General features: G+C 38.1%; 1 protein-coding gene across 1 annotated transcript; it reads right to left on the bottom strand.

Moving 5' to 3' along the window:
* Window positions 1-35,038: 35,038 nt before the first annotated feature.
* PI15 (peptidase inhibitor 15) lies at window positions 35,039-131,575 on the bottom strand. Its single transcript, XM_053715140.1, has 6 exons — window positions 131,353-131,575; window positions 130,663-130,987; window positions 61,873-61,991; window positions 59,152-59,284; window positions 58,933-59,048; window positions 35,039-35,333 (listed from the first exon to the last, which is right to left on the bottom strand). The coding sequence occupies exons 2-6, from the start codon at window positions 130,936-130,938 to the stop codon at window positions 35,198-35,200; spliced, it is 780 nt and encodes a 259-aa protein (XP_053571115.1). The 5' UTR covers window positions 130,939-130,987; window positions 131,353-131,575; the 3' UTR covers window positions 35,039-35,197.
* Between the last annotated feature and the right edge of the window lie 12,604 nt (window positions 131,576-144,179).

Below are 144,179 nucleotides of genomic sequence, written 5' to 3'. Positions count from 1 at the left end.
TTATCTGCACCAGAATAGAAGTGATAGTAAACAGAGACTATGGTGCCCCCTGCTTATCTGCACTAGAATAGAAGTGATAGTAAACAGAGGCTATATGGTGCGCCCTGCATATCTGCACCAGAAGAGAAGTGATAGTAAACAGAGACTATGCTGCCCCCTGCTTATCTGCACCAGAATAGAAGTGATAGTAAACAGAGACTATGGTGCCCACTGCTTATCTGCACTAGAATAGAAGTGATAGTAAACAGAGATTATATGGTGCGCCCTGCATATCTGCACTAGAATAGAAGTGATAGTAAACAGAGACTATATGGTGCCCCCTGCTTATCTGCACCAGAATAGAATTGATAGTAAACAGAGACAATGGTGTCCCCTGCTTATCTGCACCAGAATAGAAGTGATAGTAAAAAGAGACAATGGTGTCCCTGCTTATCTGCACCAGAATAGAAGTGATAGTAAACCGAGACTATGGTGCCCCCTGCTTATCTGCACCAGAATAGAAGTGATAGTAAACAGAGACTATATGGTGCCCCCTGCTTATCTGCACCAGAAGAGAAGTGATAGTAAACAGAGACTATGGTGCCCCCTGCTTATCTGCACCAGAATAGAAGTGATAGTAAACAGAGACTATGGTGCCCGCTGCTTATCTGCACAAGAATAGAAGTGATAGTAAACAGAGAATATGGTGCCCGCTGCTTATCTGCGCCAGAATAGAAGTGATAGTAAACAGAGAATATGGTGCCTGCTGCTTATCTGCACCAGAATAGAAGTGATAGTAAACAGAGAATATGGTGCCCGCTGCTTATCTGCACCAGAATAGAAGTGATAGTAAACAAAGACTATGGTGCCCCCTGCTTATCTGCACCAGAAGAGAAGTGATAGTAAACAGAGACTATATGGTGCCCCCTGCTTATCTGCACCAGAAGAGAAGTGATAGTAAACAGAGACTATGGTGCCCCCTGCTTATCTGCACCAGAATAGAAGTGATAGTAAACAGAGACTATGGTGCCCGCTGCTTATCTGCACAAGAATAGAAGTGATAGTAAACAGAGAATATGGTGCCCGCTGCTTATCTGCGCCAGAATAGAAGTGATAGTAAACAGAGAATATGGTGCCTGCTGCTTATCTGCACCAGAATAGAAGTGATAGTAAACAGAGAATATGGTGCCCGCTGCTTATCTGCACCAGAATAGAAGTGATAGTAAACCGAGAATATGGTGCCCCCTGCTTATCTGCACCAGAATAGAAGTGATAGTAAACAGAGAATATGGTGCCCCCTGCTTATCTGCACCAGAATAGAATTGATAGTAAACAGAGACAATGGTGCCCCTGCTTATCTGCACCAGAAGAGAAGTGATAGTAAACATAGACTATGGTGCCCCCTGCTTATCTGCACCAGAATACGGATTTATATAGATCAGTCAGTGATGTAATGGACAGGAGAGGAATGAGCAGTCGGGCAAATTGGACATGGGCCTGGCAGGTACTGGTGTCACCTATTCTACTGGTGCTGTCTATGCTCACAGTCACAGCCAGTTTAGTATGAGACCACACACACACAGTGAGTGACTACAGCCCCCTAACCTTCAAAGATATGCTATGCTAGGGGTTGTGAGCTGGAGTGAGCAGCACATTATCAGGAGCTAGCACAGCTGCCAGTAACTGTGCAGTTAAGGATGGGCAGAGTGAGGGCCCTGGCCCTAGCTCTGGAATGGGGACCCTGTGCCTGTATGTGGGGTCTAGTACACTGGTGGATGGGTCCTTGTGAAGAAGGACAGGGAGACAGCGGGTGAGGGAAGGGCATAGTGCGTGCTGTTCTCAGTCAGCCCCTGGTTGTGGATGCCATTTTCAAGTTTAATGGAATATTTGTGTATTAGAGTAGTGGGTACAGCAGGGGCATATTTTGGGCTATGCCAAATGGGCCTGTGTCTAGGGCAGCAAGACTTGGGGGCAACACAATTCTAGAAGTAGTTCTATGACATGAGGGCTTCCCATCTCTATGCTCAACAATTTTTAGTAAGGAATTTAAATTTAATTTTCTGTGGGTTTGTGGGCTGCAGGTTATGAGCAATATAGGAGGAAAATGTGAGCTAAAATTATTGGGGAGGCGGTCAATGGGCAGCATATTTTGCGAAAACTAAATATAACACTGAGGCTTAGAACTGTTTTACATATAAAATACAGAAAACTGTGCAATGCAAAATGTAAATATGATGGAAAATATACATAAATTCTGAATTTTATTGACAGAACTAAAAAAAACTCAGAAAACACCTTTCAAGCAGCTTTTCATGTGACTTGTGGACATTTCTAGTTCAACACCCATGACAACTTGAAAGCACATTTTAAACAGTTACAACAGCTATTGCTTACAGCAGCAGCACCAGCTATTACTTTTACTTTATTTAATTTTCAGCTGCTTTTTTTTAACAAAGGAATTCTTAATGACAACGAATATTGGAAGAATTAGAAGAAAATGTTCGTCTGAACGTTTTTTGTTTTTTTTTTAATTTGTGCACAGGTCTACTCTAAGCCAGAATTGGAAACCTCACAACTGACACAATTAAATTACAGGAAAGAGGGACAAAATAAATACAGGCTACTATTAGTGTGGCCATATTCTCTCTGAAGAAGGGTCAGGAGTAGAGTGGCTCCCCCAGTGAGACCATTTCATGTGCAGCAAAGAAACATTTACATTCGTTTGGACGAAAGTGAATTTAAATGTTACCAACGTGCAGCAAACTAATATTCTGAAAAGATAATTTTTCATTGCATTCATTGTCCGAAACAAATTATTCACTGCTGCAAATTTATATTTGGGACAAAAAAATTTTCTGCAGTTTTATAGCTCCCCAAGTATTCTAAAAGGTCATCCTACTAGTAATGGATTCTTTCAGAAGGAAAAATAACTGAGGGGTAGATAACAATGTATATTTTGATAATTATCTACATGTTAATGGCTGCAGATGAGTCCTTTGTCATGATGTGATCACAATCATACATTTGCACTGTTTATTGGCAGCATTTTTTAATTACTGTTTTGGTAAAATTTGTACCAGTCCTGTTTTCCTGATCACAATCCAATTATCGATACTTATTGACAAATTTATGAGGCTATTTTTTTTTTTAATTACTGTTTTGGTGAAATTTGTACCAGTCCTGTTTTACATGATCACGGTCCAAATATCGATACTTATTGACAAATTTATGGGGCTATATTTTTACTTATTCTGTTCCAAAAACTGGCAATTAATTAAAGGGATATGCAACCCAAAACATTTCTTTTGTGATTCAGAGAGAGCATAGCACTTTTTTAAAAGTTTCCAATTTACTTCTATTATTAAATTTATTTGGTTCCCATGCTATTCTGTGTTGTGTTGATACCTAGGTGTCTGTAGCAGTACATAGCATGAAACAATGCTGCCATCTAGTGCTCTTTCAAATGGATAACATTCTTGAAAACCTGCTGTCATATAGTGCTCCAGAAATGGGTCAGCTCCTAAGCATATGTTCCTGTTCTTCAACAAAAGATACCAAAAGTACAAAGAAGAATTGATTATTTAATTAAACAAGAAAGTTGTTTAAAATCACATGCTCTATCTGTATCATGAAAGAAAAAATTTGAGTTTGATAGCCCTTTAATACATTTTGCGGAACACCCTACAATAAGAGATACCATTGTGTTTATTTACCTATGGACAGGAGTGTTATGTCCACTACACTTCTTAACCATCCAGGTTTACTAGTTTCTGTGGTGTAGACTGTGGCCCATAATGTGTTATATATCCTTTTTTAACTTCTGTTATAGGACAAAGAAGAACGTGTTTTGGCCAGAGAGGCTAGTAGATGTTCTGAGACGATACAGTGTTTGAAGTTGCACCATCTGTCAGTTTATGTGTAATACTTCTTGCCAAATCACACAAACGTTTTTTAAAATGATTTATTACAACATGTGAGATTCCTTTGAACAAGTTGGCATTGGCCCACACTCTAATACAACTACATCATTGGACATAAATGAATGTGCTGGATTAGTAGGTTTTAGCAGTCTTTGTTCTTATGCTACAACATCATGTTTCATATCTTTTACAACATAAATGTGTATGCTAACAGAAGCTACTGGACTAGATACTGTAAATATCCCTTGCTCACTGAGCTAGTGCTTCACAGACTTCATAGAGGCAAATTTCTGAGTGGCAAAATAAAATAGATTGATCCCTGGGAATAAATTACCAAAATCCCTCCGGCATACTAGATTTACCAGCCTCTCTGTAACCAGTCTTTTGTTTAATTGGAGGCAGCTGATACACTATGGAATGGATAGACAAATGAGTTTAAGACAATAATCTGCATAGGAAAACATAACAACTTTTGATGTTGGTGAGAATTGTGAGACCAATGAAGCTGGAGGAATTTATTAGATTGAACCCACCTGCCACAAAAAGTAATACGGCTCTTTATGAAGATACTCAGTACTCAGCAGTTATTAAAGTTGTATGAAGGGAATATACATTAGAATACAAGGTTGTTAGGACAGTTTAACTTGTATTTGCTCTTTGTTTTACATCTTACTCTAGTATTATAGGTCATTTATATTTTTACAACTAACATGCGATACATATGCGATTCCATCAGAGGTAGACGCTGTTAAAGGGACAGTCTAGTCCAAAATAAATTTTCAGGATTCAGATAGGGCATGTAATTTTAAACAATTTAAAAATTTACTTTTATCACCAATTTTGCTTTGTTCTCTTGGTATTCTTAGTTGAAAGTTAAACCTAGGAGGTTCATATGCTAATTTCTAAGCCCTTGAAGACCGCCTCTTCTCTTAGGGCATTTTGACAGTTTTTCACCACTAGAGAGTGTCAGTTCATGTGTGTCATATAGATAAGACTGTGCTCACGCACATGGAGTTCCTAGGAGCCAGCACTGATTGTCTAAAATGCAAGTCTGTCAAAAGAACTGAAATAAGGGTGCAGTTTGCAGATGCTTAGATACAAGATAATCACAAAGGTAAAAAGTGTATTTATATAACTGTGTTGGTTATGCAAAACTAGAGAATTGGTAATAAAGGGATTATCTATCTTTTAAAACAATACCAATTATGTTGTAGATTGTCCCTTTAAATTCACTGAGAGTGGTGAGAGCACTTTGAGCAAACTTAATGGATATACTTACACAGCCAGTTGAGTAGCACTGCAAGGCCCATTTAACATACCAAAATACACACAAATAAAGCTGTTAATTTAAAATATTATATTTTTACATGTACTGTTATACAAATAGTGCAAATATGTAAGGGAAAGCAAATATAATATTTTTTAAATGAGGGCTTCTCTCTCATCCAGAAATACCCCTTAAAGGGATACAGAGATTTCAATACAAAGTTTCCTTAATTGCATTTTATTTGTATCCATATACACCTTATAGGTCTCTTCATTTGAATCAATTCTTACCACTGAGTGCCAGCTGGTTACCTGCAGGTAGCACACAATGCAATGGCACAGTGCGTTGTGTGCAAAAGAAACATTTTTGCAAATGGATGTGTTTTGCAAAAAAATGTTCCATTCAAAACAGACTTGTGTATTTTTTAAACAATTGCTAAATTTAATAAAACTCATGTAATTGGCAACATTTTACATTCAAAATTGTAGCATAGCAGAATTTTCATGTACCAAGATTGTTCCCATAAAGAATTATAGACCTGGTACCTTTCACCCTTTACGTAAGTCCTACACTTGCTTCAAGAATGCATACTGAGTGTACCCAACACTTTAAATTTTATTTAAAATAAGCAGCTATTAAAAATATATTAAATTATCTATATTTTGATATACAGCATCATGTTTGATTGAAAAGTAAAGATATTTATTTTAGCAAATCTTAGCATATGGTGTATTTAAATCATGAGTTTTCCATTCATAGAACTGTCCCAAGGTTTTAGCATTTTACTGTGACCTGTGAGAATTTGCAGACATGCTCAGCAAGACACATTTTGCATAAGAAGAAGGTTGCAAGTGCATAAGCTACACAAATGCTCTTGGAAACACAGTCCGCTAGATTTAGAGTTCTGCGGCCAAAGGGGTGCGTTAGCTACGCGTGTTTTTTTCCCCCCGCACCTTTTAAATACCGCTGGTATTTAGAGTTCACAGAAGGGCTGCATTAGGCTCCAAAAAGGGAGCGTAGAGCATAACTTACCGCCACTGCAACTCTAAATACCAGCGGTGCTTACGGACGCGGCCAGCTTGAAAAACGTGCTCGTGCACGATTCCCCCATAGGAAACAATGGGGCAGTTTGGGCTGAAAAAAACTAACACCTGCAAAAAAGCAGCGTTCAGCTCCTAACGCAGCCCCATTGTTTCCTATGGGGAAACACTTCCTAAGTCTGCACCTAACACCCTAACATGTACCCCGAGTCTAAACACCCCTAGCCTTACACTTATTAACCCCTAATCTGCCGACCCCGCTATCGCTGACCCCTGCATATTATTATTAACCCCTAATCTGCCGCTCCGTACACCGCCGCAACCTACATTATCCCTATGTACCCCTAATCTGCTGCCTCTAACACCGCCGACCCCTATATTATATTTATTAACCCCTAATCTGCCGCCCCCAACGTCGCCACCACCTACCTGCAATTATTAACCCCTAATCTGCCGACCGGACCTCACCGCTACTATAATAAAGTTATTAACCCCTAATCCGCCTCACTCCTGCCTCAATAACCCTATAATAAATAGTATTAACCCCTAATCTGCCCTCCCTAACATCACCGACACCTAACTTCAAGTATTAACCCCTAATCTGCCGACCGGACCTCAACGCTACTCTAATAAATGTATTAACCCCTAAAGCTAAGTCTAACCCTAACACTAACACCCCCCTAAATTAAATATAATTTTTATCTAACAAAATAAATTAACTCTTATTAAATAAATTATTCCTATTTAAAGCTAAATACTTACCTGTAAAATAAACCCTAATATAGCTACAATATAAATTATAATTATATTGTAGCTATTTTAGGATTAATCTTTATTTTACAGGTAACTTTGTATTTATTTTAACCAGGTACAATAGCTATTAAATAGTTAATAACTATTTAATAGCTACCTATTTAAAATAATTACAAAATTACCTGTAAAATAAATCCTAACCTAAGTTACAATTAAACCTAACACTACACTATCAATAAATTAATTACATACAAATACCTACAAATAAATACAATTAAATAAACTAACTAAAGTACAAAAAATAAAAAAGAACTAAGTTACAAAAAATAAAAAAATAATTTACAAACATTATAAAAAGATTACAACAATTTTAAGCTAATTACACCTACTCTAAGCCCCCTAATAAAATAACAAAGCCCCCCAAAATAAAAAAATGCCCTACTCTATTCTAAAATAAAAATAGAAAAGCTCTTTTACCTTACCAGCCCTTAAAAGGGCCTTTTGCGGGGCATGCCCAAAAGAATTCTGCTCTTTTGCCTGTAAAAAAAACATACAATACCCCCCCCCAACATTACAACCCACCACTCACATACCCCTAATCTAACCCAAACCCCCCTTAAATAAACCGAACACTAAGCTCCTGAAGATCTTCCTACCTTGTCTTCACCACGCCGGGTATCACCGATCCGTCCAGAAGAGGCTCCGAAATCTTCATCCAAGCCCAAGCGGGGGCTGAAGAGGTCCATCATCGGGCTGAAGAGGTCCATCATCCGGCTGAAGTCTTGATCCAAGCGGGGGCTGAAGAGATCCATCATCCGGCTGAAGTCTTGATCCAAGCGGGGGCTGAAGAGATCCATCATCCGGCTGAAGTCTTCTATCAAGCGGTATCTTCAATCTTCTTTCTTCCAGCTCCATCTTTATCACGCCGACGCGGAACATCCATCTGGGACGACGACTTCCCGACGAATGACGGTTCGTTTGAATGACATCATCCAAGATGGCGTCCCTCGAATTCCAATTGGCTGATAGGATTCTATCAGCCAATCGGAATTAAGGTAGGAAAATTCTGATTGGCTGATTTAATTAGCCAATCAGATTGAGCTTGCATTCTATTGGCTGTTCCGATCAGCCAATAGAATGCGAGCTCAATCTGATTGGCTGATTGGATCAGCCAATCGGATTGAACTTGAATCTGATTGGCTGATTCCATCAGCCAATCATAATTTTCCTACCTTAATTCCAATTGGCTGATAGAATCTTATCAGCCAACCGTCATTCGTCGGGAAGTCGTCGGGCAGGATGGATGTTCCGCGTCGGCGGGATGAAGATGTAACCGGAAGAAAGAAGATTGAAGATGCCGCTTGATAGCCGAATGATGGACCTCTTCAGCCCCCCGCTTGGATCAAGACTTCAGCCGGATGATGGACCTCTTCAGCCCGATGATGGACTTCTTCAGCCCGATGATGGACCTCTTCCGCCCGATGATGGACCTCTTCAGCCTGATGATGGACCTCTTCAGCCCCCGCTTGGGCTTGGATGAAGATTTCGGAGCCTCTTCTGGACGGATCGGTGATACCCGCCGTGGTGAAGACAAGGTAGGAAGATCTTCAGGGGCTTAGTGTTAGGTTTATTTAAGGGGGGTTTGGGTTAGATTAGGGGTATGTGGGTGGTGGGTTGTAATGTTGGGGGGTATTGTATGTTTTTTTTACAGGCAAAAGAGCAGAATTCTTTGGGGCATGCCCCGCAAAAGGCCCTTTTAAGGGCTGGTAAGGTAAAAGAGCTTTTCTATTTTTATTTTAGAATAGGGTAGGGCATTTTTTTATTTTGGGGGGCTTTGTTATTTTATTAGGGGGCTTAGAGTAGGTGTAATTAGCTTAAAATTGTTGTAATATTTTTATGTTTGTAAATTCTTTTTTTATTTTTTGTAACAGTTCATTTTTTATTTTTTATACTTTAGTTAGTTTATTTAATTGTATTTATTTGTAGGTATTTTATTTAATTAATGTATTGATAGTGTAGTGTTAGGTTTAATTGTAGATAATTGTAGGTATTTTATTTAATTAATTTATTGATAGTGTAGTGTTAGGTTTAATTGTAGATAATTGTAGGTATTTTATTTAATTAATTTATTGATAGTGTAGTGTTAGGTTTAATTGTAGATAATTGTAGGTACTTTATTTAATTAATTTATTGATAGTGTAGTGTTAGGTTTAATTGTAGATAATTGTAGGTATTTTATTAAATTAATTTATTGATAGTGTAGTGTTAGGTTTAATTGTAGATAATTGTAGGTATTTTATTTGATTAATTTATTGATAGTGTAGTGTTAGGTTTAATTGTAACTTAGGTTAGCATTTATTTTACAGGTAATTTTGTAATTATTTTAACTATTTTAGCTATTAAATAGTTATTAACTATTTAATAGCTATTGTACCTGGTTAAAATAAATACAGTTACCTGTAAAATAAATATTAATCCTAAAATAGCTACACTATAATTATAATTTATATTGTAGCTATATTAGGGTTTATTTTACAGGTAAGTATTTAGCTTTAAATAGGAATAATTTATTTAATAAGAGTTAATTTATTTAGTTAGATAAAAATTATATTTAACTTAGGGGGCTGTTAGTATTAGGGTTAGACTTAGCTTTAGGGGTTAATAAATTTATTAGAGTAGCGGTGAGGTCCGTTCGGCAGATTAGGGGTTAATACTTGAAGTTAGGTGTCGGTGATGTTAGGGAGGGCAGATTAGGGGTTAATACTCTTTATTATAGGGTTATTGAGGCGGAAGTGAGGCGGATTAGGGGTTAATAACTTTATTATAGTAGCGGTGAGGTCCGGTCGGCAGATTAGGGGTTAATAAGTGTAGGTAGGTGGTGGCAACATTGGGGGCGGCAGATTAGGGGTTAATAAATATAATATAGGGGTCGGCAGTGTTAGGGGCAGCAGATTAGGGGTACATAGGGATAATGTAGGTTGTGGCGGTGTGCGGTCGGCAGATTAGGGGTTAAAAAAAATTATTAGAGTTGCAGCGATGTGGGGGGGGGGCTCGGTTTAGGGGTACATAGGTAGTTTATGGGTGTTAGTGTACGTTGGAGCACAGTAGTTAAGAGCTTTATGAACCGGCGTTAGCCCAGAAAGCTCTTAACTCCTGGCTTTTCTCTGCGGCTGGAGTCTTGTCGTTAGATTTCTAACGCTCACTTCAGCTTCAGCCAAGACTCTAAATACCGGCGTTAGGAAGATCCCATTGAAAAGATAGGATACGCAATTGACGTAAGGGGATCTGCGGTATGGAAAAGTCGCGGCTGCAAAGTGAGAGTTAGACCCTTTCCTGACTGACACTAAATACCAGCGGGCGGCCAAAACCAGCGTTAGGAGCCCCTAACGCTGGTTTTGACGGCTAACGCAGAATTCTAAATCTAGGCGAGTGAGATTATAATTTTTGAAGGGGGATTATAAATTCAGCAAGGAACCTCACAGTGTAAGCTCGGCAGCCCATTTTTTTAAACATCTTAATGAATCTGGGGTAACGTTTAACTATAGATCTTTTTGTTAGCAATTGGTGTAATAGCAGCCTCCATTACTATCCAATATCTCATCCTGCCACCTGCTCCTTAGTATGAGCAAAGCAACCAGTTAAACACAGCAGCTTGTGCCTTTAGCACTGTCTAAAGATTTTCTCCAACTGTTTTCAAAGCATTTCAATAATATGCAATAACTTTCACTACAAGAACATGAACAGCTTGTACACAAGCGCAATGTGCTTAGATCACAGGAATAGCTGACAATAGTAGTTTGCTTTGTGCTTCCAAAGATCTAGGACAAATATCTCTTTTATGTTCATAGTTATCTTTTATATGAGTTTAAGTAATTATATTAGTGTCTTATAAAGCAATTTATTGCTCTGTCCTTATTTTATAACCTTTTGCATATTTTAAAACTGCAGCTCCAGCTATGAAGAGCTATATTATTTTTACATAGGCATAGTAAATTCAGGATAAACTGGATCAATTCTGTCCTCCTGTGCTAACGAAGGACATCAGAAAGATTCCACTGAACCTTTTGTGGTGATTGAGTATAGCTACTGACCAGATTCATTGGGGCTGATTTATTAATGTCTGGTGGACATGATACACTGTAGCATATCATGTCCGCCAGACATTGCTGAATGTCGACAGCATACACTGTCGGCATTTAACATTGCACAAGCCGTTCTGGTGAACAGCTTGTGCCATACCGCCCCCTGCAGATTTTCGGCCAATCGTTCGCTAGCAGGGGGTGTTAATCAACCAGATCGTATACGGCCAGGCAGATTGATGTCCGCAGCCTTAGAGGCTGCGGACGAGTTAAGGAACAGCAGCCTTAAGATATTTTACCTAATAATGTCCTCAGTAGCCACATCCCACTGTAAATAGACCTTAAACAGCCAATCAGAAAACTAGTTCCAGGACTTGCAAGGGAGTGTACATCTGGTTTAAGGAAGTTTACTATCGGCTAGATTTAGAGTTTGGAGGTAGCCGTGAAAACCAGCGTTAGAGGCTCCTAACGCTGGTTTTAGGCTAACTCCGGTATTTGGAGTCACTCAAAAAAGGGTCTAACGCTCACTTTTCAGCCGCGACTTTTCCATACCGCAGATCCCCTTACGTCAATTGCGTATCCTATCTTTTCAATGGGATCTTTCTAACTCCGGTATTTGGAGTCACTCAAAAAAGGGTCTAACGCTCACTTTTCAGCCGCGACTTTTCCATACCGCAGATCCCCTTACGTCAATTGCGTATCCTATCTTTTCAATGGGATCTTTCTAACTCCGGTATTTAGAGTCGTGTCTGAAGTGAGCGTTAGAAATCTAACGACAAAACTCCAGCCGCAGAAAAAAGTCAGTAGTTAAGAGCTTTCTGGGCTAACGCCGGTTCATAAAGCTCTTAACTACTGTACTCTAAAGTACACTAACACCCATAAACTACCTATGAACCCCTAAACCGAGGTCCCCCCACATCGCCGCAACTCAATTAATTTTTTTAACCCCTAATCTGCCGACCGCCACCTACGTTATCCTTATGTACCCCTAATCTGCTGCCCCTAACACCGCTGACCCCTGTATTATATTTATTAACCCCTAATCTGCCACCCACAACGTCGCCGCCAGCTACCTACAATAATTAACCCCTAATCTGCCGACCGCAAAGCGCCGCCACCTACATTATAGCTATGTACCCCTAATCTGCTGCCCCTAACACCGCCGACCCCTATATTATATTTATTAACCCCTAATCTGCACCCCTCAACGTCGCCTCCACCTGCCTACACTTATTAACCCCTAATCTGCCGAGCGGACCGCACCGCTACTATAATAAAGTTATTAACCCCTAATCCGCCTCACTAACCCTATAATAAATAGTATTAACCCCTAATCTGCCCTCCCTAACATCGCCGACACCTAACTTCAATTATTAACCCCTAATCTGCCGACCGGAGCTCACCGCTATTCTAATAAATGTATTAACCCCTAAAGCTAAGTCTAACACTAACACCCCCCTAAATTAAATATAATTTTAATCTAACGAAATTAATTAACTCTTATTAAATAAATTATTCCTATTTAAAGCTAAATACTTACCTGTAAAATAAATCCTAATATAGCTACAATATAAATTATAATTACATTGTAGCTATTTTAGGATTAATATTTATTTTACAGGCAACTTTGTAATTATTTTAACCAGGTACAATAGCTATTAAATAGTTAAGAACTATTTAATAGCTACCTAGTTAAAATAATTACAAAATTACCTGTAAAATAAATCCTAACCTAAGTTACAATTAAATCTAACACTATACTATCATTAAATTAATTAAATAAAATACCTATAATTACCTACAATTAAACCTAACACTACACTATCTATACATTAATTAAATACAATATCTACAAATAACTACAATGAAATAAACTAACTAAAGTACAAAAAATAAAAAAGAACTAAGTTACAAAAAATAAAAAAATATTTACAAACATAAGAAAAATATTACAACAATTTTAAACTAATTACACCTACTCTAAGCCCCCTAATAAAATAACAAAGACCCCCAAAATAAAAAATGCCCTACCCTATTCTAAATTACTAAAGTTCAAAGCTCTTTTACCTTACCAGCCCTGAACAGGGCCCTTTGCGGGGCATGCCCCAAGAAGTTCAGCTCTTTTGCCTGTAAAAAAAAAACATACAATACCCCCCCCCAACATTACAACCCACCACCCACATACCCCTAATCTAACCCAAACCCCCCTTAAATAAACCTAACAATAAGCCCCTGAAGATCATCCTACCTTGTCTTCACCTCACCGGGTATCACCGATCCGTCCTGGCTCCAAAATCTTCATCCAACCCAAGCGGGGGCTGGCAATCCATCATCCGCTGGCTGAAGAGGTCCAGAAGAGGCTCCAAAGTCTTCATCCTATCCGGGAAGAAGAGGCGATCCGGACCGGCAACCATCTTGATCCAAGCGGCATCTTCTATCTTCATCCGATGACGACCGGCTCCATCCTGAAGACCTCCACCGCGGACCCATCTTCTTCCGGCGACGTCCAACTGAAGAATGACGGTTCCTTTAAGGGACGTCATCCAAGATGGCGTCCCTCGAATACCGATTGGCTGATAGGATTCTATCAGCCAATCGGAATTAAGGTAGGAATATTCTGATTGGCTGATGGAATCAGTCAATCAGAATCAAGTTCAATCCGATTGGCTGATCCAATCAGCCAATCAGATTGAGCTTGCATTCTATTGGCTGATCGGAACAGCCAATAGAATGCGAGCTCAATCTGATTGGCTGATTGGATCAGCCAAACGGATTGAACTTGATTCTGATTGGCTGATTCCATCAGCCAATCAGAATATTCCTACCTTAATTCCGATTGGCTGATAGAATCCTATCAGCCATTTGGAATTCAAGGGACGCCATCTTGGATGACGTCCCTTAAAGGAACCGTCATTCTTCAGTTGGACGTCGCCGGAAGAAGATGGGTCCGCAGTGGAGATCTTCAGGATGGAGCCGGTCGTCATCGGATGAAGATAGAAGATGCAGCTTGGATCAAGATGGTTGCCGGTCCGGATTGCCTCTTCTTCCCGGATAGGATGAAGACTTTGGAGCCTCTTCTGGACCTCTTCAGCCACCAGATGATGGATCGCCAGCCCCCGCTTGGGTTGGATGAAGATTTTGGAGCCAGGACGGATCGGTGATACCTGGTGAGGTGAAGACAAGGTAGGATGATCTTCAGGGGCTTAGTGTTAGGTTTATTTAAGGGGGGGTTGGGTTAGATTAGGGGTATGTGGGTGGTGGGTTGTAATGTTGGGGGGGGGTATTGTATGTTTTTTTTTACAGGCAAAAGAGCTGAACTTCTTGGGGCATGCCCCGCAAAGGGCCCTGTTCAGGGCTGGTAAGGTAAAAGAGCTTTGAACTTAAGTAATTTAGAATAGGGTAGGGCATTTTTTATTTTGGGGGTCTTTGTTATTTTATTAGGGGGCTTAGAGTAGGTGTAATTAGTTTAAAATTGTTGTAATATTTTTCTTATGTTTGTAAATATTTTTTTATTTTTTGTAACTTAGTTCTTTTTTATTTTTTGTACTTTAGTTATTTTATTTCATTGTAGTTATTTGTAGGAATTGTATTTAATTTATTTATTGATAGTGTAGTGTTAGGTTTAATTGTAGGTAATTGTAGGTATTTTATTTAATTAATTTAATGATAGTATAGTGTTAGGTTTAATTGTAACTTAGGTTAGGATTTATTTTACAGGTAATTTTGTAATTATTTTAACTAGGTAACTATTAAATAGTTCTTAACTATTTAATAGCTATTGTACCTGGTTAAAATAATTACAAAGTTGCCTGTAAAATAAATATTAATCCTAAAATAGCTATAATATAATTATAATTTATATTGTAGCTATATTAGGATTTATTTTACAGGTAAGTATTTAGCTTTAAATAGGAAAAATTTATTTAATAAGAGATAATTAATTTCGTTAGATAGTAAATTATATTTAACTTAGGGGGGTGTTAGTGTTAGGGTTAGACTTAGCTTTAGGGGTTAATACATTTATTACAATAGCGGTGAGCTCCAGTCGGCAGATTAGGGGTTAATAATTGAAGTTAGGTGTCGGCGATGTTAGGGAGGGCAGATTAGAGGTTAATACTATTTATTATAGGGTTAGTGAGGCGGATTAGGGGTTAATAACTTTATTATAGTAGCGCTCAGGTCCGCTTGGCAGATTAGGGGTTAATAAGTGTAGGCAGGTGGAGGCAACGTTGTGGGGGGCAGATTAGGGGTTAATAAATATAATATAGGGGTCGGCGATGTTAGGGCAGCAGATTAGGGGTACATAGGGATAATGTAAGTTGCGGCGGTTTATGGAGCGGCAGATTAGGGGTTAATAATAATATGCAGGGGTCAGCGATAGCGGGGGCGGCAGATTAGGGGTTAATAAGTGTAAGATTAGGGGTGTTTAGACTCGGGGTACATGTTAGAGTGTTAGGTGCAGACATAGGAAGTGTTTCCACATAGCAAACAATGAGGCTGCGTTAGGAGCTGAACGCGGCTTTTTTGCAGGTGTTAGGTTTTTTTTCAGCTCAAACAGCCCCATTGTTTTCTATGGGGGAATCGTGCACAAGCACGTTTTTGAGGCTGGCCGCTTGCGTAAGCAACTCTGGTATCGAGAGTTGAAGCTGCGTTAAATATGCTCTACGCTCCTTTTTTGGAGCCTAACGCAGCCTTTATGTGGACTCTCAATACCAGAGTTATTTTTATGGTGCGGCCAGAAAAAAGCCGGCGTTAGCTTTTCGGGTCGTTACCGACAAAACTCTAAATCTAGCCGTATGAGATCTCACGAGATCATAGCAAAGCAATGCATGATCTCAGCACTGCTGATGCTGATTGGGTTTTGTTTTTTTAAAACATGCAGTTGGACAGCAGCTCAAGTATAACTGTTCACAGAGCACTTACTCTGGTGAGCTGAGGAAATTTTAGGGTAAAATATCTTCCCTTTTTACATAGAGATGTTCAGGTGATATTTTCATGTCAACTTTTTAGAGTTATGCTGCATCACTTTCAAGTGATTTTCCATATGAGTAGTATGTCCCTTTAAGTTCATTCAACGTTATTTTAAATCTATTTATTATAACCCTTAAAGGGCCATAATACCCAAATGTTTAAACACTTGAAAGTGATGCAGCATAGCTGTAAAAAGCTGTCTAGAAAATATCACCTGAACATCTCTATGTAAAAAAGAAAGATATTTTACCTCAAAAGTTCCTCAGTAGCCACCTCCCATTGTAAAGGATTTCTAAGCAGCATTTTAGTGTGTCTGTCCCGGGACATCTGAAAGGATGAGCATCGTGCACTCTCATATTATTTCACCAATCAGGTAAAGGAAGCTTACTATGAAATCTCATGAGAGTTAAGTCAAATCTCATGAGATCACAGTAAAAGAGTTCATGACCTCAGCACTGCTGATGCTGATTGGCTGTTGTTCATTTCTTCATTTTTTTTAATTTTTTTACCTGCAGCTGGGAGCAGCTGAGTATAACTTTTTACACAGAATTTACTCTGCTGAGCTGAGGATATTGTAAGGTAAAATATCTTCCTTTTTTACATAGAGATGCTCAGGTGATATTTTCCTGTCAGCTTTTTACAGTTATACTGCATCAGTTTCAAGTGATTTAGCATATGAGTATTATGTCCCTTTAATAATAACCCTTAAATGGAGGAATGTAGGTGGGATTTACCTCATCCAGGCAATTACTTAAAACCCTGAAAAATTCACAATATGAGGATTTTTTAACAATGCTACTTTCAAAACAGTTGCACTGTAACTTATGTCAGGAAGATAGATATAATTGGGTAGAATTTCCCTACCTTTATTTGGTTATAACCCACTCAATAGATCCAGAGTTATAAAACCTAAAGTTTCTTAATTGTTTGCATAAAAGTTTTATAGTAGCAGATAGTTATAACATTTATTTTGATTTTAGATGTTATGATAATATGCAATCTATTGAAGTGTTTTGGTGATTTTAGTTATTGTTATCTGAAATTACAAGTAAGCTTTTACTATATTATACTATAGGAATCATATGCGCTCATGTTAGAAGGAGAAGGACAGTCTGGGGCAGAAGAAATAGATATTACAGTCTCAAAAAACGAGACGCGCCAAACTGCACCGTCTGTAAGAAAAAAACAACCCACCGAGGCAGAAGGGGGAAAGGGAGAAAGAGCAATCAAGCCAACCAGAAAAGGAGAAGGAAAGAACAAGACACACAAGATTTATCCCACACGGTCTCAGAATGTGCAGAAAAAATATGCTTAAACAATGATGTTATAAATTTGTCAAGTAAAAATCTCACTAATACTGATATACAGGTTTTGTCTAAGGGCTTGAATTTTGTTCCTGATAATCATTTTAACATTTTTGAAACTATTCTTGACAGGTTTCTACGCAATTTAACTTTGCGCAAACATTATTTTGGTTTCAATGAAGATCAGGAACAGAATGAAAACAAGGCTAGCCAAGATGTTAAATGTGAACCTAAGGGGTTAAATGATTTTTCTGATATATGTAGTCTTTTGGACCTGGAACAGTTACAACACGAAGGTGATAGTCATATGGAGGGCTTATTATGTGAGACAGACATATCACTTAGTCATGTCAAGAATAAAAGTCATTTTTATCCCATACACACTAGACCTAAAATTCTGGATATATTTCAGAAAACAGTGGAGGAGAGATTAAGGGGATTACAAACTACCCAAAAGAGGAATACATTTCCATCTAACTTTACTCAAAAGGAGAGAGATACAATAAAAAGACTGGCATCTGATGACTCACTTGTCATCAGGCAATCTGACAAGGGAGGCAATGTGGTCGTCCTTAATAAGGATGACTACGTTGCAGAATCCATGAGACAACTAAATGACAGGGAAGTGTATATTAAACTGAGTGACAACCCCACAGTGAAATACAGGAATGAACTGACTAATCTTGTTTTATATGCATGTAGCCCTTCCTGTTGAACATTTGCACCTGTATACATTCTGCAGGAGAAGTTGCCTAGGCAACTATTAGACTGGTTGGTCATGTGATCAAGTGAAACTGAAAGAAGAGTGTAAGACACAGGAGGAAGCAGACATGTCAGAGCAGTGAAGGTGTGTGTGAGGCCTGGCTGTGTGAGAGCTGCAGACTTCATCTTGTAAAGTAACAGCATTCCTCTGCTGATTTAGTGTATGCTGCCAGCTGCAGTCTGTCCCTGTTAGAGAGCTGTGGAGAAGAATGCAGACAAAGTAAATGACTGGCAGACCTTGGAGTTTTCTTTCAGCCTGTGCAGAATCCTGTCAGTGGTAAGAAGTATCCTCTCTCCTTGTCATACTGACAGGGCATTCTGTCCATCACATAAACTTATAAACAGCTCTTCCTGTGGATTGCAGTTTCCTATGAGCTGCAACTGTTTAAATGCATGTGGATTACCTTAAAGGGCCCCAACATTTATGTGCACCAACTGGTACCCATCAGCCATTAGGGTGAAGCCTGAGGGTGGGTTCGCAGGTGGTTTGGGAGGGTGCTGGGCCTGGTTAGAGAGAGTCGGTGTGTTAGTTAGCCACTGTATTTCTTGCCTTATTTTTATTTACCATAATCCTTTAATACATGTTCATACTGTTTTACTGTTATTACTGTGTGTGTTGTAGTTATTTATTATGTTCCTGTCTGGGAAACCCATTCTTGCCCTGGATGCCCAGTCAGGTGGAGGCACTGCCACAGTCATGTACCCCAACTCCCAGGTAGCGGAGACTCAGGATCAGCCTGCAGAGCACATGGAGGTAGCTGGGGTAAAGACCCACAGGGGTAATTGTGGGCCTAGGCCAAACCCCGTTACATTTGGTGGTACTGCTGAGATAAATTGGGGTACACCCAGTAAGGATCCGTTAATTCCCCGGCCCACACTCCCATTTGTAACAGATTGGGCCCAGCAACAGAAGGTACCATTGCATCATGCAGTGATGATATGCCAGGTACCTCCCTATAGTGAGATAAAACATGTCACCAAGTGCGTAGAGATTATACTGGGAATAGAGATGGCTACCATCAGAGACATCCTGCATGATTCATACGGTCAAACTTACATGTTAGTATATTCCCATGCAGATTTGAGAGGCCGTCATAGGCCTACATGTCTATACCTTCTTGAAACAGCTCCTGAAGGATGTCGCTTAGTGTACGCTCTCCCTGATAAGGAGGAAGGGGTTACACTGCAGCAACCCTCCACTATAGGCCAAAGAGACTTTAATGTATCAAGTTATTCCCAGATTCTGTCCCCTTTGTCAGAGAAACCCCCCAGGAGATTACCGGTTACCCCTGTAGAGACTGGGGCCATCCCCAAACGAAATGTCTACTTTTCCAGTGTGCAAGGGACAACTGCCCCTAAGACCCCAGATCTAGTGGTTCCCTCATCTCCAACATCCCCAAAACCAGGCGATTCCCTATTGAGAACCACAAGTTCAGGAGAGAGTAACATATCTGAAATACTGCAAAAACTCTCAGAAGCCATAGTAACAGCTACCCATACCCACAGTTACCGTAAGCTGAAAGTGTTTTCTGGGAATCAACCTGTTCCTGCCGGGGAGGAGCCCTTTAAGGCCTGGAAGGATAATGCTGTACAATTATTGGAAGAATGGTCTTGTACGGATAACATAAAAAAACAACGGATAATGGAGAGTTTTCGTTTCCCAGCTACAAATATGATAAGGCTGTTTAGGGGAGTGAATGAACAAGCTACCGCACAAGATTACCTGAAAGTTTTGCAGGATGCGTATGGAAAATCTGAGGACTCTGATGATCTATTAATCAAGTTCCTAGCCACTAAACAGAAGGAACATGAGAAAGCTTCAGACTATATCAATCGATTACAATTGTCACTGGGAAAACTGTTTCATAATGGAGCAGTCACTGCATCTGAGTTGGATGCTCGACTATCCAAACAAATTCAGAAGGGAGGCCTTAGCAATGATCCAGTCATGATCATGTTAAGAGTTAAGTTGGATGATCAAGTCTTGTCCTATTCCACACTGATCCGAAAAGCAAAAATACTGGAGAACCAAATGTCCCCATCTCCTCCACAAAAAGGAAATTCTTCTAAAGCTGCAGATAAAGAGGATATGGAACTGTTCGTCCTTAAAAAAAAGGTAGCTGAATTAGAATTATTGTCTAAGTCATCGCCAAGAAGAACAGATTATTCTCCTACCAGGAGGCAGCACCGCAGGGAGACCACAGGAAGGTTATTCCCAGAGGAACAGTCCCCCCGAGGGAACTGTTTTAAGTGTGGAAAATCAGGGCATTTCAAGCGGGAGTGTCCCACTAATTCATCAGATACAGAAGTGGATGTGCTAGCTATTGAGCTGGAGGAGGCTCAAGCTACCAGTCCTTTCAGGAAAAGAGGAAAAAGAACCACACCCATATTATCTGTGGGGGCCAAGATCGGGCCCAAATCTCTGATACAGTTACAAATAGAAGATATTCATGCCTCGGCCTTGTTAGATACTGGATCCCAGGTCACCATCATTAATAGAGACTTCTATGACCATCATCTAAAACATATTCCCCTGGAGCCAGCAGGAGAGTTGCAGTTGTGGGGAGTGGGATCTCAGGCCCAGCCTGTAGAGGGATGTATAAGAGTGACAATAACAATCCCACAGTTAAACACAGGAATGATCTGCCCTATGGAATTGGAAGCTCTTGTATGCTCCATGAAGAAAACAATGTGCGCCCCAATAATTTTGGGTACCAACGCAAGAATGGTGCAGGACATGTTCAGGGCCTACCTAACTGAAGTGGGAGATGTATCTCTAACCAGACTGATGGAAGTCAGCCCTGTTCTAGGGAAAGAATGCCATCGACTAGCCCTACAAGCTAGACCAGGATCATGCCACTACTCAGGGAAAGAACCTTTATTTGTAAGGCCTGGAGAGACTAAGACTCTACGAGCCATAGCATCTATGCACCATGAAATATCAGGAGGAACCAGGCAATACCTCATTGAGTCCTTGCCTGAGGAGGATGAAAAAAAAGGGTGGACTCTCATACCTGAGGTGAAAGACTGGCGGAATCACTGGTGTAAAGATTTTCCCATAATGATAAGAAACTTAACACCCACAGAGATCAGAATTGATCGTCACCAGAAGATTGGTGTGATTCACTTGTTGGACCAAGTCTCTTCAGTAATGTCTGTAAAGGCAGAACAGGGAGGTGATCATGAAGGACCTATAGTTTTTGAACTGGAAGATTCTCCTCTACCACCAAAGTGGAGAGAGAGCCTCCGATCCAAATTAGCTACTCGAGAGAAAGTTTTCTCCAGGAAAGAAATGGATGTGGGATGTGCAAAGAGTGCCACACATGCTATCAGACTTTCTGACCCAGCTCTTTTCAGAGAAAGATCAAGGAGAATACCCTCTCGAGATGTGGAAGATGTCCGGGATATACTCAAACAGATGGAAGAATCTGGCATTATTAAAGAGTCCAGAAGTCCATATGCCTCACCCATAGTGGTAGTTAGGAAAAAGAATGGCACAGTCCGGCTTTGCATAGACTATCGGACTTTAAACAAAAGGACTGTGCCAGATCAATATACTCTGCCACGGATAGAAGATCTGCTAGATGCCCTTTCTGGAAGCCAGTGGTTCAGCGTCCTGGACTTGAGGTCTGGGTATTATCAGGTACCCATGAAGAAGGAGGATCAGGAAAAGACAGCTTTCATCTGTCCCTTGGGATTCTACGAGTTTACCAGGATGCCCCAAGGGGTCACTGGAGCTCCCGCCACCTTTCAAAGGCTGATGGAGAAGACTGTGGGGGATATGAATCCCAAAGAGTGCCTAGTCTATCTTGATGACCTCATAGTGTTTGGAAGGACACCAGAAGAGCACGAACAGCGATTGCTGAAGGTGTTGGATCGACTCCAAGCAGAGGGTCTGAAATTATCAATAGACAAATGTCGATTTGCCCAGAACTCTGTTACATATGTAGGTCACATTGTTTCCGCACAAGGTGTGACAACTGACCCGACCAAAATTGAAGCGGTGATGAACTGGCCCAGGCCAGATAACATCAGTGAGCTGCGCTCATTTCTTGGATTCTGCGGTTACTACCGGAGGTTTGTGAAAGACTATTCAAAGATTGCTCGAGAGCTACACAACCTGTTAAAGACTACCTCAGCTATAGAGGGTGTTAAGGCGCCAAGTCCTAAAGACTCCTTCGGAAAGAAATGGACCTCAGGATGCGAAGAAGCCTTCTTAATCTTGAAGAAAAGACTCACAGAAGCTCCTGTATTGGCATATTCAGATCCCGAGAAACCATATGTGCTCCATGTTGATGCCAGTATGGAAGGCCTAGGGGCCGTATTGCATCAGAGCTACCCAGAAGGGTTAAGACCAGTGGCCTACATAAGTAGAAGTCTAACTGGTGCAGAGAAAAACTATCCGGTCCATAAGCTAGAATTCTTGGCGCTCAAGTGGGCAATTGTGGACAAGTTACATGACTATTTATATGGAGCAACATTCGAGGTAAGGACGGATAACAATCCGCTTACTTATATTCAAACAACAGCAAAGCTGGATGCCACAGGGCATAGGTGGCTGGCAGCATTGTCAAACTATAGTTTCAGCCTTAAATACAAGCCAGGCCCTAAGAATGTCAGTGCGGATGCTCTGTCCCGCAGACCTGGACTTCCTCCTCATGAAGAAAAGGAGGAATGGGAAGAAATCCCTGTGCCTGGGGTAGGAGCCCTGTGCCAAACATATGTAGTGGCTGAGAGGCAGGATGAGTTCTCTGAACTCAGAGGAATAGACTCCATATGTCACTCCCCAGAAGCCGTACCAGAGGTATTCTGTGCTCCAGCAATGCTCCAACAGTGGTCTCACATAACCAATGAAGACAAGAAGAAAGCCCAGTCACAGGACTGGTATATAGGTACAGTCCTCAAGGCAATGAGAGCCAAGAACCCTAAATTACTGAGCTCCCTTCCCATTGGACAAAGAGATTTGTACCGGAGAGAATGGAGTAAACTACATCTAGAAGATGGAATCCTTTATAGAATTATAAAATACCATGACCACCCTGGTCGAAAGCAGCTAGTGTTACCTCATAGATATCGGGGAATGGTCCTGAGAGCTCTCCATGATCAACATGGGCATCTTGGGGTAGACAAGACCTATGGCCTGGTACAAGACCGGTTCTATTGGCCTCGCATGAGAGAACATGTTGAACATTATGTGAAGACCTGCAGAAGATGTATTCAGAGAAAGACTCTGCCTGTGAGAGCTGCCCCTATGGGCCACCTGAGAAGTACAGGACCCCTGGATCTTGTGTGCATGGACTATCTATGTATTGAGAATGATACTACCGGAATTGGGAATGTTCTGGTAGTAACAGACCATTTCACCAGATACGCTCAGGCTTTTCCCACTAAAGACCAGAAGGCTGTGACCGTAGCCAAGGTCCTCTGGCAGAAATATTTTATGCACTACGGTCTGCCCAATCGAATACATTCTGATCAAGGTAGAGACTTTGAGAGTAAGCTGATCAAAGAACTGCTGGATATGTTGCAGGTTCACAAGTCCAGAACAACACCCTACCACCCTGAGGGTGATGCCCAGCCTGAGCGTTTTAATAGGACACTCCTAGACATGCTCGGGACTCTGAAACAAGTGGAGAAGCGGTCCTGGAGTAAGCATGTAGAAGCCATGGTCCACGCATATAATTGCACAAGGCATGAGTCTACAGGATTCTCACCCTATTTCCTAATGTTTGGAAGGGAAGCCAGACTACCGATAGATGTCCGGTTGGGGGTGTCCCCAGATGGGACAAAGTCAGACTCTCACTTCCAGTATGTGAGGACCCTCAGACAAAACCTTCACAGTGCCTACGAGTTGGCCACTCAAGCTGCGGCAAAAATGGAGGAACGCAACAAAAGAAGATACGATACCAAAGTGAAGCATCAGGAAGTCCAAGCGGGAGATAAGGTTCTCCTCCGGAATCTAGGGGTACCTGGGAAACACAAATTAGCAGACAGATGGAAGGATACCCTATTTGAAGTTGTGTCTAAGCTAAAGGGGCTGCCAGTGTATAATATAAAAGGCCCAGAAGGCCGGATCAAAGCTTGGCATAGGAACCATCTACTACCAATAGCCTATATCGATGAAGAGGAAGGGAGTAGTAGTGAATGGGAGAAAAGCACAACGGAGAGTCCTGAAAATGAGGCAGTAGAGACCCCAGAAGCTCTTAGTGCTGATGATCAATGGTGGTCTCCTCCTGCTGAGGAAACACAGCACTTTCCTTCCTCTCCTCCCTTAGCCTCCTCTACATTGAATCCCAACAGCCCCAACTTTGTGCCTGGGACCCCAAAAAGAGACTCTTGTATCATGGGAAAGCCAGGGTCTCAAGCATCTGGTGAACTCCCCACCCAAGTGGCCAGAGCTGAAGATTCCCAGGAACATTCTTGACTTCCTCAGAGAGAACAGAGACTGGGTACTAGAATACGACAGCCTCCCAGGGTTCTTACTTACGATCAAGTCGGAGAACCCAGTTATGTACATATGCCCCAGGTACAGTCTAAAATGGTTGATTTACTGTATGCGGTTGCGGACATTATGAATGTTGGAACCTCTCTGTACTAGAATAAACTGTAAGATAGTTAACATTTGTTTATAGGACTGCATTTATTATTATTTATATGTTTTGTTTTTCAATTTACCTCTTGGTGGAACCTTGCCAGTGGAAGGCAAGGATTTTACAAGGGGGAGAATGTAGCCCTTCCTGTTGAACATTTGCACCTGTATACATTCTGCAGGAGAAGTTGCCTAGGCAACTATTAGACTGGTTGGTCATGTGATCAAGTGAAACTGAAAGAAGAGTGTAAGACACAGGAGGAAGCAGACATGTCAGAGCAGTGAAGGTGTGTGTGAGGCCTGGCTGTGTGAGAGCTGCAGACTTCATCTTGTAAAGTAACAGCATTCCTCTGCTGATTTAGTGTATGCTGCCAGCTGCAGTCTGTCCCTGTTAGAGAGCTGTGGAGAAGAATGCAGACAAAGTAAATGACTGGCAGACCTTGGAGTTTTCTTTCAGCCTGTGCAGAATCCTGTCAGTGGTAAGAAGTATCCTCTCTCCTTGTCATACTGACAGGGCATTCTGTCCATCACATAAACTTATAAACAGCTCTTCCTGTGGATTGCAGTTTCCTATGAGCTGCAACTGTTTAAATGCATGTGGATTACCTTAAAGGGCCCCAACATTTATGTGCACCAACTGGTACCCATCAGCCATTAGGGTGAAGCCTGAGGGTGGGTTCGCAGGTGGTTTGGGAGGGTGCTGGGCCTGGTTAGAGAGAGTCGGTGTGTTAGTTAGCCACTGTATTTCTTGCCTTATTTTTATTTACCATAATCCTTTAATACATGTTCATACTGTTTTACTGTTATTACTGTGTGTGTTGTAGTTATTTATTATGTTCCTGTCTGGGAAACCCATTCTTGCCCTGGATGCCCAGTCAGGTGGAGGCACTGCCACAGTCATGTACCCCAACTCCCAGGTAGCGGAGACTCAGGATCAGCCTGCAGAGCACATGGAGGTAGCTGGGGTAAAGACCCACAGGGGTAATTGTGGGCCTAGGCCAAACCCCGTTACATGCAAGATATAATAACATCATAAATAAATCAGTTCAGGAAAGAATTATTCCTAAACTACCAGTCATTCCTGTTTTTCATTACCTTCCCAAAACACACAAGAATCTTCAGAGCCCACAGGGTAGACCCATCATAGCGGGCATTGATTCTTTGAATGAACCTATTTCAGAGTTAATTGATTCATTCTTACAACCCCTAGTTAGGGATTTGCCCAGTTTTATACAGGACACCACGGCCCTTTTAAATAAAATACAAAATCTAAAGTGGAAATCCACATATAGATTTATCACAGCAGATGTTTCCTCATTGTATACAACTATACAACACGAGAAGGGAATAGAAGCAATAGAACACTTTTTGGAACAGAATACAAATTTTACATATCCTACTAAAATCTTTATATTAAGGGCAATTGAATATCTCCTGAGTCACAATTTTTTTCTGTTTCAGAATAGCTTTTATCTCCAGAAACGTGGGACAGCCATGGCGGCTAAATTCGCCCCCTCATACGCCAACCTTTTTATGGGTTGGTGGGAGCTGTCCCACGTTTTTGGAGATAAAAACCCCTACAAGGATAGGATTATCCAGTTTTACAGATACATAGATGATCTGTTGTTTGTGTTTGAGGGAGACCAGCAAGAGGCAGAGGATTTTTGTAAATATTTGAACAACAACAACTTTAACTTAAACTTTACCAGCGAACAGAGTGAAAAAGAAATACATTTTCTTGATATCACATTAATGAGCACAGACAAAAACACAGTTGAGACCACTATGTATAGAAAGTCTACAGCTGGGAATACTATCCTTAAGTACAATTCATGCCATCCAAGACATGTTGTGAAGGGTATCCCTAAGGGGGAATATACCAGAATTAAAAGAAATTGCACTAATGAGGTTGAATATCAAGCAAAGTCAGAAGAGGCAACACAAAGGTTCAGGGATAGAGGCTACAGTGAGAAGTTACTTAAAGAGGCAAAATCTAGTGTAGATTTAACTCCCAGACAAGACTTGCTAAAATATAGAAATAAACAGAAAAGAACATCAGAAAATAGCAAGATCAAATTCATTACAACTTACAGTATGGAATACACTAAGGTGTGCAATATTATTAAAGATTCCATACCAATTTTGTACTCAGACCCTATCCTTAAGGAGATTCTCAAAGAAGGTTGTGATTTTGTATCTAGAAGAGGTAAGACGATAGCAAATTTCATTTCTCCATCAGATGTAAGAACCAAAAAAACACCCTGCTGGTTAAAACAGAGAAAGGGTTTTTATAAGTGTAGACGCCCTATATGCACAACCTGTGATTTTGTTAAGGAAGGAGAGGAATTTAATTCCACTATTACTAATAAGACCTATAAGATACATCATTATATCAACTGTTCAACCACTCATGTGGTTTATGTTCTCACATGTAAAATTTGCCACAAACAATACACAGGAAAAACAAAGAGACTGTTAAAAGAGAGGTTTTTGGAGCACTTGCGCTCCATAGAGAATGAGGACTCAGACACACCTGTATCAAGGCATTTTAAGGTTCTACACAACGCAGACACATCTGCTCTTATCCTACAGGGGATAGATTTTGTCCCACAATGGAGAAGAGGAGGTGATAGAGAGAAAACACTTGACAAAAGAGAAGTTATGTGGATGTTCAATTTACAGACCACACATCCTGAGGGCCTTAATATGAGAAGGGATTTAGACTTATTTACTAAATAATAAATATCCAATTTTTTGATAAATCATTTAATGTTTTGGGAAATTTTTGAATTTAGTGGTATGACTCTTGTCATGGGCTCATTCCCTTAAATAGAATGAAGAAATAAGAAAATATGTTGATATGAGACATTTTCTCACTATTACTTCTAACTATATTCTTCCCTTATGAGAAAATAGATTGTTGTACATACACTCATTTTGATGTCTTTGGAAATTGGTGTCTTGTCATAGGCTCATTTATTGCATATCTAATTTCATACTGCTTAAATTTAGGATTTTTATAATATTGTAGTTTAAACTAAATCCCAATAGAAACATGGCTCTGATTATATTTAACTCTGTAGATAATGTCTCATAGAGCAATGCATAAATTTTTCCCTATAAAAGTAAAGATTCAAAAAATGTGTATAATAGATTGTTTTTATAAGACACAGTCTCACCTTAACTAATATGAATCAACCTGCATATTTATATAATTACATCTTATGTATATGAAGAGGGAAAAAAATAAATAAATGTTTCTTGTCATAGGCTCCCTTACAAAATGGCAAAGTACAAGTTAATTAAATTTTGTGATATCACTTTAAGAATTCTGGTATAAAAGGAGCACTGAACAGGTGCATCAATTAGCAGTGACCAAGTGCATGGAGCACGAAACGTTTGCTGTTTTTTGCACCTGTTCTACAACTTGTTTTTGCACAATTGTGCTTACCACTTTTTAATCTATCCTGTATGATTTTAACATAGTTTGGAATAAAATTGAACTTTTATACATCTGTGGGCTTGGAGCGCTTATTTTTCCCTACATTGGATGGACTAAGCTTTTACTATATGCAGATTGGACATTGGTCTTAGAGATCTGATTTATGCATAGTTTGAGGGCCTAGATTGAAATATTGAATAACTACATTATGTTACAAAATAGCATTGTTGACTTAAAAGCAGATTTATTTATAGTCAAGAAAGGCCAGGATTCAGAATTATAATAGCTTCCTAATTTCAGATAGAGAATGTAGAGCATTGAGAATATTAGAGACTTACATTGAAAATGACAAATCCTTCTTTTTTGATACATGGTTTAAGAACAAACACATCTCTCATTGGGATCATTAGCACTGAGAGGTAATTTGTGAACATGTTTCACCTGTGTCAATGATGAACCATAATTTTGGAACATGCGTATCTTGTGTCAGTGATGAACCAAGTGTTGACTTATGTCATTATAAAGTGGAAAATTACTAAACAAATCATGAAGCATTGTTTTATTGTTATGCATCAGAGCTCAAAATGTCCTAATGTTGACAAATGTATCCTAAATTTATAGTAATTGTATGTTCATTGTATATTATAATTTAACTTAGTGTATTACGCAAATGATTTATAGAAAATGAAATAAACAATATAAGGTCACAGAATAAAAAAACATAAATACTCCATAACAATACAATTAATAATAATTCCTGTTCAAACATGACTCAAATCCAAGTTTCTTTTATTTGCAATATTTCTGCTCAAATAAAATATTCTAAAAAAATTGTAAGAGATAAAAGTTACATATAGTTATTCAAGAAAGTATGTTGTTTATTAAGTCTATTATATGAAGGTCAGGTTAGCTCCAATGTAAATATTTTAAAACTTGTTTTAATCAGCAATCTAAAATATAAAATGATATTTTAGGTTAAAAACAACTAGAAGGATATGGTTTGGATAAAAAAAAATAATGTTATATATTTGAAAATTATTTGGACCTTGCATAAAATCATCTAGACACTTAAAAAATACAAAGACATTTTTAGCACAAACAGTGAACATGCCATCTGCTAATATATAATATTTTTTGTTCTTGGTGTACTTGTTAAGAATTGCAATAATTTGTCACTCTGTTCCAGAAATCCTGACCTTAGCCAACCTCTTAGAGTTATGTGTAGTTAATGCAACTATAAAGGGAAAATTATTGGTTGAGTTGCAAGTGTATTTTTCATGTGGGAAGCAGGGTATTAAGCAGTGTTTCTCAACCACGGTCCTCAAGTACCCCCCAACAGGCCAGGTTTTCATTATAGCTAAGCCAGTGCACAGGTGAAGTAATCAGCTGATCAGTAATATCATGGTTACTAACCTGCTCTCATCCATAGCTGATTATTTCACTGGTGCACTGGTTCAGCTATAATGAAAACCTAACCTTTTGGGGTTACTTGAGGACCACAGTTGAGAAACAATGGTAAAAAGTATGAAACTTTCTAAAAGTTTCATGTCCTACGAGGAAATTATTTAAAATAGAGAGTTATTTGATTGCTCCTCTAAACGTACCATTTTAAAAAACTAATTTACTTCTGTAAAGCAGGGACCCAAGCTGAGGAGCCTGCCCATTTCTGGAGCACTATAGGGCAGCAGTTTTGCAAGCATGTTATCCATTTACAAGAGCACTAGATGGCAGAACTATTTTATGTCATGTAGTGCTCCAGATGCAATACCTAGGTATCACTTCAACAAAGAATATCATGGGAACAAAGCAAATTTGACAATAGAAGTAAATTGGAAACGTTTTTTAAATTGTATGCTCTGTCTGAATCACAAAATAAATATTTGGGGTTTTGTATCCCTTTAATGACCTATTGAGTACAGTAATGGTGCCTGTTTGAACTGCTGTCAGTTCATCCGTGATTTTCCCATATATACAACCTGGATTTTTAGTATTTGTTTCAAATTTTGAAAAAAGGGTCTCTTTTTAATTAATTAAACCTAGCGAATCCAGCAAATCTGGCAAAGTCTACATCCTTTACCATGTAAAAGAAATGTCAAAAGTAGCACAGCAAATTATTTTTATTTATTAATTTATTTATTTGATTGTCCAAAAATAAGTAAAACAAACAACAGGAAAACACAATATATTATTTACACAAAGTTTGTTCATTGAAGTGAATTTATTTACATGTGAACATAACAACAAATGCATCGTTGATTGCCTTTATATGTATTAATGATGCAAAGCCCTAAGGTATATATAGTATAAATATATTATAAATACAATTTATATATATATATATATATATATATATATATATAGTGACAACTAGCCTGTGGCCCAGCACTCCAACCAAGGAGATGTGTAGTAGACCTGGGTGCAATCCTTAAAGTGTAACTATGTAGAGATATATCAAGAAGGGCACTCTCAGGGTTTGTAGATTCACTTTCAATGTCTTTATTCATACATCAAAAAAGCATAGTCAGCGGTTAGAAAACACGCTTGTTTTCTAACCTGGGAGTTCGACTACATAGCCGACTGAAGACTTAATATGTCCTGAAGAAGGCTTGTAAAGGAGCCGAAACGTTGACTATGCTTTTTTGATGTATGAATAAAGACATTGAAAGTCAATCTACAAACCCTGAGAGTGCCCTTCTTGATATCTTTCTCTCTCTCTCTGTATATATACAATTTAGCATCTGTATTTAAACTAAAGCTGGTGCACACAACATTGATCTTCAGAAAAAGGCAATATCCAGCACCAGTTTTAACCTTAGACAGTTTAGTGGCTCCAGATGGATTGCTCAAGTGTTGAACTTTGTTACATTCCATACAGTCTTCTGCACTCTTGCCTGCATTGTGATACTGTACTAGGGAATGTATAGTTATTTCATTATTAGATGTATTTTAAGGATAACTATAAAGCAATCAAATGCTATTGTTGACATCACTTGGCATACATGGGTGAAAAACAGACAGCTAATCATTCTGTGCACAAAGGCATCTGGGATTTAATTCACTCTTTGACAATGCCCACGGATGATCACCTCTTTATTTAACTCTATCCAAACTGCCAATAGGCGTGCTGCAACTGTCACAATAAGATATTATGTGCATTTTACACTTTAAGTTAGTGATACAAAATGGCAGATATAGATACAGTCATTGATAACTATTTAATAGCAAATACAAATGTATTTAACAATTTTTGTTAATTATTACTCTAGAACCAATAAAGATAAATTTATTGACATTGTATACAATCATTATAATAGGAAAATATAGATTCTACAGTTTGCTAAATTTGGAAGATAATAACATTAATCATGATAATACAATAATAACAATAATAACAGTAATAATAAAAATAATAAAGTGAAAGCAGCTCACATGAAACTATAATAAAATCAATACAATAATTTGCACATCAATGTATATTTGTATATTAATTTTATTTTTATTTAGATGGAGTGGTATTTTTACATTTTTATAACAATACAGCTACTTAGAATTTACATTTAACTTAAAAAAGCCAGTTATGTTACATTAAAATATCAGCCTAATATTACATTTTACAGAGGCAGCTGGAATATGGAATTATTGTTTTCTGAAAAGAAAATCTTTGAACTGAAATTAAACAATCCGCCTGTGTACAAAATAGAATAAAAACAAAATAAACATGGCATTAAATAATTTAGTATACCACAGTGTCTTAACTTCATGGAACACATAAAGTAACAAAAATGATTAATTAACGGGACAAATCATCAACTATAAGCTCTGGACTTTTTAAATCCTGTATGAAGTTAAAAAATTAATTTACAATATATTATCATATCCAAACCAAGCCAAAATTGTAGCAACAGTACATTTTCCATTGCTATTTCATATACATTGGTGTATCATTATCAGTTGAGTCCAACCACTTTATTAGACAACACTGCACTAAGCCCAGATCATGACAAAAAAGAAGGTCATGAGTAACTCTAAGCTAGAAGGGGCTAGTGATGGAAGTCTTCATCTAGATTTAGGGCCAGATTAGGAATAAAGTGCTGTTTAGTGCTTTTGCTCGCAAGTTAACTGCGCTAGAAGGTAACTTTTTGTGCATATCAGGTTGCGCTCGTATTACAAGTTGAAAGTAAAATGTCATTGTTCACGTGCTAACCCGACAAGAGCAAAAAGCCGAACTTGCAATATCATGCAAGATAACTTATTCCCCCATAGAAGTCAAAGGAGCGAAAAATAGTGGGGGGGGGGGGGGGGAAACACCCAACTCACATGCAAACCCGATCCCATATTCTCAAGTGCGCTAACCCGACATGAAAATATGAATATTTCACATTCCAATGTTCTTCTCATTGCAGAATATGTACTATTTATTCCTAATTACAAATTTCTACATATATCTGATTGTATTTTGGTACAATACATATCCGTACATATATATATATATATATATATATATATATATATATATATATATATATATATATATATATATATATATATATATAAATTCAACATATTCATAATACTCTATTTGAAGATCATTGTAATGTGAACTAATTACAGTAAATACACAGTATAACACTTTATTAAATATGAAAATTGCATAAATATGCCTTTTCAAGTTTTCATCTACTTGACAGCAAAGGGTTTAAATGCATATATACAGTATATATATATATATATATATATATATATATATATATATATATATATATATATATATATATATATATATATATATATATGTATACACATGTATTTATGTGTTTATATTTGTATATAAGTCTCTAAATACATATATATACACATATAAATACATAAATACATATGTATACATATATATATATATATATATAACATACATGTACATATTTAGACATGTGTATGTATGTATCTCTATGTTAAAGCCCTTTGCCTGCATTTTCTTTTTCTAACATCAGAGATCTCATATTTTGAGCCATTATAACTTTTTTGTACAATATTTTATTTGAATAATTTTTATTAGAGGTGTTATGTGTAGTTTGTAATGCATGTGTAGTTTGTAATGAATTTTTTATGCTTTATGACACTTTATTGTTTTGTGAAATAGTTAAACAGAGCTCTGAGGTAGCGGTAATCATTCTAGCATAAATCACGATCAAGAGTTTGCAGCTACTTTCAACTTGTAATACAAGCGCAATTTAACTTGCGCACAAATGAACGTGAAAACCCAATATCACTCGCACTTAAACAATAGCGCTCCACTCGTAATCTGGCCCTGAAATGGATGTTAAATAGTCTGTTTCATTGTTGTAATAAAAAAAGCACTAAGCTGTGTCTTATACTTAATAGAAATAATTGCAATATGTATTATTCATCTATTTAAATGGATTTTACCTTTTATTTATTTTTTCCCCGATTTGTGTTGTGCAGTGTGATGCCAAGTTGCAGTTAGGGACAGATAATGTTTTATTAAATTCAATTCACCAATTACTTAACATAAAGATTTGATTTGTTTATTTTTTACAAAAATACATATTTTGCAAGTTTTATTTTTGCTAAATAAACACGTTTACTTCATTTAATTTTCTAATCCATTACTTTCTCCTAGGCTGTTTTTTTTTTAACCAGAAGTCTCTGATCAGTTGCATATATGTAACCCATGAAAAAATGAAATAAAAAGTAGAATAAAAATGTGACTGAAAAGATTCATACTAGGGTATGTATATTTTTTATTTAATAATAAAAAAAAATATGCACAATGCTTCATTTTGTTTTAAGAAACCAGTATTTGTTTTTGCAAAAGACGTGACTGTAAAATTGATGTCCATATACCTTTGACTCTTCCTAAATTTTTGGACAACGATAAAAACATGCAAAGCAATGTTTGAACTGAATCTATGTGAACGACTAAAAAACAGCAGACCTAAAATAGAATTAATCAGTTCTTGCATGATTGCAGATTTTACTGCAAATACATCAGTTCATCAGCGTTCATATCTTTTATAAAATTGTTACTTATAAACTTTCAACCTACCTGATATTTTTGTCATTTAAAATTTTATCAGAAGGAGAAATTTAAGCAACATAAATGAAACTTTGCCACTGTTTATAGACTTCTGCTGGTGCTTTAAACTAATTAGTCTTACACAATAATGCCCAGATTAGGAATAACAGTTTTTAATAAAACAGGTGTAACATGGGTCCATTCAGAATCCAATGTAATTTGCTTAGCTTTAATGATTTATATTAGTCAGCTCTCCATGGGAGGCAATGCCAGGTATTTAGAAAAACAAATTAATTTTACCTTATTTTTTATATGTAATATTTTTTTATTTATAGGATGAAATGGTATCTAAGAATTAAATATCTGACATAATTTATTATGGTGTTTTGGGTGATATATGTAAAATGTTGCATTGATTATATTGTATAAATATACTTATTTGACTTGCTAAGAAGTCAAAGGAATTGAGGTATAATTTGACCAAATATATTTTTTCCTATGTACTAATTATCATTTCAGCAGCCTCATAATGTGACCCATCATAAAGTAGTTAATTACATTTTTTTTTTTAAATATAATCTTATGTTTGTTGGTCTGTAGCACCATAATGGGTTAATCAGCACCATAATAGGTTTATCTATTGTAGTATTTAAATTCCCTTTTCCAAGAAATCTTGGGTGCATAATGAGGACAAAATATAGAATTATAAATACTCAAAGCAACTCATGATCAATATACTACATTCTATTACACTAAATAAGTTACATATCAAATATAAAACCAGTTTATTTCTATTATTTAAACCAATTTAAATCAAAATGGTTCTCAAAGTTTACTTGTAAGTAAACTTAATTAAGTTGAAAATTGAGAGGTCTTTATATAAATAGACTAAACTGTATCAAGGCAAATAGAATCCAATTTTATTAACATTACACTTAGAATTTGTAATGTTTATTCTTATAAGTTATAACCCCAATTAAGCCAGTGAGACATATTAAAAGGAATTTAAAAGAAAACAAATAATTTCGCAGTATAGTGTAATAATTATAAGATCATATCACTTAAACCAGTATAAGTAGTTAGAGGTGACTCCTGGAAAACACTGATTGTCTGTACAAGATCCTCCATAGCTTGGTGGGCATGCAGAGCATGGCACTCCAACCCTATATGGTGCTTCTCCAATCCAGTTACCCCTAAAATAAAATAAAATAAACATTTCTGTTATCCAAAGAAATTGTTATCTGTTATCCAAAGAAATTGTGGTTTGAAGTTTGTTAATTCTCCTCAACTTTTAGAAAGTTCTGTAAAAAACTTAGGGTTTAATAACACTCCTTAGAAAAAAATATTTTTAACAGAATCTAATATCCCTATTAAAGTCTATGGAGAGTTTCGTAGATAAATCATTTAATACCTTTTTCTAAAGGATGGTGAGTAACCACTATATGGTCTCTGGGGCCAATCAGAATTCTTTAGAAAAGTATAACTAATAATTTTCTACCGGGAATCTCCATTTAAGTCTTTTGGGAGTTTTGCAGATAAATCATTTGATATATTTACTTTCATAAGGTGGTTAGAGCCCACAATCCATTATGCATGGGATTCACTTCCTAGCCAGTAGGAGGAGGCAAAGATTCCAACACTTTCAAGATTACTTTATCTTTCCCACCTCACTGGCATACCAGTCTAAATCTTTACTTTCCAGGAGGTGGCTGAAAAAATTAGGTTCTTCTGAATTTTATTGAGAGGGGTTCTCTGACACAGAACTGCTACAGAGAGACAGAGGGGAGACTGTTGTATCGGGCAGTGACCCAATTACTGTCTGTCCTCCCTCTGTTTGTTTGGTACAGGGGAGTTCTTCAAATTTTGCTCCTGGTTTTAAAGATTTTGTGCGTTCTACTGTGTCCATGTTGCCGGCCATGCCTCCTCTAAGTAAGTACTAAAGTCTCTAACCAAACACTTTTATGCTGTTTTTTCAAGTACTTCTGAATCTCACAAAATCAGGACTGCTACACAGTTACTTGCAGACTTGGATTCTACTTCCTAAGATTCATCTTCTGAGAGTGAAGTGCTTGCTGACGATAGGGGACAGTTTTGGATCAATATATTGAATCCTCTTATTTTACGGCTAGTGTGGAACAATGGGAAACAATTCCAAAGGTAGAGGGTGACACTTTTTATTTTGCTAAGAACACTTCTTTCCCTTCAGAAGATAGTACCTCTTTTAAAACAGGAAATTAGAGTCTTTCCATGTAAAATGCCTTTGTTATTAGTATAGCTTGTGTGGCAGTGGCTTTTACTCTGGTATGACAATTTATCTGTCAGATAATTGAAAATTTTCTATGTCGCTTAAAGCTTGTTCTGTAAGCAAATGCCTTTTTTAAACTATCCAGGTATTTGCCATGCTATTGTTGACATTATCAGATTTAATGTTAAGAATATGGCATTGTCAGTTTTGACAAGGAGAACCTTGTGACTCATATCTAGGTACCTGACATGGTTTCAAAGTCTAGGCTTCTATCTCCTACTTTTCAAGATTTTAGAACTGATCTAAATGTTATAATTTCTGCTGCAACTAAAGTTAAAGGAGTTTTTCAACCTCAACACAAGATATTTAAGGGAAGAAATAGAACTTCAAGTTGTTTTTAATCTTTTGGTCAAACTAGGAACCAAGCATCCTCCTCTTCTTCTCAGAAATAAGATACTTCCAGATGTTCCTGGAAATCTACCCTTCAGGGAACAAAACTTAACAGTCACAAAAAGCATTCTTCCACTTCTAAATAAGCATTAAGATGCAACCCCCAGTCCAGATTTGATTATGGTAATAGTAGATTATGCCCTTTCAGAAGGCCTGGTCTCTATCTGTGCAGGATCCTTCGGTGCTTAACTTTGTTTTCTCAGGGCTATAGAATGAATTTCAGATCAAGGCCTCCCAGGGGAAGGATTTCTTCTGTCCCACATTCGAAAGGTCATTGTGCAGGCTGAAGCCTTTTTTTTTTTTCATTTTCCCAAATAAGGCAGGTTTTAATTCCAATCTGTTCATAGTTCCAGAGAAAGATAGAACTTTAGTTTAAGTCTGGATATAAAGAACCTACGCAAATTTCTAAGGGTTCCTACCTTTTAAATGTAAACTAATTGAGTTATTTTTCCCCTTCTCCAACATGGAAAATGTATGTCCACAATAGATTTGAAGGCTGCTTACCTTAACATCCTTTTTCTCAAGAATCATCATCATTTCCTTCATTTTCCTTCCATGACAATCTTTTTCAGTTTGTAGCTTTTCCATTCAGTCTGCTGACTGCTCCCCAAAGTTTAATGAAAGTTCTGGGAATGATCTTGTTCATAATTAAAGCCTAAGGTATTTTGGTTGCTCCTTACCTAGACAATATTTTGGTACAGACTCCATCTTTACTTTTAGCAGTATCTCATAACAACAAACTTTTGTTGTTTTCTTTGCTCTCAGGGCTAAAGAATTAATGTTCTGAAGAGCTCTTTATTTCGTCAATCTAGTCTCCTTTCTAAGAGTCACTATAGACTAGAGAACAATGGGTGTTACCTTGACAGATCAATAAAGAATAAAATTGTAGTCATCATATGTGAAACTTCAGTTTCAATTGAATCCTACTGTAGCTTTATGCATGGAATTTCCAGGTCTGATGATTGCTTTATCAGATTCAATTCCATTAGCACATTTACACATGACACCTCTTCAGTTGTGGTTTATTTGATAGGATGTACATGTCACAAACTACAGTATATTGGCATGACTAGCCGTGACGTTCGTACTAGGATACGAGAACATTTGGGATATATTAAGAATAAGATTGAATGTTCAGAATTGGCCAGACACTTCATTTTTGTACATGGGGGTGATGTGCGCACCTGTGAATGGAATGCAATAGAATCCATAAGTAGACCCCCGAGGGGGGGGGATAAATGGTCAATTCTTGCTAGACAAGAAGTCTATTGGATCAATAAGATGTGCACTTTAACTCCTTATGGGTTTAATTCGGAAAATGACATTATCAACTTTTGGGAATAGGTGTTTTTGCGCTAGCTCCCAACTGTGGATAGTGTGATTGCTGTCTTTTTGTAAATTGATTCTCTTACCAGGGACCAAGTCTAAGTTATGGATGGTAGACTAAATTTATTGATTCATGAGCTATATGAATATAGATACTCAATGAGTGTGATATATTTTGCTAATAGTCAAAACCAATAGTAAGAGGAAACATATAATGCAGCAAAGCTGAGCTGCCCCTTTGTTTGACACTATTTATGTAATTTATTGCTATATATATTTGAGTAATCAATAATTCTATGCTCTGATGTTTGCCTACCCTAAGAACAATAGTCCATTGACCAGGTTTGTTTAATGTGTATATATATATTTTCTTGAAGCTAATCCTAATTCACTTTGCATTTATATGATGGAATAATGTTTGCATTGCTTAAATGGTTAATTTGTTTTCTTGCAAGGGAGGGAAGGGGAAGGGTGTGTTATGTTTTAACCAATAAGGAACATTTTACCTTTGTAAATAAGGGTGACACCTGTACGAATTTATGTCTATGATTACGGCTGCTTTTGGCCGAAACATGTAAGACGTATTTGTCTCTCCACCTATCCTTGATGTTACCTCTATTTGCTTTTAACCTTTTTGGATTTAAATAAAGTTTGGACTTTTATATACCTTCAAATGGGAGCTTTCTGGACTTATTTTTTCTACCTCTTCAGTTATGTATGCTATGTCTGTGGTGCAAACACTACTCTCAGCTTTCTCAAAGGATTCTTTTGGATTCAGCTTCAAGCAATTCTTTATCCTGGTGGATAGAGAACCACCCCATTCCTCAGGGCACATATTTTGTCCGTTCAACCTGGACAATAATATCGACAAAGTCTCGGGTTGGGGTGCAGGTTACCAATAAACATTTTAGTACTTTGTGCTATCTTCAAGCATCTCCAGAGTTGGCCTCTCCTGAAAGAAGATACTTTCCTTCACTTTTAATAAGAGAATGTCACAGGAATAGTATTTATTAATCTCCAAAGGGGAACTTGCAGTTCTCCAGCAATGAATGAAATCTCTTAGACAGAAAAAAATATTTGCATGATTTGTGCTATTCATATCTCAGGGGTAAATCATTGGGAAGCAGATTTTGTTGTCACTCTCTTCATCCAGGGGAATGGTCTTTTAATCTGTAAGTGTTCAGTCAGATTGTAGAATGATAGGGTCTTTCAGGGACCACAATGTTGGCTTCTTATTTGAACAACAAGATTCAAGGGTTCTCAAGTGAAGTTGGCAGATGCTCTAGCAGCTCCCTTACAACTTCAACTTTGCTTTCTTTTTTTCCACCAACAGTTCTTATGTCCAGAGTGATATCCAAGGTCAAACTGCAGCACTCATATGTAGTTTTGATTGCTCCAGTGTAGCCATGCATCACTTGGTACAAGTATCTGATCCTGATGTCCAGTTGCCTTCTGTGACCTCTTACATTAAGGCACAACCTTCTCTCTCAAGGACCTTTCTATCATCAAGATCTTGAATCTCTTAATCAGAAGGCTTGGAGAATGAACACCTAATCCTAAGGCAGTATGGTTTTTAAGATGAATTTCTAGAAACCTTAATTGAAGCTTGAAAGCCTGTCACTAGACAAATATATCTCAAAATTTAGAAAGTTGTTCTGTTTTGGTGTAAGCAAAATGACTTCATTTGGAATTTTTAGAATCCCTCGGAATCTTCCATTTTTGCAAGAGAATTTGGATAAGGATTTATCTGCAAGCTCTTTAAAAGGTCAATTTCTGCTCTGTTAATTTATTTTTCAGGTCAGCATAAAGGCCAAAAGGCTTCAACTGTACTTTAGCTTCTTTGCTAAAGCTCCTGGTTCACAAAGCTTGGAGGAAAGTAATGTATTCCACTCTACCAGATCTGTTTCTACTTCCTGGACTTTTCAAGAATAAAGCTTCTGTTGAACAAATTTGCAAAGCAGCAACATGCCCATCCTTACATTCTTTTACTAAATTCTAACATTTTGATGTTTTTGCGTCTTCAAAAGTGGCCTTTGCGAGGAAAGTTCTCAAGGTAGCAGTGTCTGGATAATAGGTGCCTGCCTTTTTCAACATATTTTTGTCCCGCCCAACATTACTTGTTGACTCCACAGCTTGGTTATTAGTTCCCATGTGTAATGGATCATGAACTCTCACCACCTTATAAAAGAAAACAGAAATTATGCTTTCATGATAAATTCATTTGTTTCATGGTGGTAAGAGTCCATGAGCCCCACTCATTTTTTTTGGAGACAGTTCCATTTTGCACCTCAGTTTTCCTGCTTTGGCTTTTCCTACCTTTTTTCTATTATTTCTTGCTTGCCTATACGTATGACTGGCATACCAATGAGGAAAAGTACTCTTGAAAGTTTTGGTAATCTTTGCCTCCTCCTAGTGGCTAGGAAGAGAATCCCATGTGTAATGAATTGTGGACACTCACCACCATGAAATAAATACATTTATCAGATAAGTATAAATTTAGTTTTTCTAAAAGATTGTAATCAACCCCAAGGTTATTATGCAATAATTGAACATTTATAAAGTGAGCATGGATGGAGAATCTATATATATATCTTATTCTGAATTTGTATAACAACAGAGGTACATCATTGCTCTGTGTTACGCTGGCTCTTGTGCAAGTCATAGTAATGGAAGATATCTATCTGTCTAAAAACTGCCTATTTACACATAAATACAGCATACATTTTTGTATTGTTTAGTAACACTTATAAATGTTGCTCTCTGACCCTCCAAGTGAAACATAAAATGAAATTTCGCCATGCATGTTCATAGGTTGGATTCCATTTTTTTAAATATTATCCATTACAATTTTATCACAAATATACCTTACTCTCTAACTATACAGCAGTAATATGCTTAAAAGGGATACTAAACCAATTTTTTTAATGATTCAGATAGAGCATGCAATTTTAAGAAACTTTCTAATTTACTCCAATTATAATTTTTTCTTTGTTCTCTTGCTATCTTTATTTAAAAAGCAGGAATGTAAAGCTTAGGAGCCAGCCCATTTGTGGTTCAGAACCTGGGTTAAGCTTGCTTATTGGTGGCAAAATGTAGCTACCAATAAGAACGCGCTATCCATGGTGCTGAACTTAAAATGGGCCGGCTCCTAAGCTTTACAGTTCTGCTTTTTAACTAAAGATAGCAAGAGAATGAAGACAAATTGATAATAGGAGTAAATTAGAAAGTTGTTTAAAATTGCATGCTCTATCTGAATCATGAAAGTAAAAAATTGGGTTTAGTGTCCCTTTAACTCTTCTTGCTTCTGCACTTAAACAACGTACAACATTTTTGGGCATCAATTTTAAAGGGACATGAAACCCAGTTCTTTCATGATTCAGATAGAGCATGTAAATTTAAACAACTTTACAACTTACTTCTATTATCTCATTTGTTTTATTTTCTTGATATCCTTTGTTGAAAAGGATACCTAGGTAGGCTCAGGAGCTGTTGATTGGTGGCTGCACATATATGCCTCATATTATTGGTTTCCAGCAAGCTCCCAGAGTGCATTGCTGCTTCTTCAAAAAGGATACCAAGAGAATGAAGTACATTAGATAATAGCAGTACAATGGAAAGTTATTTAAAATTGTATGCTTTATCTGAATCATAAAATAGAAATGTTGGTTTTCATGTCCCTTTAAAAAGACAAAAATATAAATAGATAAGATAAACAAAGTGTGAATGACAAGAGACTGGTACTAAAATATAGAATTTTCAGGAGGCTTTTTTTATTCTAAAAACTGTATGCAGAACATTAGAAAACAAACTTTGCATGAATTAGTAGCAAAACAATAAATACAGAAAATGTTGTAAAGTTCTGAGCCATCTCAATCAATCCTTTAAGGTCTATTTCTACCATTTTGAAAATTTGTTTATGGTTTATTAATAGATATTACTTTTAACATTGTACCAATCTTAACTAAATTATCTGCGGATTTAATAATTGTCAATAGGATTTAATAATTGTTAATAAGGTTTCTTATATTTCCACCAGTATGGTCCCCTAAGGATCATCACTACTCTATTGTGAAAATATTGTATCCTAATCTGTAGCCCACAAGCTCAGATATTTATAGATTCCATATCTATACTGTATCGAGTATTTCACTAAATTGTAATTTTATTGTATTTTATTTTGTATTTTATTTTATTTTAATTTGTCTACATTTTTAAGTATCATCGGTATATATTAGATAAATTGTGTATTACCCTATTGATTAAAACTATTTCAAACGTAACATTTGGTCAGAATTGGTTTACTATTCTAGTTGTTTTTTCTATTTTTCTATCATTCTTTGACCTATTTCTAGCCCTGTGATATACCTTAGCCTGTAGGCGCTCCTATATACACTTTTCATAGTAACTACCCACCAGATCTGATAGGGGATCTTCCTTATAGTGAAGCAGGTATCAGTTTTTTAGGCGCTGGAAACTTAATCTTTGTTGTTTATAATCTACTATTTCTTCCATTTATCAGATGATAATACACTACATTAAAACATGAAATACTTAAAGGCACATTCAACTTATCATTTGATCTCCATTTAAAATGTTTAACTAAGGAAAATAAAAACAAAACAGAACATAGCATTACACATTAATGCTTTACTTGTGCTGTAAAACACCTATAAAAAGTGTCCTTGTTCTGTTCTACACAGTGATCGGTGAGTTTAGAGCATAAGCTTATTTATCCTTAACTGACCAAAGCAAAACAGACAAAGAACATGTATTCCATCAGACTTTTCAAGAAGTGTGTACCTGAACTGCTAAATGTTTAATTTGACATTTGACTAGATTTGTTTTAAAATCACATAATTGCTGACATATGTTATGAGATGAATGTCCTTTTTTGATATTAGAGTGTGATCCTATCTGTGTTCCAATCCATCAATAATAGTTTCTTTCCTAAGATATGTTGAGTCCACTGCTTGAGTAATTACTGTTGGGAATATCACTCCTGGCCAGCAGGAGGAAGCAAAGAGCACCACAGTTAAACTGCTAAGTATCACTTCCTTATCCACAACACCCAGTCATTCTGTTTGCCTTCGGTGCATGGAGAAGGGGAAGTTTAGGTGTCAAGCAAGTTTTGGGGTATAGCCGTCATTCCTTGCAGTTGAGTAGTGGTGGTTTTAAAGCAGTTAGGAACTTGTAAAGAGGTAATTACTGGGTTTTCCTAACAATTGCTGCCCTAGTTTAGAAAGCCAGAGTTGGCTACTTTGTTCTTTCTTTTTCAAAGGTCTCTGTGAAGAACTGTGTCTTTACATACCTTGTAACTGTATACATGCCGGACAGCGGAGCAGGTAAGTGCTTCTTCCAGTTGCACTTAACAAAAAGACATTCGGCTAGATTACGAGTTTTGAGCGCTATAGGGAAATTAACGAACGCAACAAAAGTTATGTTATTTAATTTCCTATAGCACTGCCATTACAAGTTTTCAAACATACGCCTTTTGTGTGCAATATGGTTGCGTTGAGCTTCATACCGCACACAATCAGAGCGCTGCTGAGACGTGCTCGTGCACGATTTCCCCATTGACATCAATGGAGAGAGCCGGCAAAAAAAAATCCTAACACCTGCGATCGCGGAAACAAAAGTTCTGTAACGCAGCCCCGTTGATGTCTATGGGGAAATAAAAATAATGCTTAAAACTAACACCCTAACATAAACCCTACGTCTAAACACCCCTAATCTGCTGACCCAACATCGCTGACGCCTACCTACAGTTATTAACTCCTAATCTACCACTCCCGATATTGCCGCTACCTAAATAAAATTATTAACCCCTAATCTGCCGCTCCCGATATCGCCGCCACTATACTACATTTATTAACCCCTAAACCGCCAGCCCCCCAGCCCCCACATCGCAACAAGCTAAATTAAACTATATTAACCCCTAAACCTAACCCTAACATAACCCTAAAAATAACGCAACCCTAAATATAACCCTTACATCCACTAACATTAGCATAATAAAAATATAGCTAAATTAAATTTACAATTATTAACTAAATAAACCTATTAAACCCTAAACCGCCAGCCCCCCACATTGCAACAAGCTAAATTTAATTATATAACCCTTAAACCTAACCCTAGCCCTAAAACTTACCCTAACCCCTCTAACTTTAACATAATTAAATTAGATCTAAATTAAATTAACAATTATTAACTAAATAATTCCAATTTAAAACTAAATACATACTTACCAGTGAAATAAAACCTAAGCTAGCTACAATATAACTAATAGTTATATTCTATCTAGCTTAGGTTTTATTTTTATTTCACAGGTAAGTTTGTATTTATTTTAACTAGGTAGACTAGTTAGTAAATAGTTATTAACTATTTAATAACTACCTAGTTAACATAAATATAAACTTACCTGTGAAAAAATAAAGATTAATCCTATTCTTATACCCTTAAAAAAAACACCCCAAAATAAAAAACCCTACTCTAGAATAAACTACCAAGGGCCCTTAAAAGGGCCTTTTGTAGGGCATTGCCCTGAGTTAAACAGCTCTTTCTCCTACATTGGTGTGTCCGGTCCGCGGCTTCATCCTTACTTGTGGGATATTCTCACTCCCTACAGGAAGTGGCAAAGAGAGCACAACAGCAGAGCTGTCTATACAGCTCCCCCTCCAGCTCCGCCCCCCAGTCATTCTCTTTGCCGCTCTGAACAAGTAGCATCTCCACGGGGGTGGTAAAGAGTATGTGGTGTTAGTTGTAGTTTTTTATTTCTTCTATCAAGAGTTTGTTATTTTAAAATAGTGCCAGTTTGTACTATTTACTCTACAGCAGAAAGTGATGAAGATTTCTGTTGAGAGGAGTATGATTTTAGCACCAGTAACTAAAATACATTGCTGTTCCCACGCAGGACTGTTGAAACCAGAGAACATCAGTTGGGGGGAACAGTTTGCAGGCTTAACTGCTTTCAGGTATGATCAGTCATTTTTCTAACAAGACCATGTAATGCTAGAAGACTGTCAGAAATTCCCTCTGGGATAGGTAAGCCATTTTTTCTTAGACTCTGTATAAAATGATGGCTTATATTTAGGGCTCTATGCTGGTTAACACTATTGTGGGCTTTAAAATTGATTGCTTTTTAGCATGTTTTTCACTATAAATAAGGTGTTTTTACAGACTTTAAAACACTTTTGGGGTTTAATTTCGGCCTGGCACTTATTTGGACACCTAAATCTAGTCAGAAAGGCCCCTCCACTCTGGAATGAAGAGGGAGGAGGCCTCATTTTCAGGCCTCAATTGCGCAGTTGATTTTGCCTAGGCAGTCCATGCAGCTTCATGTGGGGCATCAGAAAAGACTCCAGAGAGGCTTATTTCCTACTAAAATAATCCCTAAGAAAGGTAAAGGCTACAGGGGAAGCTGGGGCTAGTACTGTAGTGTGTTAACCGGTTAATAACTGTTATTAGCTCCGGTTTGGGCATTAAGGGGTTAATTGGTCTGAAAATGTGTGTGCAATCTTTTCAAAGCATTAAGGCACTGTGGTGAAAATTTCATTAAAATCGGATGTTTATTTCATGTTTTTTTGATGTTTCAGTAATAATGTGTACTCTTTTATTATTTAAAGAGACAGTAACGTTTTTGTCAAAAATAATTTTTATTGCATTGTAGTTCTGTTTAAGCCTGTCAAACATGTCTGAATCTTCACATAGACTATGTTCTGTATGTCCAAAGGCCAAGGTGGTTCCCCCATTAAATTTATGTGTGCAGTGTGCCGTAGCGTCCAACCAGCTTAAGGACAGTACAATCACACTTAAAAATATAGCCCAAGATGATTCTTTAGCTGAAGGTAGTGAAGATAGCTTGCTTTCCTCTCCTTCTGTGTCAACACCAGCTATGCCCGCGCAGGCGATGCCCAGTACATCTAGCGCACCAATTGCGATTACTATGCAACAATTAGCATTTTTTATCCAAACTGCCAGCCTTTCCTAGGAAGCGTGATTGCTCAGTTTTAAACACAGACAATGAGCTGACTTGGCGGTGAGGGAGGGCCTGTCTGAGGGAGAAATTTCTGACAGGAAAAGTTTCTCAGCAGGCAGAGCCTGATACCATAACATTTAAATTTAAGCTAGAACACCTCTGTGCCCTACTTAAGGAGGTCCTAGCTGCATTTGATAATTGTGATCCTTTGGTGACCCCAGAAAAATTGTGTAAAATGGACAATTTCCTAGAGGTCCCAGTACACACTGATGCGTTTGCGATACCTAAGATGGCGGATATAGTGACTAAGGAGTGGGAGAAGCCAGGTGTTCCTTTTGTTCCCCCTCCTATATTTAAGAAAATGTTCCCCTTTGTTGACCCCAGAAGGGACGCATGGCAGACGGTCCCTAAGGTAGAGGGGGCAGTTTCAACGTTAGCTAAGCGCACAACTATTCCAATAGAGGAGAGTTGTGCTTTCAAAGATCCTATGGATAAAAAATTAGAAGGATTGCTTAATAAAATTTTTGTTCAGCAAGGTTTCCTTCTTTCCCCAATTTCGTGCATTATTCCTGTCACCACGGCGGCGTCTTTTTGGTTCCATGAACTAGAAAATTCGCTCCAGAAGGAGACTCCATATGATGAAGTCATGGACAGAATTCACGCACTGAAGTTGGCTAATTCCTTTATTTTAGATGCCGCTTTTCATTTAGCTAAATTAGCGGCGAAAAATTCAGGTTTTGCAATAGTGGTGCGCAGGGCGCTTTGGCTAAAATCTTGGTCGGTGGATGTGTCGTCCAAAACAAAATTGCTTACTATTCCTTTCAAGGGTAAGACCCTATTCGGGCCAGAATTGAAAGAGATTATTTCAGACATCACTAGAAGAAAGGGCCATGCCCTTCCACAGGATAGACCTTTCAAAGCAAAAAATAAGTCTAATTTTCGTTCCTTTCGCAATTTCAGGAACGGACCGGCTCCTAGCTCTACAGCCTCTAGACAAGAGGGTATCACTTCCCAGCCCAAACTAGCATGGAAACCATTGCAAGGCTGGAACAAGGGGAAACAGGCCAAGAAGCCTGCTGCTCTACCAAATCAGCATGAAAGGATAGCCCCCGATCCGGGACCGGATCTGGTAGGGGGCAGACTCTCTCTCTTTGCTCAGGCTTAGGCAAGAGATGTCCTAGACCCCTGGGCTTTATAGATTGTCTCTCAGGGGTATCTCCTAGAATTCAAGGACCTTCCTCCAAAGGGAAGGTTTCACATGTCTCGCTTGTCTTTAGACCAGACAAAGAGACGGGCATTCTTACATTGCGTAGAAAACCTTTTAAAAATGGGAGTGATACACCCAGTTCCAAAAGCAGAACAAGGACTGGGTTTTTACTCAAACCTGTTTGTAGTTCCCAAAAAGGAGGGAACGTTCAGGCCAATTCTGGACTTAAAGATCCTAAACAAATTCCTCAGAGTTCCATCATTCAAAATGGAAACAATTCGAACAATTTTACCAATGATCCAGGAGGGTCAATACATGACTACCGTGGACCTAAAGGATGCATACCTGCATATTCCGATCCACAAAGTTCACCAAGAATTTTTACAAAGGTGTTAGGATCCCTTCTAGCAGTGCTAAGGCCAAGGGGCATTGCGGTAGCACCTTAACTAGACGACATCTTAATTCAGGCGTCGTCCTTCCACAAAGCGAAGGCTCATACGGATATTTTTCTAGCCTTTCTAAGGTCTAACAGGTGGAAGGTGAACGTAGAAAAAAGTTCTCTGTCCCCGGTAACAAGGGTTCCCTTCCTGGGAACAATAATAGACTGGGTAGAAATGAAAATCTTTCTGACGGAGGTCAGGAAGTCAAAATTTTCAAATGCTTGTCGAGTTCTTCATGCCATTCCTCAGCCTTCTGTGGCTCAGTGCATGGAGGTAATCGGTCTAACGGTTGCGGCAATGGACATAGTCCCTTTTGCCAGAATTCATCCAAGACCATTGCAACTGTGCATGCTCAAGCAGTGGAATGGGGATTATGCAGATTTGTCTCCCCAGATACAAATGGACCAGAAAACCAGAGACTCACTCCTCTGGTGGTTGTCTCAGGATCACCTGTCCCAGGGAATGAGTTTCCACAGACCAAAGTGGATCATTGTCACGACCGACGCCAGTCTCTTAGGATGGGGCGCGGTCTGGGACTCCCTGAAAGCTCAGGGTCTATGGTCTCGGGAAGAATCTCTTCTCCCGATAAACATTTTGGAACTGAGAGCGATATTCAATGCGCTCCTGGCTTGGCCTCAACTAGCGGAGGCCAAATTCATAAGATTTCAGTCGGACATCATGACGACTGTAGCGTACATCAATCATCAGGGAGGAACAAAGAGTTCCCTGGTGATGAGAGAAGTATCCAAGATCATCAAATGGGCGGAGGATCACTCCTGCCATCTATCTGCAATTCACATCCCAGGAGTAGACAACTGGGAGGCGGATTATTTGAGTCGTCAGACTTTCCATCCGGGGAAGTGGGAACTTCACCCGGAGGTCTTTGCCCAGTTAACTCAACTATGGGGCATTCCAGATCTGGATCTGATGGCGTCTCGTCAGAACTCCAAGGTTCCACGCTACGGGTCCAGGTCCAGGGATCCCAAGGCGACATTGGTAGATGCATTAGTGGCGCCTTGGTCATTCAATCTAGTGTATGTCTTTCCACCGTTTCCTCTACTCCCCAGGCTAGTAGCCAGGATCAAACAGGAGAAGGCTTCGGTGATTCTAATAGCTCCTGCGTGGCCACGCAGGACTTGGTATGCAGACCTGGTGAATATGTTATCGGCTCCACCATGGAAGCTACCATTGAGACAGGACCTTCTAGTGCAAGGTCCATTCGAACATCCAAACCTAGTTTCTCTGCAGCTGACTGCTTGGAGATTGAACGCTTGATTCTATCTAAGCGTGGGTTTTCGGAATCAGTTATAGATACTCTGGTTCAGGCTAGAAAGCCTGTAACCAGGAGAAATTACCATAAGATATGGCAGAAATATCTCTATTGGTGCGAATCCAAGGGTTACTCATGGAGTAAAATTAGAATTCTTTCCTTTCTCCAAGACGGTTTGGAGAAAGGTCTGTCAGCTAGTTCTTTAAAGGGACAGATATCTGCTCTGTCTGTCTTGTTACACAAACGTCTGGCAGCCGTGCCAGATGTTCAGTTGTTCGTACAGGCGTTGGTCAGAATTAAGACTGTCTACAGACCTGTGACTCCTCCATGGAGTCTAAATTTAGTTCTTTCAGTTCTTCAAGAGGTTCCATTTGAACCTTTACATTCCATAGATATTAAGTTACTATCTTGGAAAGTTTTCTTTTTGGTTGCTATTTCTTCTGCTAGAAGAGTTTCTGAATTGTCTGCTTTGCAGTGTAATTCACCCTATCTGGTGTTCCATACAGATAAGATAATTTCACGTACCAAACCTGGTTTTCTTCCAAAGGTGGTTTCCAATAGGAATATTAACCAGGAAATAGTTGTTCCTTCTCTGTGTCCTAATCCAGTTTCTAAAAAGGAACGTTTGTTACACAATCTAGATGTGGTTCGTGCTTTAAAATTCTTTCTAGACGCAACAAAGGATTTCAGACAGACATCTTCATTGTTTGTCGTCTATTCTGGTAAGAGGAGAGGTCAGAAAGCTACTGCTACCTCTCTTTCCTTCTGGTTAAAAAGCATCATCCGATTGGCTTATGAGACTGCCGGACGGCAGCCTCCTGAACGAATTACTGCTCATTCTACTAGAGCTGTGGCTTCCACATGGGCCTTCAAGAATGAGGCTTCTGTTGAACAGATCTGTAAGGCAGCGACGTGGTCTTCTCTGCATACTTTTGCCAAATTTTACAAATTTGATACTTATGCTTCTTCGGAGGCTATTTTTGGGAGAAAGGTTTTACAAGCAGGGGTGCCTTCCATTTAGGTTACCTGACTTGCTCCCTCCCTTCATCCGTGTCCTAAAGCTTTGGTATTGGTTCCCACAAGTAAGGATGAAGCCATGGACCGGACACACCAATGTAGGAGAAAACAGAATTTATGCTTACCTGATAAATTTCTTTCTCCTACGGTGTGTCCGGTCCACGGCCCGCCCTGGCTTTTAGTCAGGTTTAAAAATTTTGGTTTTGTACACTACAGTCACCACTGCACCCTATGGTTCTCCTTTTTCTCCTGACTGTCGGTCGAATGACTGGGGGGCGGAGCTGGAGGGGGAGCTGTATGGACAGCTCTGCTGTTGTGCTCTCTTTGCCACTTCCTGTAGGAAGTGAGAATATCCCACAAGTAAGGATGAAGCCGTGGACCGGACACACCGTAGGAGAAAGAAATTTATCAGGTAAACATAAATTCTGTTTCTGCTACAAAAAAAGAATACAAACAACCCCTAACGCTATACAAACCCCCACCCCCCAAACTACCAGGGGCCCTTAAAAGGGCTTTTTGGAGGGCATTGCCCTAAGTTAAACAGCTCTTTTGCTACAAAAAAAACACCCCCTAAAAAAATACATACGAATTAGCCAATAGAATGAGATCTGCTTAAATCCTATTGGCTGATTTGAATAGCCAATAGGATTTTAGCAGCCCTAATTCCTTTTGGCTGATCCAAATTTTTCAGCCAATAGGAAGGCAAGGGATGCCATCTTGAATTGCGTCCCTTGCATTGAAGATTCAGTGTACGGCGGCGGATGAGGATGCTCCGTGACAGATGTCTTCAGGATGGACCAGCTCATGAAGATCGAAGAGGCCCTCTGGATTAAGACTTCTTTCCGCATGGATGAGGACTTCGCCGGCTGGATGAAGATAGAAGAGGCCACCTGGATGAAGACTTCTTGCCGCCTGAATGAAGACTTCTTGCCGCATGGATGATGACTTCACCGGCTGGATGGATCCTTAAAGCGGGACTTCAACAACTGTAAGTGGATCATTGGGGGTTAGTGTTAGGTTTTTTTAAGGTTTTTTTTGGGTGGGTTTTTTTTTAGTTTAGGGTCTGGGCAGTAAAATAGCTAAATGCCCTTTTAAGGGCAATGCCCATACAAATACCCTTTTCAGGGCAATGGGTAGCTTATGTTATTTTAGATAGTTTTTTTATTGTGGGGGTTGGTTGGGTGGTGGGTTTTACTGTTGGGGGTGTTTGTATTTTGTTTTACAGGTAAAAGAGCTGATATCTTTGGGGCAATGCTCCACAAAAGGCCCTTTTAAGGGCTATTGGTAGTTTATTGTAGGCTAGGTTTTTTTATTTTGGGTGGGCTTTTTTATTTTGATAGGGCTATAAGATTAGGTGTAATTCTTTTTTATTTTTGAAAATTTGTTATTTTTTGTAATTTAGTGTTTTTTTGTAATTTAGTTAGTTTTTATTTTTTGTAATTAGATTCCTTGGTGGGGGCTTTCGGTTTAGGGGTTAATAGTTTATTTTAGTAAATTTTGTTGTGGGGGGCTTGTGGTTTAGGGGTTAATAAGTTTATTATAGCGGCGGTGTGGGCGGACGGCAGATTAGGGGTTAATAATATTTAAATAGTGTTTGCGATGCAGGAGGGTGGCGGTTTAAGAGTTAAGTTTATTATAGTGGCAACAATGTCGGGTAGAGGTGGAATAGGGGTTAATACATTTTTTTAGTGGCTCGATATCAGGAGCAGCAGGTTAGGGGTTAATAAATTTAATATAGTGTTTGCGATGCGGAAAGGCCTCAGTTTAGGGGTTACTAGGTAGTTTATGGGTGATAGTGTACTTTGTAACACTTTAGTTATGAGTTTTATGTTACAGCTTTGTAGTGTAAAACTCATAACTACTGACTTTAGATGGTGGTACAGATCTTGTTGTTTTAGGCTGTAAAGCTCACTTTTTAGCCATACAGCAAAACTCGTAATACCGGCGCTATGGGAATCCCATGAAAAAAATTTTTTTTTTACGTGTGCAGGACTGACGCTGCGGTACCGGGTAAAAGGTGTGCGATACACCTATACTGACAACACTTGTAATAGCTGCGGTGCTGTTTTAACGCTGAAAATGCCATATTTCGAGCATTACAAACCACAACAGGACTATCTATGTCCCAATAAAAAAGCAGTCACCTAAATTACAAGTTTTGCGTTGCAATTTAGGTGACTGATTTTTATTTGGACATAGATAGTCCTGTTGTATGGGTTACACTGGGGCATGAAGCAGGCACTGTAGCATGTGTGAGGCTAACATTTAAACTCTTTTAATAAGAAAGGGTAAATGTTTTTATTAGGCTTTATTTTCTGACACATATTTACTTGATAAAACAATTCAAGTTTAAACTGAAACTATTTCAGCAGCTTATTCATTTCCCCTTTGCTTTAAAATAAAACGATGCAACATTTTAAACTGTCCACTTTGAAAAAAAAGGTTATTTCTGATACTCAGTGTACTAGTAAGCTTTTTTTAGTGCCTCTCTGTATTGCAGCAGTAATTTGAGCTCGGCATTTGCAGTCACATGACCAGCTTTACTTCATAACGTTTCTGAGGAAAAAGTTGTTTTCTCCATTTCTGGGTGATCCGGTCTTTATTGGTATCGGTAAGGCACCCCCTAATTGAGGTATGGGGTTGCCAGAGGGGTATTTTAGAAGTGTATTTGATGTGTATTCAATGTTTTTTTCTTAACTTTTCTCACATAATTTTAGCTGGGGATCGATCCTAATTTGGGATAAAATTTAAAGTGTATCTTTTCCTTAGCTTATTTTAATTGAATATTACAATCTTTGAAACTTATCTGTACAAGTTTATTTACTGTTTCACAACATGTCTGATGTGGATCAAGAGCCTGCTCTCATGAATTCATGTTTATTATGTTTAGATGCACAAATTGCTGCTCCTATACAATTTTGTTCTTCATGTGTCAAGAAAACCTTGCAAAATAAAGGTAACATTTTTTAGCCTAATGTCTCTCAGGATGATGCTGTTAAAATAATACCTCAGCTTTCTCCTGCTACGTCCAAAGCCTCAATGGCATCACACGCAATGCCCTGCGGTTTCACTATAACTCCTAGTGGAGTTTATTTAGAAGCAGAAATTGCTGCCCAGGTATCTTCAGCTGTATCTGCGGCATTAGCTGCCATTCCCAGATTACAGGGAAAATGCAAAGGAAATCTAGAAATTCAGAAAGTAAGGTGCCTGTCCTCAGTTCTGCTTCCCAAGTTGCCCTTTTTCAAAACTCTGATGAGGAAGATACATTGGGACAATCTGAGGGTGAAATCTCAGATTCGTACAGTATAATTCCTTCTTCTGAGACTGAGGTGCTATCCTTCAGATTTAAGCTTGAACATATTGTTAAAGGAGGTTTTAGCTACTTTTGATGACACTGATACCCCTGTCATTGTCACTCCTAAGAAATCTAGTAAACTTAATAGTTTATTTGATGAACCTTTTCACTTCGGAGGTTTTTCCTGTGCTGGACCGTGCTAGAGAGATTATCTCACAGGAATGGGAGAAACCAGGGATGTCTTTTTCCACGTCTCCCATTTTTAAGAAAATGTTTCCTGTTGAGGACTCAATTAAAGACCCTTGGTATACTGTAACCAAAGTTGAAGGGGCCATTTCCACTCTGGCTAAGAGAACCACTATTACTATTGAGGATAGCTGCTCTTTTAAGGATCCGATGGACAAGAAGCTGGAAGCATATTTGAAAAAGATTTATGTTCATGAAGGTCTCCAATTCTTCCTTTAGTACCAGAGGGTCAGGTCATTACAACCATAGACCAAAAGGATGAGTATCTTCATGTTCCTAGTCACAGGGACCATCGCAGATTCCTGAGATTTGCCTGTCTGGACAAACATTTCCAATTCGTGACCCTTCCATTTGGACTGGCCTCTGAAGTGTTCCGTTCTCATGGAATTGCTGTGGCACCCTACCTGGATGACATATTTGTTAGGGCGCCATCTTTTCAACAAGCAAAATCTCACACAGAGATATTGTTGTCTTTTCTTCATTCCAACGGATGGAATGTGAATCTGGAAAAAAGCTCCCTTTCCCCTGATACAAGAGTAGTGTTCTTAGGGACCATAATAGATTCTCTATTGATGAAGATTTTTTTGACAAAGGTCAGGAAAAACAAAATCATTTCCTCTTGCCTCTCTCTTCAGGCTACTGCTCATCCTTTAATGGCTCAATGTATGGAGGTAATCGATCTGATGGTGGCTTCCATGGACATAATTCATTTTGCTCGATTCCATTTGAGAGCTCTCCAGTTGTGCATGCTTAGACAATGGAATGGTGACCATGCACATCTATCTCCAAGAATAGAGATAAATCAGTCATCAAGGGATTCTCTCCCATGGTGGATTTCTCAGGAACATCTGTCTCAGGGCACATGCTTTCGGAGACCTTCCTGGGAGATCGTGACCATAGACACCAGCCTGCTGGGCTGGGGAGCAGTCTGGAACTCGTTAAAAGCTCAGGACCTTTGGACTCGGGAGGAGTCTGCTCTTCCCATCAACATCTTGGAGTTGAGGGTGATTTACAATACTCTATTGGCTTGGCCTCAGTTGTTATCAGCTCAGTTTATCAGGTTCCAGTCAGACAACATAATCTCTGTGGCTTACATCAATCACCAGGGAGGAACTCAGAGTTCCTTAGCCATGAAGAGGGTTACTCAGATTCTTCAGGGGGCAGAGGCCCACAATTGCTGTCTAACTGTCATCCACATTCCAGGAGTAGACAAATGGGAAGCGGATTTTCTGAGCAGACAGACTTTTCATCCCGGGGGTGGGAACTCCATCCGGAGGTGTTTTCCAGCTTAGTCCACAAATGGGGGGTGCCGGAGTTAGATCGGACGGCATCCCATCAGAATGCCAAGCTTCCAAGGTATGGTTCAAGGTCAAGTTATCCGCAGGCCGATCTAATAGATGCTCTGGCAGTTACTTGGGTTTTCAGGTAGGCATACCTGTTTGCTCCGTTTGCTTTCCTTCCTAGAGTCATTGATCATATTAAACAGGAAAGGGCATTGGTGATAGCCCCTGCATGGCCTTGCAAGATCTGGTTTGCAGACCTAGTGGAGATGTCATCTCTCCCACCTTGGAGACTACCTCTGAGGAAGGACCTCCTGATTCAGGGTCCTTTCCTTCATCCAAATCTCATTTCTCTGAAGCTGACTGCTTGCAGATTGATAGCTTAATTGTGTCTAAGCATGGTTTTTCTGAGTCGGTCATTGAGACCATGATTCAGGCTTGTAAGCCTGTTACTAGAAAGATTTACCAAAAAATATGGTGTAAATATCTTTTTTGGTGTGAATCCAAGGGCTACTCTTGGAGTAGAACTAGAATTCCTAGAATTTTATCTTTTCTTCAGGAAGGCCTGGAGAAGGGATTGTCAGTCAGTATCCTGAAGGGTCAGATTTCTGCTTTATCAGTTTTACTACATAAACGTTTGGCAGATGTGCCAGATGTTCAATCTTTTTGTCAGGCCTTGGTCACAATCAGGCCTGTCTTTAAGTCTGTTGCTCCTCCTTGGAGCCTTAACCTTGTTCTTAAAGTTTTACAGCTGGCTCCATTTGAGCCATTGCATTCCATAGACATTAAGTTGTTATCTTGGAAGGTTTTGTTTCTTGTTGCTATCTCTTCTGCTCGAAGAGTCCTGTAACTCTCAGCTCTGCAGTGTGATTCCCCTTATCTTATTTTTCATGCTGATAAGGCAGTTCTTCGTACTAAGTTAGGTTTCCTTCCTAAGGTTGTTTCTAATAGAAGTATCAATTCGGAAATTGTTGTTCCCTCTCTGTGTCCTAATCCTTCATCTTCTAAAGAACATTTGTTACACAATTTGGATGTTGTTCGTGCTCTTAGATTCTACTTACAGGCGACTAAGGATTTTCGCCAGTCCTCTTCCCTCTTTGTCTGTTTCTCATGCGAAACATAAAGGTCAGAAAGCTACTGCTACTACTCTTTTTTTCTTTTTGGTTACAAAGTATAATTCATTTGTATTATGAGACTGCTGGACAGCAGCCTTCTGAGAGAATTACAGCTCATTCCACAAGAGCTGTTTCCTCTTCTTGGGCTTTCCAAATTAGATACTTTTGCCCTGGTTGAGGCTTCTTTTGGGAAAAAGTTTCTTCAAGCGTTGATGCCTTCTGTTTAGGACTGCCTGTCTTGTCCCTCCCTATTTATCCATGTCCTCTAGCTTGGATATTGGTTCCCAACAGTAATTACTCAAGCCGGGGACTCTATATCTTAGGAAAGAAAAACAAAATGTATGCTTACCTGATAAATGTATTTATTTCAGGATATGGTGACTCCACGGCCCCACCCTTTATTTTAAGACAGTTGTTCTTTTGACTATAACCTCAGGCACCTCTACCCCTTGTGTTACTCCTTTTTCTCAATTTCACTTCAGTCGATTGACTGGGGGTTGTGGGTAAGGGAGTGATACATAGCAGTTTAACTGTGGTGCTCTTTGCCTCCTCCTGCTGGCCAGGAGTGATATTCCCAACAGTAATTACTCAAGCCGTGGACTCACCATATCCGGAAATAAATAAATTTATCAGGGAAGCATACATTTTGTTTTTTAGCACTATAAGTCTACATTTGTTTAATATAGATCAAATTAAAATGACTTTTCAAACATCCTAAATCATTCAAATTAAAAGAACTAACATTTTTTTTCCACCTGATACTTTTAAATGTTAAAAGCAACAAAAGAATCATTATTGAGGTATAATAAATTCTTAAAAAGTGGAGCTATATTTAACGCTCCCGCTCGCGTGCTTACTCCACTAGAAGTAAGCTTTTTGTGCAGGTTGGATAGTGCTTGTGTTACAAGTTGAACGTAAAATGTTTTTGCTTGTGTGCTAACCTTATACGTGAAAAAAGATGAACTTTGAATATTGCGAACACGTTAACATATTCCCCCATAGAAGTGAATGGAGCAAAACAAGTTGGGAAAAAACCTAACACGATTGCATATTCTCAAGTGTGCTAACCTGACATGAAAATATAAATTATTATACATTCTTCACATAGCAGAATATGGTCTATTTATTTATGAATACATATTTCTACATATATATGATTTTATTTTGGTTCAATCTATATCTATACCATATATATATATATATATATATATATATATATATATATATATATATGATTATATATAGGTCTATATATATATATACAGATGTATATAGGAACATATTCTGCTATGTGCAGAACATTGGAAATATTTACAGTAAATACACACTATAACACTTTATTAAATATGAATAGTGCATTAATATGATTTTACGTGTTTTCATCTACTTAACTGCAAAGGGCTTCACACGCGTTTTGCCACTGCTTTATCAAAGGCCTTTGATAAAGCAGTGGCGAAACGCACGTCAGGTGTTCGCACCACTGCCCTCCTGTATGCTCTTACTTACTAGTTAAATTGTTTGTCACATAATGACATTTTTTTAGACCTCTTTAATTGTTCCCATTGTTCTCAGTGGTGGTGGATAGTACGGCTATACTGGGGGTAGCATTGGTGCAATCATTGATGCTTTTATAGACTAAGGAATCCGTTTTCCCTCAGTAGTCAGGCTGGTTTTCTCTAATTACTCATCGGTTACCGTACTTTAGTTTATTGTTCTTTAGCGGTTCTCACTTAATAAGTCTGACCATTAAGTACATACGCTTGGTTACATGATTTAACCTTTTAATTACTTTTTTAATGTGGGACAATACAGTCTGTTTATTTTTAAAATTACACAATAAATGTTGTTTTATAATTTGTTCCTAAACCCTACTCCTTTGCTATACTTGTTAGTGACCACCTTACACAAAGTTGCAGTGTGCCACATAATATTTCTTTATATTTCTCTGTTCTTGTTTTATTAACACATACTACATTAGGCACTGCTTCACTGCGCTACATAGATATATCTCAGGGGGATTTTTACGGTGGTCCCTTACCCCATTTGCCCCTGACATTTTTTGTCTGGGATTCAGAGGCGTAACTAGAAACCACAGGGCCCAGGTGCAAGAATCTAAGAAGGGGCCCCCCCACCGCCCCTCCCCCCTCCAAAAAAAGGTGAATTTAATAAAAAAAATTTTTTTTTTACATTTAACACAGAAAAAAATGTGAATCAGATTACATGTCTGCAAAAGGAGGTACCCTGTGCCCACAGTCTGTGAGATGGTCTGACCCCCTATTACTATATATATATATATATATATATATATATATATATATATATATATATATAGTGACACTATTTAACCCCCCAGAACTGTATATAGTAAGTTAGTGACACAGTCTGTAATCTGCCGGTGAGATGGCTGGCCTGACCCTACCCGCCCAGTACTTTATAAAGTGACCACAGTAGTCAGTGACATGGTCCACCCCCCATACTGTATATAGTGGTACTGTATAATGACACTGTTCACCCCCTGCCTCACCAATGCTGTAGTAACAAGGTCTGTAATTTGCTGGTTCCACAAACATACACACATACATACATGCATAAGTACACACACAGTCACATACATACACACACCATACACACACACATAAACACCAATGGGTAAAACAGAAACACTAACCCCTGTAGTCATGTCACACTCACATGATATCAGTGCAGGCAGTGGTAGGTTAACGTTTTTTATAAAAAAAAAAAATTATACATTTTTTTTTTTTTTTTGTTAAGCTGGGCCCCCACCCTCAGGGGCCCAGTCACACCTGCGACCTCTGCACCCCCTGTAGTTTCGCCCCTGCTGGGATTCCTTTTACATTATTGGACCTTGTAGCCTACTATAAAATGATCACTGCTATACTAAGCAAAATAAATAAATTGCACTTACTTGGGAGAATAGTTGCATACTAAATAGACAGCTCTTCTCCATACTGAGCCCCAAACATTCATGTTGTTACATGTGTTGATAGCACATCCTACTCTGTTTGTTGTAGCCCAAACCATCTGAAATGGAAAACATAAATTATATTTCCAACTACTCCATTACCAAGTAAAATCAGTTCTTGTAATTGTAGTAAACAAATAGAAAATGTAAAACCCAATTAACCTGTGTGTAATGTGTACACATTGGTCCATAACATCTCAAAGGACATCTAGGATTACATTCTTGAGGGTATGGGAAAGCATAGTCCTTTACTTCATCATACCATGGTTTCACCAGCTGAAGAATAGACTGATATCTGTAGCAAGACAAAAAACAAACAAAAAACAATGAAAATAAACATAAATTAACACAAAAAAAATTATACCATTTCTATAGCACTAAAAAATCTAAATCTAAATTTTGGAAAGCAAATTGCATATTTATAAATTGAATGATAGTGGAGAGCAAAGTTATCACAGTTAAAGGGACATATAGTATTATATACTGATAAAAATATATATACTAATATATACTAATAAAAATGTGACTCATACAGAAGAACAACATTTAAATATGTCAAAATGTTTTACGTGAAAAACAAAATATGACCTTAAAGCTATTTAAATGTAATTAGTATTCTAATATCAGTTGAGTACTTTCTACTTAGGGACTTAGTGTGAGAATGAACAGAGCGCCTAAAAATAGAATTAAAAGTCATGGTACTTGCTAGTGATGGATATGATCTCCCGCTTTATATATAAAATGTGGAGTATTATGTTGAATTAAAATGTTATTTATTACATCAAATAAAATCAGACAAATCTTAAACATGGATCCATGTGTGCAAATTAGTAAAAACAATGACAATAAATCTTGATATACAATATGTTAACTATACAGTATATGGTGCAAATTATTCTACAGAGTCCACAAGTTTAAAGTGACTGTTAGTTCCTTCCTTAATTTAGGGGAGTGAATCCCGGTTGACCTCAATAGTATCTGGGTAAAGACGATGTAAGTACCATAGCCTTTAATTCTATTTTTATGCGCACTGTTCATTTTCACACTAAGTCCCTATCTTTCCGCTTGGTTAACTAGGTAACCATACGATCAGAGCTAGAGGTACTTTCATCTGGGTGCTTGGTCTTTTATCACTCCTTTTTACTTCCTACTTACGGCTAGCTCTAATTGGACCAAATGAGTCAGCCAACAAAGCTCTATTCCCTTTATGATTCCCTTTATGATTCTACTGTATTTTTTACTTTTACATAGAATCTATACATAGCACACTATATATACATGAAGTAGTGCTTTGCTACATACTATACTTAGAATTACACATTCGCATTTACTTGATTGACAGGTGCATCTCTGTCGTATATTATGTACTAAACTGAGAATTAACCCTTACTTTAATTCTGTGTATTATAATTTTTAATTTAATCAATACACATGAAGTGCGAATCAGCTAATGAGCAGGAAGTATAAACCTGAAACTACTGAAAAGTTTACATTTTGCAGCTTTACTTCACATTTTTGGTCACAAAATAAATAAATAAATTACCCTTTATGCTGCATGTGTCTTTATTAATCTATAACAACGTTTGTTGCAACGTTATACATACAATACAATTTTGACTTACTGTCCATTTAACCATTTAACTGCTGAGTCATTTACCTCTCCTATGCTGAGCTGTTTTGGGGTTTTTTATTTGCTGCTCACATTTAAGCCCTACTTTAGGTCATTTTTCAGTTACAAACCTTTATCAGAAGACCCAGCAGATTCAAAATGTACTATTATGTTATGTATATTTTATGTGTATATCATGACAGGTGAGAAATCTACAATAAAATGTGAGGAAAAAAATGTATATTTTTATTAAAACTTTAATAAACGAGGTTGTAAAAATTGTCTGTGTATATTTACTAACAACTAGAAGGAGTTATCCTCATATAAATAAGGATAAGAAGAGAACAAAACAAAATTAAATTGGAAAGTTGTTGAAAATGATTTGCTCTAACTGAATCCTGAAAGTTAAATTTTGACTTTACTGTCCCTTTCAAGATCCAAATACACACTAATTAAAAACTATTGATAAATGTATATATAGATAAGATAATGACTTTGGTAGCATTTTAACTGTAATGTAATCTAGCCCAATGGTTGCAATTATATTTAGTTTTGTAAATAAACTTAGATTGATATCATTCAAGAGAGGTATTTTTTCTTTGTTGCATGAAAATATATTTTAACTGTTTGAAGACCATTTGGACAATAATATAAATGAAGACAAATGGTGTTAGACTTTAAGAACCTGGTTAATATGTATCTATGTCCAAAATGTCTAAAGATCTATGTAGTCGATCACAATTCTGTAGAAAAGTTTATCTGATGATTTACAACAGAAAATCACCATTAAAGTTTATGAGGATATTTGTTTTTCAGAGAAAACATTTTCTGGAGACACACAGGCTGTTTCTGATAGCCCAATTCATTTTGCATCTGCAGGGGGTATATTTGCAGCCAATGCAGAGTCAAAATGAGCTGATATGAGAGAATAATTCATAGGAATAAAAAAAAATATATAAAGCACCAGTACCTTCAAACAGAGCATAAGCAGATTTTTAGTACATGAGAATACATTTTAATTTAATTGGATAAAAAATTAGTTCAAAGAGTCAATTAAAAATATGAATAATTCCTAGCATAGCTACTCCCTTAACTGGAGCTAAAATAGCTTAATATTTAATAGTTTAAATTAACAAGAAAGGGCTTTGATTTTTTTGTTTATAAACAGTTTACAAGAAAGTGTTAAAAATGAAATGGTCTGTAACCAAGCTTTTTTTGTTAGTGCAGGTGTATTAGCTGTTACTGATGATATAGATGTTAACGTATATATATACCTTCCAGTTCTCACAGAAAGATTTTGACCAAGGAACCTCATCAAATAAGTTGGACCATGATCCCAAATACAGGCGGCAGCCCAGGCTTCAGCTGACTTTGCTAAATTTTCATCCCAAACCTGCACAAACAGAAACACAGGCCATAAAATTAATAAAAACAGCAGAATACCTTAATAAAATAAGTAACATAAGAAATAAAGCAAAACTTTATTAGGTTTAAATGTATAACAAACAATGTATTTTATCTAGTAAAGGTATGTATTCATTTGGCATTCAATAGAAAAAAAAAATATCTGTACATTAGTATTACACAAAGCAGCTGAAGAATATGCAAAATTGTGTAAGGAAATTAAAATGTTGTGATATTTTTATTCAATCTGAAACCATTAAAAAAAACAGATTTGTGGATTTACTGTTCCTTTATATGATTATGATTACCTACCTATTAGTGATTTCTTTAGTCTCGACTTCTTAGCCTGTGTCTTGGTTGTTTACACATATATTTTTATATTAACATTTGTGAGCAAATAACATTTGTGAGCAAGCATAGTTTAAAAAATAATAAAGAAAGTTGCTTTCTGGTCATCAGAATTTTCATTTAAAATTAAAATAAGGGTTTTTTTACTTAGAAAATATGTTTTTATATATATATATATATATATATATATATATATATATATATATATATATATATATATATATATAAAGTTACGTACATTTTTATTTAAAATGTTAATTAAACAATATTGGGGTTGATCACAATCCGCATTAGTAAAAACATATTCTGCAGCGCTGTCCATGGGTACAATTAAGTTAAATCAAACAATGATATAAAACTTGTAATAGACAAGACAAAAATGTTCAAACGCATACAGGAGGAATTGAGGGCCCTATTCCCATGGGAACTTACAATCTAGAAGGGTAGGAGGTTGAGAAACAGGAGGTGAGGACTGCAAGAGTGAGAAAGATGTTAATGCAGAGTTAGATGATGGAAATGTTAGGTAAGTGAAATTAATGTATTACTGAGTTGGGTGGTAGGCTTCTCGGAACAAAAAAAGTCTCCAGGGAGCATTTAAAAGAAGAAAGATTAGGGCAAAGCCTGACAGCATGAGGGAGAGTGTTCCAGAGGGCAGGTGCTGCACGACAGAAGTCCTGCAGTCTAGCATGGAAAGAGGTGATATGGGGTTATGAGAGAAAGAATTCTTGGTATCCAGCACACTTCCAGCAAATCTGGTCCTATACAAACGCTATATCAATAATATAGTATTGATTTGGAAGGGAAGCCATCTAGAATTTGAACAATTTATATCAGAGATGAATAATAATAACAAAAATTTAAAACTCATCTGTGAAATCAGTAATTAAAAAATAAGCTTCCTGGACATAGAAATTTATATTTAAATAACACCATTAATAATATAGAAAGCATTTTAAGACCGTTGATGCGAACAATTACAAACATGACTAGCTGCCACCACCAGAAGTGGAAGAAAAATATCCCTAAGGGACAGCTATTACGTATTTGAAAGAATTGCAGTAGTGATACTGATTATGACACACAAGCTGCAATTTTAAAGGATAAATTTATAGCTAGAGGCTACAAAGATACAGAAATTATAGCAATTAACGAAGAAGTAAAAATAAGAAATAGAAAGAACTTTTGACAAAAAAGAAGGTAACACATAAAATAACAGACAGTAAAGAACTTTTTATTTCCTTCATTACTTAGTACAGCCCAAATAATTACCTAATAGAAACAATTATAGGGAAACATTGGCCATTCCTAAAAAGTGATGATTCTCTGCCAAAACACCCAAATATAATTTATAAGATATCTCAGAATCTGAAATCTATTCTTGCTCCCACAGAAATTAAGAGGAATAGTCAAAGGGATAAAGACCTTATGGGAAAAGTAATACATGGTTTCTTCCCGTGCCTTACATGCAAGGCTTGCAAACATTTGGAGAAGACAAAAGAAATAAAGTCTAACATTACAGAAAAGAGCTATAAAATCAAACAAAAAATTAGATATTCAGATAAAAATGTTGTCTATCTTTTAGAATGTAATTGTCAAGAATTTGATTTGGGCTGTTTCCTCTCAGATTAAAACTATAGTATTTCTAAATTTACATTAATATTACATTATCAGCTTCCATTTATAAATAATATATATTTTAAATAATATTTCTCCATTGGTACAGTTGCAAGAAAAAGTATGTGAACACTTTGGAATGATATGGATTTCTGCACAAATTGGTCATAAAATGTGATCTGATCATCATCTAAGTCACAACAATAGACAATCACAGTCTGCTTAAACTAATAACACACAAAGAATGAAATGTTGCCATGTTTTATTGAACACACCATGTAAACATTCACAGTGCAGGTGGAAAAAGTATGTGAACCCCTAGACTAATGACATCTCCAAGAGCTAATTGGAGTAAAATGTCAGCCAACTGGAGTCCAATCAATGAGATGAGATTCGAGGTGTTGGTTACAGCTGCTCTGCCCTATAAAAAACACACACCAGTTCTGGGTTTGCTTTTCACAAGAAGCATTGCCTGATGTGAATGATGCCTTGCACAAAAGAGCTCTCAGAAGACCTACGATTAAGAATTGTTGACTTGCATAAAGCTGGAAAGGGTTATAAAAGTATCTCCAAAAGCCTTGCTGTTCATCAGTCCATGGTAAGACAAATTGTCTATAAATGGAGAAAGTTCAGCACTGCTGCTACTCTCCCTAGAAGTGGCCGTCCTGTAAATATGACTGCAAGAGCACAGCGCAGACTGCTCAATGAGGTGAAGAATCCTAGAGTGTCAGCTAAAGACTTACAAAAGTCACTGGCAAATGCTAACGTCCCTGTTAGCGAATCTACAATACGTAAAACACTAAACAAGAATGGATTTCATGGGAGGATACCACAGAGGAAGCCACTGCTGTCCAAACAAAACATTGCTGCACGTTTACAGTTTGCACAAGAGCACCTGGATGTTCCACAGCAGTACTGGCAAAATATTCTGTGGACAGATGAAACAAAAGTTGAGTTGTTTGGAAGAAACACACAACACTATGTGTGGCAAAAAAGAGGCACAGCACACCAACATCAAAACCTCATCCCAACTGTGAAGTATGGTGGTGGGGGCATCATGGTTTGGGGCTGCTTTGCTGCATCAGAGCCTGGACGGATTGCTATCATCGAAGGAAAAATGAATTCCCAAGTTTATCAAGACATTTTGCAGGAGAACTTAAGGCCATCTGTCTACCAGCTGAAGCTCAACAGAAGATGAATGTTGCAACAGGACAATGACCCAAAGCATAGAAGTAAATCAACAACAAAATGGCTTAAACAGAAGAAAATACGCCTTCTGAAGTGGCCCAGTCAGAGTCCTGACCTCAACCCGATTGAGATGCTGTGGCATGACCTCAAGAAAGCGATTCACACCAGACATCCCAAGAATATTGCTGAAATGAAACAGTTCTGTAAAGAGGAATGGTCAAGAATTACTCCTGACCATTGTGCACGTCTGATCTGCAACTACAGGAAACGTTTGGTTGAAGTTATTGCTGCCAAAGGAGGTTCAACCAGTTATTAAATCCAAGGGTTCACATACTTTTTCCACCTGCACTGGGAATGTTTACATGGTGTGTTCAATAAAAACATGGCAACATTTCATTCTTTGTGTGTTATTAGTTTAAGCAGACTATGATTGTCTATTGTTGTGATTTAGATGATGATCAGATCACATTTTATGACCAATTTGTGCAGAAATCCATATAATTCCAAAGGGTTCACATACTTTTTCTTGCAACTGTATATTTTAAATGCATCTGATTTTTCTGGTAGTTTTAATATTTTTAATATTTTTAATTTTTTAATATTATTGATATTTTTAATATTTTTAATATTAATGTTTGTAATATTTCTAATAACCTATATATTATTAAATAGTTATCGATAAACTAATAAAAATAACATTAATATATCAATTAATCCCTCAAAAATTATTGTTCAATGCTTGACCTCAAAAAATCTAGTAACTTAATAAACTAATGAAACTAAAGTCTCAATAATAATTATTTCACAAAAAAATTAGGATTCTAACTTTTTAACATATTTGTCTAAATTGGTTCCAAAATATTTAATTTCATACACTTTATTAATAATTTAAGATTTAATTAATTTGGTCTTAGTTATATATTTGCATTTATATTTTATGATATTAAGTACAACATCTATTATCTGTACATTTCCATATATTGTGAGCAGTCACTAACAGCCTCTTTTATAAGGATAATATAAATAAATTTGGTCCGTTATTATTAAAGAAGTTTAAATCTGGCCATATCCTACACTTTCTTTTTATATTTCACCTCTAATATTGCCAAAGCAATTAACAGTTAAAACTATAAAGTCATAATCAATTCAATTTACAAATCACACTTGGCATTCTTCAATTAGTTAAAAATTACTAATTGAAGAATGAAAAATACTCCTATAAAAGGCACTAGGTTTTTAATGCAAGGTAGAGCTTGAGAAAGGTGTAACAGCCGAAACGAGTTGCTCTATTATTGATCCACCTAACAATCAGTATTTGAACTTGCAGTACTCCCAAGCCCCAAATGCTAAACGGCACATTGAAGTTGCCAGTTCTACCCATATTGAAGGAGAATCACTCTGCATCCATCCTGCATCTAATCACATGGACTGTTGATTTGGAGATTATCCGGACCATTATCAATCCAGGAGAGACGCCCGACACCACCCAGTGTAAGTAAGACTTTAACACCATTTATTTGGAAAAGTTTGTTTGCTGGTGACAAGTTCCCTTGTCTCTCCTTTCTCCTATACAGGATAACAACTTTGCCGTGTAAGACTCACTTTAAGGAGACTTTATGTTCATTGACAAAACTGTGAGAAATTTATATTTCTGATAAACAGGAAACATTTTAACTGTCAGAATGCTTTCTTGGAATAGATACCTCTTATGTATATGTCTGTTTTTATTGTGAAATGCTTCTTGTGATATGTGTTTTGATTTTGATTTGATATGATTTGAAGTGCGCATTTTATATTTAGTGTGTGTTGTTTCTATATGCTACATATGGGGGTTTTTAATATGTTCTATGAGTTTGTTTTTTTAATATATTAATGATTTTTACTTTACTCCAACTTATACTATTATAATCTTAACATTTCTAGCCACATAGTTTATATTAAGTTGTAAAAGTGCCACATATTTTAGTCTGCATTAGTTTCTTTGATAGAACTGTGCTCTCTAATTATCTTCCTAATTGCTCTCACAAGGTGTATTGGAGAAATCGCCTGTATCTGTTGGCATTATAAACTTTTTTTGCTAGCGCAGATCATCCTTTGTGTAATGATAGTCGAAGATGCAAGGAGCAGGTCGTTATTGGATCTTAGTGGGTGGGCTGGAGTATACTTGTTGATTAGAGAGGATAGGCAGTGGGGAGTGGCGTTGGTGAGAGCTTTGTATGTGAGGGTGCAAATTTAATTCTGCTGTAAATGGGGAGCCAACGAAGGGACTCGCAGAGAGGTGCACCAGATACAGAGCGACGGGAAAGGTGGATTAGCCTTTCAGAGGCATTTAGGATGGATTGAAGGGGGGAGAGGCGGGAAAGAGGAAGGCCAGTAAGTAGGTTATTGCAGTAGTCAAGTCAGGAAATAACAAGGGAGTGAATTATTTGCTTTGTAATGTTAGCGCTCAGAAAAGGACAAATCTTGGAAATATTGCGTAAGTGGTTGCGGCAGGATGAAGAAAGCGATTGGCTGTGGGGGACAAAGGATAGATTTGAGTCAAGTGTAACTCAGAGGCAGGGGACTTGGGGCAATGGGGAGATAGTGATGCAGTTGACAGAGATAGAAAAGTCAGAAGTCGGCGTAGAGCTTGTGGGGGGGATAAGAAGGAGCTCAGTCTTGGAGATGTTAATCTTTAGGTGGTGAGAGGCCACCAGGAAGAAATACCAGATAAGCAGTCACTGACATGAGAAAGGACAGAGGGAGAGAGAGCGGGGGTGGAAAGTAAAATATGAGTTAGCTTCAGGATGGTTAAACATCCAAATTAGATGGAACTTTTTATATGATGATAAAAACATCATTTACTCAACTCATAATAATAATTTTCATGATTCAGATAGAACATACAATTTTAAACAACTTACCATTTTACTTCTATCAATTTTTCTTAGTTTTCTTGTTACGTGCACGTGTTTGCAGCATTATATGGCAGCAGTTTTGGAACAATGTTATACATAAGCAAGAGCACTAGATGGCAGCACTATTTCCTCTCATGTAGTGCTTCAGGCACGTGCATGCTACCTACCTAGGTATCTCTTCAACATATCATAGGAAGTAAGAAAATTTGATAGAAGTAAATTGAAAAATTTTTTAAAATTGTATTCTCTATCTGAATAATAAAATAATTTTTTGGGGTTTAATGTCCCTTTAAAGCTCTAATACCAGACTTAAAATGGACATGATACCCAAATGTAGAAGCACTTGAAAGAGATGCAGCATATCTGTAATAAGCTGACTGGAAAATATCACCTGAACATCTCTATGTAAAAAAGGAAGATATTTTACCTCAAAATTTCCTCAGTAGCCACCTCCCATTGTAAAGAGACTTTAAGCAGCCAATCAGGATGCTAATACCAGGACTTGCAAGGGAGCGTGCATCTGGCATGTGCAGGTACAGTTATGTTATTTCTCTCCTCCGTTTAAGGAAGTTTACCATGAATTCTCACAAGATTTCAGCTAAATCACATAAGATGATGCTGATTGGCTATTGTTTTTTTTTTTCAACTTGCAGCTGGACAGTAGCTGAAGGACACACAGAACTTACTCTTATTAGCTAAATACATTTTGAGGTAAAATATCTTCCTTTTTACATATAGATGCCCATGTGATATTTTATTTTCAGCTTTTTACAGCTAAGCCTCATTACTTTGAAGTGATTTAGCATATGGATATTATGTCCCTTTAAAAGCATTCCATTATAACCCTGCTAGACTGTAACAGTAGTGGTATTACGCAGATTACAATAGCTCCAATATAAATAATTTGCTTAAATAACCTGTAGTTACTGACCACATTTCATCATCAAATTCCAAAAGAACAATAAAGATATTAATTCTAAGGAAACTTGAACGTTTATGTTGACAAAATATATCACATTATTTCTCCAGAAAACAGATGTTACAGCATTTTGTATCAGACCACATCTTTTTTAATGCAAGAAATATACTGTTATAAATAAATGTATAAATGCATAATATAAAACAAGCCGTATCTTTGCTTTGATGTAGAAAGTTATGGCTTCTCAACATTTAATTTGAAAATGCAATTTAATATGCTTTAATTTTCCACATGTTCCAACATGTAGTTTATGTATATAACATGAAAAGATCACAAATTCTGTGGTCCATACCACGCTGTTATAGAATATGGACAAAATATGTTATTACAACCCTCCATATTTTGGTTTGGTATAGTTTCAGCCTTTCTACTTTGCGATATTGCTAGTACTATATCACATATATTTCATTCCACTATTTCTACATTTAGTTTGAAAATGAGGATGATGGGGGTTATTTATGCTTCTTCTTTGATACTTAGATTTGACTTTACATAATCCCCATTGGATGTGGACATCAATTCCTCAGCAAGAGTTTGGCCTACAAGAGACACCTCACACGAACTATCTATCATCCAAAAAACAAAACTTATGCTTACCTGATAAATTGATTTATTTCTTGATAGGGTGAGTCCACGGATCATCAGTAATTACTGTTGGGAATATCACTCCTGACCAGCAGGAGGAGGCAAAGAGCACCACAGCAAAGCTGTTAAGTATCACTCCCCTTCCCACAAACCCCAGTCATTTGACCAAAGGAAAAGGAGAGAAAGGAAGCAACACAAGGTGCAGGGGTTCCTGAGTTTTATATAAAAAAACAAAATGTCTGAAAAATACAGGGGGGGGCGTGGACTCACTGTGTCAAGAAATAAATAAATATATCAGGTAAGCATCAATTTTGTTTTCTTTCTAATGACACGGTGAGTCCATGGATCATCAGTAATTACTGTTTGGAATCAATACCCAAGTTAGAGGACACAGATGATAAGGGAGGGACAAGACAGGTAACCTAAACAGAAGGCACCACTGCTTGAAGGATCTCTCTCCCAAAAGAAGCCTCAGCCAAGGCAAAAGTATCAAATTTATAGAATTTAGAAAAAGTGTGTAGAGAGGCTCAAGTTGCAGCATTGCAAATCTGTTCCACAGAAGCTTCATTATTGAAGACCCAGGAAAAAGAAACAACCCTCGTTGAATAAGACGTGATTCTTTCAGGAGGCTGCTGTCCAGCAGTCTCATAAGCCAAATGAATTATACTTCTCAACCATAGAGAAAGAGAAGTAGCCGTAGCTTTCTGACCCTTGCGTTTCCCAGAGAAAACGACAAACAAAGCAGAAGACTGGCGAAAATCCTTAGATGCCTGCAAATACTATTTCAATGCATGCACCACATCTAGGTTGTGCAGTAAACGCTCTTTATGAGAAGAAGGGTTAGGACACAAAGAAGGAACAATGATTTCTTGGTTAATATTGCTATCCGAAACCACCTTAGAAAGGAAACCTAACTTAGTATGCAGAACCACCTTATCCGAATGAAAGATAAGATTAGGGGATTCTCATTGCAACGCCGAGAGTTCAGAGACTCTTCGAGCAGAAGAAATTGCAACCAGAAACAAAACTTTCCAAGATAACATCTTAATATCTAAGGAATGCATAGGCTTAAACGGAGCTTGCTGAAGAACTATAAGAGCAAGGTTAAGACTCCAAGGAGGAGTAACAGCTTTGAACACAGACAAAGAAGCAAGAGTGGCACTTACCGCTCCTCCAGGGTACGTAGTCTGAGCAGCGTCGCTTCAGCGTGTAAAGAACGTGTCATACGTTCTGTTTCGTTCCTCCTTGCAGCTCTGAGAGTATAATCTGGAAGTGGGAAGCCCAGCCACAACGCCTCTGTCCTGGGCGCAACAAATACAAATATGTGAAACAGCAAAGGCTACAGGCTACAAACCCACTATGTCCAAGAAATGAGGCCGGGTCAGTCGAAAGAGTAAAAGTTGAAGACTTATTGTTATTGTGCAACACAGCTACACTGATACCCCTGATTGTCAGTGTTTAGAGCTGCGGCTCTTTTTTGCTTTTATTAAGTGCACACAATAAAGTTTTCAACTTTTACTGTTTGGACTGACCCGGCCTCATTTCTTGGACATAGTGGGTTTGTAGCCCTGTAGCTGTTGCTGTTTCACAGGTTTGAACACAGGCCTGATTCTGACCAAGGCCTGACAGAAGGATTGCACATCTGGCACATCCGCCAGACGTTTATGCAATAATATAGACAAGGCATCTATTTGACCCTTCAAGGTAAGGTGTGGAAGAGCCACAAACTGGAAGTGTTTGTCTAGAAACGCAAACCTCAGAAACTTGTGATGATCCCTGTGAATGGGAACATGAAGGTATGCATCCTTTAGGTCTACGGTTGTCATGAACTGACCTTCTTGAACCAAGGGAAGAATGGAACTAATAGTTTCCATCTTGAAGGATGGTACTCTGAGGAACTTGTTTAGACTTTTGAGATCTAAAATCGGTCTGAAAGTCCCCTCTTTTTTGGGAACCACAAACAGAATGGAGAAGAATCCCAGACTCTGTTCCTGCATTGGAACTGGAACTATCACTCCCAGGGCGGAAAGATCCCGAACACAATGTAAGAACTCCTCTCTTTTTATCTTGTCTACAGATAATCTTTAGAGGAGGAACCTGCCCGTGGGAGGAAAGGTCTTGAACTCTATTTTGTATCCCTGGGACACGATGTCCACCGCCCAGGGATCCAGAACATCCTGAACCCAGGCTTGAGCGAAGTGAAAAAGTCTGCCCCAACAAGATCCGCTCCCGGATCGGGGGCAGGCCCTTCATGCTGACTTTGAATAATTTGCGGGCTCCTTAAATTGCTTCCCCTTGTTCCAAGACTAATTGGGCTTCCAGGAAGACTTGGACTGTTTCTGCTTGGAAGAGGGAGGGGAAGGCTTACCTCTAAAGTTTTGAAAGGAATGAAAATTACTCTGACGCCCCTTCTGTTTATTTATCTTATCCTGTGCGAGGAAATGTCCTTTTCCTCTTGTAATATCAGAAATCATTTCAGCCAATCCCGGTCCAAACAAGGTCTTACCCTTGAAAGGGATAGCCAAAAGTATGGACTTAGATGAAACATCTGCAGACCAGGATTTCAACCATAAAGCTCTGCAAGCTAGAACAGCAAAACCAGATAATTTTGTTCCTAACTTAATGACTTGCAAGGATGCATCCGTGATGAAGCAATTGGCCAACTTCAAAGCCTTAATACTATCTTGGATCTCCTCAAGAGGTGTGTCCCTCTGAATAGAATCAGACAAAGCATCAAACCAGTAGGCTACAGCGCTGGTGACAGTGGCAATGCACACCACAGGCTGCCATTGTAGACCCTGGTGAACATACATCTTCTTTAACAATGCCTCCAACTTCTTATACATAGGATCCTTAAAGGAACAACTATCCTCTATGGGAATAGTGATATTCTTAGCCAAAGTGTAAATTGCCCCTTCCAGCTTAGGAACCATCTGCCAAGACTCCTTAATAGAGTCAGCTATTGTAAACATTTTCTTGTAAATTGGAGATAGAGAAAGGGAATTCCAGGTCTCTCCCACTCCCGTGCAATAATCTCTGTAGCACAGTCTGGTACAGGGAAAAATTCCACCACGGAGGGAACGTCAAAGTACTTGTTTTGTTTACTAGACTTCTTAGGATTGACTACGACAGTCGTATCGGAGTCGTCCAAGGTAGCTAACACCTCCTTAAGTAACAGGTGGAGGTGTTCCAGCTTAAACCTGAAGGATACAACTTCTGCATTAGAAGCAGCAATTACACTGTCAGAATCTAAGATTTCACCCTCAGATGCCACCAAAGTGTCTTTCTCATCAGATTTTTGAGCAAGGGAAACTTGACTAGCTACAATCTGATCAGAAACCTCACTCGCTGTTTCCTTAAACTTCCTCTTGCGCTTTCCCTGAAGCATGGGAAAAGCAGACAGCACCTCAGATACCGCAGAAAATACATGAGTGGCAATGTCTTGCAACAAAAATCCTATTGGATTGTGAGAGGAAATGCAGGGCACTGCATGTGTTGTATAAGCTTGGGATGCTTGGGTGGACAGCTGCAGCATATCTGATACAGGAGACCCCTGAACAGCATCCGCCTTATCTAAGGGTGGCTTATGTTCAAAAATCTTATCTCTATAACACAAAGTTCTCTCAATACAGGAAGAACAAAAAAGTACTGGTGGTTACACCTGGGAATCAAAACATAACTTGCATGCAACAATCTGTAAGGCCTATTGGTCCATCTTATAACAAAAAATAAAACACTGTTTTTATTTTATTCTAAAGATAAACTGCACACAAAATGTTACTGTGCCTTTAAATAACTAAATTAATAGGATAACAGATTTTCTGTAATATACCCCAGGCAACCCACTACACCTCAGGAACTTTACTGAGGTGCCTACCTGTCCTGCCACCTGGAAACAATTTTACCATTCAATACTATTTACTGATTGAACCAACTGAACTCCAAACCTGCTATCCGTCGTCTGAGGCCGACAATATCGGAGCAGCCGACAACTACACCACAACTGGTCTGGAACTGACAGCGCCGAAAACTTTCTCTCAGAGTGAAAGTGCGCCAAACAACTGCCGTCTCTGAAAAACACACCCCTATTTTAATCTGGGGCCGTCCCGGCGATCGGAAGGAAAGTTCTGATGTAAAAATGTCCTTAATGAAAGATCCGTAATTAACAGGATCTGTATGTCAAATCAGACCACACAGCATACACAAGTCCAGTCCATATTATAACCGGAGCTAGGAACCCAATCTGAGCCACCAATAACCCTAACACAACAGTGCTTGCAAACTGCCCTTGTTAACCCTAACTAGGATCAATACAATGCCCCTTTATATCTGAGCTAGCTGCTCAAGTGCCAGAATTTTTCTTGCCCTGAATGAATGAAATGAACTTACCTGAAATGTCCGTCAGCAAGACAGCTCACCCAGTTTGAGAGGTTGATTCTCCTCACATGGACCTGTGAAAAAGGAAAAACTGAGTAAATGTACTCAGGCTTTAAGGTTAGGGCAGCAAGGATGATTGAGAAAATCATTGCAGTGAATATTGTACCTCACAAGTTTCCAATTGCTTAAAAGCCACCACTGCCCTACTGAAGAGACTGATGTGGACCCGGCTAGATCCCAGAAATAACAGAGCAAACCTACTCTACTTTTAAAATAATAAAAACTTGATTGTAGAATTTCTATCAGACACAGAAAACTTTACCACCTCCTTGCAACGTAGGCAAAGAGAATGACTGGGGTTTGTGGAAAGGGAAGTGATACTTAACAGCTTTGCTGTGGTGCTCTTTGCCTCCTCCTGCTGGTCAGGAGTGATATTCCCAACAGTAATTACTGATGATCCGTGGACTCACCATGTCATTAGAAAGAAATAATCTATACACTTCTTGGTAATGCAAGTTCCTTCTCCTTTGCCTGTTGCTGGAAATTAATTGATTTTTTTTTTTTTAAAGTTATAAAAAAATAAACAAAAAATTCTAATTTATTTCTCCAAAATTAACTGCATAAACTTAATAATAATATATTTTTGTAATTGAATATTAGTATTTATTATTCTATAGTATTAATCTTTTTTTGTGAGCATATTTTATTTCCCTAAATGAAAATTGTTTTTTTCTAAGCTAAACAATGGTTAGTAAAAATGTAAGGCTGAATAAATAAATAACCTCAAAACAAACCGCAAACACCCCTAGAGTGACTGCAGACAATTCCAAATAACAAGAATCTGGAAGATGCAGGCTTACACCCAAACTCTTTATTTTCTGGGGGTTTTATGTTAGATATAGATGTTTTAAGAAAGGAGATATTAGCCTTGAATTGCCAAAAACAACTGCACATAAGCCAAAAATCTATGTTCTTTGTGGGAAATAGTCAAATAAGTTTTCCTTTGTTCTCTAATAATAGTATGTATATTTATGAATACTTCTTAATAGCCACATTTGCTGAAAGTAGCATATTTTTGTTAACATTATACATATTTAACATATTAAGTTTATATTGCTTAAATGTATAAAACTAATTTGATCTAGGTATAATTTCTTTTGGATACTCTAATTAAAAATAAGTTTTAAATAATATTCTAATCAACTATTGGGATAGTATTTGAATTTAAATATAAAGGACTAAATTTCAAGTGGCCTGCTAACTGTTGCGTGCAAGCAATATTGTGTTTTTACGCCTGTAGAAAATAGTGCACGTATTCCAATTTTGAAGTAAAATGAAATACAATTCTACTCATATAAATATAATCTGATAAAATTATTCATATATTAAATTTTTTTTATAAGGGTTAAAACATAATTTATGCTTACCTGATAAATTCCTTTCTTCTGTTGTGTGATCAGTCCACGGGTCATCATTACTTCTGGGATATTATCTGCTCCCCTACAGGAAGTGCAAGAGGATTCACCCAGCAGAGTTGCTATATAGCTCCTCCCCTCTACGTCACCTCCAGTCATTCGACCAAAGACCAACGAGAAAGGAGAAGCCAAGGGTGTAGTGGTGACTGGAGTATAATTTAAAAAATATTTACCTGCCTTAAAAAACAGGGCGGGCCGTGGACTGATCACACAACAGAAGAAAGGAATTTATCAGGTAAGCATAAATTATGTTTTCTTCTGTTATGTGTGATCAGTCCACGGGTCATCATTACTTCTGGGATACCAATACCAAAGCAAAAGTACACGGATGACGGGAGGGATAGGCAGGCTCATTATACAGAAGGAACCACTGCCTGAAGAACCTTTCTCCCAAAAATAGCCTCCGAAGAAGCAAAAGTGTCAAATTTGTAAAATTTGGAAAAAGTATGAAGCGAAGACCAAGTTGCAGCCTTGCAAATCTGTTCAACAGAGGCCTCATTCTTAAAGGCCCAAGTGGAAGCCACAGCTCTAGTAGAATGAGCTGTAATTCTTTCAGGAGGCTGCTGTCCAGCAGTCTCATAGGCTAAACGAATTATGCTACGAAGCCAGAAGGAGAGAGAGGTAGCCGAAGCCTTATGACCTCTCCTCTGACCAGAGTACACGACAAACAGGGAAGACGTTTGTCGAAAATCCTTAGTTGCCTGCAAGTAGAACTTGAGGGCACGAACTACATCCAGATTGTGTAGAAGACGTTCCTTCTTTGAAGAAGGATTTGGACACAAGGATGGAACAACAATCTCTTGATTGATATTCCTGTTAGTGACTACCTTAGGTAAGAACCCAGGTTTAGTACGCAGAACTACCTTGTCTGAGTGAAAGATCAGATAAGGAGAATCACAATGTAAGGCTGATAACTCAGAGACTCTTCGAGCCGAGGAAATAGCCATTAAAAATAGAACTTTCCAAGATAACAATTTTATATCAATGGAATGAAGGGGTTCAAACGGAACACCCTGTAAAACGTTAAGAACTAAGTTTAAACTCCATGGCGGAGCAACAGTTTTAAACACAGGCTTGATCCTAGCTAAAGCCTGACAAAAGGCCTGGACGTCTGGATTTTCTGACAGACGCCTGTGTAACAAGATGGACAGAGCTGAGATCTGTCCCTTTAATGAGCTAGCCGATAAACCCTTTTCTAAACCTTCTTGTAGAAAAGACAATATCCTAGGAATCCTAACCTTACTCCAGGAGTAATCTTTGGATTCACACCAGTATAGGTATTTACGCCATATCTTATGGTAAATCCTTCTGGTAACAGGCTTCCTAGCCTGTATCAGGGTATCAATAACCGACTCAGAAAAACCACGTTTTGATAAAATCAAGCGTTCAATTTCCAAGCAGTCAGCTTCAGAGAAGTTAGATTTTGATGTTTGAATGGACCCTGAATCAGAAGGTCCTGTCTTAGAGGTAGAGACCAAGGCGGACAGGATGACATGTCCACTAGATCTGCATACCAAGTCCTGCGTGGCCATGCAGGCGCTATTAGAATCACTGATGCTCTCTCCTGTTTGATTTTGGCAATCAATCGAGGAAGCAGCGGGAAGGGTGGAAACACATAAGCCATCCCGAAGTTCCAAGGTGCTGTCAAAGCATCTATCAGAACCGCTCCCGGATCCCTGGATCTGGATCCGTAGCGAGGAAGTTTGGCGTTCTGGCGAGACGCCATGAGATCTATCTCTGGTTTGCCCCAATGTCGAAGTATTTGGGCAAAGACCTCCGGATGAAGTTCCCACTCCCCCGGATGAAAAGTCTGGCGACTCAAGAAATCCGCCTCCCAGTTCTCCACTCCCGGGATGTGGATTGCTGACAGGTGGCAAGAGTGAGACTCTGCCCAGCGAATTATCTTTGATACTTCCATCATTGCTAGGGAGCTTCTTGTCCCTCCTTGATGGTTGATGTACGCTACAGTCGTGATGTTGTCCGACTGAAACCTGATGAACCCCCGAGTTTTTAACTGGGGCCAAGTCAGAAGGGCATTGAGAACTGCTCTCAATTCCAGAATGTTTATTGGTAGGAGACTTTCCTCCTGACTCCATTGTCCCTGAGCCTTCAGAGAATTCCAGACAGCGCCCCAACCTAGTAGGCTGGCGTCTGTTGTTACAATTGTCCAGTCCGGCCTGCTGAATGGCATCCCCCTGGACAGATGTGGCCGAGAAAACCACCATAGAAGAGAGTTTCTGGTCTCTTGATCCAGATTCAGAGTAGGGGACAAGTCTGAGTAATCCCCATTCCACTGACTTAGCATGCACAATTGCAGCGGTCTGAGATGTAGACGTGCAAAGGGAACTATGTCCATTGCTGCTACCATTAAGCCGATCACCTCCATGCATTGAGCTACTGACGGGAGTTGAATGGAATGAAGGACACGGCATGCATTTAGAAGCTTTGTTAATCTGTCTTCTGTCAGATAAATCTTCATTTCCACAGAATCTATAAGAGTCCCTAAGAATGGAACTCTTGTGAGAGGAAAAAGAGAACTCTTCTTTTCGTTCACTTTCCATCCATGCGACCTTAGAAATGCCAGAACTAACTCTGTATGAGACTTGGCAGTTTGAAAGCTTGAAGCTTGTATCAGAATGTCGTCTAGGTACGGAGCTACCGAAATTCCTCGCGGTCTTAGTACCGCCAGAAGGGCACCCAGAACCTTTGTGAAGATTCTTGGAGCCGTAGCCAATCCGAATGGAAGAGCTACAAACTGGTAATGCCTGTCTAAGAAGGCAAACCTTAGATACCGGTAATGATCTTTGTGAATCGGTATGTGAAGGTAAGCATCCTTTAAATCCACTGTGGTCATGTACTGACCCTTTTGGATCATGGGTAAGATTGTCCGAATAGTTTCCATTTTGAACGATGGAACTCTTAGGAATTTGTTTAGGATCTTTAAATCCAAGATTGGCCTGAAAGTTCCCTCTTTTTTGGGAACCACAAACAGGTTTGAGTAAAACCCTTGTCCTTGTTCCGACCGCGGAACCGGATGGATCACTCCCATTAATAACAGATCTTGTACACAGCGTAGAAACGCTTCTTTCTTTATCTGGTTTGTTGACAACCTTGACAGATGAAATCTCCCTCTTGGGGGAGAGAATTTGAAGTCTAGAAGGTATCCCTGAGATATGATCTCTAGCGCCCAGGGATCCTGAACATCTCTTGCCCAAGCCTGGGCGAAGAGAGAGAGTCTGCCCCCCACTAGATCCGGTCCCGGATCGGGGGCCCTCGGTTCATGCTGTCTTTGGGGCAGCAGCAGGTTTCCTGGCCTGCTTGCCCTTGTTCCAGGACTGGTTAGGTTTCCAGCCTTGTCTGTAACGAGCAACAGCTCCTTCCTGTTTTGGTGCAGTGGAAGTTGATGCTGCTCCTGCTTTGAAATTCCGAAAGGGACGAAAATTAGACTGTCTAGCCTTAGCTTTGGCTTTGTCTTGAGGCAGGGCGTGGCCCTTACCTCCTGTAATGTCAGCGATAATTTCTTTCAAACCGGGCCCAAATAAAGTTTGCCCCTTGAAAGGTATATTAAGCAATTTGGACTTAGAAGTTACATCAGCTGACCAGGATTTTAGCCACAGCGCCCTACGTGCCTGAATGGCGAATCCTGAGTTCTTAGCCGTAAGTTTGGTTAAATGTACTACGGCCTCCGAAATGAATGAATTAGCTAGTTTAAGGACTCTAAGCCTGTCCGTAATGTCGTCCAGCGTAGCTGAATTAAGGTTCTCTTCCAGAGACTCAATCCAAAATGCTGCCGCAGCCGTAATCGGCGCGATGCATGCAAGGGGTTGCAATATAAAACCTTGTTGAACAAACATTTTCTTAAGGTAACCCTCTAATTTTTTATCCATTGGATCTGAAAAAGCACAGCTATCCTCCACCGGGATAGTGGTACGCTTAGCTAAAGTAGAAACTGCTCCCTCCACCTTAGGGACCGTTTGCCATAAGTCCCGTGTGGTGGCGTCTATTGGAAACATCTTTCTAAATATAGGAGGGGGTGAGAACGGCACACCGGGTCTATCCCACTCCTTAGTAACAATTTCAGTTAGTCTCTTAGGTATAGGAAAAACGTCAGTACTCGCCGGTACCGCAAAGTATTTATCCAACCTACACAATTTCTCTGGAATTGCAACAGTGTTACAATCATTAAGAGCCGCTAAAACCTCCCCTAGTAATACACGGAGGTTCTCCAATTTAAATTTAAAATTTGAAATATCTGAATCCAATCTGTTTGGATCAGAACCATCACCCACAGAATGAAGCTCTCCGTCCTCATGCTCTGCAAGCTGTGACGCAGTATCAGACATGGCCCTAGTATTATCAGCGCACTCTGTTCTCACCCCAGAGTGATCACGCTTGCCTCTTAGTTCTGGTAATTTAGCCAAAACTTCAGTCATAACAGTAGCCATATCTTGTAATGTTATCTGTAATGGCCGCCCAGATGTACTAGGCGCCATAATATCACGCACCTCCCGGGCGGGAGATGCAGGTACTGACACGTGAGGCGAGTTAGTCGGCATAACTCTCCCCTCGCTGTTTGGTGAAATTTGTTCAATTTGTACAGATTGGCTTTTATTTAAAGTAGCATCAATACAGTTAGTACATAAATTTCTATTGGGCTCCACCTTGGCATTGGAACAAATGACACAGATATCTTCCTCTGAATCAGACATGTTTAACACACTAGCAATAAACTTGCAACTTGGTTACAATCTTATTTAACAAAAACGTACTGTGCCTCAAAGAAGCACTAAACGATTAAATGACAGTTGAAATAATGAACTGAAAAACAGTTATAGCATCAATCCTTAAAAAACAACACAACTTTTAGCAAAGGTTTGTTCCCATTAGTAAAGTAACAATAATTAAATTTGAAACATAAAAATTACAGAGCAACGTTTTTAATCACAGTCAATATAAGAGTCTCACAGCTCTGCTGAGAGAATCTACCTCCCTCCAAAGAAGTTTGAAGACCCCTGAGTTCTGTTAGAGATGAACCGGATCATGCAGGAAATACAAGAGTAACTGACTGGAAATTTTTGATGCGTAGCAAAGAGCGCCAAAAACGGCCCCTCCCCCTCACACACAGCAGTGAGAGAGAAACGAAACTGTCACAATTAAAACAAGCAACTGCCAAGTGGAAAAATAATGCCCAAATATTTATTCACTCAGTACCTCAGAAAATGCAAACGATTCTACATTCCAGCAAAAACGTTTAACATAATAAATACCTATTAAAAGGTTAAATGTACTTTTAACAGAGTAATTCCGGTGAAATACCATCCCCAGAATACTAAAGTGTAGAGTATACATACATGTCATTATAACGGTATGGCAGGATTTTCTCATCAATTCCATTCAGAAAATAAAAACTGCTACATACCTCAATGCAGATTTATCTGCCCGCTGTCCCCTGATCTGAAGCTTTTACCTCCCTCAGATGGCCGAGAAACAGCAATATGATCTTAACTACTCCGGTTAAAATCATAGTAAAAACTCTGGTAGATTCTTCTTCAAACTCTGCCAGAGAGGCAATAACACGCTCCGGTGCTATTGTAAAATAACAAACTTTTGATTGAAGTTATAAAAACTAAGTATAATCACCATAGTCCTCTCACACGTCCTATCTAGTCTTTGGGTGCAAGAGAATGACTGGAGGTGACGTAGAGGGGAGGAGCTATATAGCAACTCTGCTGGGTGAATCCTCTTGCACTTCCTGTAGGGGAGCAGATAATATCCCAGAAGTAATGATGACCCGTGGACTGATCACACATAACAGAAGAAAAGGTATATGGTATATTGCAAGGTGTTTGAAAGCAAATGACTTTATTGTATATATAAATACATATACATTTCTAAATAAGTTATGTTAATATTTTTTAATATTTAATATTTCAATATCGCGCATTGAAGTAAGCAATACTTCATGTGCGCTAACCCGACATCCGACCTAAATCTCGAACCCCAATGCACGTTACACATATTTTATCTTCCTATGTTCTTCACATAGAAAATAATGTAATTTTTATTATTACATATATATTTTTATATATATATATATATATATATATATATATATATATATATATATATATAAAATAATGTTAATTTAAAATATATATCTATACCTGTAAATCTATAATAATAGATATAGAGGTATATGTACATACAGATATATAGAAATCTATATTTATAGAAAAAAATACATTGTTCTGTAAGGGAAGAACATTGGAATGTGAAATATTCATAACTGCTGTCAGGTTAGCGCACCAGCAATAAGTGTTAGGTTTTACGACTGTCATGGGAAAAATACGTCAACCTGGTCACGATATTTAGTTATGACGCGTCGGGTTTAGCTCATGCTCAAACTTTTTCAACTTGTAACACGCGCACAACCCAATGCGCACAAAAGATTACTTCTAACAAAGTTTACGCTCGAGCTAAAGTGCTAAATAGCGTGCCACTTTTAATCTGGCACAAAATGTATTGCATATCACAAAACAAATCAGAAGGCAAGCGAAAAGTATAATCACTTCTGATGCCATTATAACAAGAGTAAAAACATACATGTTAGTAGTAGATTATACATTAACAAACAAATCTGGTGTTTTCCCTACAACGTTTAGGATAAATGTAACTAAATTAAATTAAGGATACATTTGATGTTTATTAATTGTATATGAATATCTCTAGAGTTATTGGATTTTTGTTGGAAGGCTATTCCACATATCAAGTACTGAATTACTCAAATAAAATTTAAAAAAAAAGAGCACTTCCAAGGAAATTAACTCCTTACGTTATATTTGCTGACTGTTTTTTTTTTGTTTTTTGTTTTTTTAAAGGGACAGTCAAGTCCCAAATAAACTTTTATGATTTAAACAGGATATGTCATTTTAAACAACTGCCCAATTTACTTTTATCACCAATTTTGCTTTGTTCCCTTCGTATTCTTAGTTGAAAGCTAATTGTAGGAGGTTCATATGCTAATTTCTTAGATATTAAAGACTGCCTCTAATCTGAATGCATTTTGACCACTAGAGGGCATTAGTTCTTTTTTTTATATAGATAACATTGAGCTCATGCACGTGAAGTTACCCTGGAGCCAGCACTCATTGGCTAAAATGCAAGTCTATCAAAAGAACTGAAATAAGGGGGCAGTTTGCAGAGGCTTAGATACAAGGTAATCACAGAGGTAAAAAGTGTATTTCTATAACAGTGTTGGTTATGCAGAACTGGGGAATGGGTAATAAAGGGATTATCTTTCTTTTTAAACAACAAAAATTCTGGTGTTGACTGTCCCGTTAAATCTTTTATATATTGTGCAGAATTTTGATCTACATAACATGGGGAAAACAGACATAGGAACAATGAAACAGTGGTCTCTATTTATCAAGCTTTCTTCCAGTAGAATTCTCAATATGGCACAAGATCTGCTGTGGCACACGTCTCTTGCGTTATCTTTCAGCAGCCAAAAGTATAATAAAAATCCACGAATTATGATCTTGTCATGTTGAGCATGAAGACTGACGATCAGATGATAGCTTTGAAGAAACTAGTGAAGCCTTAATGCATAACACAGGGCAGAGATAAGATAAGGAAGCATTTGCATATAGAAAGAAAGATAATAAGCTATGCGCTTCCTGCAACCTCAGCCAATTTGAATGGGTAGTGTGTAGCAAATACAAATACTTTCATAAAGAAGCAATTTCTCATCCATTTTATGCACTGCAGCTTGTATAACAAGTCATTGGAAACACATTAAGGGGAAAGCAAATACGCCATTCATTCCAAATGCATTTTAACCAAAGCTTAAAGGGACCTGGACCCCACATTTTTTCTTTCATGATTTAGAGAGAGCATGCCATTTTAAACAACTTTCTATTGTACTTCTATTATCTAATTTGCTAAATTCTTTTGATATCCTTTGTTAAAAAAACGCATATCTAGATAGGTTCAGTAGCTGCTTATTGGTGGTTGAACATACAGTAGATGCCTCGTGTGATTGGCTTACCCATGTGTATTGCTATTTCTTCAACAATGGATATATAAATAATGAAGCAAATTAGATAATAGAAGTAAATTGGGATGTTGTTTAAAATTGTATTCTCTATCTGAATCATGAAAAAAATAATTTGGGTTTAATGTTAAACGAAGCATGTTTACTGCACGTGAAACATAAATAGCACACATCATACTTTCAATGGGGAGTAGTAATAGCAGCACACTCATTGCACTTACATTACAAACTGATAGATAAGTGTTTCGCTTGCATGCAATCTTAAACACCACTTTCACATTTAGCAGTTTTGAAAAACAGGAATTAATAGTTATCACTTGATATTGTGCATTCAAAAATGCAAAAGGTTTATAGCAAAGAACCAAAAAATTGAGTGCAATTTCTGTGCTCCATCAGCTTAGCACCCAAATGTAACCTGTGCTATCTGATAATTATTGTAGTGCACATTATACTACCTTACACACAGTTTATATTAGTCATATGTTATGTATAACTCCCAAAAAATAAACACATGGGTAAAGTTAACTCAGGAGCTGCAAGCTTTGCATTTACCAAGCAGTCACAGCCAGTCAGCTAGTCAGAATTGTAGTTGCATGAGAGCCAATCACAGGTTTTGTCCTGCTTTAGAGTGGTAAATCTTGTGTCAGGTACTTACTTAGGGGTATATTTAACATAGTGTGAGTGGACACGATATGAAGTAGCGTATCATGTCCACTGCACATCGATAAATGCTGACAGCATACGCTGTGGGCATTTATCATTGCACCAGAAGTTCTTGTGAACTGCTGGTGCAATGCCGCCCTCTGCAGATTCGCAACCAATCGGCCGCTAGCATAGGGTTTTAATCAACCTGAACGTATTCGATCGGGTTTATCTCTGTCCGCGGCCTCAGAGCAGGCGGACAAGTTATAGAGCAGCTGTCTTTAGGCTCGCCAGAAACAAGGGACATCAAGCTCCATATGAAGCTTGATAAATCAGCCCCTTAGACTGATCCCGTGATGGGCTCTCCAGAGGTGTAAATAATGGATACTTACCTTGTTCCTGTGTCTGCTGAATCTCAAGCTGTTACTTACCTTGTGCCTGTGCCTGCTGAATCTCAAGCTGTTACTTACCTTGTTCCTGTGTCTGCTAAATCTCAAGCTGTTACTTACCTTGTGCCTGTGTCTGCTGAGAACCAAGCTGTTACTTACCTTGTTCCTGTGTCTGCTGAATCTCAAGCTGTTACTTACCTTGTTTCTGTGTCTGCTGAGAACCAAGCTGTTACTTACCTTGTGCCTGTGCCTGCTGAATCTCAAGCTGTTACTTACCTTGTTCCTGTGCCTGCTTAATCTCAAGCTGTTACTTACCTTGTTCCTGTGCCTGCTGAATCTCAAGCTGTTACTTACCTTGTTCCTGTGTCTGTTGAGAACCAAGCTGTTACTTACCTTGTGCCTGTGCCTGCTGAGAACCAAGCTGTTACTTACCTTGTGCCTGTGCCTGCTGAATCTCAAGCTGTTACTTACCTTGTTCCTGTGTTTGCTGAATCTCAAGCTGTTACTTACCTTGTGCCTGTGTCTGCTGAGAACCAAGCTGTTACTTACCTTGTTACTGTGTCTGCTGAATCTCAAGCTGTTACTTACCTTGTGCCTGTGTCTGCTGAGAACCAAGCTTTTACTTACCTTGTTCCTGTGTCTGCTGAATCTCAAGCTGTTACTTACCTTGTGCCTGTGTCTGCTTAGAACCAAGCTGTTACTTACCTTGTTCCTGTGTCTGCTGAATCTCAAGCTGTTACTTACCTTGTTCCTGTGTCTGCTGAGAACCAAGCTGTTACTTACCTTGTTCCTGTGTCTGCTGAATCTCAAGCTGTTACTTACCTTGTTTCTGTGTCTGCTGAGAACCAAGCTGTTACTTACCTTGTGCCTGTGCCTGCTGAATCTCATGCTGTTACTTACCTTGATCCTGTGTCTGCTAAATCTCAAGCTGTTACTTACCTTGTGCCTGTGCCTGCTGAGAACCAAGCTGTTACTTACCTTGTGCCTGTGCCTGCTGAATCTCAAGCTGTTACTTACCTTGTGCCTGTGTCTGCTGAGAACCAAGCTGTTACTTACCTTGTTCCTGTGTTTGCTGAATCTCAAGCTGTTACTTACCTTGTGCCTGTGTCTGCTTAGAACCAAGCTGTTACTTACCTTGTTCCTGTGTCTGCTGAATCTCAAGCTGTTACTTACCTTGTGCCTGTGTCTGCTGAATCTCAAGCTGTTACTTACCTTGTGCCTGTGTCTGCTGAATCTCAAGCTGTTACTTACCTTGTTTCTGTGTCTGCTGAGAACCAAGCTGTTACTTACCTTGTGCCTGTGCCTGCTGAGAACCAAGCTGTTCCTTACCTTGTGCCTGTGCCTGCTGAGAACCAAGCTGTTACTTACCTTGTGCCTGTGCCTGCTGAATCTCATGCTGTTACTTACCTTGATCCTGTGTCTGCTAAATCTCAAGCTGTTACTTACCTTGTGCCTGTGCCTGCTGAGAACCAAGCTGTTACTTACCTTGTGCCTGTGCCTGCTGAATCTCAAGCTGTTACTTACCTTGTGCCTGTGTCTGCTGAGAACCAAGCTGTTACTTACCTTGTTCCTGTGTCTGCTGAATCTCAAGCTGTTACTTACCTTGTTTCTGTGTCTGCTGAGAACCAAGCTGTTACTTACCTTGTGCCTGTGCCTGCTGAATCTCAAGCTGTTACTTACCTTGTGCCTGTGCCTGCTGAGAACCAAGCTGTTACTTACCTTGTTCCTGTGTCTGCTGAATCTCAAGCTGTTACTTACCTTGTTTCTGTGTCTGCTGAGAACCAAGCTGTTACTTACCTTGTGCCTGTGCCTGCTGAATCTCAAGCTGTTACTTACCTTGTTTCTGTGTCTGCTGAGAACCAAGCTGTTACTTACCTTGTTATCTCAAGCTGTTACTTACCTTGATCCTGTGTCTGCTGAATCTCAAGCTGTTACTTACCTTGTGCCTGTGTCTACTGAGAACCAAGCTGTTACTTACCTTGTTATCTCAAGCAGTTAATTACCTTGTTCCTGTGTCTGCTGAATCTCAAGCTGTTACTTACCTTGTGCCTGTGCCTGCTGAATATCAAGCTGTTACTTACCTTGATCCTGTGTCTGCTGAATCTCAAGCTGTTACTTACCTTGTGCCTGTGCCTGCTGAGAACCAAGCTGTTACTTACCTTGATCCTGTGTCTGCTGAATCTCAAGCTGTTACTTACCTTGTGCCTGTGCCTGCTGAGAACCAACTGTCTCTGTGCTTGCTATACCAGTGGCAGTTTACCCGAATCCTGTTGTACCTTCCTAGTATCCTGTGGCAGTCTCACCAACAGTACCCACAGGGTATTCTGTACCTGCTGAGTCTCCTCTGCTTGTTGTACCCTGGGGCAGCTTACATGAATCCTGCTGTACCCGCTGCACCTACCTGGTATCCCGTGAAAGCCTCATCAACAGTACCCACATGGTATTCTGTGCATGAGTCTTATGTGCCTGAATCCTACTGTACCTGGTGTCCCTCCCTGGTATCCCATGACAGCATCACCAACAGTACCCGCTGGATGTATCTCCTGTGCTTGCTGTACTAGTGGCAGCTTAAGCCCGATCGAGTTGATTGACACCCCCTGCTAGCGGCCATTTGGCCGCGTATATGCAGGGGGTAGCATTGCACAAGCATTTCACTAGAAATGCTTGTGCAATGATAAATGTCGACAGCTTATGCTGTCGGCATTTATTGATGTGCGGCGGATATGATCTGCTACAGTGGATCATGTCCGCCCGCACATTGATAAATCTACCCTTTAGTTATTTTTTTGCTTGCTTTTTTAAAACCTTTAAAAAACGTTTGGTTTCATGTACGTCTATTCCTGCATATTGAGTTCCACTCACCCAAAGTTCACAGCTTGAAGCTTCCATGCTGGACTTTACCTATGTGTTTAACCCCATTTGTGTGTGTGTGGTGGGGGGGGGAGTTAGAAACATAGTGGTCTATTACAATCCTTCAGAAAACATTTATCAAATTATTAAACCACAATAATCCCCATATACTTTAATGCTAATTTTCTGTAGAAAATGGTTATATACATTTTCTTAAAGATTCTGATCGAAGCCATAGTTATATATGGTCAGTAATATAAAAATAGCATGCTCTGACAAATTCTAACATGTTATTGTCGCATAAGAATGATTCTTTAAATTTAAAGGGACAGTCTAGTCAAAATTAAACGTCCATGACGCAGGTAAGGCATGTAATTTTAAATAACTTTCCAATTTACTTTTATCATACAATTTGCTTTGTTGGTATTCTTTGTTGAAAGCTAAACCTAGGTAGGCGCATATGCTAATTTCTATGCCCTTATCTCATTGAATTTTGACCGTTTTTCACAGTTAAAGAGTGCTTGTTCATGTGTGCCATATAGATAACATTGTGCTCACTTCTTTGGAGTTATTTATGAGTAAGCACTGATTGGCTGAAATGCATGTCTATCAAAAGAACTGAAATAAGGGGGAGGCTGCAGAGGCTTCGATACAAGGTAATCACATAGGTAAAAACTGATTTAATATAACTGTGTTGGTTACATAAAACTGGGGAATGGTTAATAAAATGATTATCTATTTTTTAAAAAAATATAACATCTGGAGTTGAACAGGTTTTTGCTTGATCACAAATATCCATTTGGTTTTGTTGTAAATAATCATTATCTACATTTCATTTTAGTAGAATATCAAGCATTAGTTGAACTGCATAATGATTTAACAATACTAGTAATGGTGGAGGCCAAAAAATCAAAAAGGCTGAGTATAAATGCAGAAAACTATATAACTGAAATAATGTATTAAAAACTATTCCAAATAGTTACAGTTTCAAATAGACCACAGCAACCCAGGAGATATTTTCTTTGCCAAGGTAATCATAACCAGCCTATTTATAAATGTGTTCCTAAACAGCGCGGTTGAAAGATTTTAATCTAGCCAAAAGAAAACTTTATACATATTTGTAAAACATGTGTTGTTATTATTAATGATTACAAGAAACATAATGATATTTGCTTTGTGACATTTTTAGGTTAAGTTTCTGAAAGACCCTCTTGAGCACCTGCCTCATATACATCATTATCATGTGTCTGAAAACAGTGATGTATGGTACCTTAAGCAAACTAGGTTTATGCCTAGGGCAGCAGTATTTGGGGGGTACAGCAAATTTTAAGGGCAATTATACAACATGAAACCTTGACACTTGTATGCGGTCCAAATATTTATTATAATTATATTTTTTATTTAAAATTAATGATCTCTGGTTGACTAGTGGTGTTAAATGCCTTCCTGGCCTACATACATACAAAATATACAAGGCAAACAGGGACATAACTAAAGGGGTTTCAAACGCCTTAGCTGGGACTGGGCCCACATATCTAGAGAGCCCATTTGGCCAAGTCAAGAGGTGTGGCTACCAGGGGCCTCCTGGGGCTTGTACTCCACCTGTATCCTCCTGTCTGGCCCCTCTGTCTTACATTACTCATATTATACAAAAAGTGTATGGATTCACCATTACATAGTGACAGGGTTTTCAAGATGGCTGCCACGGTGTTTTGGTATAGGAAAACCTGCCACTCTATTAGTACATTTAGTGTGTGCAAGTGCATATATATAAAAATCAAGCAATAGAAGTGACAGCAAAAAAAACTTTTATTAAAGTCTCATAGACAAAAATAACGGCAATGTTTCGGGACACTATCCCTTATTCATGCCATACCATACTAACAAACATTACTGACTTATATACTAACCACTAGGTGGCACGAACAGTCATTTTAACTATTAACCCCTTCATTACTTATATAGCAATATACACAATTCAAAATTCACACAATTTTACAAAATATTAAGTACATAAGTATCTTGATACAGTAAGCAGAATAAATATCCTGATTTAAAGAAGAATCATCTCATCAGCTCATATAAAAAACAAAACTTAATTACTTAGAACTAGGGCTACATAAACACTGATAAATCTCAGTCTTTATTTAAACCTTTAGGCTCAAGAGACCCCAATTCATAAATCCAAAAGGATTCTCTCTGTTTAAGGCAAAGTTCCCTATCACCCCCTCTACGTGGCATTTCAATATGATCAATAATTTGAAATTTAAGTTGGCTAATTGAATGACCAACTTTCCGAAAATGATTGGCTAGTGGGGTTTTTAAATTACCAGTGCGTAATAACTTTTGTGTTCTATAATCCTATCCTTACAGATCTAGTGGACTCCCCTATATAAACACTTCCACAGGGACATATAATCATGTAGATTATAAATGTTGTTAAACAGGTGAAAAAACTTTTTATAGAATATTTTTTCCCAGTGTGGGGGTGATAAAATACAGGACCTTTGGTCATATTACCACAACACGAGCATCCTAAACATGGATAAAACCCCTGATTTTTTTGTAGTGATATATCGGGTACCAGTTTTAATTCTGGAGCCTACATCAGCTCTTACCAATTTCTTTTGGATATTCATACCTTTTTTTGTAGGCTAACATTGGATGGACTTGAAATTCTGCTATATTAGGATTACAAGTTGCCAACACATCCCAATGCTTATTTATAATCATTTGAATCTCTAAGCTCTGTGAATTATGTTCAGACACAAAAAGCAATCTTTGCTTTTTATCATCCATTCTCTCTGATTTATTTCAGTTTTTCCAGATAACAAATTGGACCTTGGTATAGCTCTCACTAAATTTATCTCATCTGCAATTAACTTTTCTGGGTATCCTCTCTCTCTAAATCTGTTCCCCATCTCCTCTAGCCTTTTGTCTATAATACTCTCATCTGAGGCAATCTTACGAACACATAAAAGTTGGCTATGGGGAAGAGACTTAATGAGGGAGGGAGGATGAGCACTCTCAAATTTCAAAAGGCTATTGTGGTCAGTGCTTTTTCTAAAAAGATACGTTTTAAATAAATTGCCTTCTTTAATAACTCTTACATCAAGGAAGTCTATGGACTCCTCGCTCAAAACCAATTTGAATTTAATATGATTAGTGGACATATTTAGTTCATTCACAAAGTCCACCAGGGTTCCAATGTCGCCCAACCATATTCCAAATATGTAATCTATATATCGCCACCAGGTGGCACCATATAGAATAAACATACTATTGGAATAAACATATTTCTCTTCATATAAATTCATGAATATATTCACATAATTGGGGGCGACGTTGGAACCTATGGTGGTTCCCTGGAGTCGGAGAAAATAGTCATCTTTGAACAGAAAATAGTTGTTATACAGTATAATAAATAACAAATGTATAAAGAAGTCAATTTGCACCTGATTATATTTAGTGTCAGATGTTAATATAGAATATACTGCATCAATACCACTGGTATGTGTGATATTAGTGTATAGACTCTCTATATCTAAACTGAGCATAATTAATTTAGTAGTGGGGATATTCAAGGTATTGAGTTCAAAAAGAAAATATCCTGTGTCTTTAATGAAATAGTGAGAAATCTCTACATAAGGGCGGAGGATTTTATCAAGAAATATAGAGATATTGGTGAACACTGAGTTAGTGCTAGCCAAAATAGGGCGACTAGGGGGGTTGGTTAGATTTTTATGTACTTTAGGGATTGAATAAAAAACAGGGGTACATGGATGGTCAATTTTCAAAAAAAGTTTCACATCATTCCCTATAATTCCATTTTTCTCAGCAAATGATACAACATTATCTATTTCCTTTTGAATCTTTAAAATTGGATTATATGCAAATTTCTGATACACAGTACTATCACCAAGCTGTTGTCTAATTTCATTCACGTAGTAGTCTTTATCTAAGACTACCACTGCCCCTCCCTTGTCAGCCCTTTTAAGGATAATCTCTGAATTATCTCTTAATTCCTGTAATGCATTAAATTGCTCACCTGTCATATTTGCTCTGATAGGTTTAAGCTTATTGCCATCATTACCATATTTAGTCACTTTATTTTGTAATTTTTCTATATCTCTCTGAACTAAAGTGACAAATGTCTCCACACTGTGATTAATAGCCCCACGAATAAACCTGCTTTTCTTTCTTAGACCTAATTGGTTTAAATGGATCATTGGACTCTCACATATAGTAGGTACATCTTTATCCCAAAACATAGTTTTAAGTCTCAACGTCCGGAAAAATTTAAATAGATCTTTTTGTAACTGAAAAAAGTTACAATTCTTTTTAGGGCAAAATGAAAAACCTTTGTTTAATAAATCAAGTTCATCTTGGTCTAAAGTATGCTTGTTTACGCAGTGTTTATGCTTACGCCTCTTTCTTGATCCGACTCCCCCGGTGATGTATCTGGGATTCTGTTCTACTGCCACTCAGTGCAGTGTTCCGGCCTTGTCGTCTTGGCGTGCCGTAAGTGCCTCTGCGCTTGGATCCCTCTGGGTCATAGGGCCACCTATAGATTCTCCCTGATGCATAATCCTGCTCGTCCCGTGCAAACTTAGTCTATTTACGCTCTTCGATCTTTTTGGACTCTGCAATTTTCGCATTCACCTCCTGCAATAGTTTTTCAACCTCCTCCAGAGGTAAGGATTTTTTCAAATCTTTCTCCATATCTGCTAACTTAATGCTCTTTTCTTCTAATTCTTTGTTTAAACATTCCACTGTGAGAACAATGATATCCATAGAGCATTTATTGAGTACTAGTCCTAAAGCCCGTTCACACGAGCCATTTTTTGCATTACAGTGGTCCCACCCCTGGCGTTCTCTCCCTCCCACTCTCTTTTGCTTTCTCTCTCCCCCTCTCTTTTGCGCTCTCTCCCCCTCTCTCTCTCCATCTCCCCCTCTCTCTCGCTCCCCTCTCTCTCTCCCCCCTCTCTCTCTTTCTCTCTCTCCCCCCTTTCTCTCTCTCTCCCCTCTCTCTCTCTCTCTCTCCCCTCTCTCTCTCCCCCCTCTCTCTCTCCCCTCTCTCTATCTCACCCCTCTCTCTCTCCCCTCTATCTCTCTCTCTCTCTCTCTCCCCCCTCTATCTCTCTCTCTCTCTCTCTCTCTCTCTCTCGCCTCCTCTCTCTCTCGCCTCTCTCTTTCTCTCTCCCCTCTCTCTGTCTCTCTCTCTCCCCTCTATCTCTCTCCCCTCTATCTCTCTCTCCCCCCCTCTCTCTCTCCCCCCTCTCTCTCTCCCCCCTCTCTCTCTTTCTCTCTCTCCCCCCTTTCTCTCTCTCTCCCCTCTCTCTCGCTCCCCTCTCTCTCTCTCCCCCCTCTCTCTCTTTCTCTCTCTCCCCCCTTTCTCTCTCTCTCCCCTCTCTCTCTCTCCCCTCTCTCTCTCCCCCCTCTCTCTCTCCCCTCTCTCTATCTCACCCCTCTCTCTCTCTCCCCTCTATCTCTCTCTCTCTCTCCCCCCTCTATCTCTCTCTCTCTCTCCCCCCTCTCTCTCTCGCCTCTCTCTTTCTCTCTCCCCTCTCTCTGTCTCTCTCTCTCCCCTCTATCTCTCTCCCCTCTATCTCTCTCTCTCCCCCCTCTCTCTCTCTCTCTCTCTCTCTCTCTCCCCTCTCTCTCTCTCCCCTCTCTCTCACCTCTCTCTCCCCCTTTCTCCCTCCCCTCTCTCCCCCCTCTCTCCCTCCCCTCTCTCCCCCCCTCTCTCCCTCCCCTCTCTCCCCCCCTCTCTCCCTCCCCTCTCTCCCTCCCCTCTCTCCCTCCCTCTCTCCCCCCCTCTCTCCCCTCTCTCTCTCCCCCCCCTCTCTCTCTCCCCCCTCTCTCTCTCTCCCCCTCTCTCTCTCTCTCCCCCTCTCTCTCCCCTCTCTCTCTCTCCCCCTCTCTCTCTCTCCCCTCTCTCTCTTTCTCCCCCCCCCCCTCTCTCTCTCTCTCTCTCTCTCTCCTCTCTCTCTCCCCCCTCTGTCTCTCCTCTCTCTCTCTCTTGCCCCTCTATCTCTCCCCCCTCTCTCTCTCTCCCCTCTCCCCCCCCCTCTCTCTCCCCTCTCTCTGTGTCTCTCCTCTCTCTCTCCCCTCTCTCTCTCCCCTCCCCCCCTCTCTCTCTCTCCCTCTCTCATTCTCTCTCTCCTCTCTTTCTCTCTCCCTCTCCCCCCTCTCTCCCTGTCTCTCTCTCTCCCTCTCTCTTTCCCCTCTCTCTCCCCACATCTCCCCCCCTCTCTCCACATCTCCCCCCTCTCCCCACATCTCCCCCCTCTCTCCACATCTCCCCACATTGCTCCCCTCTCTCCACATCTCCCCCCTCACTCCACATCTCCCCCCTCTCTCCACATCTCCCCCCTCTCTCCACATCTCCCCCCTCACTCCACATCTCCCCCCTCACTCCACATCTCCCCCTCTGCCCACATCTCTCCCCTCTCTCCACATCTCCCCCCTCTCTCCACATCTCCCCCCTCTCTCCACATCTCCCCCCTCACCCCACATCTCCCCCCTCTCCCCACATCTCTCCACATCTCCCCCCTCTCTCCACATCTCCCCCCTCTCTTCACATCTCCCCCCTCTCTCCACATCTCCCCCTCTCTCCACATCTCTCCCCTCTCTCCACATCTCCCCCCTCACTCCACATCTCCCACATCTCTCCACATCTCCCCACATCTCTCCACATCTCCCCCCTCACTGCACATCTCCCCCCCTCTCCCCACATCTCCCCACATCCCTCCACCCTCTCTTGAGCTGTTTGAGCTCTCTCCACGGCCCTTCACGGGCCTTCACGCTAGGCTCCGCCCCTTTCACGGGCTTTCACGTTAGGCCCCGCCCCCTTCACGATCGGCCACGCCCACTTCTGCTCGGCGCAGTCGGCAGAACAGGTAGGGACTTAGGCCAGTGTGTTTGTCCGCGTGCTGTCTCTACTGCGCATGACAGCTTCGGACAAACACACTTGGCCTTTTATAGTATAGGATATGTTCAAAACGGTTGCGGTAATCAGGGTTGTCCCTCATAAGGGTAGGTCTTGCATTCATACGTAAACCCCTGGGTATACGCTTGACCCGGTGATACTCCACCAGGGTTTTAGCATGAAGATCATATGATAAGTTATTTTTAGATAATCGCTCAAACTCAATGGTAGTATAATCAGATGGAACTGTTTTCAAAAAGTCTCTTGAGCCTTTTGTGAGCGTGGTGATTCTTGCAGCCTCCAAATCAGAATATGAAAACATTCTGCAGGCATCTTGTCTTTCCTCCATTTTTCACTCTCAGGTGCACAGGGATAGGTAGTATATATATATATAAAAAAAAAAAAAAATCCAAAAAATCCCAGCACTCAAAAGAGGGGATGCATGTCACTTCAGGGCCACTACCTAGGGCCCCCAGTATAATACATCAAAATCAAGCAATAGAAGTGACAGCAAAAAACTTTTATTAAAGTCTCATAGACAAAAAGAACGGCAATGTTTCGGGATGCTATCCCTTATTCATGCCATGCCATACTAACAAACACTACTGACTTATATACTAACTTACCACTAGGTGGCGCTAACAGTCATTTTAACTATTAACCCCTTCATTACTTATATAGTAATATACACAATTCAAAATTCACTCAATTTTACAAAATATTAAGTACATAAGTATCTTGATACAGTAGGCAGAATAAATATCCTGATTTAAAGAAGAATCATCTCATCAGCTCATATAAAAAAACAAAACGTAATGACCAACTTTCAGAAAAGGATTGGCTAGTGGTGGGACATTTTCTGAAAGTTGGTCATTCAATTAGCCAACTTAAATTTCAAATGATTGATCATATTGAAATGCCACGTAGAGGGGGTGATATGGAACTTCTCCTTAAACAGGGATAATACTTTTGGATTTATGAATTGGGTCTCTTGAGCCTAAAGGTTTAAATAAAGACTGGGATTTTTCAGTGTTTATGTAGCCCTAGTTCTAAGTAATTATATGAGCTGATGAGATGATTCTTCTTTAAATCAGGATATGTATTCTGATTACTGTATCAATATACTTATGTACTTAATATTTTGAAAAATTGTGTGAATTTTGAATTGTGTATATTGCTATATAAGTAATGAAGGGGTTAATAGTTAAAATGACTGTTAGCGCCACCTAGTGGTAAGTTAGTATATAAGTCAGTAATGTTTGTTAGAATGGCATGGCATGAATAAGGGATAGCATCCCATGAACGCTGACGTTCTTTTTGTCTATGAGACTTTAATGAAAGTTTTTTTGCTGTCACTTCTATTGCTTGATTTTGATATATTATACTGGGGGCCCTAGGTAGTGGCCCTGAAGTGATGTGCATCTCCTCATTTGAGTGCTGGGATTTTTTGGATTTTTTAGTTTTTGTGATATATATGCTAACTATCCCTGTGCACCTGAGATTGAAAAATGGAGGAAAGACAAGATGCCTGCAGAATGTTTTCATATTCTGATTTGGAGGCTGCAAGAATCACCAAGCTCACAAAAGACTCAAAGAGTTTTTGAAAACAGTTCCATCTGATTTTACTACCAAAGAGTTTGAGCGATTATCTAAAAAGAACTTATCATATGATCTTCATGCTACAACCCTGGCTGAGTATCACCGGGTCAAGAGTATACCCAGGGGTTTACGTATGAATGCAAGACCTACCCTTATGAGGGATAATCCTGATTACTGCAACTGTTTTGAACATATACTCAATAAAAGCTCTATGGATATCATTGTTCTCATAGTGGAATGTTTGAACAAAGAATTAGAAGAACAGAGCATTAAGTTAGCAGATATGGAGAAAGATTTGAAAAAACTTATGTACTTAATATTTTGTAAAATTGAGTGAATTTGAATTGTGTATATTGCTATATAAGTAATGAAGGGGTTAATAGTTAAAATGACTGTTAGCGCCACCTAGTGGTAAGTTAGTATATGAGTCAGTAATGTTTGTTAGTATGGCATGGCATGAATAAAGGATAGCATCCGAAACTTTGTCGTTCTTTTTGTCTATGAGACTTTAATAAAAGTTTTTTTGCTGTCACTTCTATTGCTTGATTTTGATATATTATACTGGGGGCCCTAGGTAGTGGCCCTGAAGTAATGTCCATCTCCTCTTTTGAGTGCTGGGATTTTTTGGATTTTTTGTTTCAAGTGCATATATACTCTGGTGTGAACTATCCAAGGAAGAAAGATGACTCACAGTCACATAGAAGTTGCTCATCTTGCAGCTGCTGGCATAGCCTGTATTTATAGCAAACAGCCAGAAAGGGAGCTATTGAAATGGGTGGCCCTGAAGTCAAGCAGGGTTTAATTACGCCCCTGAAAGCAAATATAAGCTAAACTTAAAGGGACATTATACACTCATTTTTTCTTTGCATAAATGTTTTGTAGATGATCTATTTATATAGCCTATCAGTATAGTTTTGCTTATTTTTAAATAACATTGCTCTGATTTTCAGACTCCTAACCAAGCCCCAAAGTTTTATTAGAATACCGTCAGCTCAGGGTCAGGGTCTTTTCATATGCAAAAGAAGGGGGAGGGGGGAGTGTCTTATTTCCCACTTGCAGTGGGCTTTCCAACTACTTTTTCAACAGAGCTAAACTGTGAGCTTCTAAGTAAGTTTTTAAACAGTTTTATACTGGATTTTTATATCATTATCTGTGTATGTTATTCTTTATAGTAGAGTATTACATGCAGTTATATGAAAATGAGTGTATACTGTCCCTTTAAGGGTAAAAAAGAACAGGGGCAGAATATTTCCCAATTCTGAGATAGCAACACTATAAGAAGCTGAAACCCCCCCACCCAACAATTTTAAACATAAGCATATTCTGTACTGGAACCTTCACTAGTCCCCTAAATGGTAAACTATAGTGATGTGTTTACTGTCTCTTTAAGTTTTGCTCAAGAATGAAGAGTAGACCAAGTCTCTTGGTGTTGTTTATGACCTACAGCGAGGTGTTGTTTACAAATCTTAGGAGGGGGTCATTTATTGCTAGAATACTTAGAGCTTGTCATAAATGTTAACATGCTAAAGCCCCTTGGAAACATTAGGAATGCATGTAAATGACTTTGTAAATGTAAATAACTGACCACAACTGTCACTTTCTCATACATGCAATTCCAATTTCATAAACTTAAAATGCCTGGCATTAATGGAAGTTTTGAGTGTTGACAATGTGTCAAAGACATGTAAACAGTTTCAATTACTTTATAAATGGTTTTGTAATATTTGGAGTATATACAAACTGCTTGAGGTGTACTTAAATAAATACTTTCACTTGTCTATACTATGTATATATTTAGTTTCTACTCCATTTGATATATTTGTTAGTATTAATAAGTAATATTAATATTCACATTTCAATATGGAAATCCAAATATTTTTCTTGGCTCTTTCACATATAAAAATAACCTATTTGCAGCCTTGATAGTTTAAAGGGACAGTCTACTCCAAAATTTGTATTCTTTATAAAGATAGAAAATCCCTTTATTACCCATTCCCTAGTTTTGCATAACCGACACGGTTATATGCATATACTTTTTACCTCTGTGATTGTCTTGTCTCTAAGCCTCTGCAGACTGCCCCTTATCTCAGTTCTTTTGACAGACTAGTCATTCAGTGCCCTCTCATAAGTAACTCTGCGGATGTAAGCACAATTTCATTTATATGGCACACATGAAATAATGTATTGAGACAAGAGGCAGCCTTCAAGGGCTTAGAAATTAGCATATGAGCCTACCTAGGTTTAGCTTTCAACTAAGAATACCAAGAGAACAAAGAATATTTGATTATAAAAGTGAATTGGAAAGTTGTTTACAATTGCATGCCCTATCTGAATCATGAAAGTTTAATTTTTACTAGACTGTGCCTTTAATGAAGTTGAAGCTTTGCATAATCCTAAGGTAAACACTTTATGGCAAATAAGACTGGTTGGCTGTGGCATGGCATCCCGTTTCTCTTAAATGTTCAATGAGTTTGATCACAACCTAATGGACAGTGGTTTTTTTGGCTCTATTTCAAGCTGAAAAGTCTACTTTTCAATTCCACGTAATCACTAAAGGGCACTCAAACATTTTTTCGGATCCTCACTAAAAGTCCTATTTATTTTATGGGGCTGAAATATTATTGGCGATCACAATCCATTTTCAAGTCTCTTTTCAACACCTTTTTGAGGCCAGTTTTGACTTTTCTAATTCAACACCTCTAGGCACTTGATAAGTCCATGAACGGGCATTATGGACAGCCTTAAAACAATTTTACTATTTGTAAACAGTCTATTATCTTACCCAAGTTCAAAACAATCTGAAATGGCCATAGGAGGCACTGCAGAGGTCTATTTAGATACATGGTATTGATTCATTAAAGCTCCATTCATTACTATTATATAGGCTGTATACAGTGAACAGGGCATACATTTAAATATGTTGAGGCACATATACATATTTATATGTTTCTTGAGTATGTGATGTCCTGTACAAGGGGAACTGCAGGAACCCAACATCTACAAATATTGTGTGTTTTTTTCATGTTAATATTTAATTGTAAGTCACACTCCCTCTGTCGTGATTATCACTAAGGGGCATATTTATCAAGTTCTGTATGGAACTTGATGCTAGTGTTTCCGGCAAGCCTTCAGGCTTGCTGGAAACAGAAATTATGAAGCAGCGGTCCATCTGCTCTGAAGCGGCAGACAGAAATCAATCCGATCAAATACAATCGAATTGATTGACACCCCCTGCTAGCGGACGATTGGTGGTGAATCTGCAGGGGGCGGCATTGCACCATGGCCCTATGAGTGCTTATGTCTTCAAAATTGTTTTAATAAGGGATCGAGCAATTAGGATGTTCATAGGAACCTATTGTAGTCTGTTTCCATTTATACCACTACTAAACCATCCAAATTCATCTTTTATGTTGTCATGATGGGCAGACTTTGCACCATTTCTCTATTGTTATATGGTTGCTTTTCAATTTTAAGAAGTATGGGTTTTGACAATATTTATTTCTATTGTCTGTAGTGATTTGAAAACAACATGGTGACTATGGGCTTCTATTAAAAAGACCTATAATATCTTTTTATACTGGATTTTAGCATTACTTATACTGTAAAGTGGGAACCTGGTGCCATACAACATTGTATCAGCCAAGGACAGGGGTCATCAACCTTGGCTCTCCTGAGGTTTTGAAACTACATTCCCCATAATGCCCAGCCAGCTTCAAGTGTATGAGCATCATGGGAAATGTAGTTCCAAAACCTTTGGTGAGCCAAGGTCAATCACCCCTGGCCTAGGAGATCCTTAAATGAGATCCAGCCTTTGTGACCAGGTTTTGATAGGGAACTCCTCTCCATGCATGCTCTCCAAACATGTCAAGAAAGTGCATTTCAAAGTGCAAACACCACTTTGAAAACCTGATTTTTCATGTTTTAAGTACTTGTTATCAAGATAGAAACTGGGAAGCCACCTAAAAATTAACATATACCACAGACTTTTACACCTCTTAAGGTTATAGTAAAGTTGTTTGAATTAACACATTTGTTCAGTGTGTCAGGGAAGCACTCATCTACATGTGTGAGATTAGCCTATTATCATCCAAATGCATCCTCATCACTGATGAACCATCTGAATGACATTTGTTTGTAGGCATGATGAGCATAATGGACATGATCAGTCAATTGCTATATTTTCACTTTTAATATTTTACAATATTTTTATTAATTTTCAGGTTAATGTTCAAAGGAAATTGAATCTTCATGAGCGTGTTTGTAAAAAGAAACATGCCTAGTGAAGGGCTATCAAAAGAGATCGCATCTTTGTGAATGCAAAGTCAAAACAGGTTCAAATTAGTGTGTTTTACAGTGCTGGTGTCTATATTATTGAACTGTAAAATGCACTGTCATGAACGTATTTTGTTTATTTAAAATAAACTCTAATGTGAGAAAAATATCTTTGTTATTGTATTCAGCAGTATCACTATGGTGTAAAGCATATCACGTGACAAAACAGACACTGGAATACTGGAGTAATTAGGGAATGGTTTACTGAATTTAGTGAATTTAGGGCCAGATTAAGGGGCCAATCTATCAATGTCTGGCGGACATGATCCTCTACAGCATACGCTGTCAGCATTTAACATTGAACATAGCAGTTCACCAGAACTGCTTGTGCAATGCCGCCACCTGCAGATTCGGGGCCAATCGGCCGCTAGCAGGGTATGTCAATCAACTCGATCATACATGATTGGGCGGATTGATGTCCGCAGTATCAGGGGCAATGGATGAGTTAAGGAGCAGCGGTCTTAAGACTTAGGGCTCTCACGGAAACAGGAGTATTTGGTCCAATTTTGGCCATGATAAATCAGCCCCTAAGAGTGGAGATAAGAGTGCGATATTTGTACTACACTCAGTAATACCATAGCACGCAAATGTGCGCTGGTATTACAAAGTTGGCGCAATGAATGCGACCTCTAATGGGAGCCTCGTTCTCATGTTGTAAGGCACGACTGAGAACCTAGCACAGTGAAGGGGGTAAGTCGCATAGCAATGGGCAGCAAAATGTAAATATATATGTATATGAATATAAGCATACTGGATATATTTACGTGTTAATATGTGTATATACACTTATTAACACATAAATATACTGTATATTTATATAAGCATATACATATATATTTACAGGGAACACACAGTCCTCATAGACCACTATGTAAACGCACACATTAACCCCATAAAACTGCTTCATGCAGTTTTATTTATTTTTTATTCTTTAAAACAATATGCTAACATTTTGTTAATACAAAAGAGGAATCAAAAAGTTTATTTTGGGGGCAATTGGGGGATATTTTAAAAATGAACTATCGGTCTCAACTCTGGTTAATTTTTGAAGTGCTAATTGTCCCCCAAGCTCGTGGTAGCAATAACCAGCCACTTGTAATGCCTGTTTACAGGCGCACGATAAATCAGCGCTCCACTTGCAATCTGTATTTAAATTTTATATGCTTGTAAATTTGGATTGGGTAAATGTGTTTCCTTGAAATATATTGGTTTTGTGAGCACCCTCAGGGACAACAAATCTGAGCCAATTTTGGGTATTATTCAATGCTGAAAAAATATTACTTTGTTAAGAGGAATAATTAGTCTAAACAGCAGCTGCATTTGGAACTGAATTTGGTATTCATGTTTTAGTTTATGCCTTTTTTGATTTAACACCGGGATTAAAATCTTTTTATTTGGGGGTGGTGCAGCTGTGCAGATTTTATAACACTGATATTTTTCAATGCTAAATTAAAACGATCAATTGAAATATACAAACATTTTGTTCTTAGAATGGGACTTCTGATGCAGTGGGGAGTGCATAGTGGGTTAAAGCCATTCTGAATTGTTTATATTGCACTACCAATTGTGTAGTTGTCACATGCTGTTAGATAACCTACTGATACTGATACTCATACCTTCTGCTACTCGCCACCTTCCTCTCCAGTCTCTACTTACTCGCCACCTTCCTTCTTCTTTTATTTGTTAGTTTTTCAACTTTCTATCTCTGCTATTCGAAACATCTATCCTTTACTCTTTGTGCTAATAAACACTTCATCCTTTATTATTAGCAGGAGCATCCTCCTCTTGCTTTTCAGCACCTTCTCTACTCTTAACTTTACTGCTTAGCACCTCCTACATTTGTTCCCTGTGCTGCATGGCAACCCATATTTTTACAAAGCACTTCCACCTTTTGCTTATCCCCATCTCCTCTTCTCCCTCTGCTACTCATCAGCTTCTCATTTCTACTTCTATAGCACCATGTGCAAGGAAGGGAGGGTTAACCTTTGTAGAAAAAATAATTTGATGTGCCTTACACATCCTAAGAGTCAGGTAGTAACATTTCCTGATATTTTACTAAGGCTCTTAGCTTTTTGGATTATTCAACATCATCTATATACAAACGCCAGTTCATGTGTTCTAAAAAGTGTTTGCCTGCGTTCTCAGTTTTCAGTATCAGTTAAATCCTAAATTACAAATACAAATACAAATTTCCCCACTGCCATATAAAAATGTAACTATGGGTGTCCAAAGGCAACCATTCAGCCCTTCATTGGTATTAATTTGCTTTCATTACCCAGAATGTATAGGTTATATACGTATAAATACATTTTGTGTGTGTGCGTAAGTATGTATGTGTATCTAAAACAATATTAATTGTGAGGGGGTGAAAGACTTGCTGAGTTCCCACACTTTTTTTTGTAGGACTTGACCCCTGTAGCAGAGAGGTGTAGTAGATGTTGGTAAGCAATTTTAAATGAGTGAAGAGGTAGTGTTAAGAGCCAAAATGTATATGAGTAGAGGACGTACCACTGAATGAGACTCTAAAAGACTATTTCAGAAGGTAGCACTCAATTAAAAAAAAGATACTAAGGGGCCAATTCTAAAAACTTAGGCCTAGTTACCATTGAGGTGGTAAATTGTGGAAAACTGATGATAAAACATGTATCTCTATTAAAGTCTTTAGAGATTTTTTATGTTAATACCAGTTTCCAAACTTTAGCACCTCAATGGAAACTAGGCCTAAGGCCTAATTTTCATTGGGGTGGTGAATTGTGGAAACTGGTGATTAAAACATTTGTCTACATTAAAGTCTATGGAGAATATTTATGTTACCACCAGTTTCCAAGCTTTACTATATCAATGGAAACTAGGCCTACACTACAGAATATATATATAACAAATAAATGAAAAAATAAATAAATATAAAAATACAGTCTGCCAGTAAAAGATGTTGTGAAATAGTTAGAAAGTTGTTGAGGGATCAGGGAGGTGGGAAGGTTTGGAGGGTAATCTAAAAACTACATAAAAAAATAACCTTACAAGCAAACAGATTAACCCCTTCACCGCAGGGAATTTCAGAAGTATAGTGCACAGCTGCAATCAAGTCTTCTAATTGCCAAAAAATTAATTGCAAAGCCATGCATATCTGGTTTTTTTTTGGTCTTAGATGTTTCACAGGATGTTTTTGTGGCATGTGATAATATATATATATATATATATATATATATATATATATATATATATATATATATATATATATATATATATATATATATATATATATATAATTATTATTTTTTTGGGGGGGGGGGTCATTTTTTTTACAATAATTTCTGTATTCTGTGAATAACCAGCTAGTTGAAACTATCATCCCACTGAACGTCTTCTTTATGCCAACATATAAATAGGTAAATAAAAAAACAAAGGGTCTATTTCAGTTTAAACAGAGTGATAGCAAAAAATGCTAAAATAAATCTCTGGTACTTTGAACAAGTTTTTCTCTCAAATTCCCTTTTAGCAAAGGGGTTAATGCCTCATGCTTTTGTGCATAAGAAGAAAACAAATAAAAACTTTAAACGTAATTCATCTAAAATATCAATACAATAAGTATATAATATTGTTACTTTTCCTTATTTCACCGATTTGGCCAGTGAGCAGGTGAACATATATGATTGCATTTATTAGTTCAATATTACAAAATACTTACTCATCAATGTCTGCTAATAGGGTAAGGTTTGGTGTTTTGACCTCAATATTTATGTGTCTGACCTTTGGAACACAGAACACATCAAAGTTGTCTATGTAAATATGGATTTGAAAAGAGATGTGTGTTAATGGTTTCCCATCAATAAACAGCAACCACCATCTGCACCGTATATGACCTGTTGGTGGTCTGCTGTTTCTGTAACCTGTTAGCCAGCTGTTGTCATAAGACTTAACAGTGCTATTAAAAACATTGTAAAGATGTCAGAAGAATCTTCCAAAACACTGCAAAAGTAAGCATTTGACCCATTAAAGTTGTACATATTTTAGGAGTACTTTTATATGTCTGCAAACAATTGTTTCTATACTGTATTCCAGGGAACAGTAACAAGTAGAATTTAGAAAACTTACAAGTCAACAATAACAATGGAAGCCTTGCTTGCCCAATGTCTTAGTAAAACTATTCACTTCTTCAGCTTCTACTACTGCTGCAATAAATTATTGGAGGGTGTTGGAATAGATAAATGTAAACCATTTTTGCAAATCTTAAACTTCCTTGTTAATATTATATGGTTTTCTTATCATATAGGAGTCGATGACAATTCTTTAGAAAAACGTATCTAATTATTTCAACTGAAAAAACTAAATTAAAGGAATATTAAACACTAAGGGCTAGATTACAAGTGGAATGCAAAATTCGCGAAAGCATTATTTGTCTTCCGTTTCCATGGGCTCCAATGGGTGCCTCGTTCTCATGCCGTGAGACACAGCTTAAGAACCAAGCGCAGCGATGTGCAGCAAATTTAAATATATATGTATATGCTTATATATTTATGTGTTAATTTGTGTATAAACACATATTAACACATAAATATAGATATCTATATAAGTATATACACACACACAAAACAAAACTTTTGTTTTGTTTGTTTTTTTCAACACCCCACAACCTCTACTTTTAACCCCTAATAACTTCTTCTTGCAGTTATTTTTTTTTTAAAAAAATGTTCCTTTTTTGTTTATTAAAAATTACACTACACTGTATTTTGGGGGCAATTGGGACACATTTAGAAAATTTTCTGAGCGCTAATTGCTATCACATGCTTGATTTTTCATTTTATATTACTATCTCAAAGTGTTTATTGCCCCATTAAGGTCTATAAGACTTTTAGTAGATAATTAATTTAATATGTTTTTTCTAAAGGATTGTGATCAATGCCAATAATATTTTAAAATACATTAACATTTGTTGATGTCTATATTGATAATGACAGACATAAACCAGTTCAGTTTTCTATAAATTCCTTAGATACCAGTGGCAGCTACAAGTCATTACTAAACATTGTGGGCAAGATTGCAATTAGCGCACTAATTTTTTTATCACTCATGGGTGCTAACTGCAATTAAGGTAAAAAAAGTAACAGTGTTGGATAATTGCTGGTATTAGAAATTGAAAGTAAAAAGTTAACAAAAAAGAGAAAAACTCATTTCAAGACAAGGATATTGTGACTGCGCTAGCTCCCTCTCATCATAGAATTCTATTGGGCGCTAAAGAAAGCCTTTTCCTTTTATCACTTACACACTAACATAAAACTGCAATAGACTGTTGCACAAATATTTATACCAACATACTGTACATCAACTGTATGTTGGTATAATAACTATAAATTCCTATGTTCTTCACTTCAAAGAAAATATTTCTATATATATTCTATATATTTTTGTAAAATATATATCTATATACCTATAAAAATATATACAGATAAATAGATAGACATAAATTGTATATACATATACACAGTATATATACTGTGTATATATATATATATATATATATATATATATATATACAGTATATATATATATATATATAATAAAATAAAAAGAATATAAATACATAAATGCACTTGTATAGACATGTATACTTACAAACATACACATATTTATATATATATATATATATATATATATATATATATATATATATATATATATATATATATATATATATTCCTATTGGATTCTATTGAATTGATAAGGCTGCTACAGGATTGTAACGGGTACGACAGAATGGATGTGCTGGTTACCCTGGATGTGAACAGCCTATACGCGATTATACCGCATCACCTGGGCATGTCTGCAGTCAAGAAACAACTGCTCAAGAGTCCTATGTTGGACCACCTGTGGATGTGATCCTACAGCTATTGGATTTTTGTTTAAAGTACAACTACTTTAAGTTCGAAATTTTTTTTTACTTACAGGTCCAATGTGGCCCCATCCTTTGCTAATCTGTTTATGGCAGACTTTGAATCTGAACAGACCAATTTGTTCCATGATGACAGGATTAAACTTTTCCGAAGATACATTGATGACCTCTTCATTGATGACCTCTTCATTGTCTGGGGTGGCACACAGGAGGATCTACCTTAATACAGTAGATTCCAGAGTACAGTTTAAAATAACATCTAGTAGCGATTCTGTGGAATTCCTTGATTTGCGAATCTCTAAGGGGACTGAAAGGTTTGGTACTACATTGTTCAAAAAGCCAACTGACAGAAATTCCCTACTGGAAATATCCAGTTGTCATCCACCAAGTTCAAAGAAGGCATTTCCTAGATCCCAATTTAAAACAGTGGTAAGGAACAACACTGATAAACAGCAAAAACAAACCCAATTAAAGGAGATGCACCACCGGTTTAGTGAATGTGGTTATGGGAGTACACAGACGAAGAAGGCACTCAATGAGGCCTTACAGATGACTCAGGAACAAGCTTTGGTTAAACAGAACCAAGATGATGGTGTGAAAAGGATGATATTCAGCACAACCTTTGCACCAGAGAAAATTGGATTCGCTGCTACATTAAAGGACAATTGGAACATTGTTGCAGGTGATAAGTCACTCCTCTTTGGGCAGGTGGAGGGCCCGATTGTTGGCTTCAGACGGGTTAGTTCCCTCAAGGATTTACTTCTACGACCTGATAACAAGGACAGTTATAATCCTCAAACATGGTTAAGTCAAAGAAAGATGGGATGTTTCCGCTGCAGTGGGTGCATGACATGTCGAGGTTTGATCTCGAGTTCCAATTTCATCCATCCTTAGACCAACAGGAAGTTCTTCATTAGACATAGAGTGACTTGCACCACTACTCACGTTGTCTATTTGTTACACTGTCCGTGTGGGCGGCTCTACGTGGGCAAGACTCAGGATGACCTACGCACCAGGATGGCTAATCATAGATCTGCCATCCGGAGTGCTATCAAGAATGGTGACTCTGAACAGCCGGTGGCGAGGCATTTCTCCCAGAATGGCCATGGAGTATATGATCTACGCTACATTATCATTGACCACGTTCCGGCACCACAGAGAGGTGGTGACAGGTCAAGACGTCTATTGCAGAAGGAGTTGCAGTGGATTTATGTTCTGGACACTATGCACCCAAAGGGCTTGAATATGTCTATGGACTACCAGTGTTTTCTTTAAAAATGTTATATGGTTTTCAGACCTGTGATCTCTTACTATTGTGCTCTAGCAGTCTACTTACTATTTGGAGCGTGTATGATTACAGTATTGGTTGTTAGAAATAACATGAGGATTCCAATGTGTGTCTGGGTATGGGTGTTGATAGTTTGCCATGGTGAGTTTGGTGTTTAAGTGGCTGCGAGTGCATGTGTGAATGAGGTTATTGATGGTTGTGTGTTATGTTTAAACATGATATAGTAGCTTTGGGGTGCATACATTGTTTAAATTCTCACTATACATTAAGCTTTTATGGTAGTTAAAATTACAGCCAATTCCTGGAATGATGGTTATGTGTTGATTATAGTGGTTTGATAAATGAACTATTTAGATTTAGGATCTAGGTTAGTTTAAGTGGTATGCTAACCTCATTAGTATTTGTGAGTGGTTTTGGTTGTAGTGATGTGTGATTCTTCAGTGCGGCTGTTGTAATGGGTATGGGTAATATAGGAGGATGTGAGAACTGCATTTGGTTTAATTGGTGTGACATTATGGTATTATTACCGATTTGTATCAGCTAGCTTGGTTTGTTACAGTATAGTATGGTTGACGCTCTGCTGGCGATGTATCAACAATGTATTTGTTTAATACCTGTATGGCAGTCCGTGTGGTAGAGTGGGTTAATTTCTGTTGTTTTGATTGTGAATGTGAATTGTAGTGTGGGTTATTTGCTGTGGTTGTGATAGTGAATGAGAGGTTGTGTTTGGGCGTGTTTATCTGGGTAGGAGTGTCATTTCAACTGTGGGTGCGAAGTGCTTAGTGTGCTGTAAGAAGCGAGTGAATTTACTGTTAAGGGTAACGGTGCACATTTCTTGAAAGTTATTGAGGTTACGCTAACCTTGTGGAGGAGTATTAGACTTACAATCTAGAACTGATGGCGATACACGGTCACTTTCAGTGACAGAGTAGGGAATCAGGTCTTTTCAGTTTGTTAGAATTTGTATATTTGGCTTTACGGGTTTGTTTGAATGTTGCACGATTGTTTATCTGTTTAACTGTTTATGGGTGGCGTTCTTACGGATGTGGTTTGTGAACTGATTATGGTTAATTGATGTGGGGTGTCTGCTGATACAATGGAATATTTGTGTTGTTACGGTGATCCCAATGGGGTGAGTTTGACTGGTTAACTGCGCTGGATGTGGACAGGCACTATGAATATGGTTTGGCTTGTTCAAAATGTTTAATAAGGTGCGCTGTGGTTTGTGTTGACAGTTGGTTGCAAGGTAATAATTGGCAAGTAACGATGGAACGGAGCACAGAATATGTGAATGCTTTGTCTGATATTGCTCAGGAGATATGAAGTTAGAATACGCATATGTGAAATCAATATATGGCTTGTACATATGGCGATCATGTTTGTTTTTAACCTGTCAGATGTTTTACATGTTGGTGTTAGGAGGTTACTATGGTGATGGACTTCTCTTTGTAGCTGTGTTCTGTAACAGTTTTGCTCATGTGCAGTTGTGCTTGGGAAGACGTGCAGAGACACAGCTGATTCAGATTTCACGGTGATGGGTTTCCTGTTAAATAGGTGTGTTTTGAATTTGTTCTGTTGGTCTGAGGACGGGGGCAACCCCGAAAACGTTAACTAAACAATAAAGGAGTTTGTTATTAAGACGGTGAGTGCCTTCCCTTTGCCTGTTTTATATGTTCTTTACTTGAAGAGCACCCCGGATGATGAACTACGTAAAAGTGAGTGCTGGTACCCCTTTGCTATTGTCTATATATATATATATATATATATATATATATATATATATTGTGCAAAAAAAGACAGCACTCACTGGTCTTATTATTATTATTATTATCATTTATTTGTATAGCGCCGCCAAATTCCGTAGCGCTGGGTACAATGATAGGGGTATACAATGACAAAGATTTGTGATACAATACAAAACATAACAAGACTAAACAAATCTAGCACAGGCGGAAGAGGGCCCTGCTCCGGTGAGCTCACAGTCTATAGGTTTAGAGTGCAGAGACATAAGGTTGGGGTAGCTTGTTACATCGGTTGTATTTGCAGCAGTGAGTCAGGCAGTTCATGTACATGTATTAGCTTGGTTCGGATGCAGGATGGAGGAGAGATGGTAAGCCTGTCTGAATAGGTGGGTTTTCAAGGATCGTCTGAAGCTATAGAAGGTTGGAGACAGTCTGATGGAGCGGGGTAGAGAGTTCCAGAGGAGAGGAGCAGCATGTGCGAAGTCTTGGAGGCGGGATTGGGATGTAGAGATAACAGGAGTGTAGAGACATAGGTCAGAGGTTGATCGAAGAGGACGGGATGGGGAGTATTTCACGATGAGAGAGGAAATATAGTTGGGAGTTAGACTGTTGAGTGCTTTGTAGGTTAGGGCTAATACTTTAAATTGTATTCTGGAGTGTATGGGGAGCCAGTGTAGAGACTGGCAGAGCGGAGCAGCTGATGTAGATCGTCGACATAGGTGGATGAGTCTAGCAGAAGCATCATAATAGATTGGAGGGAGGAGAGGCTGTGTTTTGGAAGGCCAATTAAGAGTAGATTGCAATAATCAATGCGTAACAGGATGAGGGAATGAATAAGTATTTTTGTAGTTTTTTGAGTAAGGAAGGGATGAATTCTGGAAATGTTGCGTAGGTGTGAATGGCAGGATTTGGTAAGTGTTTGTATATGTGGGTTGAATGTGAGTTCTGAGTCTAGTGTGACCCCAAGGCAACGGAACTGGGGTGAGGTGTTGAGAATAGAGTCTCCAACCATCAGAGAAATGTCAGGTGTCGGATGTCTCGAAGAGGGGGGGATAAGAAGCAGCTCAATTTTGGACAGATTGAGTTGGAGGTAGTGTGAAGACATCCAAGAGAAAATTGCAGAGAGGCAGTCAGAAATCTGGTTGAGTAAAGAGTGAGAGATATCAGGAGAGGAAAGATAGATTTGGGTATCATCAGCATATAGGTGGTACTGGAATCCAAAGGAGGCTATAAGTTTTGCAAGGCAGGATGTATAAAGAGAGAAAAGCAAGGGACCCAAGACAGAGCCTTGCGGTACTCCAACTGAGAGAGGCATAGGATCACAAGATATGTTGTTAAAGGAAACTGAAAACGAGCGGTTTGAAAGATATGATGCAAACCAGGAGAGGGCTGTGTCTTGGATGCCAAATGAATGTAGTATTTTTAGGAGGAGAGGATGGTCAACTGTATCAAAAGCTGTGGATAGGTCAAGAAGAATTAGTAAGGAGTAATGGCCTTTTGCTTTAGCTGATAACAGGTCATTTGTTACTTTAGCAAGAGCAGTTTCTGTTGAGTGTTTAGGGCGGAAACCAGATTGTAGTGGATCAAGTAAGGAGTTAGTTGTGAGAAATTGAGTTAGCCGATTATAGACTAGTCGTTCCAATAATTTTGAATTTTTTTTCTATTTAAATTAAATTTAACTTTTAATGATACAAAATATTAAAAAGTAGGGGTAAACATGACGTTTCGATGCCTAACTGGCATCTTATCAAATGTCCCAAAGATAAGTAAGATGGTTCCTAAGAGGTTACGTCAGCTATGTGATGTTCCAATGTGAACATAAAGATTCTGGCTTTCTTTTCTCTCTTTATAGTGATTACCGATTTGACAAAGAGGCTGCTATCAGCTGTTTCTGATCCTATTCATGCCGCAGTGAGAGCGGTCCATCACACCCACACACATGTTGATTGGTTAAAGTGTCATGTGTCAGTCCCAGCAATGTTTCACTCTAAGAGCATGGCTAATTACCATATCAGTGCGTAGTTCCATATCCTCCACCCTCCATTGATGTGACTAGCCAATCTCGTGGCTCTGTAGAACTCGAACGTCATCATGCATGCCCACCAGTTACGCTTGCATGCGATCAGGACCTTGTGAAGAATGAGCGTTCCATAACCTTGTGAAGAATGAGCGTTCCATATGATTCTGGCATAACGATGCCGTATTCAGCGAATATAAACCTCATTGGGTCTCAGATGATTTTCGTGCATGTTCAATCCTCACGTTCCTTGTCATGGGCGGAGTATGTGTCAGCATTATGTGGTAAGGTAGATTACTTGTCAAAATGGACCATAAAGGTCCCAATCAAGCTGATACATGGCTTCAATCACGGAAGAATGGATGTTATAAATGTGGGGAATGTGTTAATTGCAATTCCATGCAGACAGGGACTCTTTTCAGCATCCGCATAAGAATAAAATATACACTATCCGCCATTGTTTGAATTGCAACAGCTCCTTTGTCATTTATATATTGATTTGTCCTTGTGCCTTATTTTATGTGGGGTAAACGACCACCCCGTTCAAGGATCGTATGGCTAACCACAGATGCTTCATTAGAAAGGCATTGAAACAAGGGACATCTGATCTTCCTGTGGCTCGACACTTTGCCACACATAAACACAACATATCAAGTTTACGCTGCATGATCATTGATCATTTGCCTGCATCCAGAAGAGGGGGAGATCGAGCTAGAATGTTGCTGCAACTGGAGTCCAGATGGATTTATATGCTGGACATTGTGTCCCCAAAAGGACTTAACATTAAACTAGATTTTGGACCTTTTATTGGATAAGTAAGGTTCCTTATATTCTGTTCCAGCATCTATAATATGCTATCCTCCTTTTGCTATTAACATATAATATGGGACTTTTTAATGGATACAGCTCCAACTATGTTCTTAACTTTTTCCTTTTTCTGTTTTTTCGTTTTTTTTTCTATGCATTTTTCTTTCTGGCTTTCATACTACTGGATGCTGAGTGGATTTACAAAGCAGTATGAGAGGGTCCACCACCCCACATGATATTACTATACCAGTTATGAGCCTGTTACTGGTAATCTATCTTACCACATAATGCTGACACATACTCCGCCCATGACATGGAACGTGAGGATCGAACATGCACGAAAATCAACTGAGACCCAATGAGACTTATGTTCTCTGAATACGGCATCGTTATTCCAGAATCATATGGAACGCTCATTCTTCACAAGGTCCATATTCTTATAGGCCCCGATCGCATGCAAGGCGTAACTGGTGGGCGTGCATGATGACGTTCGAGTTCTACAGAGCCACGAGATTGGCTAGTCGCATCAATGGAGGGCGGAGGATATGGAACTACGCACTGATATGGTAATTAGCCATGCGGTTAGAGTGAAACATTGCTGGGACTGACACATGACACTTCAATCAATAAACATGTGTGTGAGAAAAGAAAGCCAGAATCTTTATGCTCACATTGGAACATCACATAGCTGATGTAACCTCTTAGGAACCATCTTACTTATCTTTGGGACATTTGATAAAGATGCCAGTTAGGCATCGAAACGTCATGTTTACCCCATGTTTACCCCTAATCTTTTGTATCATTAAAAGTAAAATTTTATTTAAATAGAAGACCAGTGAGTGCTGTCTTTTTTTGCACAATGGATATTCTTTTTTGACGTTGCACCCTGGCAGATGCTTTAAACTACATGGTGTGCAGTTCTAATCTGGTCTTATATAAAAATTAGACATGTGCAGTAGGGAAAAATTCTTTCGGATGAAATTTTCATTACGAATATCTGAGGAAATATATTTTTTCCTGCATATTCGTTTCCTGCACTATTCGGTTTTCATTTAATTTAAAACGAAACACAAATCGAATTTTTGTTTAACATTTACATTCGATTTAATTAAAACAATTGTGAATGTTTTGAAGCTACAGGTGAAAAGTTGAAGCTAAATACTTAACCTAACCTGATCCTCTTCTTGCCAGAGCTCTGGCCGTGTTAACAGGAAGCTTAGCAGTTCGGCTCCCAGGGCCTGCACTAAAGTCAGTGCAGATCCAGGGTGCCGAGTTTGCTAAGCCTTCTGTTAGCGCGGCCAGGGAACTGGCAAGTAGAGAATCAGTTTAGTGTGCTCTCCAGAGTACGTTAAGGTAATTATTAAGCCTTATAAATCAATTTAAAGGAAACAAATAAATACTGACAAATTCCGTCACTAATTTTTCGTTTTCTTTAAATTTTGTTGGTGCAATAATTCCCCTTCTTCAGAACATAAATAACACACACAAACCGTGCTTAAATAGAGTGAAACACAAACAGGTACCTCCTTCTTCCTGTCAAAAAAGGCGCCAAACTGACATAATTTACGGTTTGGGTTAATGTGACCCTGGAAGTTTACAACATCCACTTCCGGGTTATAATAATCTTTATACGTACAACAATGGTGAACAAAAAGGGGATCACTAGTGTCTCCAGTGGCCCAAAGGTATTAAAACAACTCACCATTAATAAACCTAGTTATACATTGTATGTTAAAGCACAATTTACAATGTACCTCGTTCCATATATTTCTTATATGACGCAGTGTGTGCAGTGCTTAACTATACATGTTTACTTATACCGGAAGTTGCGTCACCTCTAACTGCTTCTTAAATCTATCTGTGGGGTCGAGGGATACCACACCAGCCATTGTCTATGGTATGGGTGATGACGTGGATTAGAGATAATTTGCGCTATCGCCATGGTACCCCCTAAACCAGTATTGAGTTCCCTACCCTTATAGGTGACTCTAACACATGACAGTGAAATGGTATTATAAGGTATGCACCGTTGTCAATAAAATTACTATAATGATGGGTGTTAATGTGACATATTGATTACTATCTGTAACAAAGAATGATGTATATAGATAGACATGCACTAAATCCCCTCTTGTAAGAAGAATTATATACTTGGATTAAGAGATGTAACCCTGCTGCCGATCCTCTGAGCAGTAACTTACTGTTGTATTGTCCATTTTTTTGACATGTTAAAATGGTTGACCACGTAATGTTTGTTGGTATATTCTTACTGGCTGTTCTAATTGTCGTCTGACATCGCTATGGTTTAGGCTTGTCACCGAAGTGACGTCACAATGGTAGAGTTCTGGTGCAACCGGAAGTGACGCAACTTCCGGTATAAGTAAACACGTATAGTGAAGCACTGCACACACTATTCGTCATATAAGAAATATATGGAACGAGTTACATTGTAAATTGTGCTTCAACATACGATGTAGAACTAGGTTTATTAATGGTGAGTTGTTTTTATACACGGGGCCACTGGAGACACTAGTGATCCCCTTTTTGTTCACAATTGTTGTGCGTATAAAGATTATTATAACCCAGAAGTGGATGTTGTAAACTTCCAGGGTCACATTAACCCAAACCGGAAATTATGTCAGTTTGCTGCCTTTTTTGAGAGGAAGAAGGAGGTACCTGTTTGTGTTTCACTCTATTTAAGCACGGTTTGTGTGTGTTATTTGTGTTCTGAAGAAGGGGAGTTTTGTTCCCCGAAACGTCAATAAATTTGACTAATTGCTTTGAAGAAAACCTGACTTTGTTGGCGCTTGCTGTATGTACATATTTCTTTTTAACCCTTTTTATCAATATAAATGATATATTTTTTAGTTTAAAAAAGTAAATATATATGCATAATAATTTATACTTATTTATTTTACATGTGGTTTGTGATTTTTTTTTAACCCTTAGACTTTTTGTCAGACCTCAAGACGCCATGCTAATTCTTCTAGCATTTGGGCTTTCGTTGTTGCGATATCCATTGAAAGTAAAGGGCGCGCTACAGCGATGCTGTCCACACTAAACCTTTTTTGGTAGATCTGAATTACCATGGACTTGTAATATTAAGTTGCACACTAATGTTAGCACGGTCTACCAACACTGCTTATTGCGTCCCTCGATATCATTAGCGCGTCACTTATAAACTTCCCCTGTATTGTGGCCCTTTTAAACAGTTAGATGATCATGTTTATTTTCTTATGTCCAAGAAAATAAAGTGTACTCATAAAAGTGGGATAGTTATCTGATTAACTTTTCTTCTGTTGTATGTAACCAATGCAACAAAAAAAGTGTATTATTACTTAGTGAATATTTCTTAATGAACGATATTAAATAATATTATATTTATCATGCTACACAAATATTTTCATTGTTACTAGTGTAGTTGAGATTCTGACTGTGTTTAAAATATCTGAAATGTTTTTAAACAGGGGTGATGCACAACATACATAGTCATGCTGAGATCGGCTTGTTAAAGGGACATTTTAATACAAAACTAAAATGCTCATTAAAGGGGAATGACCACAATCATTTGATAATTATCTCATTTTAATAGTTGCTAAGAAAAGATTTTCAATGTCAATGAAATCACAGTCAGCCAATTTCATTGTTTATTGACAGCACTTTTGGTCAAATAAAAATGTCTTTCTGTTTTTCCAATCGCAATCCAAATTCTCAATATTTAAAGTGACATAAAACCTCAAATTTTTCTTTCATGATACATTATAACCTACATTTAAGTATACTTCTATTACCAAATTGTCTGTTTTCTTGTTGAAAAGCAGGAAACTGAGAAGAGTGCTCGTGCCTGTAGCACTATATGATAGCTGTTTTGCTACAATGTTATACATTAGCATGAGCACTAGATGGCAGCACAATTTCCTGTCATGTAGTTCTCCAGATGCTACCTATCAAGATATCTCTTCAACAAAGAACAACATGAGAAGGAAGCAAGTAAATAGAAGTAAATTGGATTTTTAAAAAAAAAAAAAAAATTCTATTTGAATCCTGAAAGAAAACATTGGGGTTTCACGTCCCTTGAACAACTCACATACAGGGCCAGTTTTCACTTATTTAATTCCACTTTATTAAAAGGACTTCAGAAACCACAGACAACACATTTTCATTTATCTCCAATACCGTAAAAAGCTTTTAAATATAATTATGGTTTTGTGAATGGCTTTGTGGAGGGGAAAATCACCTGATACTACCCCCTTTATATTGTATGCGTTAGGAAATTATATCACTAAACTGATACAAAGGCTACTTACTCATTAAAGTTAAAGGGATATTCCAGCCAAAATTTGAATCCACTTGGGTGAATTTCAGTTTTTAATAGAAACATATTTGTAATAAACAAGTATTTGCAAAAATGCTTCTAATTAAAGCTATAGCTGTTCTAAAAGTGTATTTAAGTATGCAAAAGAAAAGATTCGGATCTCAACTCCCGGAAATGTTAAAAAAGGGTTCTTTATTCCAACAGGTTAAAAATTCATGGTAGAGCATAAGCCTTGACTTACGCGTTTCGTCCGTTGGCCGTAATCATAGTAGATCGTATTTAAGTATGCAACATGCACCAGCATTTCAAACGCAGCAATTGCTCAGAGAGCCTAAGATGATTGTACCATTTGGTAATGACTCAATCTGTTAATTGCTGACATGATACAGATTCCCACTGGCTATGCTTCACATGCACATACAGAGAAAAATGCTAACACTAAAACAATGAAATATGTTTCTATTTAAAGATGTAATTAATCTATGCACATTGAAATTATGACCGGAATGTTTATAATAAGCACTTTTACACTAATATAAATTAGCAAAATTGATAACCCAACAAACACATATGTCCACTATAGCAATAATGTTACTGTTTAAATCTCTTAAAGAGACATACACACATATCTATATGGGTATATCTATATATAATATGTTTTGGGCCACAACAGAGTAATTGCACACGTCACCTATTAGCATAACTACACACTATTAAAAGGACATTACACTGCAGAGTAAAACTACATTTTCATGGTTATTATTATCATTTTTTTGTAGAGCGCCAACAGATTCAGTAGCGCTGGTTTACTACTCTGCATGCTATTGTTTTTCCTCTTGCGCCTATAGCTCTCTTTAACCCCATAATAACCAGCAACCCACCCTGTTCGACTCTGGTCTTTCTATGGGGGTTGCTTTTTCAAAAACGCGGTCTCACCACCAAGTGCTGGTTAGTGAAGTTCTGCATCTTCACACTGGGCGCCACCCGCTTGGAGTTAAAGTTTTATAACAGCCTATGACAGAAGCAGAGCGCACAGACATTGTTTTCTTCTTGACAATCGCTATTGAACACTTCAGTTTAAAGTGTAGAATACAGAGCAGGAGCTGTATATTTTGCAGTAGCTGTATTCCTCAGCAATGGCAGTTTAGAAAAGTTTTAGTTTGGGGGGCAGAATATTCTTCTATTGGCATAACTATAATACTTTTTTTTATTGTTTTAATACAGAAATCAATCATTTGCTTAGCAATTTATTTGATGTAGAATTTAGTTAAAATGTAGTTGACATCATATTTAAGATCTTCTTGTGATATTTTTTTTATTTCTTTATTGAGGTTCTGAAGAAGGCATACAGAAGATATGAAAAATGAAACATAATAATATGCAATGCAGGGATTAACCCCTTGAGTGCTAACGACAGCTCTGAGCCATCGCAGAGTTTCCCACTCTGGTGCTAATGACGGCTCAGAGCCGTCGCTAGCTCTCTCCCACCTTGAGGGAGATCTGGGGGCTCCCACCCGCTCCTACCCCAGCGATCGGGACTTCACGTTATGCGCAGTGAAATCACACACAATGACGTGATGACGTCACTGCGCAACTTTATTTAAAATAAACAATGTTAAGTATAGGAGTAGGGGGCATACTGCTTAGAAGCCTGTATCGCAGGCATCTAAGCAGCTACAGACCCCTAAGACCCATTGTTGGAAAGGTAATCGCCCAACCTTTCCAACAGTGTAAGTCTTGGGGATCTAAAAAAAAAGCTAAAAAAAATATTTAAAACAACAAAAAACAAAATTAAAACAGCTTAGCATCCAGGTGGGAAAGTGTTTAGCACTCAAAGGGTTAAACAGTATAAGTCCAGATAACAAAATGATACATTTCTAGCAAGAAGAGTCAAAAGCATAGTATTTAAAAAAGTGCCTAATATTCTATGTGCTCCCTAAATGTCACAAGAGGCCACTCATGGACCTCAGTTATAAACTCATAAACATAGATAGGGGGGTATTTCTATTGGAGAGACCACTTTTAGATCTCTACATGAGAACCTCTTTTTTCTTTTTTTGTCATCAATTTGGTAAAGTCATATGTAAGCGTTAAAGTTAAGACCTCATAGTCAGACTATATGGGCGGTGACTAAGCTTAGAATGAAGACATAATGTTAATAGAATAATTTTTATATACATACACATGTCTGACTATCCCCTATTAAGATGTAAAGAATAACAATAATAAAGGGGACTCTTTCCATAAAGAGCAGTAGCTCGTCCAAGAACACCTTATTAAAAAATTAAAGCGGTAGTTAGAGGAGCCAAGGGGGGTAATTTAGGACTAGGATTATGTAGATTATAGTGAAGTCCCATCATAGAAAGTGGAAGAGAATGGATTATCTTTAAATTTTTGGGCAAGGTTAGATCATTTGGCGATGATTTGAGAATCAACTAGTTATGAAGCTACAGCCAATTGAATGATGGAAATTAAGAATTTAAGAATGCTGAGGCTTGAAGGGCAAAGTTGGCATGGTCACACAAATATAATTTATACATAGAACATGTTGAGTGCAAGGAACCCGTATAGCAACATGAAGATTGTATGAAGAAGTCCCCTTTTTTAGCTTATGTCCGGGTAAAGCTGTATTAATTCACCTCCTTAGCCCACTCACCCCACCTATGTGGCAAAGTAGCATCGTCAGTAAAGTGTCAAACCTATGAACCATGAAGCCCTCATGTGTAAATTGTCTTAAAGCTATAGATTAGGGTGAGCACAATCCTTATTAAGAAAACGCTATAATTTAGTGGAGACTAACGTAGTTACCTAGGTAGAGTATTAAACAACTAAATATAAGAAGGTCTTCGGGCTGCGCTCAGTGTCAGGACACACCGCCCCGGCCGCAGGCGGCGCCCCCCCCAACACCCAGAAACAAGACCCACAGATCATTGTCTAGGATAACATCGAAGTAGAATACCTATACCAACATTGCTATGTGCTAAAACTATGGCCATACAGGTAGTTAACTAGGTGGCAAAGTACAATTCTAATGTAAGCATTCAATGTAAAACATAAAATATATACAAGTTCCCAGCTGTGTATTCCTACCCTCCTTCATATAGTGAGATAAATATTGAAGTTTGTACTGCTTCTTGATGAAGGGCAGAAGTGTTTAATCACTTTAAATAAAGAGCACTCTCATGTAAAGATATCATACTAGCAGAAGAGTAAATGTATTTGTTTTGTCTAAGTTTTTAATAGTTATGTAGTAATAGGAAAGAGTTAGTAGAACTAATAGACCTACATGTATGGTTTCTAGTAGATACTAGCATAGGTCAGGAGAGGAGGGGATCTCAGTACAATCGCAGAGATATTTAGTAAATTTTCTCAAGCCCAATGAATTATAGGAAGTGGGATCTTCTAAACTAGTATCTGTTGCTAAATTCAGTAGCAGAGCATATAGGTAAATACAAACAAGCTAGAGTTTAAACATAAACAACTATTAGAGTTCCAACAGCTAATGATCAAAATAATCCTGCCTGTAATTATAATATAGCACAAGCAACAAGAAGTTCAACTCTTTGTCCCATACATCAGGCACAATTGCCGTCATTAAGCTATAGTTAGAGTCTATAGTGGACAGTTATAGAAAGGGTGACTTATGCTCAATGAGTCCACATATTTGGTGACCACAAGATCGGTTGGCATCTCTAACATACCCACTGTGGCCATATGTTTGCAGCAAGAAACTTATCATCCCACTCCTGTCTTGATGGGCCAGGTAGAGGCCGTGCAGAACGCATAATCCCCCGGTCATTGTCGTGCACACAATGCGTATTGCTGCGATTTCAATACAGCCAACAGAGATGTTAAACCTGATAAGTGTTTGTGTTCAATCCACCTTTGGTTAACTGGCACAGTTAGGAGTTTCGGCTTTGAGGAAGTCAGCACACTCAGGTCACTGACAGAGAACGGTGCCAAAAGCGATTGAAAGCACAGATGCATGGCAGAAGCGTCTCTCTGATCCCAAGTGTCTGGAACTGAATCAGGCACTGAAGAGCCCAGCCCACCTAAGGGCCGTCCTCTGGATCGTGACTTGGCACAGCTGAGCTTCTGCACTGACCATCCATATGGGAGCCTCAGCTACGATTTCCAAGAGCTCAACAGCTCCAGCATGACTTTAGGTAAATGTTGTAAGAGAACCTCGGGGCTCTGCGAAGCTATATACCTCTGGTATACCCCCCTCATTTGGTAAGAGCGTTAGGTCCGTTCGTGTGGCTGTCTGAGTGAAAGCTAGTTTTCTCCTAGGTGTACTCATTACTCCGTCAACGTACTGACTACTCTCCGGTGCAGTTAGAGAGGTGGGATTTGCTGTGGGAGTATGATCTGGGACACAGAGTGCTTCCGAGAAGACCTCTTGATACTGTGAAAGCAGACGGCTGATTTCTTTTAGCAAGCAGGAAGGCTCCATGTTAGCTTGATCTGCTTTAGGGGACAATCAGCTTGTAGTTTTAGAAATGTATATCTGTAAAGCACATTGAGTGCTGCGTAACGACAGGACCAAGGGTAGGCCAAGATTGTAAAATGGCTCCAGGCGCCGATGCCAGCAGTTATGCTTACATAATTGTATTCAGTAGACGCAGAGTCTAATTCACAATTCAGTTCCAGTGAAATATTAAATGGATCGATGAGCTAAGATGTGAATTTCTGTGATTTTCAAGGAAAGGCTGCAGCAGCATACAGCTATGCGACTGAACATGGCCGCTGCCCGGAAATTCCCCCCTCTTGTGATATTTAATCAGAAATAAACCACTGAATGAAATAAAACTCTCAAAAAACTGGGGACAGACACACTGGCATTGACAATATTTCCTATTTTCACTATTATATACTAAGATGGCTCCATTTTAAGAAAGCTAAAATGTGTTAGAGGAATTATAATTATTATTATTATTAACCCCTTCCTGCTGGGACTTATTTGTCTACATTGTAACAAAGTTCTGATGTAAACAAATAAGTAAAAAATGAAATCACTAGATCGTTAATGTGATAGTGGGATTTCAATCATGAGATCATGTCAGGGGGGAGTGCCGATAATGCTAGGCATGCCCTCCAGCCCATGATCTCATTTAGGAAGCTTCTATCACTTAAGGACAGTGAAACGGCTAGGACGTTCCATGCTGTCCCAACGGCTCTAAAGCCCAGCGCAGTTAGGACAGCATGGAAAGTCCCTACCCTATTCTAAATTAAAAAGTAATCAGCTCTTTTACCAGCCCTTAAAAGGGTTTTTTGCGGGACATGCCCCTAAGTAATCAGCTCTTTTGCCTGTAAAAAAAATACAACCCCCCCAACATTAAAACCCACCACCCACATACCCCTACTCTAACCCAATCCCCCCTTAAATAAACCTAACACTACCCCCCTGAAGATCTCCCTACCTTGAGTCATCTTCACCCAGCCGGGCACCGATGGACCAAAAGAGGATATCCGGAGCGGCAGAAGTCTTCATCCTATCCGGGCAGAAGAGGACATCCGGATCGGCAGACATCTCCATCCAAGCGGCATCTTCTATCTTCATCCATCCGGAGCGGAGCCATCTTCTTCCAGCCGACGCGGATCCATTCTCTTCAACCGACGCCTACTGGCTGAATGAAGGTTCCTTTAAATGACGTCATCCAAGATGGCGTCCCTCGAATTCCAATTGGCTGATAGGATTCTATCAGCCAATAGGAATTAAGGTAGGAAAAATCCAATCAGCCAATCAGATTGAGCTTGCATTCTATTGGCTGATCGGAACAGCCAATAGAATGCGAGCTCAATCTGATTGGCTGATTGGATCAGCCAATTGGATTGAACTTGAATCAGCCAATCGGAATTAAGGTAGGAAAAATCTGATTGGCTAATTTAATCAGCTAATCAGATTTTTCCTACCTTAATTCCGATTGGCTGATAGAATCCTATCAGCCAATCAGAATTCGAGGGACACCATCTTGGATAACGTCATTTAAAGGAACCTTCATTCGGCGAGTAGGCGTCGGTTGAAGAGGATGGATCCGCGTCGGCTGGAAGAAGATGGCTCCGCTCCGCTCCGGATGGATGAAGATAGAAGATGCCGCTTGGATGAAGATGTCTGCTGGTCCGGATGGCCTCTTCTGCCCGGATAGGATGAAGACTTCTGCCGGGGGGTTGTATTTTTTTTTACAGGCAAAAGAGCTGATTACTTAGGGGCATGCCCCGCAAAAAGCCCTTTTAAGAGCTGGTAAAAGAGATGGTTACTTTTTAAATTAGAATAGGGTAGGGACCTTTATTATTTTGGGGGTCTTTTTTATTTTATTAGGGGGCTTAGAGTAGGTGTAATTAGCCTAATATTCTTGTAATCTATTTTTATTTTTTGTAATTTAGTATTTGTTTGTTTTTGTAATTTAGTTTAGTTTATTTAATTGTATGTAATTGTAGGTAATTTATTTAATTAATTTATTGATAGTGTAGTGTTAGGTTTAATTGTAACTCAGGTTAGGATTTATTTTACAGGTAATTTTGTAATTATTTTAACTCGGTAGCTATTAAATAGTTAATAACTATTTAATAGCTATTGTACCTAGTTAAAATAAATACAAAGTTGCCTGTAAAATAAATATAAATCCTAAAATAGCTACAATATAATTATTTGTTATATTGTAGCTATATTAGGGTTTATTTTACAGGTAAGTATTTCATTTTAAATAGGAATACTTTAGTTAATAAGATTTAATTTATTTCGTTAGATTAAAATTATATTTAATTTAGGGGGTGTTAGGGTTAGGGTTAGACTTAGCTTTAGGGGTTAATACATTTATTAGAGTAGCGGCGACGTCCAGTTGGCAGATTAGGGGTTAATACTTGAAGTTAGGTTGCGGCGATGTTAGCGGTTAATACATTTATTATAGTAGCGTTGAGGTCCGGTCGGCAGATTAGGGGTTAATAAGTGTAGGTAAATTAGCGGTGACGTTGGGGGAGGCAGATTAGGGGTTAATAAATATTATGTAGGTGTCGGTGATGTTAGGGGCAGCAGATTAGGGGTTCATAGGGATAATGTAGGTGGCGGCGATGTGCGGTCGGCAGATTAGGGGTTAAAAATATTTATTATAGTGGCGGCGATGTGGGGGGACCTCGGTTTTGGGGTACATAGGTAGTTTATGGGTGTAGATAAGAGCTTTATAAACCGGCGTTAGCCCAGAAAGCTCTTAACTACAGCCTTTCCATGGGCGGTAGGAGTCTTGTCGGTAGAGTTGTAACGCTCACTTCAGCCCAGACTCTAAATACCAGCGTTAGGAAGATCCCATTGAAAAGACAGGATACGCAATTGGTGTAAGGGGATCTGCGTTATGGAAAAGTCACGGCTTGAAAGTGAGCGGTACACATTTACCTACCTGACTCTAAATACCTGCGGGCAGCCAAAAGCAGCGATAGGACCCCTTAACGCTGCTTTTGACGGCTAACGCAGAACTCTAAATCTAGGCGAATGTAAGTATACAATATACAGAGAAATTTGGTAAATTTACAAGAAAACACATATTTTCACCACCTGCAGTATATTTAGAGTAGGCTGTAACAACTGCTTCTCACTTTTATATCTTAAACTATACTTTGCCCAGCTTCGCGTTGACGTCAGCTTAAACAGTGAGGGACTGCAGCTGGGGGCAGAAGACATCTGCCTTCAAATGGTAAGGAAGCAACGATTGTGCTCCCTTCCTATATGAAGACTGATCAGATTGTTACAACGAGTGTATCAATCAACATGGGTATTGAGTGGGGGTAATGGGAGGGAAGGAGGGAGGCAAGGGGATTGGCCCAGGGGAGAAGGGGGCAGGGAGGGATGAGGTCCTACACTATGGCACAAAATCAGCTGGAGGGGGAAGGGTAGTCCCTATGCAATAGTAACAAGTGATCTTGAAGGGGAAGGGGGGCCACTACACTACAGAAAAGAAAAATAAACCAACCAAAAAAAAGTTATTTGTTACTGGCAGACTGTTGGGGAGAGGGAAGAGAAGTGTTTGGGAGGGATCAGGCAAGGATAAGAGAGTGGGAGGTTAATATCTGCACTAGATAAAAAAAGTAACCTTACAAGCTAACTGATTAACCCCTTCATTGCCGGGAATTTCAGAAGTGTGGTGCGCAGCTGCAATAAGCGGCCTTCTAATAGCCAAAAAATAATTTCAAAGCCATGCATGTCTGCTATTTCTATAGAAAGGGCACCCTAGAGAAGCTTTTGTCTTAGGACTGTAGTAGTTGTGTGTAAAGAATTTCAGTGAGAAAGCCAAAGTTAAAAAAAATTATATGATTGTATTTGGCGGCCAAATACTGGCATCAAATATACTAAAATGGGCCTATAAAAATATCATGGGTTGGCTACCTTAAAAATATAGGCCTAGATTTGGAGTTCGGCGGTAGCCGTCAAAACCAGCGTTAGAGGCTCCTAACGCTGGTTTTGGGCGCCCCCTGGTATTTGGAGTCATTGATTAAAGGGTCTAACGCTCACTTTTCAGCCGCGACTTTTCCACACCGCAGATCCCCCTACGCCATTTGCGTATCCTATCTTTTCAATGGGATCTTTCTAACGCCGGTATTTAGAGTCGTTTCTGAAGTGAGCGTTAGAGCTCTAACGACAAAACTCCAGCCGCCTGAAAATAGCAGGAGTTAAGAGCTTTCTGGCTAACGCCGGTTCAAAAAGCTCTTAACTACTGTACCCTAAAGTACACTAACACCCATAAACTACCTATGTACCCCTAAACCGAGCTCCCCCCACATCGCCGCCACTCGATTTAAATTTTTAACCCCTAATCTGCCGACCGCCACCTACGTTATACTTATGTACCCCTAATCTGCTGCCCCTAACCCCGCCGACCCCTGTATTACATTTATTAACCCCTAACCTGCCCCCCACAACGTCGCCGCCAGCTACTTAAAATAAATAACCCCTAATCTTCCGACCGCAAAGCACCGCCACCTACGTTATCCCTATGTACCCCTAATCTGCTACCCCTAACACCGCCGACCCCTATATTATATTTATTAACCCCTAATCTGCCCCCCTCAACGTCGCCGACACCTGCCTACACTTATTAACCCCTAATCTGCCGAGCGGACCTGAGCGCTACTATAATAAAGTTATTAACCCCTAACCCGCCTCACTAACCCTATCATAAATAGTATTAACCCCTAATCTGCCCTCCCTAACATCGCCGACACCTACCTTCAATTATTAACCCCTAATCTGACGACCGGAGCTCACCGCTATTCTAATAAATTGATTAACCCCTAAAGCTAAGTCTAACCCTAACACTAACACCCCCCTAAGTTAAATATAATTTACATCTAACGAAATTAATTAACTCTTATTAAATAAATGATTCCTATTTAAAGCTAAATACTTACCTGTAAAATAAATCCTAATATAGCTACAATATAAATTATAATTATATTATAGCTATTTTAGGATTAATATTTATTTTACAGGCAACTTTTTAATTATTTTAACCAGGTACAATAGCTATTAAATAGTTAAGAACTATTTAATAGTTACCTAGTTAAAATAATAACAAATTTACCTGTAAAATAAATCCTAACCTAAGATATAATTAAACCTAACACTACCCTATCAATAAATTAATTAAATAAACTACCTACAATTACCTACAATTAACCTAACACTACACTATCAATAAATTAATTAAACACAATTGCTAAAAAAAAATACAATTAAATAAACTAGCTAAAGTACAAAAAATAAAAAAGAACTAAGTTACAAAAAATAATAAAATATTTACAAACATAAGAAAAATATTACAACAATTTTAAACTAATTACACCTACTCTAAGCCCCCTAATAAAATAACAAAGACCCCCAAAATAAAAATTCCCTACCCTATTCTAAATTAAAAAAGTTACAAGCTCTTTTACCTTACCAGCCCTGAACAGGGCCCTTTGCGGGGCATGCCCCAAGAATTTCAGCTCTTTTGCCTGTAAAAGAATAAATACAATACCCCCCCCCAACATTACAACCCACCACCCACATACCCCTAATCTAACCCAAACCCCCCCTTAAATAAACCTAACACTAAGCCCCTGAAGATCTTCCTACCTTGTCTTCACCATACCAGGTTCACCGATCCGTCCTGGCTCCAACATCTTCATCCAACCCAAGCGGGGGTTGGCGATCCATCATCCGGTGCTGAAGAGGTCCAGAAGAGGCTCCAAAGTCTTCCTCCTATCCGGCAAGAAGAGGACATCCGGACCGGCAAACATCTTCTCCAAGCGGCATCTTCAATCTTCTTCCATCCGGTGCGGAGCGGGTCCATCTTGAAGCAGGCGACGCGGATCCATCCTCTTCTTCCGTTGTCTCCCGACGAATGACGGTTCCTTTAAGGGACGTCATCCAAGATGGCGTCCCTCGAATTCCGATTGGCTGATAGGATTCTATCAGCCAATCGGAATTAAGGTAGGAATTTTCTGATTGGCTGATGGAATCAGCCAATCAGAATCAAGTTCAATCCGATTGGCTGATCCAATCAGCCAATCAGATTGAGCTCGCATTCTATTGGCTGATCGGAAAAGCCAATAGAATGCGAGCTCAATTTTTTATTTTGGGGGTCTTTGTTATTTTATTAGGGGGCTTAGAGTAGGTGTAATTAGTTTAAAATTGTTGTAATATTTTTCTTATGTTTGTAAATATTTTATTATTTTTTGTAACTTAGTTCTTTTTTATTTTTTGTACTTTAGCTAGTTTATTTAATTGTATTTTTTTTTAGCAATTGTGTTTAATTAATTTATTGATAGTGTAGTGTTAGGTTAATTGTAGGTAATTGTAGGTAGTTTATTTAATTAATTTATTGATAGGGTAGTGTTAGGTTTAATTATATCTTAGGTTAGGATTTATTTTACAGGTAAATTTGTTATTATTTTAACTAGGTAACTATTAAATAGTTCTTAACTATTTAATAGCTATTGTACCTGGTTAAAATAATTAAAAAGTTGCCTGTAAAATAAATATTAATCCTAAAATAGCTATAATATAATTATAATTTATATTGTAGCTATATTAGGATTTATTTTACAGGTAAGTATTTAGCTTTAAATAGGAATAAGTTATTTAATAAGAGTTAATTTATTTCGTTAGATGTAAATTATATTTAACTTAGGGGGGTGTTAGTATTAGGGTTAGACTTAGCTTTAGGGGTTAATACATTTATTAGAGTAGCGGTGAGCTCCGCTCGGCAGATTAGGGGTTAATAATTGAAGGTAGGTGTCGGCGATGTTAGGGAGGGCAGATTAGGGGTTAATACTATTTATGATAGGGTTAGTGAGGCGGATTAGGGGTTAATAACTTTATTATAGTAGCGCTCAGGTCCGCTCGGCAGATTAGGAGTTAATAAGTGTAGGCAGGTGTCGGCGACGTTGAGGGGGGCAGATTAGGGGTTAATAAATATAATATAGGGGTCGGCGATGTTAGGGCAGCAGATTAGGGGTACATAGGGATAACGTAGGTTGCGGCGGTTTACGGAGCGGCAGATTAGGGGTTAAAAAAAATATGCAGGGGTCAGCGATAGCGGGGGCGGCAGATTAGGGGTTAATAAGTGTAAGGTTAGGGGTGTTTAGACTCGGGGTACATGTTAGAGTGTTAGGTGCAGACGTAGGAAGTGTTTCCCCATAGGAAACAATGGGGCTGCGTTAGGAGCTGAACGCTGCTTTTTTGCAGGTGTTAGGTTTTTTTTCAGCTCAAACAGCCCCATTGTTTCCTATGGGAGAATCGTGCACGAGCACGTTTTTGAGGCCGGCCGCGTCCGTAAGCAACTCTGGTATCGAGAGTTGCATTTGCGGTAAAAATGCTCTACGCTCCTTTTTTGGAGCCTAACGCAGCATTTGTTTAAACTCTCGATACCAGAGTTAAATTTATGGTGCGGCCAGAAAAAAGCCTGCGGAGCGTTAACAGCCCTTTTACCGCCAAACTCCAAATCTAGGCCATAGTTTTTAAAAGCAAATGAACAAAAAAACAAAGGCTCTATTTTGGTTTAAATGAAGAGATAGCAAAAATGCTAAATATTCTCCAGCACTTTGGGCCATTTTGTTTAGAAATTCCCGGCAGCAAAGGGTTTAAGAGGAGTCAGTCAACATACAGGCCCTTCGACCTGTGATCTGATTGATAAACCCTTGAAATCTCAATTTTGTTTGTCATTATTCTCTTGAGATTACAAGATAAATAGATTAATGATTAAGGACAAATATAACGATTTTGTGTTGTTTTCAAGAATTAAAGATTTCAAGAAGAATTATTTTATGATTTTGATCACTAGGAAAACACACCTACAATACTGTACAAACTACAGAGATCAAGAGCAAGATTGTGATCAATCCCTATATACTGTATATATATATATATATATATATATATATATATATATATATATATATATATATATATATATATATATATATATATATATATATATGTGTGTGTGTGTGTGTGTGTGTGTGTGTGTATGTGTGTGTATCCCTGCTGGGCTATTAACATTCTCAATAAGTCCTTTCGCAGTTTTAAGCCACAGAAAAAGTAAACGGTCAATTGTGGACTCAGGCTAAAGGTATTCATAAGCAAAAGCTCTATTGCATATTTCAGTCTGATACATGACTATTAAATTATTTATCAGCAAGGTAATGTATCCCCTGCAATAACAATTTTGCATTCTCAATTACATTTTTTCATTTTATAATGACATCATAAATAGAAGTAGATTGTAACACAGGTTTAATATATTAAAGAAAACAAAAAGTGCAAAGTATTTTAAATACAGTTTTCCTTGTTTACACGAAACAACGATTAAAATAAATACACTCAGGAGCCACATAAGCCAACTAGGCTGATTTGTAACACTCTTGAGGTCTCTCTTTTTCACACATGCTAAAGCATCTTTAGAATGGAACTTTAATAAGCTACATTTTCCCCAGCCAACAATGGAATACAATTCATATTTCAGTCAAGTTCCATAAATATTTAAGCAACCATTTTTGCAACACTTTTGTCTAGAATTTGTCTTTCTCTGACCTGCATGACAACGAAATCTTTTTCTGTGCTCTTAGACATTTTACTTTTTGCAGTGCATTAAATTTGACAAAATGACATACATATAAACACACACATATATTGTATACACACACACAAACATTCACACATATACACACACATATGCACACACGTATACACATATGTAGACACGCACACACATATAAATATATATACATACATACATACATACATACACGCCACACACACACATAAGAATATATGTGTGTGTATATATAAATATATATAAATGTCTGAGTGTATATATGTGTGCATATATATATATATATATATGTGTGTGTGTATGTTTGTGTATGTGTATATATGTCTGTATATTTGTGTGTATGTTTAACTAACCTCTTTGACCATATTTTTCCTATAAAGTGACATGTAAGTAAAAATGTAACTTCAAATTCTCTTGTGTCATCAAAATGACCTCTTACTCTTCAGTCTCCTTTGTTGTAACTAAGCACCTTTTTATGACAACATACTGAGATATGCTTAGGATCATGCATGTGTCTTGAGAGCTATATGTTTCATAAAGTTATAGTTTTTTTTAATAACATGTCTTTCTGTATCGGAATGATAAAGGTTTAATTTTGATGTTCATGTCTCTTAAAGGTAAGTGGTTGCTTATGCATATTATCTCAGTTTATTTGAAGCCCTCATATACAGAATCCCTACGTATTTGTCATATGATAAGTGATAATAAAATGATACCATAATAGATTATTTCAATTCCAAATAATTATTTAGTAGGTTTGAAATTAGATTATTAGGTTTATAATTCGGTTATTAGATTAAACCACAAAATATTAATGACATGGGCCCCTATTTATCAAGGTCTGGCGGACCTCGCTGAATACAGCGAGCAATACGCTCGCCGTATTCAGCATTGCACCAGCAGCTCACAAGAGCTGCTGGTGCAACGCCGCCTGCAGACTCGCGGGCGATTTCCGGCGATGTCTGTCCGCCTGCACAGAGCAGGCGGACAGGTTATGGAGCAGCGGTCTTTATGACCGCTGCTTCATAACTGCTGTTTCTGGCGAGCATGCAGGCTCGCCAGAAACACGGGGCATCAAGCTCAAATATGCCCCATGGTCTCCTCTATGTTTTTCAGCTAAACAACTCTTTGATGTTTCTAAAAATCTACAGAAGTTGCTGATTATATTCTCATAAAAGGAATTTCTAATCTAATTTTCTAAAATTAGTTTTTAAAAGTATCTATCTTTATAAAGCATTTGTGCTATAAAAATCCACTCACCATATACTCCATGTTGGCTGCAGGTGGAAAGACTTTGCTTCTCACTTGATTATGATATTCAAGAATAGCGATCATGTCATTCTGAGAAATATAGCGCTTCCTTCTGGTCTTAGGGATATTTGCAGAGTTCAGCTGAGCACTTAAATCTAGCTTTATGATGCTATGATTGCTGGCTGATGATGATGCTAAGTCTGTGGAATTAGGTAACACTAAACCACATGTTTCATAGAGTAGGGAGAATAGGAAAGCAGTGATGATAGGTATTTTCTCTATCATGTTTGGACGACAATAAGCAACGTTTGTAGCTTAAAATGCTGTATGAAATCTGCAAAAAAAAAAAAAAAAATACATAGTGGTAATAAAACACTAGGCTGGAATATTTTAATTGAAATAATCTCTGACCAGTAAAAAATTAAAATCTAAAATAAAAAGTATAAAAAGTGTACATTGTTTTTATGTAGACAACCTAATAAAAAGGAAAGATATAACCATATATATACATAACCATTCTCAGTTAAACATTACAATGAAATATTTTCTAAAAATAAAATTGAATATTATTACAGCCTTATCTTATGTACTGACTGTGTCCTGCCAGTGAATTACACAGCAAACATATTTTAAGAATTGGAATCTTATCACAGGCACATTATAATTACATAACTGAGAAAACACATGTTATTGTCTTACCTTTCAATATTTAGAAGGAAGGATCTTGAACTAGTTAAACTTGCACTGTGTAATGGAGTGTATATCCTTGTATGGGAACAATCTATCCTGTCATACATTCCGTGAAAGCAAAACTGCTAGCTTGAAACTCATGGCTGCAGGTTTTGCTAAGTGATAACAGCTTTTATATATTACAGCTTGTATTCTTTAGAAAGGGCAGTCTTTCCAAAAGTCTGTTGCAAGCAGGACCAACAGAGGAGTGGTTTAGTACCCCATACAGGGATTGGGTGGCATCCATTCAATGTGGGAGGTGAAGTAAATGGCATACAGTAAGTATAGTGTACCAGATATCCCATTGTAGTTTCAGAATGTATGTAAAGTACCTGCCTAAGCATTCCTTTCCCTTTAGTGGTACTCTCATTTACTGGATAATCTCTCTATAAACGTATTTAAGATGGGCTTATAAAAATTGAAGTCCTACTAATTCAGTAGAAATTGATGTTGCAAATAGGTAATAAAGCATTTGTTAAGATATGTGAATATTTTCATTTAATACACACACAAAAGGTAAACCTAAGATATATATATACACACACACATATGCAAAATATATTCCTCTGAATACATTTATATTTAAAAAATATATTCAGAGTAAAGTGCTGAGTTTTTTGCTGTTCATTATTGTATTTGTATATATATATATTCTCCAATGTAAAAACTGCACTCACAGTGTTTCCAAAGGTAAAATAATAAGGGAAAGTCATATGTTTTTAATCTTTGGAATCTTATATATATATATATATATATATATATATATATATATATATATATATATATATATATATATATATATATATATATATATATATATATATATATATATATATATATGTATATTTTGTGAAAAAGTGTATGGAATGTTAGTAAATGGTGTATACTTAGGACCCAGAATTTTACACAGTTTCTACCCTGGAAGTGGCATGAGCATATAATCCCAGGGAAAGCTATTGATTATTTATTTGCATTATGTTCTGTGTGTTTTTTGGGTTCCTTGAGGTGGAGCTTTCAGAAGAGCAGGGTGGATTGCACTAACAGGTAGAGAAGAGAATCCAGTTCACATTTCCCACTGAGTCTCTGTGTGAGTATTAAGGTGATTACTCACCTAATGCTAGTTTGGTTCTTTTAAAAGAGGGACAAGGAGTTTGCATAACCTGTAACTGAAAGAAACTGGTAAATTGTTAGTACTGTTGCTAATATTGCTATTTTGTTGGTAAACAGACACACTGCCCCAATAATAGTAAGCTACAATTTGTTTAGTAAGAGCTCAGAGGAGCAAGGACTTTTATTTATGTTTTGTTTATTTATTGAATTAAACAGTGCTATTTTGCTGCCGGAAATAAACAGGCAACAGGCCTATAAAACATACATAGTGTGTGAAGTGTGTTCCTGTCCCGGAAGGCTGTGCAATCATTGAGAGATCCCTTGGCAGATTTGCATGAACACGTGTGGTCTGTTACAAGGCATGTAAAATATATGATACAATACAATAATGTGAATCTTACAGGTAGGAAAACAAATACTAGTTGTCAACCAATTAGTGTGTGTGTGTGTATATATATATATATATATATACATATATATATATATATATATATATATATATACACACATTATATGGCCAAAAGTATGTAGACACCCCTATTAAGGGCCAGATTACAAGTGGAGTGGTATTTAATGCTACTGCTTACGCTTACTCCGCTAGAAGTATGTTTTTTGCGTGAGTCGGGTAGCGTTAACCTGATGTATGCAAAAAGACAAAGTTAAGATAATTAAAATTGCATTAAGGTATTCCCCTATAGAAGTCAATGGAGGAAAAAAAGTAGAAAAATACACCCTACTCTCGCACAAAACTGATCAAATTTTCTCAAGTATACTAAACCGACATGAAAATATGAATATTTCACATTCCAATGTTCATCACATAGCAGAATATGTTCTATTTATTCATAAACAAATATTTCTACATATATCTGATGGTATTTTGGTACAATATATATCTATTCCTATATCTATACATAAATACATCACTTCACAGAGACAGCAATTTTTAAGGTTACCAACAACATACTTATAGCAAAATCCAAAGGCCACTTCTCTTTGCTTATCCTCCTTGATCTATCTGCAGCCTTTGACACTGTTGAACACCCTCTTTTGCTCCAAAACCTCCAATCCTTCGGCATTTGCGACACAGCTCTATGCCACGTTACTACTTTCTGTTGGGGTACCACAAGGCTCTGTCCTTGGTCCCCATCTCTTCTCAATCTACACATTATCATTAGGTTCCTTAATAAAGTCCCACGAGTTTTAATATCATTTGTATGCTGATGACACCCAAATCTAACCCGTGTCACTAAATGTCTTTCTCATATCTCATCTTGGATGTCCTCTCACTACCTTAAGCTAAATCTCTCCAAAACTGAGCTGCTTGTTTTCGCCCCTTCTTCCAAAATCTCCACCCCCATTTCTCTATAACTGTCGATAACTCCATCATTACCCCTACCCCGCATGCCCGATGTCTTGGGGTTATTTCACTCCTCACATTCAGTCCTTGCCCAAAGCCTGCTGCTTCCACCTTAAAAACATCTCTAAAATTAGACATTTCCTTACACAAGATACAACTAAGTTTTAAACCACTCTCTCATCCATTCCCACCTTGACTACTTCAACTCCATCCTCTCTGGTCTCCTTAGCTGCCCCCTAGCTCCTTTAAAATCCATAATGAATGCCTCTGACAGGCTCATCTTCCTTACACATCGCTCTTCATCTGCTGCACCTCGCTGCCAATCCCTTCACTGTCTTACTCTTGCCTCCAGGATTAAACACAAAATTCTCACTCTGACATACAAAGCCCTCAACTGCACTGCTCCACCCTACATCTCAGACCTTGTCTTCAAATACTCTTCCTCTCATCCCCTTCGCTCTGCTCTTGATTTCCTACTCTTCTCCTCTCTTGTTACCTCCTCACATTCCCATTTACAGAACTTCTCCAGACTAGCTCCCATCTTGTGGAACTCTCTGCCCCGCTCCATAAGACTCTCCCCTAGTTTTGAAAACTTTGAGTGCTCCCTAAGGACTCTACTATTCAGGGATGCATAAAACCTACCCTAACCTTTCCTAACTCCATTGCTATCCCCTTGAACCCCTTAGCATGTAAGCCTATGAGCCCAGCTGTTTGTAGGTCACCTTCATAAGAGCCAACTACAAGAGTGCACTCGGCAGGGCCCTCTTCCAATTTGATCCCTTAAATGTTATCTTGTATACCTCCTATATTTATAGCACTGTGGAATCTGCTGGCGCTCTACAAATATCTGATAATAATAAATAATAAAAGTACATAGAACATAGTCTGCAATGTGCATAACATTATAATGCCAAATATTTACTATACATACATAGCATAACACTATATACATACAGAGACATCTTTAGACATGTATATGTATGTATCTCTATGTTAAAGCTCTTGCCTACCTTTTTTCTAACACCTGGGAGCTCATATCTTTGAGTCCTTATATCTTTTTTGTGCAAATTGTTTTTAATAATTTTTATCAGATAGTGTTTTTATGAGTGTAACTGTACTGTGTAATTTATTTTTGATGTGTTTTGTGACATTTTTTTGTTTCGTGAAACAGTTAACCAGAGCTCTGAGCACATGGTAATCATTCTAAAATAAATTGTGATTGCACTCACGCATTTGCTTTTACATTCAACATGTAATACGAGCAATAAACCGATGAATGCAATAATAACACCCACGATAAACCCCTTTTCGTTTGCTTGTAACTGTTAGCATTTTACTCATAATCTGCCCCTAAATGTTTAGTTCAGTTGTTTCAGCCAGAGCATAGCCACGAAATTTTCATAGACAAACATTGGTAGTACAATGAGTTGTATTTAACAGCTGTCATAAGACTGTCTAGTTAGTTTGTAAAATTTCTGCCCTACTAGATCTGCCCCAGTCAACTCTAAGGGGCCGATTTATTAAAGTGCGGATGGACATGATACAATGTAGCATATCATGTCCGCCCCACATCGATAAATTCCTACAGCATACTCTGTCGGCATTTATCATTGCACAAGCAGTTCTTGTGAACTGCTTGTGCAATGCCGCCCCCAGCAGATTCACGGCCAATCGGCCGCTAGCAGGGGGTGTCAATCAGCCTTATCGTATAGGATTGGGCGGATTGATGTCTGCAGCCTCAGAGCAGGCAGACAAGTTATGGAGCAGCGGTCTTTATAATTCAGCCCCATAAGTGTTATTATTGTGCATGAGTGTCTAGGAAAAACAACAGCCCAGGCAAAAAGGGGTAAACTACTCAAAATCACAGGACGGGGCCACTGAGTATGTAAAAATCACATTTTATCTGTTGCATCATTTGCCAACACCAAACTGGCTCTGGAAACAATATTAGGAAAGAAATTGTGAATCGGGAGCTCCATGACCAAGCAACACAAATCCCACATCAACATGTGCAATGCCAAGCACCATCTGGACTGGTGTAAAGCATGCTGTCACTGGACTCTGGAGCAGTGGAATGTTTTTTCTGGAGTGATAAATCACACTTCACTATGTGGCAAACTAATAGAAAAATATGAGTCTGGGGGATGCCAGGAAACTGCTACTTACTGGAATGCATAGTGAATACAGTAAAGTTTGGTGGAGGAGGGATAATGGTCTGGGGCTGTTTTTCAGGGTTTGCGCTAGGCTTCGTAGTTTCAGTGAATAGTCATCTCAATGCTACAGGATACAAAGATATTTTAGACAGTTGGGTGCTTCAAATAATGTTGGTAACAGTTTTGACGAAGGCCCTTTCTTGTTCCAGCATGACTGTGCCCCTGTGAACAAAGCAAAGTCCGTAAACCATGGTTTCACAAGTTGTTGTGTGCTCTTTAGGCTGAATGGGCACACATTCGCACAGACACACCCCAAAATCTTGTGAAAAGATTTCCCAGAAGAGTAGTGGCTTTGATAGCCACAAGGTGGGGGGGGGGAGACTAATTCCATATTAATGACCGTGGTTTTGGAATGGAATGTCCAAGTAGTGTGTGTGTGTATTCTGACTTAAGAATCTGTGCAGGTGAGGGGTGATGTCATCAACTTGCTTGAGAGCAGTATGAAGTATGAAAGGCTCTGCTCTGGATACAGAGATGAGTGTAGTTTATTTTTTATATTTCTACTCAAATTAATATTATCCTTCTATGCACATCTTTTTGTTTTTTTATCTGATTATTTGAGTTATATATCATTACTTGACTTATTCCATTAATACAGCCAGTTTCAGCACCTGTTTCTAGTGATAGCAAATAAAACTTTTATACAGCTGTTCACATTTAAATGTTTGCTCTTTTTTTAAAAATATTTACGAAGGGCTTTCAATTACTTTGTCAGTTATAAAAGCATTATTTTAACTTGACTATGCACTTTTTAGTATGTTGGCTCTTAATAAGCAATACTGGAATAGTAAAAATAATTATATTCTTTTTAATTCAATAAATGTAGGATTTGTGATTTTTTGAACTGCACAAAGTTAAAGTAATCAATTGTTATTCTATATACTACATTTACCAAGCTTATCTTATAAAGTAAGGAACAACATTGTACATTAAAGCTCCTTACATTTGAATCGTTTCCAAATAACAGGAACTGCCAACTTGCTCACGCAAGGAAAGACCAAGAACAGGCCATGGGAACTACAAATGTATGAGCTCATGATCATCTTAAAATGCAGTTCTTTTAAGAGGCAGCATAGTATAATTTACGTTGATTATGCGTAACCATGCATATAATTGTTTATTTTAGCTTATATTAATGAAGTAATAAAGTAATGAGTGATGTCTTAGTACATTGTTGGAACTGAACGGTTTCTCTGTTTTTTGTCCTTATCACATATTAAAACCTGAGTGGTTATAAAACTGGTAAGGAACGGATGGTGATAACAAATATCCTGTATGCCAAGAAGAGAGGTTTTATTTAATTTACAGGAATAAAGTTGAAAGAAAACATGTCACAAGAGGCTATGGGGCCGAATTATCAAGCTCCGAATGGAGTTTGATGCTCCTGTTTCCGCGTAAGCCTTCAGGCTCGCCGGAAACAGCAGTTATGAAGCAGCGGTCTAAAGACCGCTGCTCCATAACTGGTCCGCCTGCTTTGAGGCTGCAGACATCAATCCGCCTGATCCTATACGATCGGGCTGACTGATACCCCCTGCTAGCGGCTGATTGGCCGCAAATCTGCAGGGGGCAGCATTGCACAAGCAATTCAAAAGAACTGCTTGTGCAATGATAAATGCTGACAGCTTATGCAGTAGGCATTTTTTGATGTGTGGAGGACATGATACACTACATTGTATCATGTCCATCCGCACTTTAATAAATCGGCCTCTATATGTATTGCACCAATTGGAAATATAATGATCATCATTTTTCATCATACTCATTGAACTTAGTATATTTATTCTTAGCAATTGCCTCCAGTTTACACATTTCTTCTCAGTCCCCAACCACAGTAATGCCTAACTAAAACCTCCCCCCACCCTTATAATATTTGTTGTCAAGTCACTCAATACAAACAAACTTAGTTTGTTTTTATTCTGTCTCCAATAAAGATATACTTTTATATATAGTGCAGTGGACATATTGAGCGACTTTCCTATACTTTGGGGGCCAGGGAGTGCCTCTGGTTGTCACAAGCACCTATTAAGTTGACTGCTGTGCTGCATATTGTGGATTATAATATTTGTTACTTGCCCTAACTAGAGAAGCCTAGCCCAGTGCTTCTTCTCAAAATTCCATAGTATTAAAAGCCACTACACCTAAGAACTCCCCAAAACCTAAGAAATTTCCCAACAACTAACCACCCCAGCACAAAAAATGTCCACTAGTGATTAAGGACACCTCTCGGAAAGCTAGCTTTCCCCACAAAAAAATATAATTACAATTGCCTACCTGCTAACGTGAGAAATATAGTAGTTTTTTTTTTGCTTTTTGCACACAACGGAAATATTGTGTGTATTACAAGTTGAAAGTAAATGCGCTTTCTCAATTGCAATTTAATTTAACGCTCGTTGGGTTATGGCAACTTCCGAACTCATGTAAAGGGTAGGGGAAGAAAAAAGTTCCATAAAAAAACATAAATACATGTTACACTTACATAAACACTGATACAAAATATTTAAAAAAAATAATAAAAAAGTTATAAGGCCTCAAACATAGATGGTATAAAGTGTTTTGGAAAAAAAGGGCGGCAAAAGGCTTTAATATATATATGCGTACTAGACATGTCTAAATATGTGTTTGTGTATATGTATATATATATATATATATATATATATATATATATATATATATATATATATATATATATATATGTTTGTGTGTACAGATGTGTTTTTATATATATATATATATATTGAAAAAAAGGAGTAAAAAGGAGTAACCTTTAAACCAGCACAATATCATTAAGAAAAAATGCCTAAATAGAAGAGTTTGACCCATCAAACAGACACGAACCAGTGCTAAGTATAAGTACATAACCTTTATTGCCTAAACATAAAATATAAAGTTACTGCACCAAACTAAAGAAAAATAATAATATAACACATATACCTTCCCCGCTCAAGGGGAAAACCTGTACTCTATATGGCTCAAATGTCACGTTCATATCCTGCAAAGGCAGCTGTCTTTATTTGTTGAAGTTGTGGTGGAAAGAGTCAATAATAGCCGTCATGCAAAAGCAAAAAGAGACAAGCTAAATATGAAACGGAATCTCAAAGATGACTGCTATCCGGAGATATAGTAGTGTAAGCCTTTTTATAGCAAAGCAATTCTCTTGTTAATAGCCAGCCAAAAGCAGGAAGATTACAGAAGTGTATTAGCCATTAGTAGTCAAAGTAGATAGCAAGGTAGGTATAAAGCACGTTAGTGGCTGTAAGGTAACTCGGTCTTATGTTATGTCCTCCTAGAGTCGTTATGGAGAGGAACGAATACTGCAGACTGAATTTTTTCAAGCTGTTGTCTTTTTACTCACAGAAAACTTTTAGCCGCTGCGGGAGTGACGTCTCACTACCACAGCTCCTCCGGAACATATAGGTTTTCCTAGAGATTTCCCAGCTGTTTGATGCACTCTCTCGACTCACTGGATCCTGTGCCGAGAACCTTAACCAGCCTTCCAAAGCGTCCTGCAAATTACTCCACGCTCACGGAGCTCCTGTGGGCATAGAACAAACAGCTACACGTGTTTCACCCAAATTTGCGTTCTCATTGGGCTTCCTCAGGCATGTGATGCCATTGTACGTCATGCTCGCCTTTAAATACAGAATATCCCAGGTGAAATAGTTAACCTGTTCGGTGCTTTCAAACTCAAGTACATTTGCATTATGCACTGAAAATAAAAAAGGTTACAGAAAGGCTTGGGTAATTTATGAATTATTTAATCTCAGCAGCAATAGCTAGCATGTTATTAGAAAACAAGGTTCACCTACATCTCAGTAAAACCTTTGTTACATATTTACATATTTATATTGGTAAATTATCAGATAAGTCTACAAATAGTTAATTAAACTTACAATACACTTTATAGGTATTAAGTCCTAATATCAAGACTAGTATATTTCATAGCAAATTTGAATAATATAATGTGCAACTATTAAGTAACAATAATCCTAATCACACGGATAAGGTTTTTTTTATGTATACACAAAATGCAATTATCATGAAGGTAAAGGTACAGAATGTTAAATTATAACATATAGGTGGTTTCTTTTACAACATATTAATCTAAGAAGGGAGCATAATTTAACTCTTCATTTAGACCTCCTGGTTGGACATTATCCAAATTGAAGATCCATTTACACGCTGCCCTTAATAGAAATTTGTCCCAGTCATCCCCTCTTTCATTTATACCAACATATTCAACTCCCATAAATCTAAGGCTTTTTTTCAATAATAATTGTTCTGAGAACCTCCTTGCACCAGATTAAATTTTAATTTATTTTCATCTGTGCTCAATATAAATTACATTCTGGTACAGCTGATGTGTTTAATCATTTTTATACTAGACTTGAATGTCTTTTCCTTACACCTTGCAGTCCAGGGTAAAATTAGAGATTTTGACTCATCAATAGAGGGAACAGTTGTTTAAGTATATAGCAGCAATGGCTGGCTTCAGTGATAACGAATGGGAATTTGATCTCAATGAAACCTTCTCTTTACAAACTGATACTGGAGAAGATACATAGAGGTTACAAGCCATATTGCTACACTAATATCCCATTGTTCTATCTTTCACGAAAACTAAAACGAATCAATTTACTAAACACATTTTTAATGACATCAATTCTCAATGAATATGTATAATTGAACTACTTCACAACTTTTGCATTAGCGATATAATTATCAGATATGATGTGACACATAATAATGCCACACCCCCTCACACACGGTTGGCTAAACAATCCTTTAAGTATTTTGAACACTCCTAGCTGGTATAGTCTTGACAAAGGCCTCGTTGTAGGCTGAAACGCGTAGACATCCGTGGTGAATGACATACCAGCCCGGGTTTCTGTTATAAACGGTGAGCACATTTCCTAATATAGCTATCCTATTGTTATTGTTTTGTGCAGTTTTTTTGTTGTTGTTTTCTCACAGGTCTTTCCTATACTAATATTGGATACTACTTACTCACTGTGGATTTCCTAGGAATCAGACCGTACTTACTCTTTTGTTGACTTTGGATTCAACCCTTCCCCCCACCGGGGACATCACATTTGGAATCTTTTTTTTTTTTGGTACAATTTATTCAGCCCACACTCAGGAACTTTGCTTTTGAACAGTATAAACAACCATTTTGCATCCCCCCTTATTTTTGGGGACACCCGACCACTTGACATATAACATTTTTTTTGCTTATCCTTACCCCCCCCCTTTTTTTCCTATTGTTCTATTTTTTATAGATTGGCCAATCTTTTTTCTAGATTTACTGTTCAAATTTAGTCGTGCTTGTACAATTTATGATTTATGCTTTATCTTATCATGCTTTTTATTTTGTTTATATTATTAAACAATAGATTTTACTGTATATAACAGTACTCTCGCTACTTTCAAGTATTAGTGGAGCATTTTGCTTCTTTCATATATACAGCTATAACTGTCGCTGTTTGCCATATTTACAGCTACAACTGCTGCTGTTTGTCCCAATAACTGTTGCTGTCTGCCATAATTATACATAAACAGCTATAATCTAAACATTAATATAATATTAAGCTATTAATATACTTATTAGCCAATATTGTCCCACTGGTCTTGTCGCTGCAAGTTCTAGAAGCATTATTTTAATTCTTTCTCTCTTTAATAACTATTGCTCTATCGATTGTTGCAACACTTTATCCGTCTAATCGCAACATAAGTGCATTTTATCTAAATAAGTACTTTCAAAGGGACTTACATTTTGTCCCACTAATGGTTTAGATAAATTCACCACAATGAAAGACTTAAACCTCTTTGCCCGTAAAATTATTTTGAAAAAAAACGTATGTATAAACCAGCTAGTGAGGATTTAGATATGCAAAAGAGACAATCTTTACAGAGCTTGGAAGAGTTATTTCAGGAAAATGAACCAATGGAGAATACCCTTGAGAGTTCACATATAGGCTTCAGTCCCTTTAAATCTAAATCAAAATATATGCCAGCATTATCCACTGTGTCAAATGTATCCAATTTTGTTAAACTTGTTGAAAAATATTTGAAATTACTCAATACAGTTAGCTTGGGCATTAGCAATATTAATAGTAAACAACAAATGGCTGTGAGGGAACTTGCAAATGATCACTCAATCACCATAAAACCATCAGACAAGGGTGGAAATGTGGTGGTACTAAACACCACTGACTATGTGATGGAGTGTCAGAGACAAGTATACTGTAAATTACAATATGAAAGATTACCAAGCAACCCTACTATACAATATGAAGAGGAGCTTGAAACCATTTTAAAAAATGGTTTTCAAAATGGATTAATTAACAATAGAGAATTTGAGTTTTAAAATGTCAAACATCCAACCATACCAACGTTCTATACAATTCCCAAACTGCATAAAAATAAAATTCCACCACCTGGATGCCCAATTGTATCAGATCAGGGTGGCCTTTTAGAAAATGTTGCTAAATATGTTGACTGGAATCTAAGACCATTTCTGATAACCATGCCCTCATATATTAAAGATACTGCTGATGTGCTGTGTAAATTAGATGGATGGTTCTCTGATGAAACATTACTTGTTACTGTTGACGTAAAGGCACTATATTCCTCAATACCCCTTGATTTGGGTGTTGAGGCCTCATGTTTCTATCTTCATCAAAGAGTTATCAAATATGCTGAACACACCACATTTGTTACAAAACTGTTACAATGCGTTTTGAGAACAATGTTGTCCTATGGACATGATTTATTGATAAATGTTCGAATGTTATGGGAGGGATCAATTGACCTCCTTCATGAATTTATGATATATTTAAAAATTAATACTAAAAAAAAAAAAATTTACATATGAGGCCAGCTCCACTAAAATCTCATTTTTGGACTTGAAATTAATGTAGGTGGGTAGTATTTTAAAAACTGAGAGCTACAGGAAACCAACAGCAGTTAATACTTTACTTGAGGCTACAACCATCACCCCATCACACAGATCAAGGGTATACCTATAGGTCAGTATCTCAGACAGAAAAGGAATTGTTCTGATGAAAGTTTTTAAAAAAAACATGCTGATGACTTGAAAAATCATTTCTAAGAAATAGGCTACAGCAAAAATTGGTTAAAAACAGGCTTTCATAGAGTGTCTCATATTCAGAGGGAATCTCTCCATTATGATTCTAAGGAAAAACCTGGTAACACAAGATTAAGAATTATAACTACATTTAATAATCGTTGGCAGGATTTGAAAGCAATTTTATATAAACACTGGCATTTACTCACACTAGACAGTGATATACATAAATTAGTAGGGGATTACCCCCTACTGACATCTAGAAAAGCGCCCTCTTTGAAAGATAAGTTAGTCCATAGCCATTTTATAAACAATGAGCCAAAAATATGGTTGGGAAGTATGAAACCAAAAAATGGAAACTTTCCATGCAGTAAATGCAAGATGTGCAAACACATGTTAATTGGTAACAAAATTGAGGATAGTAAGGGTGTAATTCATAGAACCAAGGGCTTTATCACATGTAAAACTTATGGAGTAGTCTATGTCCTTTCATGCTCTTGCCCCAAACAATATGTTGGGAAAACTTACAAGGAAAGGATGAAAGAACATAGACGTGACATTGTGAATAAGAAAATTAAGAACAGTGGCATTGCACGCCACTTTTTTGAGTTTCACAACAGTAGTGATAAATGCCTAAGATGTATGGGAGTTGAATATGTTGGTATAAATTAAAGAGGGGGTGACTGGGACAAATTTCTTTTAAGGGCAGCATGTAAATGGATCTTAAATTTGGATACTGTCCAACCAGTTGGTCTAAATGAAGAGTTAAATTATGCTGTAAAAGAAACCCCCTATATGTTATAATCTAACATTCTGTACCTTTACCTTCATGATAATTGCATTTTGTGTATACATAAAAAGAAGGGTATGATTCACTGCACCCTTATCTGTGTGATCAGGATTAAAGTTAATTAATAGTTGCACATCATATTATTCAAATGTGTTATGAAATATACTGGTCTTGATATTAGGACTTAATACCAATAAAGTGTATCATAAGTTTAATGAACTATTTGTAGACTTATCTGAT

The sequence above is a fragment of the Bombina bombina genome, chromosome 5, assembly GCF_027579735.1.
Source record: "Bombina bombina isolate aBomBom1 chromosome 5, aBomBom1.pri, whole genome shotgun sequence".
NCBI lineage: Eukaryota > Metazoa > Chordata > Amphibia > Anura > Bombinatoridae > Bombina > Bombina bombina.
This window is presented reverse-complemented; position numbering and strand designations above follow the sequence as displayed.

What these genes read in the sequence shown, in the direction of transcription:
- PI15 (XM_053715140.1), bottom strand. Translation starts at nt 130,938, where the DNA reads ATGATAGAGAAAATACCTATCATCACTGCTTTCCTATTCTCCCTACTC. An exon ending in CAGCCAACATGGAGTATATG is followed by an intron (nt 61,992 to 130,662) that starts GTGAGTGGATTT and finishes CTGTTTGTGCAG; the next exon opens with GTTTGGGATGAAAATTTAGC. An exon ending in CTTTCTGTGAGAACTGGAAG is followed by an intron (nt 59,285 to 61,872) that starts GTATATATATAC and finishes GTCTTGCTACAG; the next exon opens with ATATCAGTCTATTCTTCAGC.